Source organism: Aythya fuligula, chromosome 16 (assembly GCF_009819795.1).
Source record: "Aythya fuligula isolate bAytFul2 chromosome 16, bAytFul2.pri, whole genome shotgun sequence".
In the NCBI taxonomy this organism is placed as follows: Eukaryota; Metazoa; Chordata; class Aves; order Anseriformes; family Anatidae; genus Aythya; species Aythya fuligula.
In genome coordinates this window covers 8,222,514-8,334,951 of record NC_045574.1, presented here as the reverse complement: position 1 = coordinate 8,334,951, position 112,438 = coordinate 8,222,514, and the positions used below count along the sequence as shown (strand labels likewise).

At 45.4% G+C, this 112,438-nt stretch overlaps 1 protein-coding gene across 3 annotated transcripts; it reads left to right on the top strand.

The window, feature by feature from the left end:
• The first annotated feature begins 11,369 nt into the window (after window positions 1-11,369).
• On the top strand, window positions 11,370-108,111 carry NFATC2 (nuclear factor of activated T cells 2). Of its 3 annotated transcripts, XM_032198435.1 has the most exons (11): window positions 11,370-11,420; window positions 27,611-28,637; window positions 30,838-31,006; window positions 47,109-47,311; window positions 48,676-48,848; window positions 58,820-58,960; window positions 73,169-73,224; window positions 74,276-74,402; window positions 75,942-76,637; window positions 99,917-100,004; window positions 104,469-104,527. In XM_032198435.1, the coding sequence occupies exons 1-10, from the start codon at window positions 11,402-11,404 to the stop codon at window positions 99,958-99,960; spliced, it is 2,655 nt and encodes an 884-aa protein (XP_032054326.1). In that variant the 5' UTR covers window positions 11,370-11,401; the 3' UTR covers window positions 99,961-100,004; window positions 104,469-104,527. The 3 variants fall into 3 exon arrangements, with proteins under 3 accessions (XP_032054326.1, XP_032054327.1, XP_032054325.1); XM_032198436.1 differs by lacking the exon at window positions 99,917-100,004 and having other exon boundaries at window positions 28,128-28,637; window positions 104,469-108,111; XM_032198434.1 differs by lacking the exon at window positions 99,917-100,004 and having other exon boundaries at window positions 104,469-108,111.
• The last annotated feature ends 4,327 nt before the right edge of the window (window positions 108,112-112,438 follow it).

Genomic DNA, 112,438 nt, shown 5'->3' with positions numbered 1-112,438 from the left:
TGCTGCTTCTCCGTTGCATTAGCATGGCGTTAAATATCATTGTCATAATTGTTTACTAGAGGAAGGTAGCTGCTGCTGTTCCTGTTTCACACATAGGAAATGGGGACAGAGAACCTGGGGTCTCTGGTCAGAACCCCAAACCCACGGCAAAGCGTGGTGTACAAAATTATTTTCCTGTTTGATTATTGGACTTTCTCCCCACCTTAGAGTCAATCATATAGGAAAGATACTTGCTCCGTGGTGTATCCAAATGTTTGTTTTTAAATTAGGAATGTGATTGGAAGCTTAAAAAAAAAAAAAAAAAAAAAAAGGCACACACAAAACTACTGCTATTATTTGGAGTTTTGATGAACCTCAATTTAACAATTTTGCTGGCTTGCCCTGTCTTGAAATTGGGACTGCGGATCAGGGCTAGTGTTGTGCAACTCCATGGTAAAGTGGTGAGTTTGAGAATGCGAGCAGCAGTTGATCACAGAAATGGCTTTGCTGTAACTGCAAAAAGGTAGTGCAAGGAAGAAGTTTGCTGCACATGGCAGCAGCGATTAGCAGCACTAAGTCCTGCATTTACGTAAATTCGATAACAAAACTACCATCAGCCTAATGCCTGCTTGGCTGCTGTGGCTTCCTGGGGCCACAAGCGAGCATCTCCTTGCCCTAAAACTCTGAGTAGTATAGGGCTCTCTAGGTTATGCAGTAAATCTCTTGAGTTTCTGCTTCATGTAATTAAAGTTATAGATGATCAGCAACTTGCAGGATTTGGCCTTCAGTAGAATGTCCTTCCCTCTTCTGCTTTTTCTCCCTTTGTGGCCTAGGACCTAACTGTTATTGACTGAGCGGGTTACAAAAAAAGGCTTTAAAATCATAGCATTCCCACTTTAAAGTCTCCTTTTCTTGGCTTGCTGTAATTGTGCACGTAAGGAGGAATATTGTGTGCTGTTCAGATTCTCTCACAGAAAGAAGTAGTAACAAGAACAATCTGTGCGAAAGAATTTAGCGCATTAAAGATGGGGGTAATAGTCATTCTCATTTGTCCTTTTATGTGAAACAGATTTTATTTTAAATGTACACTCTGAGTAGTTTAACCATGTCCAGAGACTTGTTTACCAGGGTAAAAGTAGAATTACCCACAATATAAATTAAGAGTATTGAATAGAAGTGGATTGATGGTGCTGCATGATTCTGCTTAGTCAGCTCAAAAGCACTCCTGGGGCACGCACCTTGGTGGGCACGTGGGACGGGGGCATCTCCCGTGCTCGTGATTTCATCAGACAGTATATTTAGTCATGTGTTGCGCATCTGCTCCAAAAAAGTTGTGTTGCAGCTCTGCTGTAGGCATTGTATTTCTCTGCCTTTAGACATGGATCTGTCTTGTGCCGGCTCTTACACTTTTAAGACATGTCACTTCTGATTTATTTTGCACAGTGGCAGACTTCACCATTGTGTCACTTGTCAAAAAGTGATACAAATCGCTATTGATCAGATTTCCTATTTAAAATGAGACTTGGTGTGACTATTACATGAAATGCCACAGAATGGTCTCGATGGAGCACGTTAACCCGTTCCAACGGCCATGAGAAGAAACGCCGTCTGGTGCTGAGCCTATCGAAAAGGCCAAGGGACGCTGTCTGCAGAGGTGGAATTCCTCTGTACCATTTCTAAGTTCAATATGACTAAAGGCACTTTTATATGGATCAGCATTGACTCTGTCAGATGGCATCTCTCTCCTCACACGGCGGTACCCAGCGCCTCACCACACCCTGCAGCTGCTGCTGCACCTGACGCGAGCGCCACAGAGCCTGTCACACAGCGAGCTCCGCGTCTCAGTCTGCTCCCCTGGGCACTTCAGGGTGCTGATTTGCATCTGGGAGCTCGAGTGGGTTGCTCTGACTGTGTTTTATTCCCTTCAGTCTCGTTCCAAGAGTTGACAAGATCGGACCCTTGAGGAGAGGCCTGGGCTGCAGTGGGCAGTGAGGCAGCTCGTCGTTGTTCACCGAGGGCCGGCGGTGCTGCCAGCAGGCCTCCAGGCCCTTAGGAGGTAGGATCTTTCTTCGCCCTGGAGATGTTGCTGGAAATGTTTATTGCTCTCTCCAGCTGCACCTCTATTAGGCTCCATCCTGTTCTCCTTATGTTTGACAACCAGCACACCCTGAGCTGTAAAGTTTCGGAGGCCCAGTGAAGAGCAGCCAGTGTTTTAACCACTCTCTTGCCAAGGCTTCCTTGGCATGAGCCTGCAACATGAGCGAGGAGAGTGCGTGCTGCTGGAGCTGCTCTTGTGGTTAGCAAGCCCCAGGAAACACCAGCACCCACCCTGCCCAGCCAGGGCTCAGCTCCACGGCTGCCCTGGGCTGTGGTGTGGGCATCAGTGCTCACAGGGCTCCTGCCTGGGCACCGAGACATATTTACAAGTCACTCGGTCTGCACTCGGGATCCTTAATTTAATTTTTGAGAGTAACTGGAGCAGTCGCATCCTGTTGTTTATTAATGTAGCTTTAAATATTTAATAGGCCATCTTGGCTTCTTTCTAGCATGCAGCAATTACTTCGAGCCCAATGACAAACAGAAGAGTGATTTCAATGTTTGAAGGTGAATAAAATAAAACAAGGGCAAGCAATCTTTCCGCCTGAAGTGTGAGCTGGAAACTAATAACCAATTCTTCCCTTCATCTCTATTTGTCCGTGTCCAAGGTAAGTAAAATCCCTGGAGAAGGAGAAAGAGAAGACAAGTTTTAAATAGGTTCCATGCCATTATTTTCTGCTGAGAGCTACTCCAAAGAAGCATTTATCAGTGACGCACAGAGTGGCATAGAAACTTGGGCCTTCTCCACCCTGATGGCTAGGCTGTAAAATGAAGTTTCTAAAAGACAAAGTTTAGATGTTCTCAACCCTCATATATTTTTCTTTCCCCAGATACACCCCTTTCCAGTCTTTAGCATCCTCCTTTTTGTTTATCTGAACGTATCACTGCCTTTTAGCTGGATCCAGATAAATTAACCCTAGTGACAGTTTACATTTTAGGTTGAAACCAGTGCCAGAATTTCTCAGGCAAATGTCTATGGGCTAAAGTTTGATTCAAAGCTTCCCAGTTTTGCTTCTAGGCAGCCTCAGGCTCTTGCTGATCACATTTTTGACATCTGATCTTTCCTATATACAAGGAGAAATGATCCAGAAAACAAATTTGCAAAGTAAAATTGCTGTTTGCAACACTAGTCCCTTAGGGAGAAAATCCTTCCAAAATCAGATGCATCAACAGATGCATCATGTTGGTATTTTGGTGGAAGATCCGTGGCTGGTGTGCACTGAGGGGGTTGCGCTCCTTGGCACCTCCAGGGAATCTGGCTGGTTTTGTTTAAGTTTAATTCTTTTGAGTCCTTGTTACTGAAGTGTGGAACTAATTTTTACAGGTGCAGCGCTCACCATAAATAGTCTTCAACAGAAAGAAACATCTTGTATTTCACATCTGAGTGACAGCTATTTCCTTCAGCAGCCCTCGTGTCTTTTGTGATCTTTCACCATAAGGATGCATACGGGGCAGTGATTTATGAATGTTCCTGCTCTTCTTTCTTTCAGCTCCTGTTGCCATTCTGGCTTCGAAGAACATAATGCGACAAAGCCTTCAGTAAAACCAGAGCCTGAAGGAAATATCAGGTGTTAACATCCAATAAAAAGCTAACACGCTTGAATGAACTAGGATTGCAAGGCTTGTATGGCTCAAGTAAGAACTGACCAAATGCAGCATTTTTATGATGGTGGCAGGTAAGCACTAATTATAGACCCTGGACTCCATCATGAGCTGACTTGTCAAGTTAACTTACTGTCCAAAGCACCTACAATTGTATTGTGAAGGCTCTCTACTTCTTTCTATAACTGAATGCAGTTGCTCCCGAAGAAACATAGGGAGTAAATCTGAGGTGCTGAAAGAAATACTGCACTAGAAATTACTCTGTAGGGAACATTTTATATGCTTTGGGGTAAATTAATGACTCGGTTTGGATTTTTTTAGGAAAAAAAAAACTTTGTGCACAAATACATACTTTAAAATATATTTTCTTTCAAACACCAACCATTTTAACAACAGTGTAAATCAGATTTTACAGACCACATATTTCAAGTATGAAGTTCATTAAATGTGTGAAATTCTAGATTAGCTGCCGGGTGTGGCCAGAGCCCCAGTAATGAATCGTAAATTGTGTTTAGGATGTAATATCAGATTCCCTTGCCCTGGCGGCAATATTAAAGGCATAGAACCACCTTTTCAAAAACAGTCATAACCTTTCTTTATTATCATAATTTAGTTTAGCCATCATATGATATAGTAGCTGATTGCATCAGTGTTTCCATCCTAAACTTACTGTGCAGGTGTCTAATTGGATTAGTTCATTGTTGTTGTTATTAATAAGCCAACTTCAGACTTAATGTAACTAAAACTAATGCCATCTATTCATACCTGTATTTTTGCCAGTGCCCTGATAGCAAGAGGTAGTTTGTATTTAGATACAAGAATATCACTTTAATCTACAGTTCACTCTTACCTTGCGTGAAAGAATCACTCTCTGTAGTGAGACAGCAGCATGATGTTGGTTTGAGTTATCCACCAGCACAGCTGTATGCTGTGGCTGAGAGATGCGGGTGTTGGAGCCCAGGGATTCTGTGAGCATGGTGGGTTTTGTTGTCTAGGTTTGCTGAGTGGAGTCCTTCCTGGGCTAGCTTTAAGCCCTGAATGCTTTCCTTTTCTGAAAGCTCTGCAGGCCCTCATGCCAGCCCCATAGGAGAGCTGCTGCTGCTGCAGCGTGGCTCTTGCAGGCAGGTCCTTGCAGGATCTTGGCCACACAGCAGGCAGGGGAGGGTGCCCAGGGTCTACCAGCCCCTCTGCTCTCAGCCCCAGGTGTGCAAAGGGCGGTGGTGCAGAGGGTGTGTCCTCTGCTGTGCAGAGGGCAGGAGGTTCACGAGGCAGTTCTAATCCTGATACGATCAATAATGGGAGTTTCCCAGGTAGCAACTTGATGGGGCTAAAAATCCAACATTACAGAGTTCAAAAACAGGCATTCACCTGTGTGGCTGTTTGCTGGAGAGCTTAAAATGGCCTGATGACTGCTGTGACAGGGGCTCTGGCTCTAAAAGAAAGAGGTAAATGGTTACGTGCTGTTTACTTGCCATCCCTGCACAGAGAAGCACCTCTCCAACTCCCAAACGTGACTAATGTTCTTCCTAATTATTGCAGTGAGTAATTGCTCCTTTCAGCCCTCTCTTTCTTCTGAACCTCAGCTTCAAACCTTGGAAAACAAAAACAAAGAACGCCCTATGGTTTTCTTTTCTTAAAGAGAAAATACCTTTGGCAAGAAACCAATATCTTGATGGTGTTGTCTAAGGTTCTTATTTGCTTAACTAAAAAAAAAAAAGTTATAGTTCAATTTTATCCTACCTGCTTGTTTGCAAAGAGCCTCAGAGCTGCTAACCTCATCATTGATAGTGGTTTGTAAGGCAGTGCCAATCTGGAAGGCTTAAGTGTTCCCTGCAAACAATGTTTGGTGTTTGGATAAAAGCATAAATCATGGCGCATAAACATCCGTCTCTGCACAAGTTTGCTAAATCAGGGCGCCAGGAGAATTTCAGCTTTGGAGAAGACCTAGTGCCACTTACAAGGCAGTAAATCTATCTGTTGCTTTTATTTCCAAGCTGTTGTGTTTGGGTGCTGCATGCAAAGTTCACGATCCACCTGTACCTTCCCTGTTCCTTGCTCTTCCTGGCTGACAAGCCGCAAGCTAAATCTTCCCTACATGGAAAACCCTTGTAAACCCGCAGGTTTTTGGCTGCATGATCGGGTTTGCCCCTGCCCTGGCATGTGCAGGGGGTGGTGGGGGCAGGCTTGGCGCCACCAGCCCCGGCTGTTTCAGTGCTTGGTGCAGAGCTGCAAACTCCTCGAGGTCAAAAAGAGCCTCCTGGGGAGAAAATTGTTCCCTTCTGGCCTACCTAGGGTCACTCCACCTTGTATCCTCTCTCATGCAAATGAATTTCCCTGCCTTTAAAATTCCCTGTTTGAGATTCAGCACAAGCTCTCTGCATATTGAAAGGGACAGGATCTGAGCACTGATTTTGGTAAGAGTTGGGCTGTGATGCCGGGTTGGGGTGGGCATGTTTTGGGGTGCCAGTGGGGCCTGAGGCCAGCCTGTGGGGGACAAGTCCCGGACAGCTGCACCGGGAGCACCTGTGCTGCCGCTGGGCTGTGTGGTTTGGCTTTTACCTGGGGGGGAGAATGGCAAGATTGTTTTTTTCGGAGGCTGAAGCTCAGAGCAGGTTTTCCTGCAGGTGCAGGTCCGTTACTCCTTTCACAAGCAGCCTGACGTGAGGGTGTTAGACATTTCCATAACAACCACCAAGTGGTTCTGAAGTCGTGCGACTGCTTTGCAAATGCGCTTTGCTGTCTGTCTGGAATCCTAAATACTTCTAGGAGGCAGACAGCGTAATAGGTAAAGCGGAACACTGAAGCCTGGGATGGAATTGTATTGGGCCAGCTGAAATAATTACATCCTCCTGGTCCCATAAGAGGACACTAATTCAAGAGCTGCCTGACTAAAGACAGTGAGAGTGGGGCCCTATTGTTCTGCAAGTGAGTCGAAAGACATTTATTTTTTCCTTTACAGGAAACTTTTGAGGGGAGGGGGAAGAGAAAGAATGCTCTCTACACTTTCTTCAATATCATTTTTATTTGTGGTTTTGTTTTCTGAAACTGCCTTTGTTGAGGGGGAAAAAATAAAAATCATTCTTCACTTATAAAAATTATTTTTAATTTTCACAAACAGAATCCTTTCACTAAAAGCCAGTTCTTAGGAAAAAAAACTAACACACTATAACTCAAAAAATAGCCTTTTGGTTTATTGAGTTTTATAGAAAAAACAACACAAAATTTTGACCAATTTTCATTTTAGATGAAAAGCTATTTTTCATTTGGAAAAAATGTTCTGATGGGAAAAATTCGAGCAGCTCTAGTTCCAATCTCTCGGAGCTGTATGTGGGTGGATTCCCCGGGCCACGTGGAGCTCGTTACAAGATCAGACACTCCGTTTGTAACTTAATCAAGTGAGTGAATATGTTATTCAGACAAGTGCATTGTCAGAAGTAAGCTGGTACCATGCTTTCTGTAGTCACGATGCTCTAGGACTGTTATGAATACGGAGGGAGATGCCAGTTAGCACTGCTTTAGCAGGCTGAGCTGCAGCTGGGGAATTGTTGGGTCCCTGTTGGGCTTGGTTTGGGAGCCCGGGCTAGGTGTAGTGACGACACCCAGGTGCCTAAATCTGGTGTTCGGGCACCGCTCTGCCTATGGCCTGCAACACGTCAAGCTTGGTGTGCATTGTGTGTCGTGGCAGATTTGGGGAGAGCTGTATTTACTTTGGAAGGGTGATCAGCTTTTGTCAAAAATACTTATTGTTGCTGTGAGCCTGAAATACCTTTGCAAGTGGAAAACAGAGATGTCTCCATGAAGTCTATTATGATAAACTCTCCGGGCAGCTGCCCCAATGGCCAGAGAGCACATCCTCAGGAAGCCTTGATGTCTTATCTCCTGGAGAGCATGAGAATTCGTGTTATTTTTTAAAGCTATTTCATTTTTATTGCCAATCAACAGCGCAGAGCCGGCAGGGCAGCAGCATTCCCTGGCAGGAGGTGCAGCGGGGACCCCCAGGACCCAGCTCCCCGCTCCTTGGGCCAGCTCCTGGCTCCCCCCAGCCACCCGCAGCTCTCCTCTCGTGGGCAGGGAGCTCCTTGCTCAGCCTCCTCGGATGGGCGCCCGGCGCTGAGGCTGGGTTGCTCCCGGGGACAGCAGCGGCTTCCAAACCTGCCTGCAGGCCAGGGCTGGGAGATGTGCTCCCTCCCCTCTGCTCCGACCCCCAAAGCCGGGCATCCTCTTGGTAAATCCTGGGGGCTGCCATGCACAAGGTGGGGAGGTGGGTCTGTTGTTGGGGGGTAGGGATGCGGTCCAAAATATGCCCCTGAAAGGAAGAGGAAGTATTCTCCTAAAGAGGGAATAAATAGTTATAAATATTAGCTATTAATAGCTCCCTACCTCCAAAAATAAAATCCCTTAGTGATACCAAAATAAGAAAGCAAAGGAAAGTCGGAGGTATTTGGCCTTCCTTTGAAAAGGAAGCTAAAAATAACTATATATATATAAAAATCTCTCGTTTCTAGGGAAAGTCTCTGCCCCCGCATCCAGCCTGCACAGTTATATAAGACTTGAACTATATCCCCCTTCTCCTCCGCGGCCGCTCACAACGCGCTGCGAGCCCGAGCCAGATGGAGAAAGGTTCCGTCAGGAAAGTTTAACTCAGCGGGGAAGCTGCAGCCAGTGGAGGACACGATTCTCTCGCTGAACTCTCCAAAAGCCTTGGAAATCTTACAGTTGTGTCATATGCTGGTTTGGGGAATGCTAGCAGTCCGGAGGCAGCCGCCAGCCCTCTTTCACTTCTTTCTTTCTTTATTTTTTTTTCGCCTTGCACTGAGTTTAATTTGGGTAGCAGGATTCAGCATTTTTAAGTTGGAAAAAACTTGGTGGAAGAAGATATTTTAGGAAAACCCTGTCATGTGAACTAGCGGGAGCCGATCAAACTGAGCTATTAAAAGAAAGACATTGTATTTTTAAACGGTCCAGACTAGGGAAGCCAACCTGTGTGCCATAACCGCTGAGCCGTGACTGCTCCCCCGATTATAGCTCAGCGTGGGATGAGGCGAAGCTTTCCATCGGGGTCGCCCATTCTCCGCTCGCTCTGGGATACCCTTGGCAGGGCCTGGTGCCCTTGGCCCCCCCCAGGCTGTCCCCCCCCATCCTGTACCTGGCTGCTCCCTCTGCTCGCCCCGGCCGTGGTCCTGTACCCCAGCCCTGCTGCAGTGCTCCCCCTCACCTGAAGCCCCCTCCCCAGTCCCTCTCTGCATTTCCCAGTGCAAGCATAGTGGTCGGTGCTGGGGGCAGCGGGTAGTGCTGTGGTAAGGAGTTTGGGGGCATGGGGGTGCAAGTTGTGCAAAAATAGTGATCCTGCACTTCTCTCCAGGCAAGGCAGTAATCTCTTCGCCCCCTTACTGTTTGGAAATAGAAACCACGTGGCTCTGACTTTGCTTCAAGTGATGCAAATGGTGGATCTGGGCTTGAACTGGCTCGGAGCATGTGCCAAACTGGCTATAGGTGTGAAACCTCTGCTCTCTGAAAAGGAGCAGAGCTGCTGGGTGCAGGAGCACCGGCCGCATCCCACAGGGGAGCTGGGGATCTGGGGGTGCACGCACCCACCTCTTGGGGCCAGTGCAGGGGGGTTGCAGGATCTTGCTCCTAAACATCAGGACTGTGCTGCAGCCCCTGGGGAGGGCTGGTAAAGGACAAATCCTCCAGGGTGAGGCTAGGTGTGAGGCACAGCTTTTTGGTGCTTCCCTGTGTGCTGCTCCATCCCCCAGCACCGCGCTGCATGCCCGGGGCTCTGCGGTGGCATCACTGTGCGGGTGCAATGTGAAGGAAAACCTCTGCTAGACAGCAGCCAAAAAGTGAGGTCTGCAACCAGCTTTGCTGCTCAGAGAGCAGTGGGGTCATGGGGCTTGGTCTCTGCAGGAGGAGGAGGAAAGGTTTCCCTAAAAGCCCCCTGCAGCAGGTGGGTGTGTGAGAGGGATGCTCCCTGCCCGGGGGGGCTGGTGCTCGCTGCGAGCCCCGCTCAGCCCCACGGGGGGATGGTGCCGTGCCACGGGAGGGGGCTCCCCGGCACCTTCAGGGTTCAGTGGAAGCACATTGCATTAACAGGGCGAGGAGCTGGGGAAGGTATTTCCGCCTCTGCACGTCCAAAAATGACAAAGGCTAGGAAAGTGAGGTGCGCTGAGTTTCCCTGGCCGGCCTGCAGTTGCTAGCCTGCAAGACAACAAACTAGAGAAGCAGAAAGTTTGATTGTGATACCTCCTTCGAGTCGATTTTGGGACTCAGAGAGTGAAAAATGGAAACGCCGTGCGGGTGCCAGCCAGCCCTCCGTGCAGCGCCGGGCCAAGTCCCTGTGCAGTGACTCACTCCCCGCTGCTGCCCAGGGCTCCAGCTGACCCCGGCAGCCACCCCGGCTCGCAGGGTATGTCGCAGCGTTCGGTGGGGTTAGACACGAATGCCGGGGAGCTGCAGAGCTCTCCCGCTCCCTGAGGCAGCAGTTTACATATGTGAGCTCGTGATCGCTTCTGGAAAAAAATATATGCGAGTCCAGTTGCATGCAGGCACTGAACCCATACAGAATCAAGAGGCAGATGCTTGTTAACACGCCAGTGAAAACTATACGTTGGGAGACAGCACACGCTTCACATCTCTGACTTTATTTTCCTGTTTTCTTTTGCTTTATTTTCCTGTTTATACATAGTATGTGTAAACACACACGGGTTGTCTTGGTTTCAGAGGCTTCCTTGGCTATTTCATTCTTGCTAAGCTCCACGTGTATCAATGGAAATCCATGGGGTTGCTCCTCTCTCTTCTAAATGGATCTAAAAATAGAAACAGAGAGAGGTCTGTGAAATGCCACTAAACAAATTAACTGATTTTTTTTTTCTTTTCATCTTCTCCATGAAGAATCAAACTAGCGGTAATTAGAAGCCAAAGCCTGTGCCAGTAACAAGATGGGTATTAATAGGGTGCTGGCAAATTTAAAAGACATAAATATAAGCTTGGGACCTGAGTTTTCTGAATGATTTATTCAAAGGTAAAAGCAGCAGCAGCCTGAGCTTGTCTCTGCTGGGAAGAAGGAAAACTTCTGCACAGAAGCCCCGTTGCTTTGAAAGGCTTTGCAGTGCCTGCAAGTTTTGTTTAAAAAGCACACACTGGGATTTTTAACATCATCCATATTTCTTTCTTTCTCGCTCTCTAACTTTCTGCTCAACAATTAAGTGCTTGTGCTGCAGACTGAGAAAGCCGCAGAGCTGCCTTGGCCCGGAGCTGGAGACGTCATGGATTCCTGAGTGTGAAGCTTGCAGGAAAGCCCTCAGTTTGGGAGATGGCGGCCATCCAGGAGTTTCCATGGCACTGGGATAAACAGGAGGAAACAGTGAGGGAATCCCGTTATTTTACAGCATTCAAAGACTATAAACACTCGGAGCAGGGAAGGAAGTGGCCTTTCCCTCTCTAGTAACCCTCATCTCAGAGCAGAGAACTGACTTCACTTCAGGAACAAGCTCAGCCCAGTTCGGATCCCTCTTTGCACCTCCAAACACTTACGGAGGAGGCGAGCAAGAGGGGTTCCCTCTGTCTGGGCGGCATTGGTTGAACATGGTTTAAAGAAGACTTTTTTTTCTTTTTTCTTTTTTTTTTTTTCCCCTGCTATTGATTTTTTTTTTTTTTAATTTTTATTTTTAAATTCCTGATGCAGAGAGAAACTGCCTGCAGGCTGGTACATTACCACCACATCATGAGGTCTATGGATCAAGGTAGGGTCTTACTCGGGTGCTGCGTGTCTGTGTGCTGTGTGCGTGCCCTCCCGTGCCTTTCCCTTTCCCAGGGCCGTGTGGGGGTCTCCCCGTGGACCAGGTGCCTCCTGCGGGTTTTCGGCTCGCACGGCCGGGTGGGCAGGAGGGCTCTTGGGGCGACAAGGTCCCTCGGGGCAGGGACGGGACTGGGTTTGGGTTTGGGTTTGATTCGAAGCGTGCTCCGTGAAGGCGCTGCAAAGCTGCCTGGAGAACCCTCCTTTAAACCTCAGCCAGAGGGACTCCTCTTGCGAGCCAGCACCCGAGGAGCTCGCTGACACCCCCCCGGGCCGCTTAACCCTTCCGCCCCTGCCCCCGGCCGCAGCTCCGGGCACCGCCGGCGGCTTCCCCGGCACCGCCGGGCTCGGGCCGGGGCTTGCGCGGGGGGTGCCCGCGGCTGCCCCCGGCCTCGGAGCCCCCCAGGGGGGGAGCAGCGGGGCCGGGGGGTGGGGGGCTCGGTGCCCCCGCTCCTCCCGGCCCCCCTGCGGGTGGCGGTGCCGGTGGATGCAGGAGTTAAGCGCGGCGAGAGGCGGAGCCGCCCCCGCCGCCAGCGCTCGGTGCGCGCCCCCTGCGCGGGGCGCAACTTTGCGCTGCGCCCCGGGGCCGAGCCGGCAGCCCGCGGAGGTGGCCCCTGGCCGCTGTCCCTCGTCCCCTGTCCCTTTCCTAGAGCCTGGCGCCGCCTAGGAGGGGCTGCGGCATCCTCCGCGGGGTCCCCCCCATCCCATCCCCGCGGTTGGGGCAGGGCGCGGCCCCGCGGAAGGGTGCAAGGGGTAATGGGGTTATGGGGTATGGGGTTATGGGGTAATGGGACAGGGCTGCGGGGAGGGGGGGCTCTCGGGGAGCGGCTCCAAGCGGAGGATGCTCCGCGCTGGGAAAGCCCTCCCCGGGGAAAAGCACCGCTGGGGAGGCCGGGGGGTGGGGGGATGAAGATTGGGGGGGCCCCACGCTGCTCCCCCCGCTCCCGCAGCCACCGAGCCGCAGGGGGGGGCAGCGCAGGTGAGTGGCGATTTTCAAACAGCGGCGGGCTGCCGGCCCGCGGAGCTGTGCCGAGAGAGAGGGGGGTGGGAGGTGTGTGTGGGGGGGGGACGGGGCCGTTTTTCCACGGCCTCGCTCCATTTTAGGTCCCTCCCGGCCCGCTCCCGCCCCTGGCCGCCAGCGCTGGCCCTGCCGCCGGCCGCTGAGTCAGAGCCGCAGGCTCGGGCGCTGCCGGGGCCGGCGGAGGGGATGCTCGGGCTACCGGGTAGGAGGCGTTTGAAGGGCTCTTAGCAGCGGCTGGTTTATTTTCTCCTGCCTTAGCGAGCTTCCCCAGGCACCTGCCAAAACACACTCGTTAACGCGTACGCCCAAAAGGGCTCATCCGAGCACTCGCTAGCGCCAATGGAAAGACTCCGACCGGCTTTGCACCGCCTTAGGATCAGGCCATCGCCTTGCCTCCTGCTCCTCGGCTTCCTCCAGCCACAACTCCCTCTCTCCTGAGCACCTCAGCTGCTCTTAGTCACTCTCACAACACCACAGAGAAGTTATTTTGCTGCAGAGAAAGCAGGAAGGGGGAAGACAGGAGACTTCTTGCTCTTCTGGGTGTTGTCAAGGTCACACTCTCACCTCCTGTAGGGTGGTGGTGTACCAAAGCACAGGGCAGCGCTCTGATGGCACCTACCAGGATTTCTTCCGTTATTATGCATCCCCGCTTTCCCCAGGCGCGGATGTTCCCCAGAGCCCTGCAGTCACTGACCAAAAAGAAAAGCACTGATTTTTTTTCCAGATCAAATATTTGAGACCACAGTAGCCAGACAAGCAGTGCAGTCAGCTACACAACACAGCCTGGAGACGCTCCAGAAAGAATATGCTCCTGGGCCCAGGCGTGTGTTTTTCCCTTAGGCAAAATGCTTGCTTCTGTCCGTGGCACAGCAGTGATGGGAATGCAGTCTGACAGCAACTCGCCTTCATGTCCTGCTCCCAGTCTGTCCGCAGAGAAATAGCTGCATGAAACTGCTAGGAGTGAATAGCACGTGGTGCTATCAGGCTCTGTGTTTGGGAGGATTTCTGCACCCACAGCACAGTGCAGGAGTCTCATTAATGTAGGGTGTGTAAAATATAGGTTAATAATTGCGGGCTCTAGCCCTGTTTCATGATTAGAGCAGGTTCGGAATGGGGGATGAAGACTTTGCACAGCCTAACGCTGTTAGCAAAAGGATGCTTCAGCAGCTTTGCTCCCCTGTGCTGTGCTTCTGCAACAGTCAGCAGGATAGAGTAGACACAGCAGAGATTTTCATCAGGCAACCAAGTCCCTGTGTCATCCTGTCTTTCCACATTGCTCACTGCTCTGTCGCTCCAGGTAGCCCCTTTCTGTGGGTAAGCATGCACAGCGAGACAGTTACACCAGCTAGCAGTCAGTGAATCATTTCAGAGTCTCTTACAGGGCAGAAATCACATTCACAGATGGGACACTGACATAATTGGAGCACTCTTTTATAACATTCCAATAGATATTCTAACTGAAATGTTTCATCATTCATTTTTTGGAAATAGCCTAGGATAATAATATCCTAGAGCTTCTTTTCCACTACTGGCTTAATCTATTTTTTTAAACTATGATATGTGCATTCCTTTGGTTTGCACAGCAGACTTCAGAACTTAATGGGAACACGGAGATATGAGCAAATTTTCCATTGTCCTTTCTTGCCAAACCACTTTAAGCCTAAAATTGGGGGGTAATATCTCTGACTCAACCTGACCCCAAAATTGAATAGTAGCGTGTGCATGTGTGTCTTTTAAAGGAAGTACCAGAATATTTCTCCCTGCTCTCTCTCTCTCTTTTTTTTTTTTTTTCTTTAATAGCCCTCCCCACACTCCAGACTGAGCAACCAGTCACTCAGAGTCTGAGCTCATTTTAAAGACCTTGGATTAAGTCCATCTACAAGTTTTAGCTGCCTGTTAAATTTCTAATGCTTGCCACATACACCAGTAGAACTCTCAGATTTTTTAAAACAATATTGACTTGTATTTTCTCTGGGTTTTAGCTGCTAAATAGCGGTGCAGCATTTTTAATACGTTTCTCTTAACTTCTTTTTCTTTTAAAATGTTTAATACGAGGCTTTAAAATACAGTTTTACAGATCCAGTTACATTTCATGTGGTCCACATAATAATTAGCAGAGTCACCATATTTCTGAGAAGATTGTCTAAAGCTTCCTTCAGCTTGGAACATCGTCCACTCGCTTGCATAAGTGAAGTTATTGGTGTAGGAAATACAATGGAACAGTATAAGTAGAAACTGAAAATTGGAAATGAAAAATTAGATCTGCAGTGAATTTAAACACTGAGAAATACATGAAGCACTTTTTAAATCATAGTTTGTATTACACTAGAAAATACTCTCTTAGCTTTGTTTTTGGACTTCTCGTCCCCAAGTATCTAGGTAGTCCAGTATTCACATACTTTTAAAGTTTATTAAAGCAAAGCCCTGCCAAGGGCAAGCACCGATCCAACTATGTGGAAAAGGACTCCTTCCATTCTCCAGTTCCCTGAAATGGGAGCACAATGTATTTCCAGTTCTGCTCTGTGTAGAGGCTGCTGCAAGTATACGTGGCTGCAATTTTTGTTAATGCTGCCAAGGACAGATTTTGCTTAACTTCTTGAAACACCTTTCTGGCTGATGAAAACGGCTTTGCAGAAAGATAGGAGTTGATGCTGAGTCCCAGAGCCCTCATGTGGGTGCTACGGGCCCAAGCGGAGCTGTGAGCGAGGCTGGAGACTTGCGGCTGTGTTGCCTTCTGAGCAGTGAAAGGAGAAAACACGGAGCAGCCTTGCAGAAAGGAAGTGTTCCTGATATGGAAAAGACTGAGAATTAGGGAAAGCAGCTAGTATTTCCGGTCCTTGGACGCTGTATTCTAGCCTTTCTCTCCAGCCTTAATGGAAAACAAGCATTAGGAAGTGTTTGTCACATTGTTTGGGTTTTTCCTTTGATTTGGAGTGGCTGGGTGCCTTTTCTGAGTGCATGTATTGAGCAGAAGAGTCCATGCACTACTTAAGCCTAGTAGTTTTCCTGTATTTTCTCCGTTGCTAATTATTAATGACAGACTGAGGGCAGTATTTGTAAGTTATGTAGCTATAACAGCTACAACTTAAACAATTTATAATGTTCTATTCTCATTGTTGGCTCAAGAGCATGTTTTGAGTCTCAGCAAAACTTTGCTCAGTCCTTGGAGGTCTCCAAGAACTACAGCTGTCACTTGATCTGAATTCTGCAGCTGCTTGCACCTAGTAATGGTTTTCATGCATTTCTATTTATCCAGGTCTTTATTTTGTGGATTTGGACCACTTCTGTTCAAAATAACACATTGGTATGTTCCAAGGCAGCCCACAGGGTATAACATTATAACTCACACCTCAGCGTACTCAAAGTCTGTGGAAACTGCAATTCCTGTATGATACAGCTCAGTGGGCATATGGGACCAATGTCCTCATGTGCCCCATGAGCTGCAGAAGGGAGCAGAGGAACGCAGTCAGTTGTGTGCCTGGTGGCTATTGCTCCTTGACATCTGTCAGGTTGTCTGCTGGGAGAAAAAAAAGAAAAAAGTTGAATCCTACAAGCTGAGCTAATTCCTACGTTTCTCTAACACTTCTCTCATTGCTGTCTTGTCACCCTAATTCCTCGCCAGTGTCAGAATTTATGATTCGATGAATTAGCAGTGAAGCTATTTCGAATGACATGGTCCTCTTGGAAAGCAGAAGGTACATTTTCCATTTGTGGAATATTACTAATTCTAGGAGTAGCTAAGGATAACTTTAAAACTTGACATTCTTAACGGATTGCAGGCAAGCTAGGAAATATAGGATGAAGGATCGGATAAAGATTTAGCAGAAGTTGGGGTCATTTCCCCATGCTCTCCTGCCAATCACCCATATCTTATTTAAAAAGGCCAATATTATCATTTACATATTTTCTTTTTGTGGCTAATATAAATGATGCTATCCAATCGTGCTCCATGTGTTGTTAGCTGGAAGAATGACAGCTCTCTTTAGTGCTAAGCCAAGATCAGCAAGTATATTTAGTTTTTCTAATGAATTTTAAATAGAAGGGCTAATGATAAAAGGCTAGTGCTCCAGCAAATGGTAAGCATCATTTTAGAACAGATATATAAATACACCAATTCAATATATTCTTTTCTTCAAATTTAAACAGTTCAGAAGGAATCAAGCCCTCAGACACAGCAGCACATGTTCCCTAAGGAGCCGGTACCCTGCCGTTCCCCATGCACGTTCCTGAGGGTAGGAGCTCAGCCCCATCTGCAGCTTCCTGGGGTGGCCTCATTTCTGAATCCCAGAAGCCAAGACCGCTAATCACCGGCTGCGCAGGCTTCCCGGTCTGTGCCCGGCGGCAGCAGAGCCCTGTCCCTGGCCGAACCAGTAAGAAACTACAGAGTGCGAGCGCCTCGTGTAGTATTAAGAAGCGCTGCAGCAGATGAGGTAGACTTAACTGTGGTCTCCAGCTCGACCACAGAGAGAGCACTGGATCCTTTCCAAAACAGGCTTCAGCAGTCCCCGCACCAGGCAAGCAACCACAGCGGGCCAGGAAGCAGCATCGTGTGGCACAAGGGGAGATGTACACAGCCTGTGGGCTCTTCACGCTGCTTGTCCACATGCGTGTGCACACACAAAGCTGCCTGCTGACCGTGTGGAAACCCAGCTAATTGCTGTTCCTGGCTGTTTTGGCAGGGAGCTCAGGAGAAAGTTCAAATAGCTTGGTCCTAGGAAGCTATTGTATTACTACGTATATTGTGCGTTCCCAAGAAAGAAATACTGTCCTTTTAGTCTCTGCTGAGTTAAAACCTGGCACTGACTGCAGTGAAATGGCTCGTTAAGCTGGTGGCTGTGAATGTGGACTGGTGGCTTTCCTTTCCCTGTTGAAATTGCTCTCCAGCAGTACATGTATAGACAGAACATACCAGCAGGGATCCCGGTATTTCCAGCTAACCATCTCCTGTAAATACCTTAGTAAAAACCCCAGCCCATCAGGTCTGCCGGATCGCCTGCCCTTTCTGGAAGTCTGCTATCCCTAACCCTTGCCACTTTCAGGTAAAGAATTAATGCCATAAAGGCCTGAATCCCGCCTGATTGCTCCCCAGCTGCCTTTATGCAGCCCCAAAAGCAGAGCCCTCGCAGTTACCCTCACTCTCCCTTCACACCAGAAAGCCTGGTGCAGTGTTCCCAGTCACCAATAGGTGCCTCTAAACACGTCCCAGTAGCTGCCGCTGGGCGACTGGCTGGTACAGGGCTTGCTGCGGGCTTCTGCAGCAGCTCAGCATAGTTGTTCTTGCACTCCAAACTGGCAAAGGATGGTAAAAAAATGCGATGAGAAGGTGATGATGTGGCTGGCCATATTAACGATGACAGTGGCAGGTTATAAGCCTCAACATAGAGACCCCAGTTGATGTGAGCTATGAAACAGACTTAGGCGAGTAGTTTAGGGTCAGATTTGTAGGCTTTTTAGGCTTAGCAAATAAAAACAAGTTGAAGTAAACACTAAAATACCTTTTTAATGATCTTGGTCTCTCTGCCTTTGCCTCCCTACCCTGTCTACAGACTAAGAGCGCTTTTCAAAGCCACAGACCCAGTGACAGCAATCTGTTCAGTAATAAAGGGAACCATACAAACAGGTAAGCGAAGGAACAGAGTCTTCTGACCACAGATGCTCTAAACACACAAATTTAGGATCTCCAGGTACCCACGAGTGAAGCCTGCTGGTAGCAGCAGCCGTCAGAGGGGCAGAGGGCTGTTGGCAGGAGGCGACCAGCCCCTGGAAGTGCCCCGGGCAGACCGATGAATGCAGCCAATGTGGCTTGGGTGGGCGAGGGGTACCTGGGGAAGCTGGCAGCACTGGTGCTGTGGTCAGCAGGGAAGGCGGTGAGGCCCACTGGGTGAAACGCTGTTTGTGAGCAAGGCAGGGAAGAACAGAGGCCTTGTGCATGACGGGCTTTGCGTTTTTAAAGGTGTTCTAGTGAAGGGAGGTCAGTCTCCTGCAGGAGATGCTCCCAGAAACCTGCCTGTGGCGAGGGGAAGGAGCACGTGGCTTGGGATGTGTGAAGCCTGCAGGAGGCAAGGGCAGCACCGCCCGCAGCCCCTGCCAACCTCAGCAGGGACCCTTGGGGTAACAGGACAGGGAGCAGCTCGGGCACTGGGGGCTCCCCAGCACCGTGCGAGGCCGTTTCCCTGCTCTTCCCTCTCCCAGCTCTTCCCTTTTCCCTCTCCCTCCTCCTCCCCCAGCGGGGCCCCGCTCGGCCACCGGCACCCCGGCCGGGGCCACCCTTCCCCGGGGCCGGTGCGGTGCAGCCGGGCCGGGCTCCTCCTCCGCGGGGGCGGCCCCGGGCGGCAGGTGGCTGCTCGGGAGCAGGAAGCAGCCGCTGCTCATCTCGCCATCCCCTCGTGGGCCGCCGCAGGGCTTCCTCGCCCGCACCCCGCCGTCGGGGGCAGCCGCGCCGGCCTCTGCGCGACCCCTGCGAGAGTTTATTTTTTTTCCCTTTACTTTTTTTTTTTTTCTCCCCCTCTTTTATTTTTATTTTTTTTTTTTCTCTTTTATTTCTTCCCCCTCTCATCCCCTGTAATTCTCTCCGCTCGCTGTTGAAGGCCACCTCCGGGGCTCCCCGCCGCCGCCGCCCGCCGGGCTCTGGCCGCGATGAGCGCCGCTGCCCGGGCTCCGCAGCCCGAGCCGCAGGAAGGGGGCTCCGGGCAAGGCCCCGGGCCGGCCCGGGATGGCAGCCCCCAGGAGGAGTTTGACTTCTCCATCCTCTTCGACTACGACTACCTGAAGCCGATCGAAGGTTGGTGAGGAGCCGGGCGCCGCCGCCTCGCCCCGACGGGGGCCGCCGCTGTCGGACCCAGCGGTCCCCGGGGACCGGCCCGGGGGGGAAAAGGAAGGGGCCGGGGCTGCTGCCGGCCCCTGCCCGCCTCGCCGAGCCCCCGGCCGGGCTGGCGGCTGGGTGCGGTGCCCCGCTGCCTCCTGCTGCCTCCTGCTGCCACCCGCTGAGGGATGCGGGGCCGCTCTGGACGCGCCCGTCCGGGCTGCAGCAAGCGGCGGTGCCTCGGTGGTGCCCGGGGTGGCCGGAGAGATGCTGGGACTCGCCTGGTAGTGACACAAAGTCCTGGGGCTGCGGGAAGGAGATGGAGAAGCGCCCGGCTCGGATGGTTGCCTTGTGGCTGTCCTCACGGCGGCAGAGGGTGCGCTGGGAGCTCCCTGCCCAGGAGGAGAGTTAGGGAGCTGGCGTGGCAGGGAGCTCTGCCGAGCTGGTTTTCAGTTTGGGTTCAGATGTCATAGACTTTGGTTAAACTGAAAAAAGAAAAGGTCTTTTTAAAAAAAGTGACAGGTTGTTCTCCTACTTTTCCGACTTCATGCAAGTCTGTGGTACTAAAAGTGTCGTGACAAGTGCTCCCTGACTTTCCAAATGATGATCCTGCCTGTTAGTGGTACTAAAAAGTGATACTTGCAGCTTCTTAAAATACAGATCTGTGTAAACCAGATGAAAGGGGCAGGACCCCGAGGAAAGCAGTGCTGGGATGTCATTTCTAAGACATGCTCGTTTTTGATTCTGCACAGTAGAGGTGGCATTTCGTTAGGGCATTTGAAGAAGATGCTGTGTTCTTAGGGGATGGTGCAGGTGAAGGAGACCCAATAGGCCTGAACTGTGGCATCATTAGCAAAATGGAGAGTAGTTGCTGAGTTTTAGTCTTTGTTTACATGTGCACATATAGAAACGTGCGCCAGCATGGCAGCTGAGTTAGGGTGGCTAGTGCCATCCAATGTCCAAAGCTCAAGTTTCTTTCAAGGATTAATGTAGATCAAACCATGCTGTAATAAACCCATGATGGGAAGAGGTCAGTGATTTTAATGAAAATACATTCACTTTCAGAGAAAGTTTCAGATACTATTCTTTTCACGTCTTTGCAATAGCGAGTACTGCTGTGAGGCCTTAGGTGGGAAGTTCCACAGAATATAGCAGTGCGTAGGTGGGGGGTAGAAAGTTTAATCTTCTCAACCGCATAAATGCAGAGCAGTGTACGCTTGTAGTAGAAGTAACTTCCTTCTTGAGCCTGCTTTCTCCACATTTGAATGACTGGAAACCATAATTAGTAGTAATTTTGTTTGTTCCAAAGATGGAAATCATTAGCATAAAAAAAATCACAGCCATATATACTGGCATTGTAATCTGGAGAACATTCTCTCTTGCTTTGAAAAGGCACCAGCTTGAGTCTGTAAGCAATCCAGTATACATCCGTGACCTTTAATGTACAAAAGATTAAAGCGTGTTTACACGAGAACAGAAAATGTTCAAATGTTGAGGAAGGGCTTTATCCACATGCTGGTGGTAAATGATGCTTGTTGTTCATGTGAGATTCTGGCCTCAGATGAACTGCAGTTAGGAAAACAAGTCCCTTTCAGTGGAGGATTCAAAATGGAACCAAAACCATAGGAGTGTCTGAGCGAGGATCCCCGTATTTGAGTCTGGTTCCTATGTTCAAAGCCTGTTTGAAAGAGGCTCTGGTTTCCTCAGTCTGGGCAGCTCCACCCACTGCTCATGACAAGTCCTATAATAACAAATCTCTGCAAACATGCTAAAAGTAATTAAAAAAATAGTTAATGAAACAAATAGAAATCCAGGGCTCTAGAAATGGATTGGTATGAAAGTTTATTCATGATAAACAATTTTTTAAAAGGTTGTGATTTGACAGTATCTACCTAAGCTTGTGTTTTAAAAGTAGGATCTATATCACAACTTGTTGCCATGGAAATGCCAGAAATATTCTTACTGAAAGCAGTTGGCATTCAGGAGTGCTTATGTGTGCCTGAGACAACAGGAACATGGACTGCTATAAAAGCAACAGAGGAAAAAAGGGTAAATAAAAACCCTACGGTCAATATTATTAATATTAGATATTCCTCTTTAAGCCAACCATTTCCATAAGCAGGAGTGTTGTACACAGTGCCATTTTCCATGTGCCTTTTACTTTCACCCTTACTGGCCAGACTTTAATTAGCTATCTTCTCCTTGGTATTTTCAAACCAGACATGTCTGCCTTTAGCAGGCTGAACTCCAAGAAGTGCCCAGGTGAATGGCTTTGGGAATTGTGCAAAGTGGGTGTCCTGGCTGCTAGGCTGAAGTCATGGTTTCGCTTGGGTGTGGAAGATGCTTACTGCCCTTTTAAACTATGTGTTAGATTCATGCCCTTCAAAGAGACACGTGGAGGCATTGCTAGTGGTACCCCAAGTTTTATCTAATTTCAAATTTGAAAGGTGCTGAATATCTTTGTTTCTCAGAGGAGACTGACAGAAAGTAGTTGCACCTGTTGAACCTCCCAGCAAGGTTACAACTCCTCTGCGAGAGGAATGGCAGACTCTAAATGAGAATTTGAACTAGCTCCTGCAAATAGGATTCCCTGATGAACATGTTCTGACAAATGTTTTGAATGTTATTCCTTACTAATTCCATAATCTCTCTCCACTATGAGAGACAAAAAAATGGAAAGCCAGATCTCTGCTCTGCTTTTGCAGGTCAGTTCTTGTATTTTTGTTCTGTGTTTACCATGGGATGATTGTTCCACCGATAGATAGCACTAGCACATCTTTTCTTTGATACTTGAGGTTAACCCTTCTGAGAAGCGATCCTCTGAGTGGAGTTCTGAAACTTAAAATTCAAACAAAACCCATCTTTTAATAAGATTCCAGACAAATCCTGCCCTACGACAACAGGTGAGCCTGGCAGTCAGAAGGAGGATTTGCTCATAGACTCAAGCCTTTGCTGTAGCTCAGCAGCCTTTACATTGCATCTTGCAATAAGAATCTTAAAGCAAATGGCTATGTATATATATTATAGAGAGGGGAAACAGGGAGTACCTGTAAATATTAATATTCTTTTAAGTGCTGACTTATAGGTAGATAGACTCATAGGGACATTGCTACCTCTTGTAGTTGTTAAACGCTGTATAATTTGCCTCATTCCTCCTTTTTCTCCCCACTACAAAGCTATTAAAAGGGGAAAAATGCTTGCAGCTCAGTGCTGGTAACTGCCTCGGTAACACAGGACGCAGTGTTCAGCAGCAGCCGTACAGTAAGGAAACAAATATGCACATGTAACAGAGAATACCAGATTTCACTCAGGAAACCAACTTTCACTTTGAGCTTCCAGGCAGCTAGAGTAAATATCAGAATACCCAGCTTTTGAAAAATGCAAAAAAGCTCCGGACTCGTCATGAAATGATAATAAGTAATTAAAAATTTTTAGGACTGTCTTACTTATGCAAATAAGTAACTCAATTTAAATTACAGCAAATGGGTGTGAGGTCAAATCCAAGCTTCTTCCCTGCGTTCCCTTGGCTGCCTTGTCCTGCACACGGCTATCTTTAGCTTTTCTTAGATGATGATTTGTATGAACCCATTGTGGAATGCAGTTGCTCTGGTGATCTGTTATTCCCTAATTTCATGCTAATTGGCAAGGTCACATTTGGCTGACTGAATGGCTTTGAAGTTGCTGCCTTGTTTAACAAACAGCACAGGGTGGGCCGCTGCAAACACATGTGTGCACGCACTGGTGTGCGTCGGGCCAGACTGGGGAAATCTCCTGGGCCCAGCAGGCCTCAGTACAGGTTTTCCTCTTTCAGAGGTGTGTGAAAAGTTAAATCCTTTGAAACTTAAATCCATTGATCTTTTTCACCTGTGTTTTAGCTCTTCGTGGTAATTGCTTGCAATGTGAGCACCTGGGGAGGTGGCCCAGCCACCAGATGGTTAGTTGAGCTGCCTGCAGCATTCGTGTGTCTATAGGAGCTGGTGTGCTGTTTATTTATAACGTGGTAGTGTACAGAGTTCTGCTTCCATTTCCTATTGTGAGAAGAGGAAAGATCATCTTGTGAACTTTTAACTGAATAAAGACTGAGGAACAAAGCGGGTAATAAAGAGCTGTCAGCTTGGATGCGATCCCTCCCGCAGGGCTTGGAGGTAGGCCGTCGCTAGCCGTGAGGCTTGGGTACCAGGGGGGAGTGGTGGAGTAGGTCTGCTGACAGTCTGCGCTGACGCTGACTGAGGATGTGGGGAGGCACCGGTGCTGTTTGGATGTGAAGTTCTCTTTCTTTTAACTCCCTTTCAAGCAAGAAGGATATTTTGTTAGTGAATCAGAGGATGAGTCAGCAGTGAAAGCTAAGGCTAAGAGACTGAGCAGTGCCCAAGTGAAGGGAGGTGGGGAAGCCCTGTGGTGACAGGGGCAGAAAGAGGGGTGTCAGGGGAGCTGTGCTGCTCTGGGTCGCTCCCTGAGATGTCTGTCCAGCTGCGGTCAGAAAAAGCAGTGGAGAGGGCCGTCCTTCACAGAAAGAGCTCTGTCTGTGTGCTGGGGTGCAGGAATAGATGAATCCTTGAAGGTGGCACAACACTGGGAGCAAAGCCGTGCTGCCTGGAGTTCCACACAGGTTGCAAAGATACTTCAGTTCTTGCAGAACATGTGTGCTAGGTCTATTGATCATAATGGTCCTATTGTATGGGGATGCAATGGCCCCTCGCCTCCTCAGGGTGCCCTGCGGGGGGCTCTCCTCTGCTCCTGCCACCCTAACCAAGCTCATGGGGGCAGCTTTTCCTCCCCGTGCTGAGGAGAAGCACCCATGGGATACGCTGCCATGCCTGGGGCTGCTCCACATTCAGGCTGGTGCCTGTGAATGCAGAGGGAAAGCAGGAGGGGAACAACCTTTCCCTGACCCTCCCGTCTCCTGATGTTGTTTGGAAAAACAAACTCCCGTGGCGCTTGCATGGGGAAGTGGGATGTTGGCTTGCGTCCTCCCCTTCCCTGAGTGGATCCTGGGCACATCGGCAGTGAGCTGAGCAGCCAGTCCTGCTCCTGCTGAATCACGAGCCAAAACTGCTGCTGCTGTCAGTGGAAGAGCCATTTATTTCAGGAACGCAGCACTCGCTGCTTCACCCAAGCGCCCCTTCTCCCTCCCCCGTGAAGTCAGAGTGTTGCCCCGTAGCATCACAGGCGTTTCTGCAGCAACAGACTGTGACGCCACAGGCGTGGGCAACAGCGCCTGGGACAGTGATTTCATTGTAGCTCTGAAACTACGCAGGCCCGGGAGATCTCCCAAAAAAACCCTCAAGCCCTGGGTCCTGCTGAAGCCAGGCCGATGCGTCAGGGCCCGGCAGCGTCTCCAGGCCGCACGGAGCCGCCCCCGCCCTGAGCCCAGGGGCTCCCTGACCTGACGCGGGCCAAGCCGCACTCGTCTGCAGCACTCCCCACGTCCCAGCGCTGCCACCCGCTTTATCAATAATTCAACGTGTGTGTGTGTGTGTTTAGTGGGGGGGAAGCTAAATATTTTTGTTCTGAGGAAGGCTGTGGGTGTTGTCTGCTTGGCAAAGGGTGCCTGCCTGGCTCGCTCCCGGCTAGCGAGGGGTGAGCAATCCCAGCTTGCGTGGCCTGTGAAGCGCTTTGGAGTGCTCTGGGAAGAATGCTGCATGAAGGCACGGTCGTGTTGCAGCTTGCTGTTGTGCCGAAATATTGTCATTAATATCTGGAGCACGGATCCTCTTGGAGGGTGGATAGCCAGGATGAAAGTGCTTGTATTGAAAGTGCTTAATAACACAGTGTTTCAGGGAAAAGGAAAGAAAAATAATATAAATAATTGAAAGCCTGTTTTTAATGAGCAAAATGGGGGGTGTATGTTTTTGTTATTCATAAAACCTTAAAAATTACACATGCACATATAAATATCTTGTTGCTGTCCCCCTATCCCCTCGACACAAATCTGAACATGCTGGCTTCATTGCGTGACATACGTTGTGAGGACCTGTTATTCTTTCCCTCTTGTATGTGTACCTGGCAGCTAATGGCACAGATAGTAAGATTTAACGTGTGCGGTGGGGGCAGCTATTACAGCAGTCTGTTGAATGGGGAACTGAAACGGCCGCCTGTTCCTTGATGTGAAGCTGTTCAGCCTGGAGAGCTTTTATGCGATTACTGATTGCTGTGTGAATCCTGTCTCGACTCTTGATGTCAATCTTTGCTCTGTTTGGTGCTGATTTTGCTCGCTTGCATCAATTTGAATCTGAATGATTCTTCTGAAAGCAGTGGGAGCGATGTTTTGTGCGACTGCGAGAAGGCGTGTTGCTCTGTTGAGCCCTAAGGAGGGATGAGTTTAATTCACAGTGAATCATAGCACCAATATCTAGGCATGATGTGACAGAATATGAGTGATGTGAGTGGCACGTGAATTCCTGTGAATGCCAAAGCTCTGATATCTGAGATAATGGTGCTAAAAAATGTTCAGCTCAAAATTCAGTTACTCATTGCTGTTTTCCCTATTCCCCAAGCAGCTACGTGCTGGGATTAAAAGCCAGAGGGAACCTTAAGGACTCTACAAGCTGGACTCTTCCAGTTGTCTCTGATCCTGTCACATAGAAATTCTGTGTGTTGGTTTGTTTGGTTGGCAGGCTGGTGTTGTCCAATAAACACTAAAGTTCAGCATTTCCTGCTAATTTTTTCTTTAAGTGGAGTTTTCTCCAGGTTTTGCAAAACTTTCAGCACAAAAAGTAGTAGTAGCAGTCCATGCTGAGACTCTGTCTTCATTTACACAATCTTAAAGCTGAGTTAATTTTAAGAAAAAATCCCTAATGGAGCTAATGACTAGGAAATGCTGCCACTTTGGAGGAGAAAAACAGGTTCATAATCAAAAAGTAAAGATGGCTTTGAACTTCTCACTACAGACCAATCTGTGGTGGATTTTGCCCTCACACTGAGGGATTTAAAACTGAAAGATACCAGAAAACCCCTGAAATTGAATGATAGTCTCTGTGTAGAAATTTCACTACAGCCTTTTGCTGCTCTTGCAAAAAGTACGGTTGGCTCCTACCTGGCTTTATGTACAATGCTATTGCTCAGAGGAAATGCTGTCTCATGTAGGACTTAGAGAAAATGTTGGAACCAAAAAGCTCTTTGACTGTGACACATACTGATCTGTGCCCAAGGGTGAACAGATAAAGCAAATTAATCTCAAATCGTGCTGTTTCAAATATTTCCTGCTGGATACATTAAAGTCTTTAAAACCATAAAATTCCTGGTGATATCCTGCATGTTCTTGTGTAATGACAAGTATTATTCAGCTCCCAGGCTAGGGAAACTACTGGAGCTGATGTTCATCGAGGAGTCTGTCCCAGGGATACCTGGCATGACTTGCTCTCAGATGCCCCTGGTATTAAGCACCCGATGGGGTGCTGGGATGAGATCTGAGCTGGGCTCAGCAATGCTGGTGGGAATCCTGCTCTGGCCTAGAAGCATCCCTATGCTCTGCAGTCTGGGGACAGTTTGCGAAATGGAGAATCTCTAAGAATTGAGAATTTCTGTACCAGCAGTGAGGGTTCCACTGAACACTTACGTGTTTTTCTGTACTTTATAATCCTCCTCTGAGCTGAATTAGAAAGTGATTGCCTGTAAAAATGGGATTGGATTCTTTCTATATCTTTCTTTTTTAACAAACCTTTGTGAATGTGTTTTCTGATCATCTGGTGCTTTTTTATGTGAAACCTGTTCCTAAGACTTGTTGATGTGGTATGGAGCCAAACAAATCTTCACACAGAATTGGCTTTATAATGCTGAGCTTGAACTCAGCATTGGTTTCATGAAACCTTTTTTGGCTGGGCTTTACTTTTCACCAAAAGCTGTTCCTTAACCTTTTGGTTTTATATAGATCTATTTGGAAGTGGTTTCATGATGTGATGGTCTCACTCCAGCTTGTAGCTGACAAAAATTGACTGGCATCACAACATTTCAGTTGATGCTAATGGATGGAGTTGGCAAAATGAATAGGAAGGCCCGTGTCTAAATGGGCAGAGAGGCTGATGTGCTGCCTACCCTTCCAGGTGACCCCTCTAGCTCAGGTAGTGGGAGCCCAACAGGGCAGTGTGGAGGAGTTTGCAGTGCTTCTGTCCATGCTGCATCTGCTCTGAGCACTTGAGCTTCCCTGGCTGTTAATCCAGTACTTTTCACAAGCATTAATTGCAGTTAAAATAATTAAACAAATATTTACCTAATATCAGATCACAATCAGTTTATAAATATGCATATTTTAATCCATGATTGCTCAGCTTCTGTAATAATATTTATAGCCTTAAAGAGACCCTTCTTTTTCCAGAAGAACCGACTCCACATAAAACCAGCAGCCCACCCTCTGGAGTTGCATACGCTCATGATGTCTTGGACTGTGGCCTCAAGCCATGCCCCCTGCCTTTTTCTAGCCTTTCTGCAGATCCCATGGGCAGATATGGACAGCCAGATAGCATAGGGACAACACCTACAAACCCTGCCAACGCTGCAGGGGCCTCTGCTCCGAGCCCTAGGATTGAAATTACTCCATATCCTGAACTGATTCATTCAGGGGGTCCCTACCGCAGCAGAGACACAGATGTTCTTTTGGTAGAACATCAGCCAAACTCAGCTACTGCTAGCCCGAGGGTTACCCTGCCTGTCCCTGGCTTTGAGGGCTACAGAGAACCACTGTGTTTGAGCCCAGCTAGTAGTGGCTCCTCTGCAAGTTTCATTTCAGAGACAAATTTATCTCCTTGCACATCACCATGTGTTTCACCAAATAATGGTCCTAGTGATGACCTTTGTCCGCAGTTTCAAAACATCCATACTCATTATTCTCCTAGAACCTCTCCAATAATGTCACCACGAACAAGCATCACGGAGGAAACCTGCTTGGGACAACATTCACCATCACCCCGTCCCAACTCAAGGTCTTCGTCACCAGGTGCAAAACGGAGGTACTCTTGCACTGAGCTCTACAATACTCAGCTGCCTTCCACTTCTCCACGACAGTCAAGGACCCCCTCTCCACAATCATCTCCTCGCATCCCACTGAGGGAAGACAGCTCTTCAGTTACTTACACGCAGTTGCCCACCGCTTCTATTTCCATGGATGCTATGAACAGCCTCCCTACAGATCCTTCCTGTGGTGTTCCCACGAAAATTTGGAAAACCAGCCCTGACCCTTCGTCCATGCCTTCCCACAAAAACAGCATTCCATGTCACGTCTTTCAGACTGTTGACTTCCACGGGCCTTGCGAGCAGGAGGACAGGAGAAACTCAGCCCCAGAATCGATTTTGTTGGTTCCTCCATCCTGGACAAAACAACTGATGCCAGCAATTCCTATCTGCAGGTATGTAATGCTTCTTGTGGTTGGGTATTTTCTCATGGTATGATGCCCTATCTTGTGCATGAGGATCCCTAAGGAGCGTTCCCCTGGGCCAGATCCTGCTGCAGAGCAAAGCTAAGTGCGTGGGGACAGCCCTGGTTCATGTGAGCCCAATCCCTCTGTGAGGTGAGTGGTCTGGGTTTGGAAGAAACATCGCCGAAGTGTTTCATTGGTACCACGTCACGCAAAAAATTCATATCAGTTTGCCAAACTTTGTATAAAGAGCAGATTCCAAACAGCCTTTGACAAAGGTTAAATGTTCTAATTCCATCCAGCTACTTTTAAAGAGAATGGTTCGGTTGCTTTTCTAAATTCCGCAAATGTCTTGCTTACAAATTTCCATCAAGGATAAAAAATACTTCAAATATTTCCCAAGTCAGAATGGAGCATGCTGCTCCAAGTCAGACCGAACACTCATTCCACTCCAAGTGACTTGGTGTTTGTTAATTAATTTGTCGTCTAACCAAAATCTCAGTCACTTGCATGTCTCTCATCAATTCCCTCTGTTATCTGGCACTGGCAGCACCCAGCAGGACATCAGTTTGGACCCTGTTTGTTGTGTGTCGGCCAGAATGGCAATTTCCAAATTTGTTACTCCACTTTGAGTCGCATCTGGGATCCTGTCAGCTGTGCCATCCCTCGTGTCAGCATGGTTGTCCCCATGCTGGGTTTACCCCGTACTGCTCCGAACGTGGGAAACACAAATTGCAAGAGGAAGAAGAAGTCACATAGATTGTGTCTTTCTGTGACTTGTTAGATCAGTCCTGGCAGCAGTTTATACTCACAAAGTTGGAGTTGGTTAACAGAATCACAGAATTTTCTAGGTTGGAAGAGACCTCAAGGTCATCGAGTCCAACCTCTGACCTAACGCTAACAGTCCCCACTAAACCATTTCCCTAAGCTCTACATCTAAACGTCTTTTAAAGACCTCCAGGGATGGTGACTCCACCACTTCCCTGGGCAGCCTGTTCCAGTGCCTCACAACCCTTTCAGTGAAGAAGTTCTTCCTAACATCTAACCTAAAACTCCCCTGGCTCAACTTAAGCCCATTCCCCCTCGTCCTGTCACCAGGCACGTGGGAGAACAGGCCAACCCCCACCTCGCTACAGCCTCCCTTGAGGTACCTAAAAAGAGTGATAAGGTCGCCCCTGAGCCTCCTCTTCTCCAGGCTGAACAAGCCCAGCTCCCTCAGCCGCTCCTCGTAGGACTTGTTCTCCAGGCCCCTCACCAGCTTCGTCGCCCTTCTCTGCACCCGCTCAAGCACCTCGATGTCCTTCTTGTAGCGAGGGGCCCAAAACTGAACACAGTACTCGAGGTGCGGCCTCACCAGAGCTGAGTACAGGGGGACGATCACCTCCCTAGCCCTGCTGGTCACGCTGTTCCTGATACAAGCCAGGATGCCGTTGGCCTTCTTGGCCACCTGAGCACACTGCTGGCTCATATTCAGCCGACTATCCACCATCACTCCCAGGTCCTTCTCTGCCTGGCAGCTCTCCAACCACTCATCTCCCAGCCTGTAGCTCTGCTTGGGGTTATTGCGCCCCAGGTGCAGGACCTGGCACTTGGCCTTGTTGACCTTCATGCAGTTGACCTTCATGCAGTTGAACTTCATGCAGTTAAAATGCAGTGCAAGCTCAAATTGTATGTTTGATTGTATTGATCTCATGTGGTAAGCTCTTGTGCATTTTGATAACAGGAGAACTATTATCAGGAAAGACTATTTTGCACTTTATTCTTCTGCATCTTATTAATTGTGAAAATCATACAGTGTTACTAACTTACACAACTGGCAAGTAATGGCAAATGGAGATAATTTTTCAATGTACACTACCCATGTTCAAAACTCAAGGCACTCATCAAAGTTAGGTAAAAGAGGGGGATCTTTGAAATAATGCAACTGCTACGGATATCTCTATTTAAGATCATGGAGGTGTCATGCTTCTGCCAGGAGATGGGCCCACAGAAATTACTGTGTTTGTCCTGAATTCCATCTAGGTTTGTAATCAAGCATGAGCAGGACAGCATGCGGTCACTGAAATTAATAAGAAACTCCCGAGTGTGTCAGCAGGAGCAGCCCAGTGGGGTTCTTGGAGGACAAACAGCTCAGGGCTTTGGGAAATAAAGTGCTGAAAGGCTTCAGCTTGTCTGGTCTCTCTCTGCCCAGTTTGCCCGTCCAGTCGCTCCCACCCCTCGAGTGGCCTCTCTCCAGTCAGTCTGGCTCCTACGAGCTGCGGATCGAAGTCCAGCCCAAGCCTCACCACCGTGCGCACTACGAGACGGAGGGGAGCCGAGGGGCAGTCAAGGCACCAACCGGAGGCCATCCTGTCGTCCAGGTAAGGGTCTGGAGATTACCTGCATGGAGAAAAAAATGGGGCTGGCTTTATTTTTGAATGTCTTGCTAGGGGCTTTTCCCCTGAAACAGGGAGCATGTGTTTGTAGTAGTAGGCGTGCATAAAATGTCTGAAGTGGAATGGTGATAAATTTCTAGAAGTTTGGAAAGTTGGTTTGGATTGGCTTGTGAAAGCTCAGAAACTGAGCAAAAGTATTTGCTATCTTTTCTGGGATAGATGTTAAAAGTCCTGTGACCCAGCTCTGTCATAAGGTGTCCAGTATTCCAGTGTCCCTGTATTCCACCTGAATCCTTTTTATCTTGAGAACAGACTCTTCCCTCCCTGCAGCAGGGAGGTGTTATTGGTATTCCTGGCTGTATCGAACTTCAGCTCCTCTCCAGTCCATACAATCAAATTGTATGAGACTCATACAAGTTCCCTTGAAGTTTAAAGGAAGGCAAAGCTGCCCTCTGGCTGTAGGGCCTTCCCATTTAAATGTAGGTCAGAGAACTTGACCTGTGTGGGATCCAAGCACTCAGCACATCCATTTCAATCCTTTCCTGTTTTTATGTCACTTGCTGATGTTGTGTCCCACCTTGCATGCTGTTCTGCTCATCCTCTGTGGTAACGCTGCCTTCTTTTTGTCCTGGATGTGTGTCACCAATAGGAAATTGCACTATCTGTAGCTGTCATGCGATAAGGAGGTAGGAGGGCAACAAATGATGTAGCAGTGGGGATGAGTTCAAGAAAAAGTTTGGCCTCTATAAGGCTGTGACTGCAGAGAGGATGTGTTTACTGACTGTAACTCTACAGAGAAAGGGTGAGTGAGTTTAAGCAGGAACTCCCTCCTGAATTGGGCTGATGTCAGTATAGAAACAAAATTTTATCTTTCTGAGGTATCACCTATACTGCTACTAGAAGTTCAGTTCTGGTCCTAGCTATGCTTGTGAGAAGGGAACTCTCGCTACTGAAATCAGTGAACAGAATGCAAGCTGACAGGCTGGAAGTGACAAAATTTGGCCCTCTGAGCTGATTCATTATTCTGCTGAAGAGGGTAAAGGGGCTTTTCCTTCACCATGCAAAGTCCTAGGTACAACAATGGCTGAGTAGCCTAACGGTAGCCCTTTGGGGCCACATCAGGTTTTTTACTCATTTCCTCCTAATTTCAGACAGTGCCATTCCGGAAGGAAAGCCAAGCTTTTGGCCAGGGTTGCAAGGTGTTAATGTGATATTGCTGGTAATATTGCTGGTAATGATGTATAGCAACTGTCTGGATCAGCTACAGCTTTCAATAAGCAAAGTCAGGGTGCATCCTACAGATGTTCCTATCACACTCATGACTTTCTATGGGAAGCCTGAGAAAGGAAAATGCTGAAGTTTATGCTCAGTTTTAAGCGTGTGGTCAATACCAGTAATTTCACTGGTTTGATTTGTGTTTAACTTCAAAGGTTAAATATTACACTGCAGGCTCATCCCCTTTTAAAATCAAGCCATTAATTGTTAAATCAATGAATTTGTTTATTTCTGTTGAGCTGGACTTGCATATATGGACTGGATACTTGAGTAAAGGGTGCAGGATAATAAATAGTAATCACATTTGCCGTAACTTAATATATGCAGTTTTTTTAGTCCATAAATCTGACAAACCCACCACAGTGTGTTGGGAACATGAACTGTATGTCCAATCAGCACTTGCTCATTTCTCAGTTTGCTCACATATAACATAATTTACCTTCCCAATGTGTTCCTATCAAACGGATGTTTATTACAGTGAATGAGTATCTTGTCACATGGGGAAATAAGTGTTTTGTTTCCTTCCTGTAATCAATGTCCATCAAAAAGGGATTTATGTTTTCTGTTGGAGGTAGGAGCTGATATTCCTAGTTTTATCACAATTTGCCATCCAGCTTAAAGATCTTAAACCGTAAATACAAAGATCCTTGTTAAAGTCTCCCAAGCAGATGTGCCTCTGCACAGCTGTGCCTGCATGTGGGGGGAATATGGACAGTTTCTTTATGAAGGTTTATTATAAACCTGGAAGTATTTGTTGGATTTGTGTTCACTTTAACGTAACAGAGATCATGTGGGTACTATGAGCAATGAGATAGTTGCACCTGTATGGTTTATGACATCTGAAACTCATGAAGGCTAGTAAAATCCAAAGCTTTCATGTCATAAGTTATTTGGCTTCAAGCTTCTCTTCTTCTTTCCCCTCAGCGCATTTTAACTTTTGTGTTCCTGTCAGATTCCAACAGTACAGCAACAGACAAAATGAAACAGGAGAGATTTTTAAAGCTGAGGAAAGCGTGCTTGAGTTAGAGGCAACTGGTTGCAAGGAAACTGAATTACATTACTTTTCAACAAGTTGTATCTGTTTTCAGCCCCAGAGCAGGAATGGCAATGTTTACACAGGGATGACGGGGCTGCAGTTCTGCAGGCGGCAGACCTTACACTGGGGACTTGCTGCACTCTCAAAATGTCAGACATGAGCACACCAACCACCTTTTTTTTTGGTTTGGTTTGGTTTGTGTTTTTTGTTTGTTTAGTTTTCTTTTGAGCACTAGATACCCCTCCATGCCAACTTTCTTGAATCCAGTGCTGCCTCTTAAGCATTTGGACTTAAACACTGAGAAGCCAAACTTGACCCAAGTGTGAGAACCCCACCAAAGTGGTGGGATTTATACTGAGGCTGAACATCTCATTCATGTTACAGTGTTTTAGAACCACTTTCAATAGACCACTTGATTTGATTACCTTTTCTAAAACATAATGACTTAATTTTTTTCATGACTTTTCTGATTTCCCATTAAATTAACCCTTAATGTGACTATCCAGCTGAGCCTTCCGGAGGAAGAAATGTTGGCTAGTTTTTCCAGTACGATGTTAGTCTGCAATATTTATTTTTTGAAAACTGCATTTTGCATGCAAGTTTCTTCTTTTGGGTGTGCTGAAGCTACAGACCAGCAGATCTCATATCCTCTAGGCCTTATCTTGTGGTTTATCTTTCTGATGCTGCTTCCTCTTTTTCACGTGTCTAGCCCCGAGAGTTTGTGCTCTGCACCAAGTTGTGCACTCCAAGTTTGGCAGGAGAAGTGTCTGATTAGTCAAAATGTCTGGTTAGCTGGGCCATACGGAAGAGGCCATTTACTTTGTTTACCTGGGGAAGGAAGAAAGAAGCCATTCATCCCATGCAATGTTCACACCGTCTAACTTCAGAGACCTTCTAGAGACAAGGAGAAGTGTAGGCTTCCAGTTTAGGTGTTCTGAATTGCTCTTTGGGGGAAACTACAGTTTGCTATTAACTACAGAGAAACTTAAGCTTGTATTTTAGAGATGTTAGTTGAATGCGAACATTTAGACATCTGGTGGACACACACTGGCACATCACTGAAAACAGCTTTGTCCTTGCTACTCGGGATTTCCTTTCTGAAATTTGCACGCAGTTACCTTCTTGCAGGGCCATCCAGTTGCTGAAATAGCAGAGGGGGGTAGACATGATTGTTTTCTTCCTTCTCAACTCCTTTTCATTGAAGTTGAGGATCAGCTGCTCACATCAAGACTCTGAAAGAGGCTGTTCACTAGGTAGAGGCTGCTTCTGCGTAAAGAATTTATGGATGTGATAGGGATTGAGGTGGCAATGCAAAAACAAACCTAGCTCGGTCCCAGTTCACCCCGCAGTAGTGCTGCCTGCTCAGAGGAGTACAGTCTCCTTCTTTGCATGCTTTTAAGCAAAAGTCTAGTAGGAAGTACATGGATATATTTGAATTCTGCATGAGACAGGAGACATAAACTAGATAATTTCATGAGGTTTCTCCCAGCATTATAGGTACTCCCACCTCTTTGAAGAAATCAAAAGTTTGATGACGTTGGCATTTCTTGCTATCCTGTTTTCAAGAGGAAGCAGGGCATGTGGTAACGCTTGAGTAACCCTGGATGCTGGCATAGGTGTGTTTCTACTGCATGCAGGAAAATGTCACAGTAAAAACCTCTCTGTTTCAGGGAGACAGATGTTAGGTTCTTCAGCAAAGGTTCTCCTGTATTTGAACTGTTTAAGATGGTGTTGAAAAGGAAAGACCTTTTCAGTAGCAAAGGCTGGATATGAATGAACTTCACCCCATTGAGCAGAGCCTCTGGTCCCTTAAAAGCCATAAAAGTATTGTTTTGAATATATTTGGAAAGCTTGGTGGTTCTGTTTTTATCCTGTTGCTTTGCATGGAAGCAGACTTTTTTCAAGATAGAAATTAGGTTTCACACCATAGTGAAATAGATACTTCAGGGAGTTGTAAGTGGAGCCCTTTTCCTTTCCCTTTCACTTGCCTTGAAGGAAGGACAAGTTTTGAAGGAAGATGAGCAGTTGATTTATGCAAATAATTGTGCACATCCTCTGGATCTGTACTTGCTTTGTTAGAAATGGTTGCATTTACATGTGTTGCAGTCCATGTGTATAAAAGGCACAGTCCCATTTCACATAATTATTTTCCCACATTCTGAAGTACTCAGGGTCCTTGCAGTTGATCAGTGCTGATAAATGTGTGATTTACTGCTGCGTATAATTGAGAGCAGTGGCACAGGGCAGCAATTTCAGTTGTGTATCTGCCATGGCCTATAGAGATGTCAAAGTATTTTGTTGATAATCTGAGAACTCAGCTAAGTCTTGGGGGTCAGAGAGGTAAATAAGATTTTTTTAATTAACCCTTTGTTTCTAATTTTTTCCCCCAAGTGCCTGTGTGTTTTGGACTTGTCTTGCTGTAAACAGTCCCTGGGGAAGCTGGTGTTTTGCACAGCAATTTGTAGTAATTTTCTCAAAGAAGCATGCCTAACTCTGGTATTTTGTTTTTTATTGCCATCTTAGTGAAGCCTTCCCTGATGTATTGCTTCTCTAATTTATCTTTACAAAAGGCTCAAAGCCTTCTGAATGAAAACAAGCACAGAGGTAACCGGTAACTTATTTGCATCTCTCACTTACTCTCGCACTCTCAATGCATTATTAACTCACTTTTTCATCTACAAACCTGTCGTTTTCCGCTGCTTGTGTCAGATAACTGAATCGATTCAGCACAACCAATTTGCAAAGCAGCCGATTTGCAAAAACGCTTGCCTCTCGGGCCCCCATTTCCAGAGGCACACAGCCCGGAGCAGCCAGCGGGCTGGGACTGGGGCCTGCTCGGTGTTTGGGGAGAGCAGAGCTGGGCCCTTTGCAGTCAGCAGCCGTGGCCGAGTGGTGCTGGGGCCGTGCTCCCGCCTTGAAGTCGCATCGCAGCGGTTTGGGCGCTTCCCCAGGAAGTGGCAGCCCCGCGCTTGGGCCCAGCTCCGCCGCAGGGCTCGGCGGCTTCATACACACACCCCATGCAGCTTTCTCCTGCCTCCTCTGGAGCCCTCGGCCCCTCTGGGCAGGGCAGCAAGCTCCCTGCGAGCGCTTCCACTGCTGTGAAGTCCTGGGGTCGGTGTTGAGTCAAACGTGACGGGTTAAGCTGAGCAACGAGGCCGAGAGACGGGAGGAGATCTGTCCTCCAGGTCAGAGCTTCGGGGGCACCTCCTTCCCCCACTTCCTCCTCAGAGCGGGGCGGGGAGAAATCTCAAGCGCTCTGAGGCTTCAGCCCCTGCCAATATCCTCAAATCACCCGGGAGCTGTATTTATTTAACAAGAGCCCTGCCAGCACAGATGTCTAGGACACCAGCGAGGTCCTCGGTCTCCTCTGTTCCTGGCACACGATGTCGGAGGCTGAGAGTTCCTCTGACGGAGGTTTGGGAGCAGTGACCTCCAGCAGTGCAGCAGTGGGCACGCTGGGCACAGGACAGCCCTCAGCTGTGGGGAAATGGATGTCCCCTGTGGGCCTCGTTTCAGAGGCCAAGCATGGGGAGGTAATCCTGGTATGAGCTATCATCCCACTGCCATAATTACACCTCCTTTATGGGCTTGATTGTAATGGTAAAAATAAAATGTGTTACCCAAATGTTGAACTTGGTACAGCATCCAAATATAGCCCAGGTCTACAAAGCAACAAAGCTGGGACAGAGGCAGCGCAGGGACCCGTCACAGCCGGTGCTGTGCCACGCGTGCTGGGCTCCTGCTTGCTTCTGGTCCTTCAGGCAGGGAGGCAGCAGGGAGGGTACGGAGGGGGAGGGTCCCGGTCAGCACAGCCCACCCCTCCTCCCCCCGGGTTTTAACTTTTAAAACTGTGGTGCCTTTCACTGCCTCGCTCTCTCTTTATTATTATTGTTTATTATGAAAAAGAAGCTGTAATTGTGGAGTTGTTATTGGAACACACGGGAGCTGCTTTGCAATAGCAAATGTATGTTCACTTTCCTTTTATATTTGAATTTTGCCGTATGTGTTTTCTTGTGGTTTCCAAGTCAAAGACGACTTTGTTTTCTAGGCTAGGCTTCCCATGGGGGCCTGAGTTGTAAGTGTGTGTGACTTCCAACATTCAACTAATTCTTTTGCTTATTAGTGAAACCAGAACCTTTGATGGAAACTCAAAACCAAATCACAGCTTGATATCGTAATTCACACTCTCACAAGCGGGGCTGGATTAGAGATGTGTTCCTGCTGAAATGAAAACTCGCCTGCCCAGATGATTTACTGCTGGGGACACAGGGGTGGTTGGGTTTCTCTTTCTCTGCCCATCCTCCTGTTCAGTGAAGGGGAAGTCAGAGGTCCAGGATGAAGGGGGGTGTTTGCACTTCCGTAGTGTTTGGCCTCTGCAAGCTGCCCTGGACATGTGCAGCTAAGCTGGCTTGTGCTGTGCCATGTCTCTGCATTGATCCCGTTGCCTTTACTTCCTTTTTGTAGCGAGTGGGAGCCTCGTGCTGGCTCCTCGCTGCTTTTGGACCTTGCAGGGATTCTGCACCCAACTCGAGAACAGCATGTGACAAATTGTCTGCATGTATCATGCCTAATTAACCTGCAGGATTACCGGGCTTGTTTGCACAACTGTGGTGATTGATTGCATGTGCCTTTAGAGCTCTGAGCTGTTGGTTCGTGGGTACATTTACTGTGTTTACATGTGCTATTGCAGGGATCGATGTGCAGTCTGAAAGCGTAGACCTTGGTTTTAGGAATACCTGAGAAATTGTCTTTAAAACTAATATCCTGTCAAATGCACGGGGAGATGAGTCGGTACCCCACACACTGTCCTGGTAACGTAGCTGTACCTTCGGATCTGTCTATCTGAGGCTTCGCTGGAACCGCTGAGGAAATTAAATTACTACGTAGATCGGAAGTAGTGTAGGAAAACATGATTGAGCCTGAAAGTGGCTTTTGTTAAGATGTGGGACTGGACTGAATAATAGGGAATATTAAATGTGATACCTAATAAACAGAGATAAGAGGAAGAGCTGGCTCATATGCCTTCTCTATCATTAATGCAAGAGGAGAACTGCTGGACAACAGTAAGGATAATTAGCTGCTGGGAGAATTTACCTGGACTTAAGCTGCATCCTCTGTTGCTTGAAGTTGCTAAGCTGGGTCTGCGTGCCCCTGTGAGAGGGATGCTGTCCCTCACAAAGAGGTTATGTGCTGAGCGACTGCAATTGGGGTGCAGAGATGCAGGTGACCAGAGAACCATGTACCTCAAGGGAGCAGCTGGATCTTACCATGTGTCTTGTGTTAGAGATGACTGAATGGTTCTCATTGTAACTTTTTGTCTCAAAACAAAAATGGAGCCCAAGTCAAAATGCATTGCTTTGATGGAAAGTAATTTTGGCAGAGGTGAGGGGAAGGCAAGTATACCAGCCAAGTCTGAGGATGCCTGTGAGATGCAGGCAGCCTCAGTTATTCCTTGTCTGGATTAGGCAGATCTAAGATTTAGGCTACTCTTTCATGTGTGCTTTAACTGACAGACTGCACATGCAGGAGTCAGTGTGCAGCAAACCAGAGGCTGAATTTGTGGCTGTTTGCCAGGAATGTGGACACGTACAGCAGTAACGCCTACAGAACTCATCCTGTTCAGGGCGCGCTCAAGTATCTGCAGAAGTTGTTCATGCAGAGCAGCCAGCATCCTCTAAACTCACATCTGGGCACTCTATGCAAGGGCTGCACCATGCAGCAAAGCCTCCAGTTCCCCTTTCCTTCTCTCAAGACCCATTCTTATTTAATAGAAAGTGCCTTGGTCCAAGCGAGGACCTGCATGTGGGTGTCTGTGTCTCAAGGGAGAGTCATGTCACTGGGCTTATGGCTTATGGGGGGAAGGGGCTGGGCTCCTCCTGGAGCTTCTTGGTGACAATTTTCTAGGGTCTCTCTATTTCTTTCTGAAACAACTGTTGAAACCTTGAGGCTTCCAGCAGATTCCAGGATGCTCTTGCTGCTGCCTCTGTCCCATTTCTCCCCTTATCTTGGTTGCTCTCAAGCTTTGCGCCACCTCTTGGTTGCACAGCCTGCTCTACCTGGGACTGTGTACTGTGCCAGGAAGGGCGAAATAACTGTGGGAGGGGAAGCTGCAGGGTTAGGTGACAGAAAAACATCTCTGCTTGCCACCTTCGTTCTGCTCCAACCTGGTTGAGGCCGGTCCCCACCAAGCCTACTTGAGCTGGCAGGGAATGCCGTGGCTAGCTGGTGGCAGAGCTCTGTGCTGGGAGGTGGCAATGCAATTCTGGTGAAATCAGCAAATTTGCACCCTCTGCTTTGCTTGTGGCAGAGTTCTTTCTTGCTCGGGGAAGTTGAAATCTTTTGTCTTGAGTGTGCGTGGAAGTTGACTAACTACGCAGGTGGTTTTCTTAGTATGAAAAAAAAATCATTTTCACTCAGATATAAAAATCCTACCTTCCCAGTCTGCATATCAGTGAGATGCAGTCAGATGGATAGTGCCTATTTTTTTTTTTTTTAAACTTTAAGCCATGAAAGTCAAAGCACCTTGAAAACAAGCAGCTCTTTGTAGACATAGGGAAATTGAGGTATAAAGAGGCAAAAGCTTGCCCATGTTGCAAAGTGTGGTCAGTGTCAAGACGATTGGGAACCAAAGTCTGCTTTGAGCCTTAATTGCTTTTTCCTGAGACCTGCCTTCTCTGCCCCAGGCTGCTGTTTTAACCCCTGGTGGAAGCAGAACGCCCAGTTAGGCGCTGGGAGCCTGGTTGTCATTTACTGTAAGGAACAGCAGCATAAATGAGATTCAGTCCTTGGAATTCTGACAAAATTGTCACCAAAATAAGGAACATTTAAAATCAAATATAATAAAAACTCATCATTTAGCAGAATCAGATGTTCAAAGGATTATCTTCTGAGGCCTTTTTAGACTGCTTCAGTGAGGAGTAAAAAGAACCGAGGCAGGGATTTCCTTCTGGTTTGCGTTCTCTTGCTATGTCCCAAGTACATCAAATTGAACAAAAACATGTGACAAGTTTCAACTTTATTGCTCAATGTCAGCTCGAACGAAAGCAGGCAGGCAAGCCACTACATGCTGCAGTGTCTGGATGAGGTCTTTGTGTTAATTACTGACAGCTATTGATATGCCACTCTCCCCGAGACAATATAATTTTCCATCTCGGAGTGCTGTTGAATAAAGACCCCCCAAAAAATCCTTGAACTTGTTGCAGCCAAAAAGTACTAATGATAGGAATTAATGATCAAATCCAAAACACAGAGTTCCTTCCACCAGGAAACCGACTGAAGAGGCACCGCAGAAATGCTGTGGCAAGCAGGGGCTACTGAGACAAGCACATCTTCCTCCGCTCTGCTGCGGGTTGTCCTACAACGCTTGCTGGCATGGAAAACAGCATTGGGGCTGATGAAGAGTCTGGGCAGGGGAATAATTTGTGGTGTCAAATCCCTTGAGGCGCAGGCTTAGCTCTGCAGTCTGGCTGCTTCAGGAGGAAGGTGGGAGTTGGGAGTGGGGGCTCCTTCCTCCAGCAGCCGGCGCCGAGACCTCATGCTGCTCCTTGTGCGCCAAGGGGCGAGCCTGTAAGTGCTTTCTTATCTCCTCCTATACAGCAGGAAAAGGGAAGCAGTAGGAGGAAGCGATTTCTCACGCGGCTTTGTATTTGCTTCTAATTAAACGTTGCCAGTCGAGCTCTGTTTTCCCACTTTTCACCAACGGCTGATGACCATCTCTCTGAATCACCACGGCGTTATTTTCAAAGCTGACCACACACATGCACACCCCATTCAGAGGGAAGCTGAAATGACTTCCATGGGGAGATAGCAAGTAATATGCAGCAGTTAATAGACCAAGCATCTTGTTACGGTGAGGCGAAACAAGCAGGAGGGCTGATTAGTTTCAAGCAAATAAAAACACCAAGGCTAGTGAATTCATTCCCCAATTTTATACTCTCCTTTTGGCAGTAGCTTGTGTTGTCTAGACAGGAAGATGTGCACAATCAGCTTTAAAGATGCAGCTTTATACCCCACAGGGGAAAAAGACCTCAATTCCTGACAAGCAAAGCTCTGCTGGGTTGGATGGGAAACAAATTATTCCATTCTGCTCTCGAAGGCGATCAGAGTCTGTAGCACACAGACTGCATCACGCAGGTTCTCACTGGGGCTCTCCAAAGGTGCATTTAAGACTTGCAGATGCTCCTGCTGTTGTCTCACAAAGTTCATTCCTGTTTGCATGCAGACCAGATACCTAGCTTGCACGTGTGCAACACTGAGCTAGAAATTCTCAAGAAAATTTGGCTCTGAAACCTGTCAATTAAAAAGGGAAATGCAGAAACTAGCAATAATAGCAGAAAACAAGGTTGTACAGCTGGTGAAGTGTGTTAGCACAATCAGTGCTCGCGGTAGAAAGGGCTTGGTAACCCCTGCAGTGAAGCAGAGCACGGCAGGGACAGGACCTCTGATTTCTCACTGTGCTAATCCCCTGTGGGGCCTGGCAAATCACTGCATCTCTGTGCCTTGGCTTCCCCATTTAAGAATACTTCTCCTCGTCTGCTCTTCCTATCTCTTGCTAATAATGCAATTCTCTATAGACTACAGTAATATTTAAATTCAAGTGCATATGTCCAAGATTCAAAGATCTAAATTCCAAAGGTTTTACTAAGTTCCCTCTTTATGTGCGTATGTTGTATCTGTTGGTGACCACCTACAGAATCTTAAGGAATTCACCCTTCTTTTTGACTCTGCTGTCAATTTATCACTCGATTACCAGAAAAAATAGCTAAGCAGTGTTGCAGACTTTGCTTCTGCAAAGAGATTTGCTATTTACACAGTATTGCAAAGGTGAACCAGTGTTTTTAAATCCCCACAGCCAGAGATTGTGCAAACTGTAGCTGCAGGGTTTGTTTCATCTGAACACTGGAACAGGGATTGATTTAGACTTGATTTTCAAACTTGCTCAGTAAGTGGTTATGTATGTGGGGCCGGGCTCTTCGTTTGTAAGAAGACATGAGTTTAGAAATAGTTCAGAAAAAAAAAAAGGCATTCTAATGCACGTGGTCTTAATGGCTGTGGTTCCATGTACCATCACAGGAATTGTGTTTGGGTGGATAACTGGACTGCCCACACAGCAGCTAATGGCATATCTGCTCATGTTTTGCATGCAGAATTGCATATGTGCCATTCTGAAAACGGCAGTTGACTACCCCCTCTCCCAAATTTGACTGTTATTGATCCATGGATGAAGCGTAGAATGAATGAATTTTGTTTATGCAGAGGTGAGCTGATGATTCTGATCATGCCACAAATTTCCATTTTGTTTAGAAACCCAATCATAGCAGCAAACCGAACAAGAAAAGTCTCCTTGTTTTCTGAATGATGTTATTTGTTTATCTGCCAAAGTGCTTTGCATTTCCTCAGGTCACAGACCAGCCCATGTCTGGCTATGTTAATATTATAAGAGTTATGCAAAAGTAAAGTTTAAGAAAAATCTTTCAACTGAAAGAAATAGGATCTTAAAATCCCAAAATAGAGTATGGAAAGGTACACATCATGTCTGGCTTCTCTTTCCCCTTGTGGCAAATGTGACTCAAAGGTGTTGGTTTTTTTCCAGCTCGATCTGTATACAGTTTGGGGGAGTTTTATTGTGAATAGCTCACCTTATAATACACAAAATTATTTCCTTCCAGAGTTCTCTATTCATAAATCTTTCTTGATTCTCACTCTCTCAAAACTGAAATCCAGATGATATTTTTTTCTTCATTGAAACAAGTGAGAAAGATGGTAAGAAAGCACATTGGCACAGTGCTGGTCCTCTGCTCTTGTCTCTGGTGAATCTCCCACTTCGCCTGAGTGAGCAGCCAAGTGTTGGGTGCTCCCCTTGGGCAGTTGCAGCTCGCTGCAGTGCGAGCCGGGCTCTCCCTTTCTGAGAGATGAGCAAAAGCGTGGAGTGGGAAACGGAGATGTTACAGGGGCTTGGTTGTTACTGAGGAAGGAACAGATGAATGTTAGAGTTATTATTTAAAAACGTCTTAAGTCTTTGCTTCTCTGTAGGGTTCTTTCAGGGTTGCTTTTTCTCCTTCTTTGTGCCACCAAAGGAAAGATCGGCTTTCTGGTTCAGTTGTAAAGTAGCTGCCTAGCATAGCAGAGGTGAGTGTTTGTGGAGAGTAGCAGTCTCACCTGGTTCAGTTTTGAGGAAAGGTGTATCAGAAACAAAGCCCTAATGTGTTCTTCCATTCTAGCTCACAATGAATTTCTCTGTATAAAAATGTAGCACAAAATATTAACTCCTTCCCGTCCTCATGAAAAAGGGTTAGCATCACTATTGCCCTGTTACAGATAAACAGAGAGGTTATATGGCATGACCAAAGCTATATAGTGAACTATTGGCAAAACTGGGTGTAAAACTCTGACTTTAATGTGCCTGGAGCCGTTCTGTGAGCTGTCCATCTTCAGTCTTTGTTCTTAAGTCATCCCGATGTATTCTTAGCATATGGATGATAGATGGAAATGCGTATGCTAAAAGTTAAATTTTACTTATTACCCTTTAAAATGTAAAATATAATCAATTAAGATAAAGACGAGCACTTTTAAATTGGGGTGCTTGATGCTTCCTTGTGTTTTTCTCATTTATTTGCTTTTTATAATGCTATTTTGATTTTATGGTGATGTCATCCCAAAGCATTGTCATGTCATAAATTACCAAGTAACTACCTTACTTTCTTCCACTGATCAAGCAATTTATCTAAAGTCTTGCTCTGTGAAGGACCAGAAGTTCTTTTACTTTGTGTTTTGTACCCGTGTCCCACAGGTGACACAGACATTGCCATATGAACAGACAGTCAGCTCCTATCCTTTTTTAACTATGTATACATTTACACAGCCACACAACCACAGACATTTTTATTATTAGAAGACCAGGAATAGTTTTTACATTGGGAACTCACTCTATACATGAGGAAAAACACCACTTACAATTAAAGTTGGCCAGTTTTAAAACCTGTGTACGTAGCCAGTTCTGTTACAGCTGCTACTGACTGTGCTCACTTGGGGCAAATTTTCTTTTGTAATTTATTACCTGTTTTCTTCCATTCCAGTCTCCCATCAATAACTCTGGGGTTTTGCTCTGCCAGTTTGTAGACAGAACGAGTGCTGTGTTGCTGTCGCTGTAGCCACTATTCCAGTCCAAAGGGTCCTCTCGTCATCCCAGCTGGATTGACAATTATTCCGTCAGGCATGACAATAACCGTGCTTAGTACTTAAACGCTCCTTCTCTATTCTCCCTGTCCCCTTGTAAAGACAACACGGCCTTTTCTGATACAATGGCTTTTCACTGAAGGCCTGGAAATCTTGGATTTTGAAAGTACCGTGCTTAGGCTGGGTTTCAGTATGGCTCCCAGAGGACCTGGGCTTAGCAGGCCTCCTCATGAGTAAGCAGGGGATAATTTTGTACATTCAGGTCTGTTCCTGATAGATCTGTCTTTGTGACCTCTGACAGCTTTAATCCTCTAACTTTTCACCTTATTCAGCACATTTCTGAATCTCCTCATGGCCATCATTCTTGGCAATGCTGCTCCTTCAACACCAAGCCTTGCCCTTGGAGTCCAGCTCCGCTCCTCCACAGCCTCACCCTAAGAGCCCATTGGCACATTGGTGCAGACTCAGATCCTTTTTTTCCCTCCTAACAGCCTACTGAAGTACTTGTGTGATTGTAGGTGTATGGTCTGGGGCAGGGACGGGTTCTGTAATTCTTCCATGCACGACCTGTTCTCAAGGCCTGTTGGCTTCAATGGAGTTATTCATGTGAGTGGAGGCTGCATGTTTGGGCCCTTGGGTTGCAAGATCTCTGGGGCATAGACTCTGTCTTCGTGTGCCTTGCAAATATGTGCTAGATGATAATGATAGCTCAGAAGAGTGAGTGTTGCTTTACATTTGCCATACTGAAGGAAAGCTGCCAGGATTGCATTGATGCTGCATGTGGTCCCCTTCCAGGGGGGGAATTAATCCTTCTGTGCAGAGATACCTCCTGCTGACTGGTAAAAACTTTAAAAAAAAAAAAAAAAAGAGAAAAAAGAAAAAAAAAAAAAAAAAAAAAAAGATTTGGCCATGAATACCATTAGCTTAATCTTCCTTTTCTGTGATCTTCCAGTACTATTTGCTTTGTGTGGCTTCATCAAGGTTTGTATGTGGACAGAATAATTGAAAACAAATTCAGTGAGTCTCAAACCATAAAGTTCCCTTTCAGCTAGATCACTGGCTGTGTGGTAGATAAATGTCTGTTTTTCATTTTTGGTTATGTGAAAAAATCAGAATGGTTTGATTTGTGATTTTGAATGTTAATAGAGAAGAAGATATTTCCTTGTCTCTTGGCCTATGGAGAAATTCTGGCTTTATTGGTTCTCTTGCAGCAAATACTGTTTAGGAACATGTCTTTTGGTACAGAAGAGTCTGCTAATGTCTTTGAACCATAGAGGGCCTCACCTCTAAGGTCAGCCAAGCCCTCCTTGTGTCACAGAACAAAAAGGCCATCTCTACCTGTACAGATAGTATTTTAGTGTAAGGCAAGAAAAGTGACTGAAGGTGAACCATCCTGAGGGAAGAATGAGTTGCAAAGAGCAGTGACTCAAGCTCACATAAGTGATTTCATGAGAAAAAGAACATATCTACTATTAATGCTATTTAAGAATTTTGCAGACAGCTTTGTAGGGTAGAGATGTGGATGTTGAAAGGGAACATCTTCCCTGAGGGAAGAGGCCAATGGGCAGAAAATACAGTGCTGTGAGCATTTGAGAAGCTGATGCTGGTGTTTAGGACTGGATTTGGGAAGTTTGGGAAAATACGTTCATAACAGCGTAGAAAATGAGAGGACAAAGAGAAGGGCAGAGCTGTGAAGGTGAAGGCAGACATCTTGTATTAGTTGTGAGGTAAACAGGGAAATGGGAGAGCTGTGGAATTTGGGTCTTGCACATGCCAAGGCTGGAGAAAGAGATGTGACAGGGATTGGTAATTTCTGAAATGTTTATACATAGTTTAACATTTCAGTTCTCAAAATCACGGACACAATTGCTAGATACCTCCTGTTTAGGGTTTTTAAAAGTATTTTTTACAGCAGTTGAAGAAGGATTCATAAGCTGTGCAGAGGCAAAGTCATTTTACTGTACACTAGGCTGGACAGACACCAGGGTTTACAAGTTGAATGTCACACGGGGCCCAAATTCAAAGACCCCTTACTCCATTAGCTTTAATAAGGTCTGTAGAAGGTACAATTTATACCTGCAGGAACGTAAGCAGGGGACTCTGTTCTTGCCGTGCTTCCTGCTGATGGGAAGCAGAAGCCCTGCCCAGGGCTGCAGGTGCACAGGACCACCTCTGCTTTTGTGGCTTTATCCACCCCACAGGGAAAAATCTTTTGAACCTCATTTAGGATTCAGTCACTGCAAATTAAACAAATGTACTAAAAAATGTACCTTTTGAGGGTATTTATCAAAACATTTTGGAGACAACCAACAAATTGCTGGTAATGGAGAGCTTGTCTGGAATTTTTTCCTTCTTGACATATCTAGTGTTATAACCATTAGTTACATATTTTCCATTAACTGCTTTTCCTTGTACAATGTACAAGAAAGTACTCTTAAGAGGTTGTCTGTCCCTGAGAGTGGGGAAGAGTCTGTACTCCATGTGTGGTTCTATCTATCTATATCTCCATATCTGTGTAGATGTCTGTAGATCTGTTTAGTTTCCTGAAATGAGAGCATTGCAACCCCCATGTGTGATAATAGATTTTTAATGTCTTGCCAGCTTCATGGTTACATGGAGAACAAACCCTTGGGTCTTCAGATCTTCATTGGGACAGCAGACGAACGGATACTTAAACCCCATGCTTTCTATCAAGTCCATCGCATTACAGGAAAAACTGTCACCACCACGAGCTATGAAAAAATCATTGGCAACACCAAAGTTTTAGAGATCCCACTGGAACCCAAAAACAACATGAAAGCAACGTAAGCATTTTTATTTTTATTAGCAAAGTTGTGGCATGTTGAAATTCCTGCTCCTATGGAAAGCAGTCACTTAAATGAATAAAGATGTCTGATCTGGAAGGACTCCCCTTTCCAAAACATGAATTTAAGACCCTTTTTACAAAGGTATGAACAGACAGTTACAAGCACCTGGGTTAAAGCTGCTCAAAGAATTACCATGTATGCATTTTTGCTATTTGCCCCAATTGCTTCAAGAACTACATTGTAATTGCCAGTCATATTCAAAGTTAGAGTGGCTTGGTATGGCACTAGGGAAAATGAGACACAAATCTCAAGTCCATAAAGTCCATATGCTGCAGGGACACAATGAGAAACAAGGAGTAGTAAGTAGACAGTGCATGAAAAGTGTACATTACATTTTACAACAGTTAACAGAATAGAAAACATCTCTTCTGAACTCAGCCAAGTGCTCTGGCCATGAAATCGCACTCTCCTGTTGTAATAGTTTACCAGAAAAGCAAGTACAGGCACATCTTTAATGTATTATTTCTTCCAGTTTTATGGAGGCAGAGGGATGAAGTGGGCACCAGTCTGAAACTTTGGGCTTGAATGTGTGCCAGGCAGCACGAGAGTGATTGCTCTGCAGAGGGAAGAGCTGTATCTCCATCCTTCAGAGGATACTGACAAACTTGGCAGAGCAACTGTGTTTTTAAGCCCCCCTACTTCATTGAAAAATCCACATTCTTTCTTTGTATATCTTTTTTTTTTTTTTTTCTCCCCAGAATATATACCTCATTTCTCCCTTTCCTTCAGGCTTATCCTTCCCTCTGCACCCAAGGAAATAAATAAAAGCCCACATCTCAAATTTAAGCAGCCAAGTGCTAAATGGAACGTGATCGTCTGTTCCTAACAAGTAACCCTGGAATAATAAAGCCCTGCACATATACAGTGGTGAGGAACAGTGTGGGTGTAGGAAACAGCTCGGGGTGTATCCTCACCAAATGTGATTTTAATTCATATGAAATGTATGGTGTCTTTCAAATTGATATCAAACCAGTTTGGCAGTGCCTGTTAATACTCACTGCACCCTCTGAGGGCTGTTGCTGAACTCAGATCCTGTAACATTGGCACTTCTTCTTGCCTGGGCTCTGCTGTAGACAAGTTTGCTAGGCTACGCAGGGCTCCTGAGAAGTTAACCAGTGTGTATGTACTGGGTATTGTTAAGTAGCAATGCTGGTTTCAGCAGCCCTCATCCTCTCTTGCCATTCAGCCCTGTCCTTCTCCTGACATTCTCCCTTTGTGAAGGGCTGCAGTGAATGGGAGCAGAGAAGAATCTTCTTTGCTACCAGGCTGTGCCTGCCCTGAATAGCTTGTGTGTTTGGCAGCATCGACTGTGCGGGGATTTTGAAGCTGAGGAACGCGGACATTGAGCTGCGTAAGGGCGAGACAGACATTGGCAGGAAGAACACCCGCGTCCGGCTCGTCTTCCGCGTGCACATCCCTGAGTCCAACGGCAGGATCATCTCTCTGCAAGCAGCATCAAACCCCATTGAATGCTGTAAGTACCTCCTGAGATCTGCAGGGAGCCAGTGTGGGTGTGTGTATGGGGCTTATATACATCCTGCCTGTTTGTGCAGGAGTGTGCACACTGCCTGCCATCCTGGGAACGGTCATATTTGTAGTGGCAGCACAACCAGAACTTGTTATCTCCAAGCTGGTGGTTGGAGGCTTTGAATACAGACATGGGGTGGCAAATGAAATGGAGAAGAGATTGGATTTCAGGGCTTGAGCACATACTGGTTGTTGTTTTTTCTAGATGACGGTGCTGAGGGGTGTGCAGCTCAGGAGGCTGCAGCTGAAGCAGGGAAAGCCCAGGTTATTCTGGTATTCCCCTGAGGGACAGAAGAAAGCTTGCAGTTTTGATTTCTGGGGAGCAAATTCTATAAGTGTGTAAACTGAGAAACCTGCACCTCCCACTCGTTTTAACGTACTGGATCCTGAGAAAGAGAGGCCTCCAGCAAGGTGCCCCCAGGGTCGAAGTCATTTCTGGAAGGGCTCCACCCACTGCGCTGGTTTATGTGCATCCTGTGATGCTTTTTGTTGATAAATGGTGCCTTTTCAGTGGTTTGGGGATTTCACAAATACAAAATGAACAGTTTTCCTCTCCCTTTGCTGAATGACTCACCCCTTTAGCAGAACCTATCTTGCCATAAGTTATGTGAAGAAAATCATTGAAAAGTTTCTTGTGTGTATTTATAGAGATGCGGGCCTTACTTAAATAATTACTTATTGTAAGAGAGGAGCCTATTTTGGATATAAAATCAAGACAATTTGTGACTAGTGAATTATTGAAAAAAAAGCAGTAGAAGTGAATAAACAAGGCAAGACTAAGGAGAGGATGATGGATATGTGTATGATCTCTTGGCAATTTTTATGAGAGGATGACAACTCTCAGAGCATTTTACCAGCTGTGTGAAGTCTCTGGGCACCGTGATGGGAGAGGAGAGCAGTGGGAGTAGCCACCACCTGTCTCCGTAGGAAACAGGATCCTCTATGGGACCTGATGCCTGAAACAATAGCAGCCTCCACCCCCAACATGTCCCTGCTGAAACAAAGGCCTATTTGCTAAAGGAAACATTCAGTAAACTGCCAATATTGTTTATAAGAAGGGAATTGCAGTGAAGGAGCACCTGGCTTCTCCCTCAATTTCTTTTCCAAGTGAAAGCAGCCCATTCCTGCCTGCAATGGGGACCTACTTGGGTGGGGAAGCTCTGGGTGTGACTTTTACATCCACTGTACAGATAACCAGCATGGATCCAGAGCAGGTGGACGGGCCCTGGTTTATGTGTGAGCCCACCAATCACACCCATTATTCCAGTCTCCTACAGTAAAAGCAAATGCTGCTTTCAGAAAGAGTGAGCTAGGCGTTTCTAGTACCCACGACAGCACACTGTATTCGTGCCCATCATCAAAGAGCATTCAAGCAGAAATCCGGTCACGGTTTACAGAATAAGATCACATTTTCCGAAGGGTATGTGCACACCTAATTTGCCTGTGCAATGACTGCTATTTGCAACGGCTTGTTTAAGATGTCTAGGCACTTATTCTGAGATGTGTTTGCTTTGATGAGTCCTAGAGGCATAAAAAAAAAAAAACAAACACACAAAACAAAACAAGAGTCATTAGTTTGTGGCTTATTTATAAGTTTATTATAATCAAATTGAAATTAAGAAAATGTTGGGCTGCTTAGCAGACAACAAAGGACATATGAGAACTGTGCTTTTCTGAACTCACGGAAATAGAGTATAAGGTGACCTGGAGAAGTAAGCCGCTTCCATTTAGAATGTATGTTACATATTTACGGTGTTTTTGCATTTCACTTGCACTTCCTGATCACAGCCTGGTTCTAGGAAGATGGCTAAAAACATTAGTTGGTTCAGCCAGCGCTAGTAATGCAGGCTAAATCACACTAGAGATGATAATCTAAGTTGCTCACAGGTGGTGCTCAGATAAGCTCAGGAGACCTGCTGATGAGCCCTGGTGTAGCAGAAGGGGCATGCTGGGACTTTGAGATATTTTGTCCTTGCATCCCATCTGCCCCCTTTCTGTGCTGCTGGGATTCTCTGTTTCATCACTGTTTGCTTTTCACTTTTTTGACATGGCTGCTTGGGACCCCATGCCCCTGGAGCCTCTCTCCTGAGATCTCTCCTGTCTGATAGCTGTTAATAACATCCCACTGGGAAAGCCTCAGTAAGTAGCAGCTCTAAGATAACTGGCCTCACCAGTGGGGTTCCCTCGAGAGCACTGTTGCTACCAACAGAACATCTGAGTGCTCTCCTCAGCAGAAGCAGATCCCAGCTAAAAACTCCCACTGGTGTCAGCAGATCATTAGCTGCAATGAAGCAAGAACTGCAAAGTATCTGCTTTTCTAGGGGGCAATTTGGTTCCACCTCATCTGTGTCACATTCAGCACTTGACAGGTTTTAGGAGGGGATTTCACAGGTTCTAAGAATCATCCGGAGCAAGTTCCTCCCCAGGCAGCTGTGTGGGAGGACCATGGAGGTGCTATGTTGTTAAATGATCAGTTATGCCTCAAAATGGACCTCATATCCAGACATGCCTGCACACTCAGCAGCTTGCAGCTTTTCTCTCCTTTTGCCTGTTGATTCACTCTGAAGCCACTGAGGACACAAAGGCATTTCAAAGTCCTCTGATAATTGCAGCAACAGGCTATCACTCAGGTCGGGATAAAAAAGCCACTGTCTTTGAGGCGTGGTGCTGGAAAGGTGAGAAAAATCTCTTCTCCTGGTCATTGTTCCACACGGACACCCTGAAATGGCAGCAAGCCCACAGGAGCTAGGTGAGTTGTCCCCATAATCTCAGCCACTGGGGCCATGCAGCATCATGCAGCGTGGTGCTGCTCCCTGCCTATGCATGTCTGCAGGGTTATTCCTGCTGCAGCTGTACGTGTCCACATGCACATCCCTGACTGTGAAGATGTGTTTTAGGCATATGGTTAACTCATGAGGGTGAGCTTTCGCTGGGACAGGCAGGGCTCACTCTGAGCCTGGTGCAGAGGCAGGGCAAGAAGTGCTCCAGCAGCACAGTGCTTGCTGTGTAGAAATGACCTGATGCCTCAAAGACAGCGGCTTTTTTATTCCTACCTGAGTGATAGCCTGTTGCTGCAATTATCAGCAAGTGCTTGCACGCAAGTATCCTGCAGCCTGCCCGTAAAAAGCAGGTGCTGCTCAAGCATAAGCATCTTGGATCTGAAAACTTGCTAGAAATGACCTGAAGTCTGAGTCTTAATGTGAGTTCTAATCTCTCAATGTCTTGAAAATATAATTAGAACTAAACAGTTTTCAATCACAGTTCTTTGGTGCCAAAATACAACATTGTCACCAGCACAGCAGTGTGTCTGAAATCTGAGTGGCTACCACACAACTGCTAACATGCAGATGCTGTGACACAAGGGATTGAAGGGTTACAGAGTTAACCTGTCCCTTCACGTGCAGCCCTAATAAAAAGCCACTCAGTGAATTGCCGCAGAGGGTTTTTGGTATTTGCAGACTTGATCATTGTTCTCAAACCATTCAGACAACATCTGCAATATTAGTTCTGTTTGTTTCCTTGCATTTGCTGTTCAGTGTGAGACGAGGCTCATTTCTTGGTGAGTATCGGTGGAGTCAGGTCTCTACTCAGCTGAAATATCCATGGAGCAGGAAAGAAGCAGCACTGAAGGGATTTCAGAGTAGCCACATCAGCACCTGTGAGGCTGCCTGGTTTATTCCATGCTGCTGGCAACCAAAAATCACTCTATGCAAATATCTTTAAGATGTGAGTGTAGGATGAGGAGTACCACTCATACTGTGTCACAGGTTTTATTCTAATAGATTGTGTGCTTAAAGCTTCCCAAAGTGTCTCACAGTTCGTGTTTCATATAATCCATGTTTGCTGAAACTAAACTGCTCGTGAATGGCTTAAAATGCAAATGATGGCACTTGGCATGAGAGAGAGAAAGGTTCTAAAATCTTGTTCTTATAATAGATATTCCACGGTGGTAAAAGCAAAACAAACAAACCTTATTACTAAAGAACAGTGTGTCCACCCGAGGAATTTAAAATAGTTTCTGTTATTGACAGTATTTTGTTCCACTAAATTGGGTCAAATATCTTATTTCCCTTTAATCAATTTCCCTGGAAGTTTCCTTTATTTTTCTCTCCTTCTAGTAGATTTTCCCATCGTATTAGACAATCTGAGCCTATGATACTTGACACATTAATAACTACAGAGGAAAGAGCTAGTCATTTAAAAGAATGTTGTCTTGGCAAAGCGAGGAGTGCTTTTCCTCGGCCATGAGTTGTGCTGGTTGGAATACAACGGCAGGCAACAAGCAGGTCTGGTTTACTGAGATAAAAAAGCAGAAGCAAATGGTCTGTTTGCACCTGAGAGGTGCCCGCTGCAATTTTAACCAGAAGCAAGATTATTATGAGAGTAGCATGGTTTCCAGATGAATTAAAGGAATTCCCCCTCCCCTTTCATTTCAACTTCAAGACAGCCATGCACTTTGCCGTAAATACAGCTGACACAAAACCTGGTGCCTTTCCTAAAGTAAAATTTCTCTCTCCTAATTTAAAGCTAATTCTGACAACTTTTGCCACTTTTAATGTGCTACTAAAAGATTTTAACCTGGAAAGTCTGTCAGAAGGAAAATGCTCACCCTTTTTGCAGTAGTGCTGCTGGTAAAAGCAAGCGACCCAGCTTATTACGCAGACCATGGATTTCTGAGCATAATTTAAGCTCAGCAGATCTCCTCCACAAGGGATTAAAGGGAAATGCTGTGCATACCCGCAGAGATGATCGACAGAGAAGTGAACCGAGGCCATGGTTTTCCTGTCATTAATCACATGCTGCTTTGGTGAGCTGGCTGCAGTTCATAGAAAGCATCATACTTATCTGACACTGCTGCCATCAATGCTTGTCACTCCTCCTTCGCAAGGGCATCATAAAATAAATTATGTGCAGGGAAGGAGGTGGAGAAAAGCCCTCTATTTTTGGTGCCTTTTTCTTGGATAGCTCTGTACAAACTGCTGATTAAGTCTTGCTGGCGACAAATTGGAAACTGTTGTCATTCCATATGGGGGTTCTTCTTTTGGTAGCATTTGAATCACATTTTCAAGGTTTCACATCACAAGGGCTGGAAATTAGCTTTATTTCCTTGATTCTCACTTAAGCCTTCCACTCCCCAGTACTCCTACCAGGAGGTAATCCTCCCACCCCTCCAATTAGGAGGTTGTTCCTCGAGGGGGTGCACTGCTGGTGCCTGCCTGCCTGCTAGAGATGCCTCCTGTCCTTGGTCTGCCCCCAGCTCCCACGCTGCAGGTCCTCAGCCTGTGCTGCTGTGCCCACCCTGAGAGCTCCGGGTGCTTCAGCAAGTGATGAATGGGATCAGAGGCTCCCAGGACGTTAACGTGTTGGACAGGCACTGGGCACAGGAGCACTGCTCCTATCAGTCCTGCCGCAGGCGAGCAGTTCATGGTAAGTAAACACAGTGTGACAGGAGGAAAAAGATATTTACTTTGGCTCATTAAGGTTTGCACTGAGGTGGAAGAATTAATCCCACAACAAATTATGCTGCTGTTAAGGCTCTGCTATTGCTTCTAGGGTTTGGGATTTCTTTTTGAGTGTCAGACAGGCAGCTCTGCTTGCCCTTCTCCAATCCAACAGGAATCAGTCGCTTGAGCCAAGAGCCTCTGGGGGTTTGGAAAGACATGTTAGGGGCAGTGAGTCACGGCTCAGAGGCTTCCAGAAAGCTGGGTGAGCCCAGGACAGGGTGTCCAAAGTGAGACCTGGACATTTGGCCTGGGGGGACCGCTGTGCTGGGATGCAAGTCCTGACACCCCACCCCACCCCCCCTCTTTTGAATATCCAAGTTTTAGTTTACTTGGCTTGTGAGGGCAGTTAGAGGTAATTAGAGGTAATGCTAGCTTTGTCCTTGCTGCGCTGCAGGTGGTCCTCAGTCCTGCTCCTTGTGACCACCCAGAATATGATCTCTCCTGAACTGCGCTCAGCTATGGAGTCAGTTAGAGGGACAACACATCGATTTAAGCTCTGGATCTGGCGTTGCAGGTGTCAGGTGGCATGGAGCAGCTATTCTTTGGCCTTTACTTACACAGAAGTTTGCATGGAGGCCTTCAGTCAGTCCACAGACTAAGACATTGAGAAGCTGTGCTAATACCTGGGGGCTATGGAGTGTCTGCTCTGCAAGCGACCGTCAGACCCGCTGCTCTGCGCAGAGTTCACAGGCCTGTTCCTCCCGAGAGGCAGATCATGTAAATTCCCTGATCTGGCCCTTGCTCGTATTACATGTGCAGGGAGAAAGATTGCCTAGACGGTTCCTCTCCAGAGGCTGTTAAGATACATTTAGCTTCAGTTAAGACTCCTCATAAAACGAGTCAGCCTTTGGGCAAGACAAGGCAGTGCTTGGAAGCCCTCCAAGCCGGTGGAAGGAAACACGATGCTCAGGCAGGGCTGGAGCTGCTCATCAAGGGGACGTGTGGAGGAGCACTGATGGGGAGCAAGAGGGGCTCTCGGGCAGAATTGCAATTCCCTGAGGGGCACGCTCAGGTAACACATCCCTGGGGAGAATTTGCAGCCACAATAGATGTATCCAAGTAGTCAGTTGTCTCAAAATATCCCTTTTTCTTCCTCGAAGCCCAGTAACTTCTGTCAAAAAAGGAATGATTGTAGGTGCTGTGAGCAGGTGGGAAAGCAAGAAACACCCTCACCCAGCCTTGGCACATTTCTTGTGGTCAGCCTGCAGGCTTGTGCATCCCATGTGCATAATTCAGCCCACCATCCCAGATGTTTAGGCCGTCTTTACGCTTCCTCCACCAGCTGGCACAGGGATGGGGACCAAGGGGACAAGTCTTGCAGCCTGGCAGCGATGTGCAGGCCCCTGGGTGCTGTGGGCAGGGGAGGAGGTGCAGGGGCCACATCCCTCCTGGCTGGGGGTGCCTGGAGGTGGTGCAGTGGCTGGGACAGCAGCTGCCTTTCTCTCTCTCGTGTCACTGTGCACATTGTGTTTCTTGGCACTGTGCATCCATGACATCTTGATTTGCAGACAGTCAAATAAAATAGAAAAATAATGTCCCCTGTTAATAGGTTGACACACTGCTTCAGGCCAAGTGTGAGTATTTCTATAGCATTTGCTTTGCTGCCTTATGTCAGTAACTGTTGCTATTGAAAGTAAACACCCCAACTGGTTAAATCAACAGCGTTTTGTTTATTCAAAGCTCATAAACTCCAGTAGCTGTAGGTCACTTTATGAAGTGCCAACCCCTGGGGGAAGAGAAGGAATAGTGTGAAATTATTGCATGCAGTCCACCCATCGTGAGCCTTAGAGGAAGGGGATTTATTGGCAATTAATATTTCTTGCAGAGAAAAATAAAGTGATCCTATTGAGGCAGCTCCATGCTGAACCTTAAGCCTCCTTTCTAGAGAAAATGGGAAATAGGGGGTCTCCTTGCAGACCTGGGAGAAAAATAGGATCTTGGAAAATGAATTTTTTTAATTTTTATTTTTTTTTACAAACTGGTTTGCAAACCACCCAGTGGGAGAAGAGTGCAGACAAAACATGCAGTAGGAAGCGTAATGCTCAGTAGGTACCCGAATTCCTCCACCTTTGCCATTCGCATGATGTCTGCACTGTGAAACTCAGCTGGAAGATTTCTAAGTGACATTGTTCTGCTGCACATCTGAAGCAGATGTGGGTTTTTACACTTATAGGTGTGGCTAATTCTGGGCCTGGGTGAAAGCACTTCTGGAGATGCCAGTAGCCTCCTTGTGCTGTAGCTGTGCCTCAGTGTAGCTTTGCAGCAGCCTGGCTACCGCTGGCCAGCGTGGGGCTGTATCAGGGAAGCCCCAGCGCTCCTCTGCCCACTGCAGGCTTCCAGGCAGCGCTGCTTGGCTGCCCAGCTCAGCTGGGGAGAGCAGCAGGGTTTGGGGTTTCCAAGGAGCCGGGATGCACAGGCTCCCCAGTGAGCCTGCTGTCCTCCCCAGCTCCCTGGTAGGTTGCAGCATACACAAACACTGCGCTCTATGGAAGTTGGATAGAGACTTGGTTTTCAGCAGTGATTTCCAACTTGCCTAGTTCCAGATGTATTTCAGATGAGTCAGATGGTTATTTCCAGGCTAAAATTTGTCCTTCCTCATCCTGAAAAAGCCTTGAGAACCACTGGTCAGTGGGATGTCAGGTACAAAGCTCTCTATTGAGACACTCAGTCTGCAGGAGACGTAGTTTAATCTGCAATTTTGACAATTTGGGACGCTTTTGAAGTGAAACTTGTGGGTTGTGTAGGAATAAAGAGCATTCAGGGCAAAGTTTAAATACATTTTCTCTTGAGTGTTGTAGACATGGTTTTGGTTATTGCTATTTACTTGTAAGCCTTTGAGGTTACAAACCTTTGTGATAAATCCAATTATGAACTCATCAAAAGCGTGAGTATTTAGGGATAGAAATTAATCATGGAGCCATGTGAAAGAAATTAGCAGCTTCTGTGAAAATAATCTGAATATATATTCTTAATTGGCAGTATCTTAGCCCAGCTGTTGTAATATATTTGAAGGGAACAATGAGTCATAAGGTTGTTTTAAATAGATTTTAAAAAATGCCTCTCAAACGGCAGAAGAAAGTTACGAATATTGATTTATCTGTATTTCTAGCAAGACAAAAAAATAAATTGTTCCCCTCTCCCACAGACACCTGTCTACAGGGTTTAACACTTATGTTTTCCCACCAAATACCCCAGCTTTGTTTCTGATGCAGTGACAGAGTTTGTGCAGCTCTTGCTGCAGCCAAGAGCCGTTGGATTTTCGGCTCTCTGAAGGCTGCAGAGCAGTAAAAGGGTGCCTGGACCACAGCCCTGCCTGTGTGCGAGGGGAGGCCCAGCACTGGACATATAGGTTAACGTTTCTTTGGTTTTGGCTCAGCGGTGAATGGTGTTCAGTGAAGGGAAGACACAAACGCTCGAGGTCTCTTGGGAGCAGGCTCTTTGTCAGAGAAAGTTAAAACCCAGCCAAGGCAGCTGTTAAATAGATGAGCGGCATCCTCTGGAGGCCTTTCCAGTTGGGGTGGATGAATCTGGAGGAGTTTGAGTGCAGGTCATGAACTCGCAGTTCACCAGACCCAAATTGCTGCCCACCTGGTCTGCTCACAGGGAAGCTCCTGATATTTTCCAGCTGTTTGTGTTGCAGGGAACAATTCTCGCATCTTCACTTTCTTCGCCTCCTGCTGCTCGTTAGCAAAGAGTTGAAACAGGATCGTAGGGATGGTGACCAGGACTCTCCAAAGCTTTCCTGTCCATGTAAATGACCGTTTTAATGGGATGAGAGGACCATAGTGGGAGAGATGGTGCTGTCCTGGTTTTCTGGCTGAGGAGAGAAAGAATAATAAAGCTGGGGGCTGCTTGTACACACCCGGCTTTGTGATTGCCCCTCTGGTTGTGTGTGAGGCCTGCTGTGTGCACATGGAGACGTGTTGGCAACCTGACTGTGCCAGGCCCAACACTGGGCCTGGTCTCTGTGAGAAGCATTGGGCTTTTGTAGAAAGGGTTTATTTTTATTTTTTTTTTCTGAAGGAATTCAGTGTTATTCAGTGGAATCCTCTCTGCAGGTGGAATTTTTGGGCTCCAGGACTGTAGTGTGCCTGCACTTGAAAATTTGGCTATTTATTTGGAAACAGACATGGGCAAGTTCCAGCTCATTCATCCAAGCTGTCCTTTTTCAAGGACAAGGAGTAAGGCCAGCACAGCTGAATCGCTGCAGCCAGCTCCTGAATGTTTCCAAATAAAATGCCTTGAGTAAGTTTATTTTTCCCTCTCAAACCTAAATTTAGCACCCTGGAGGAGCTGCTTTGGCAGTCAGTGGATGGTAACGATGACAAGATCGATCTGTGGATAGTTCTGGGAAGATTTGGAAAGTGCTGGTAAAACAGAGTTGATTTCATTCATGTCTGTATTTTGTCCACAGCCCAAAGGTCTGCTCATGAACTTCCAATGGTTGAAAGACAAGATATTGACAGCTGCCTTGTGTATGGAGGACAACAGATGATTCTGACTGGACAAAATTTCACAGCAGAGTCCAAGGTGGTGTTTACAGAGAAAACTTCAGGTAGGGCATTTTTTTTTCTCACTTTTCCTAATGTGATAAGGCAAACCTGCAGTACTGTTGTGTCTCATGATACTGTTCTAAGGTTTTTGCTCGTGAGTAACTCTACTCCAGTGAGTAATCCCATTCAAGTTCTGCCAAGTAAAACCAAATTTCTTGAGGTAACCTTGTGAGTAAAATTAGTCCTGGGTGCTCACATCTGCATTGTCAACCTTGCAGACACTGTTGGAAAGTAAATCAAATGTCATGGGGAAGATTCACAAGAATATAGACATTGGGAATCAGCAGAAAAAGGGTACATTATCAAAGAAATTAAATGACCGTTACATGTACCCTTTTGCTTATTTAATCTCATGTTTTGTGAACTTTACTGTAGAAATAATAATTGAAATGACCATTTTTGTTGAAGTGAACTACAGGCGGAGGTTGGGGCTTCTGCCCTTAGAAGTCTGTGAGAGAAAAACGTGTGTAATATGTATTTTGATATCAAAGTAAAATTATTTTTATACACATATTGAGACATGAGAACACATCACTGCATCTTCCGTATTTTTTCAGATATTTTCGGCATTGATAGTTTCCACATTTATAGTTTTCACATCACTTCTTATAAAGAACCCTTTTAGGCATAAACAGAAATATATATTTCCCCACAGTGTGAAGGGAAACAGTGCCTCCACAGGCAAATGAAATTCAAGGCTGTGAAACATGCTGAGATTAAATGGAAAATAACCCAAAATGTCACAAAACACATATAAAAATATATTTTATTGACTAAGGGCCTGCTTCTGTAAAGCTTCTTTCTCTTTCAATTATCCCCAGACAGGCAGCTGCACAGCTCTCTGAAGGATCTGTCTCTAACTTTACCACGTACCCCTGAAACACATAGTCAAAATTTGCACTGCTTCCACGTGTACAGGTTTGCATCACCTCAGCATTGCCATTGCAAACTGAGGCATCAGGTTAAATCATGCAGCTATCTAAGCCTATGCACACCCATGCATCTGTCCTACTGTCTGTGCAGGTACAACCATGTACACCAGGTACATGAAGAACTCACAGAAGGAAGGCTCAGACTGTAGCAAAACAAATCAAATTCAATTCAGAGGGAAAAGTTCCCTGTTATAGCACAATACTATTTTTTTTTCCAGTAGAGCTGCATGTTTTAAAATACTTTTTGCCAAATTTTGGGGGTATTATTGCTAGCTCTTGAGCAATAACGAAGAGGGAATGACTAGCAGATTACAGATTATCTCTGTTCTCTTTTCATCTTGGCTGTTTATTTGCTTAACTTGCACAGAGCCAGTACAAGATGGTCCCAAGCCCTGGTTGGTGTTGGATGAATATAAGTAATAGGAATAATGAGTGGTTACTGGGAGTTATTTAGTTGCCTAGCATCACCTCTACTGCCTTTGCTGAACTCTATTTATTGTGTTTTCACAATGGCATGCCGTAATAAATACCACTTGATTTCTGACCCAAAGAATACCTTACCGTAGAAAATATGCTTAACATGGTCTAATGGTTCAGGTGGGCGGAAGAAATCCAGATTTTCTTGTTTACAGGTGGAAACACAAACAAATGCATTCTGCTGTAGTTAGTTACCTGTTTACTTAGAGCAGAATTGTTTCTTTTCTAATATCATATGCACACAGGCATTTCCTCTCACCTCACTAGGCAGTATGTGTATTTTATTGGATTTCTTAGGGCTTTTGCAAAATGACATTTGTTTCTTTGTAAATGGTCTGGGCTTGTTTAACTTACCCTTCATTAGGCTTGATTTTTTTATTTGGAATAATGTGCTCTGCAAGGATAACAACAGCATCCAGGGATCAGAAAAGCATCTTGCAATATGAAAGGCCAGACTCTGCCATCCTTTAGTCTGGTTTGTTTTAGTGAGACAAAGGACTCTGCAGTACAAAAGAGCAGCAAGAGTAAAAATAATAATAATAAAAAAAAAAGTAAAAGAGCAATTTTATTCAAACTTCACAGTCCCTTCGCATTGCTAAGAAAACAGACTGTTCCTAAGTTTTCTGTCAGTAAACTAAGGCAGAGAAAGCCTAAGCAATATATCCAGTGACTTGCAAGAAGGGATTTAAGATATAGCATCACCCAAGTGAATAGCATGTGTGTGATTTATGGCGTAATGCTTTTGGCAAAAAGCAAGCCAAACAGTCATGTATGTGGGCATCAGCTGGTGAAGTGGGGGAACAAAAAGCGTGCTGGAGGTCCCCCTTTCTTCCCACAGCTCCAGCAAGCCACGCTATTTCCCAGAAAGAAGGAGAGCTGCTAGGCCACTAGGCCTCTGAACTGTGAAGGTTCTGATGAGCCTGTGCAGTCAGAGCAATTTTCTTGGCACCCTTTCTTTCCTTTTAAGACCATGTATTAATTCCTTCCCACTGTGCTGCCACTGTTCCGTCGATGTCAGCGAATCGTGAAGGTGCATGGGAACATGCTTGGCAGCCCGCAGTGGTACCTGTCCCAAGAATGTTTTGCAGTAACTAAAGGAGATGATACACTAAAAAAGAGGTAGCTCTTAATGCCATTTCGAGGAAACATCTGAAATGCCCAGCCCCTATTTCCATATGAGAGCAGAGAAGGCTTTGGCTGGAACAGATGTTAGAAAGTAAAACGAACAACAACATTTTCCACACTAAATCTAAAGCTTTTCTTCACTGCTGGGGAAACTGCATTTTTTTGTTTCTTTTTTTACCTCCTGGTAGTGGAGAGCCATGGCTTATCCCAGCAGCAGTGCCCAGTCTGGAGCAGAGATTTGCATGCTGGTGTTCCATATCCTGCACTGCTCCCTGGCCACCTCTGTGGTCGGTCTCTGGCTGCTGGGCTTTGGATAAGTGGTTGGCATAGGGGGAATTTAGAGGATGGGAGACCTGATTCAGAGCTTTGGTCTGGATGAGAAGTGTGTGCATGCTGGTATATAGGGTGGCTAGGGGACTCTGTGCCATGCTGCAGGCCTGATAGCTCTCTGTGTGTCCATGCACCATTTTATAATGTAGCAATACCTCTTGCAGATACACTGTGAAGTGCTTTTAATGTGAAGATTGCTTTCTTTAATAGGTGTACATTTAAGGCAAGAAAGGTTAAAGCTTATCTGGATATGTAAGTCACGCAGGGGCTGATGTGACTTCAACTGACTGCAGTAGATGGAGAATTAAGCCTTTGTGCATGGCTTGTAGAGGTTATCAAGTGTCCCAGAGAGCCTGAAAGTTAGGATCTTACACACCTGGGACCTTCAGCTTCTCCCTTTATAAACTGTAGACTATTTTAATTATTACCGTGGCCTTACTTAGTCATTGTTGCATTAGACTGCAGGAACACAGAACAAAAAGGGCTGGTTGTGCAGCCCACTTCTCAATTAGAAACGTCGCTGGGTGGAAGGAGGAGGTGGATATTGCACTCACCTTGGAGCGCTTGCTTGCTGCAGCGCCCATCTGCACAGCAGTGTGCAGAAAGCTCTGATAAGCTGCTCAGCAGCAAACTAAGCCACAATAAACGTTCTGGTGGGTGGATAGCACGTGTGACCCTGCCATTGTCGCGTCCTCTCCTAGCTCGCAGCGCTGCCCCGGGGAGCCTCAGAAAGAATTGTACCTCTGTGCAGGCAGGAAGATGCACCACCTCTCGGGGGAGCACAGTTTTCTCTGAGTTTCATTTTAACAGCTCATAAGCCTTGTCTGTGCTAGAAAGTGGTGCTTGATTTCCCACTTTTGACACCACTTTTAGCTCTACCAGTAATGGCAAGGGAGAGAGCAGCAGTGTGGAAAAGCATCTGATAGCTTTCAGCATGTTGTGCTCTGCAGGGGGCCTTGGCTAGGCTTGTTTGCCTTGTGTTTAAGATGAGAGGAGCAAGACATTTATTTATTTATTTATTATTTCCTCCCCTAAAAAAACCCTCAGTGCAGTGAGATGTTCTGTTCGCTGTTTCACAGACACTCTACCATCTGGGTGTACCTTGAACCTGGGGTCTGGATTAGTGTCTGCAATGAGCCGGGTGCTGAGGTTGAAGTCTCTGTGACTTACACAACTGAGTAAACTGCTCTTGGGGCTCACAGTTGTAGAAATTAGGTTTCACCCTTCAGATGAATGCTCAAAACATACTTCATTTTCCCGTGGATTTTGTAGGCAATTCTTCACTTAGTATTAGTGACAGAGAGAAATGTAGAACTGTTCATACTTGTGACCAAAATACAACTTGCTCCTAAGAACAATAACGAATACTTTTTACTTCTCTATAACATATGTATATTTTCCACTAGAAATACCTGGAAAATAAAGAATATTCCCCAAATTACGCTGGGCTGTCATTACGCAAATAGCTGCCTTTTTGTGTTATACTAAAACTAGTGCAATTAACTCGCCACCAAGAAGTCTGTAAAAGGCTCATTTTAGGCTTGCGACAGGAAATGGCAGCAGGAAGCGAACTGAAGGGGCTGGAGCTCAGTGCTTTGTCTGTGAGCAAGGGGATAAAGCGCTTGTGTTTGAACTGCTGATGACTAAATGACATTAATTTTCTTAATGATAAGGTTTACCAACATGCAAGCATTATAGTTTTAAGTTCTTTTTAAGGTTACTTATTTTTGACGATCAGTTGTAATCTTCAGCTGCTGTAGGGCAGGGGAGCTCACGAATTAGAGTCAGGACACAAAAGCAGAGTTGGGTCCAAGGAGTTAGATCTAAACTCAGAGAAACCTAACTGAGCGCATCTGAATAAAAATAGGTCAGGGGAAGCAACTGGATGGGATTGTACAGGGAGAGGTTTGGACGTGCATGTATTCCTTCAGTTTAGATCTGGAAGAGAGAGCTTGGAAAGCAGTCCTGTGGCTGTTAAGGGTTTTGAATATGCTAAAGGTCGAGGGTGTTAGTTAGGGCCTGTATCTTACAATGCAGTAAAAAGGAAAAAAAAAAAAAGGTTTGGAATCCCCCTTCTTATTTGTTTTAATTATCACGTAATAATTTGTAAATCAGATGCAGTTGGTTGCATTCTGTTTATTCCCATTTGTGTACTGGTTACTGCTGCTGAGCTGTGAGTGATAGAGAAGTTTTGCGTTGGTCCAGGAGGAAAGTGCAAATGGACTGTGCTTTCCCCTGCCAAACTCTTATGGTGGCCACATGGACATCATGAATCATCGCTAGGACAATGTGGGTGGTGGAGGAACAACCCAAACAGAAAGCGTACATCTTTGGAGTAGATCCACCATAAATCTTTCAATTCAGCTACACAGCGTAAAGAGAGGAGGTGGTGCTCTCTGCACCCTTTGAACTGATGCAGCTGTCAAGGGCGCTGAAGCATGGCCACTCAAAGTCCATTTAACTAAAATAAATCCTTCCAGCCTCTAGATTCAAGCAATGGAGTTCTAGTTTCTTTGTTCCTTGCGTTCCTTTATGTGTCTGTCTGTCACCTCAGGGATGTTTTTATGACGGTGGTTTCTTAGGATGCTAATAGGTAGAGCAGGTGAGCATACTTGAACATCTGCCAGTTTCAGGAGACCTCACTGCAGGGCAGGATCAGGACTGCTGTGTTCAGTGTGCACGCCCAACTGCACTGGAAATTGGTGTCCATGGCAAGCTGAAACTTTCGTCTGCACAGTGTGCAAAATGGAGGTGGGCTCTCATTGCACATCCACCTATACTAACTGCAGTGGGTCGTGTGCGCAGAAGCACCTATGTTTTTGCCATGGCTTGCCTATCCCTGAAATAACAATAATGACAATAACCGTGCTAATGATATCTGTACTTTACATTGTCTCTCTGATTTCCAGCACTTCTGTACATCTCTCATTGCAGATGTGCTTTATTTTATCTCTGGTCAAATCATTTATTTGAAATATATTCCTTTCAATTTTAAAAGCAAACAAGCAGGGATTGTTTTGTAGGGATTTTGCTCTCAGACTTGCACTTTTCAGTATTCCTTTTGCATTGCAAGCTAGCAGAATTTGAGATTTACACTCTCTAGAAAAATTCTTGTTTATAAAGCACAAGAAGTTGGACCCAATTATGCTATCGATCTGAGTCCACAGTCAGTGCTGCTCCAGACCCAGGAGTCCCAAGGCACATACTGGCTGACATTTTATTATGAGTGAAGCCCCTACTGCATGTTCTTATCTATGCAGTAGATGCCTTTTACAGCCCATACTAGTAATTGTGTAAGTTGATATGTATCTGCTTGAAGTTAGTCAAATGACTTGGAGTATGAGGCAGTCTTCTGGACAAGACAGTTCGCTGTAGAAAACTGTGATGGGAAGGCATTATGACACATATAGTGTGAAAAGAAGGTGGCTTGTGTGTTGGTTTTGGTAATAGTGAGGAACCAGGGTTGAAGATTAGAATCTTTTGTGGGAGATGTGAAAGGAAACTGTAAGACTGGCAAAAGTAATGTTCCCCTATTCTGTTATGTCAAGTCTGAAATTTCTCACCATGCCCAAACAGGGAACTAGATGCCAGTTAGTAGTCTGACAATTTTGTGAATGATCAAAAAAATGTCCTGGGGAATGCAAAAAATAGCAAACTGTTTCCAACAATTATCTCTTTGAACTTAATGATGCAAAATTAATGATGCAATTTACTCAGACAAATTAAAGATAAAAGAGAAACCTAAAACATTTTAAAACTTTCATTTTTTCCTCATACCCATCCAACAGAGATGTTTTCTGTCTGAATCCAGCAAATAACCATAAATCTTTCATGTAAGCTCCAAGCTCCAGTTCTCTCACAGAATTTCTAAACTAATGAACTGAAACAGAAGATTTAAGTTGTGGAGAATTGAGGGGAACAGGACACATCTGAGAACCTGGATCCTAACTCAGTCACACAGACTGATGAACATCCCTTACAGTGTAGGTTTTTAAGGTATCTTAACCTGAGACAAAAGCCCAGCATCCGGGGAAAAAGCAAAGAAACAAACTACTGTGGTTTTCTTGTTTGTTTGTTTTTTTATGGAAAAGCCTGAGGAAGAAAGCGCAAGTCTCTGGGAGTAGCTACAGAGTTAGCAAAAGTGAGAGTGGCACTGCAATCTGAAATGATTCCATTCGTCTGCAACGTGAAGTTCTGTAGACAGCATACAAACTATATTTGCTATCTTGCTCTTTCCTTGGTAGTTCGGACGGCACACACACACCACCGCTTTCTCTGCTCTGCTCAGTTTGTGGCTGGAGTCTAGCAGTTAAAGGTGGGTGCTGGATCCACTCCAAACTGACAGAGCAATGGATGGGACAAACCAGTAGAAGACATTATTGATCTCTGTGTTGAGAGGCACATCTGATTTTTACATTAGCTAAAGGTGATCACCTTACAGGTTAATCTCCCATCCTTATTATGCCTTGCAGTGCAGCACATTGAAGTGGCTGCAAGGCAGAGCAGAGGACCTGCTTGGTAGTTGTTGATGCAAAAAGATGTCAGAACTGGGGAGGGTCAGGAGGGTTTTGTTTTCTTTGGGTTTCTGCTCTGTTTGCTCTTTCTAAGCAAAAGAGGAAGGCATACAGAAAATCCCATCATTCTGAAGAGTGACAAGTGTATAAAATCAGGCAGATCTGAGTTTTCCCGTTTTTGCTATGTAGATGAAAGGGTTTCAGGGTAAATGTGACACCTTCTGCTTTTTCTTGATGTTGCTGATGAAAGCCCTGCAGATCTTTCTGCCCACAGGTTTACCCCATGGCTGGAATGTGCTGCCTGCCCCAGGTGTTCCTGTAATCCCTCAGGACAATTGTTAGGCATTAAGCTGGGGATCTCAGAAAAACACTGCAAAACAGGAAAAAATCTAAGGATCACGCACACAAAAATGCAAAAGTGTGTGGCTGCAGAAACGGAGTTGCCATAGCTGTTAGAGACTCAGCGAGACAGGGTGGAATCCAGTGTTTTGGAAGGTTTCCCCGTATGACACAAGATTTTGGAATTTTACAGCTGGTAAATCCTTATTAACACAGGCAGCCACTACTGGCCTGGATTCCCTGGCTCACTGTTTACTATGGGGGCGCCTGGTGGAAGTGTGCCTGGTCCTGATTATTCAGCTTTGAATCTTAATTGTTTAAAGAGAATATTAAATAATAATAATAATTCTGGGAATAAACAAAAGGCAGAGAGACAAGCTCCCATCACCTGTTGACAGAAAATTGATCATGTAAAAAGCTGGCACGGGGAGTGGAATTCCCTATTCTCCCACTTAGTCATCACATCCTGGTGTGACTCATTTTATTACATGGAGGTTCCCAGTGGTTTTATTTTGAGACGAGCTTTTGTTTAATAATTTATACACAGACACACACAAACACACACGTATAATCTTAAAAAAACAACAAATCTATTTTGATGAATTGGCATAAGGAATTATTTGGAAGAGCTCTGGGATGACAGACTGCCTCTGCTGCTTCACTGCTCAACTACTGTATTTATGTTTTATTTTAGTGTGGATTGAATTCCTCAACAATAGCTGGGGAGAACTCTTCTCTAGACTTGTTCTCACTGTGCAAAATGTCAGATTTGGGGCTGGGCTGGATGGCGGATGACTAATCCATTGGCCTTTTACCTCCCAGACCTTGACTTGTATCTTTGGCCTTGGTGACTCAAACTCACGTCCTCAGTAAAATGAAGGCACTGGCCTCAGCTCACCATAAACAGAGCTTCGCTAACTGCAGTGGGCAGTCTTGCTTCAGCAAGAAAAAGAAATCCACAGAAATCAGTCAGTGAAAAAGTCAATAGCTCTTCTTTTGCGAGTTGTAAATTCATTCTTGCTGTGTTTGCTCTAAAGTTTGAAAACTAGTCTGAAGTAAAAGCTTCAAAGGCAGCAACTGCTCAGCTCAGGTGTAATGCTGAGCAACGTTGCACTGATGTGAAGCAGAATAACTTCCCAGCTGAAACCAGAATTCATCCCCCAAAAGAGCAAGAGATTTTGTGTGCATTTTCCCCTGCCTATAAGGCTTCCACATCCCAGAGGTAGTGTCTGTTTTTCTGGAAGGCATTCGTTGTTATTAGCTTTGTTCTTGCAGTGGCTTAAAAAGACTTGCCTGTTTTCCAGAGATGCCTGTCATGTACCGATAAAACCTCATGGAGATAATTGCTGTGTGTTTTTGGAGGACTTTCCAAAAATCACAGTGAATAGGGACAATTCATTGCAAGCCCAAAGGGAACTCTGCAGAAATGTGATGTGAGGGCAGCTGCCCCACTGGCTACCAGGCTCCATTTCTTTGGGGAGCTCGCATGGTTTGCTGCCTGGGAAAAAGGTAACAGGTTGTTCATTAAGTAATTTGTGTAATGCTTGACTGAAAAAGCAATGTACATTTTCAAGCATAAAATCACATGCAGGCACAGAATCACATACAGAACCGGCACAATAGTGCACTTAGTCTTCAGTTGGAGAGAGCTGCAAAGAAAATTTCCTGAACTTCTCAGCCCATCAGTCATGCTTGTTCAAATAAAGCAGTAAGTTTGTTTCTCTGCTAGTTACTGACCCCAGAGTCATGAGTAAGGGATCATGAATAATGTGTAAAGGCTGTAACTGGTTCAGAAAACCTTTAATTGGCTAATTAAAAAAAGCCCTATATGGGGCTGCAGAGAATCACCCAAAATGTTCCTAATGCAGACTGACGTTTTGATTTTCCCCAAAGTTTGAAGCAAGACTTTTGGTATGATCATGGTTTGAGCTAGAGAGGGTAGAATTACTTTCTTCCAACAACTCATTCATTCCTCCAAAGAGTGCTGACACAATCAGATCTCTCATCGGGGTTTAATGCTAAGTCTCATAGCCCTGAAGCAGCACAAAAATCTCTATTTCCTGAACATTTAACTGACCTGTGGTGTTAAAGACTTGCCAACTAAGACAAACCATTAAACGAGCAGGGAACCACAACAGTAAAAATATTGCGTGAGGCAGCCGTGGCTGGTAAGATCTCAGGGTCCACGTCCAAAAATATTTTATCATCTTGAGTGGAACTACCGCTCTTTTCAGAGACATGGATTGAATTCCCCGTTGGGGAGGTGGAATTTGAGGCACACCACACACGTGGACCTGGCACAGAGCTCCCACGTGATCCCTGCACATACCAGGGCATCCTTGCAGTGCTCTGGCTGGCGCGTATCCCTCCCAGGACAGCCCAGCACACGCTCTCTGCATCTTTAAAATACTTCAGCAAAAATGATGCTGTTGCGCTTTTGTAGTTTCCTTACTTCTCCACTGTTAGTGCAGGTTTAATTATACACAATAAGCAATTATCTGTACTTGTAGACTTTATATTAAGTTACCAGTAAAGCTGGGGATTAATCTTCTCTGTCTGCAAGCAGGGAGAGGACCAGTCATTTATCCCGTATGTGGCATGACAGAATTATGGGATAATTAAAGCCAGAATGGACCTCTGGAGGTCGTTGAGCCCAGCCTCCTGCTCAGAACAAAATGCACATGCGGCATTTAGGCACCACCTGGGTCACAACCCTGGTGCTGGAGGAAAGGGCCTGCTCCTGAGCACGCACATCGTGACGCTGTTTTTGTACCAGGTCCGTGCTCCACCATCGTATCAGCAGTGTGGTTTTTAGCACATCCTTACAGTAAAAATCACATTTTTGCTGATGACTTCCTTGAAACATTCACTTTACTTTTCCGCTCCCTCAAAAAGACTCTTATTTATGCACGTTTAAAAAATTATAAATGTGCTGACAGTTTGGTGCAAGTTTTCTCTGTTCAAAATTTCCTTTAATTGTCCTACAGGTGGCCTTTAGGATTCTTCTTAATTTACTCTTCTTGCTGTCTGTTAACTGTCTGAGTGGGAGTAATCTAAAGATTTACTCTTGATTATGGAAGGATAGGTTAAAGCAGAGAGGTATTTCTGCACGTGCCTGTATTTTTCATTTTATTCACAGCTTCCCGTATCCTTCTGCCAAAAGCTCACTGTAACATGCCTGCCCAGAGGGATTAAAGGAAAAGCAAATACTGATTACCTCGAACTGAAGTTTGTACATTCATAACTATAAAAGTGAAGCAGTGAGACAGGTGGAGCCACATCATGATGGTTAAGCATAAAGGTCAGCAAGTAAGCTGCGGAGTGCTTATATGCAACAGGGCTTCGGAGCTTAAAGAACAGGGCCGATGCTGCTGACAGATTTGTTAGGAACCTGTTTAGCCCGCTGCAAGCATGAATATATCCAGACAGCAGCATCCATCATCATTAGGATGATAACCCCAAATGCATTTATTTCTTGTTCGGTTGGGCTTATTCTCATTCTTAATCCCCCTAGACTTTGGACTCAGCCTAAACATCATTTGATTTTTATGGTTGGCTTCATTAGCTTTTAGTGCAATTTCAGTGGCTCAGTTACTAAACCAAATCAACTGTGATTGTGGTTGCATATGCTTCACAGGCCTCATGAGTACGGCAGATGACTTTGAGGCCTATTTCTCCTTTATTTTTTGCATTTTGGAAATCCTTTTGATTTCTACCTTCTATGTGAAGTTAGTGCTGCTGCATCTGCACAGCCTGTTTGAATTTAGCAGTACAGGAACAAAGATGAAAACATTCTGCCTGGAGGAAAAACACTGTCAAGTATTCCCACGTGGCTGGCCTTGCTGTCAGGACATCTTCATATTGCATTGCTTAGACTGCTCCTGATGCACGTCTCTATTAGAGCTCTTATTTTGTCATGTTTTCTGGTTTTCTTTTCCCACCTCTTCCTCAAAGGACTATAAAAATTTCTCTTTTGGGGTTGTTTTGGGGAATGTAAGGAGGTTCCTTAACACCTATTGTGATGGTTTCTTTTCACAAAAATCATCTCGAAGGGGAATCCCCCATTAAATATTAACTGTCCTGTCATCAGGCGGTGCATTTAGTATCTGCAGGATCAAACCCACAGCCGCCCACTCTCCCGAAGTGTTTACCAATCCAGCCACGGGTGAAGCATTAGCTGCATTAAGAGGGGCATGGATTTAACCTGGAACAGTCCAGAGCAGTGGCCGAAGCAAATGCTTATTATTAAATAATGGAATACTTTCCATTCATTTGCACAGCGGTCCTCTGGGATGTTAGGGCTAAACAGCAAACCAGGCGAGAGGCTTGCTGGCTCTAATTACACCGCTCGCTCTGGCCGTGCCTCCCCGCCTGCCGTCACCGATCCACATGCTAGCGTGGAGAAGGCGACTGACTCACAGGGGAGGGACTTGAGACACTGAAAAGAGAGAAAAGTCAGAGTTATTTTGCGTTTTCTCTGTGCACCAAAATGCTGTGGCGGCACCGGAGCAAGGTGTTTGGACGTCATGCTGCAGCAGTGCTGTTTTGTATGTGCGTGCAAGCAAGAAGGGACTGGGGAGGACTGGAGGGAGGGAGGAGGGGGCACACTGTGGGCAACTGATCCAGGGAAAACCTCCTCCTCCTTCTGAGTGTTTGGGGGCCAGAATGTAGCAGTGGTTTCTTGGGGATGGGGCACCAGGGGAGGCACGGTCCTGCCAGGTTCACTGGGCACGCTGGGACCCGGGGACGAAGGGATGGAGTGTCTGTGGTGCAGAGCAGCAGTTTGAGTCCTTCTCTGGGAGATGCTGTCCCGAGAGCCAAGCACATCTGTCAGCTCATTGTCTGCGGAGCAGAGAACAAAGAGAAAGCAACAGAAAAAATGCAAAATGCATTTAAAAATACTCTTTCATTTCCCTTTTCGCCAGAAGCAGAAGTGCTTAAATAACAGAGGACAAAAGCAGCTCTTGCAGAATTTCCAAGAATCGGGAAAAATAAAAAGTCCTCTGAGAAGCGTTTTTATGAGCCTTTACCCTGTGCTGCCAGACCTGGGAAGCAGGAGAGGAACCCCCGCGATTCCCCCCCCTTTAACGCAAACACCAGCCCAGCGGCTGCGGTACTTCAGAGCCCGTCACTTAGCCTGGCTACGTGTCCCCTGTTTGTTTTAAAATCAAACTTTCAGAAAGGTACGAGGCGATGTTTTTTTTTTTTCCCCATTGGTATTTTTCTTCTGAAAATGGATTGGCTAAAAGACTCAGCAGAATTTAAAATCAAAGGGGTAGAGATTAAAATCTAAAAAACCAATAAGGAAAGCATTGCTAAGAAATAGTTCTGGGAAGTGTGAGCGACAGTAGATTTAAGAAACCCTTGTAGCCAGATGAAGCACCCTGTCTGGGTACAAATGTCCTGTGACTGCTCACGTACTTACAGCACTGGGTTACTTTGGCATTGCATACAAGGGGATTATATTTTATTTTACTTTATAAATACCATTTTGTGTAACTCAGAATGGGTACGAGCTACAGTGTAATTAAGAGCAGGAAGACTTCCTGTGGGCTGGAGGCTGTTGTGCGTATCGTGAGGTGCTTTTACTCCAAGCCAGGTGAATATTTGGTCCTGTGCAGGGACTTCAGGCAGGGCTGCTGGTGGCTTTTCTGTAACAGCGGTGGCAGCACAGAGGTGCAGATCCACTGGTGGAGGTGCTGGGCTTGTTCCTTGATCAGAGGAGTTGTGTTGTTTGGTATCGTGTGCTGAGGTTTCATATTGCACGTCTGAGAAATGAGTATCAACAGTGAGAAGGCATGCAAACAGAAATCAAGCATCCTACGTATCTGGTTTCCCAATTACGGCAAGAATCTGTCCCTGTTGAACTACTTCTAGAAAAACCTAAGCGCCGGTGAGAATTCAGAGCATCTGCCAGTTTCACTGTGCACTGGCTCTACGAGTCAGCCCCAAAGTGGCTCAGTTTGCGTGCTTCAGTCTCCATGCAACCAGTGCCAGAGCTGGATTTCCATCTAGCCCTTTCCTCGCCTCCCCACCCAGCCTGTCTCCTACCACACCGGTGGGGAGCTGCGTTAGCCTGAAACAGCAAAACATTTGCTGAGCCCCTGACCCACTATGACCATTAATGAGTTATTTGACCTTCTGGTGCCCTCCGTCAAGTAAATTTGGCTGAAATCAAGTCTGGCAAAAAGCAGATGGTGCACCTGTGCAGAACGTTTCATTCCTCGGTTTGCTTAATTTCTACATAAACATTTAATTTTAATATGTACGTAAGTCTTTTCCTGGCGAGAGAAGTGTTCAATGAGGTGTTTAAATTAAATGCTGTTCCTTTTGGTTATAACTGGGAAGGTTCTTGAAATTAAGTAAATTTTGAGAGTTTTGCTGACCTGATGTCTTTAATTTGTCCTTGATTTTTTTTTATTTTTTTACTTTTTAAGTGAAGCTTTATGATTAAAAAAAAAAAAGTTACATTAATACTGTGATGTTCTTCCAGATGGACAGCAGATCTGGGAAATGGAGGCAACAGTGGATAAAGATAAGAGCCAGCCTGTAAGTATGCAAAACATTGGATGTCCTCTCGTTGAGCTCCTCAGACAGCAACTTGTATTCAAGGGATAGTTTTCAAAGAGCGTCTCAAAAGCAGAAAGAGCAGCTATCTGACTGCTGTGATGACCAAATGTCAAATGCTTCAGCAGTAGATGTGTTGCAAAAAGAAACTATTCATTTAGCAGTAACCCACAGCAAATTGAATAACTGCTAGATTTTGTGTTCATGGAGAAGACTCTATTGTATCAGCCCAGTTTTGAAAGAGTCCTCTGCAGGATGCTGGCTATACTGACTTCCTTTTGCCTGTATGGAAGTCTTGGGTGCTCTGTGCTGGGGAGGACAGGATTTGCACTATAGTATTTAAAATTAACATTGATCTTTCAAGGGAATAGGCCTCATTGTTCCCTTTGCTTAATGGGACCGTACTGTAGTTGTTCAGTGCGTTTAGGAGCTAGCACTTGCATTGCCATGGGCCATGCCTGTCCTTGCGGAAGAGAATGAGACACTTGCTGTTAATTTCTCTGGAAGCAGGATCCGGCTGTCTATAAGTAAGAAGCCTATAGAATAATTTAATTTATTCTAACACATGGAGGGAAATCTGCAATATTTGTTGCATTTGCCATAAGGAAATATTTTGTTGCATTTCCCGTAAATTTAAGGGGACAGTTATCTTGGCAGTGGGCTGATCCCACTTCATTCACTTCATGGGAGTTTGCCAACAATACTTGTTTATCAAGCACAGAATGGCTAACAGCACTGCTGTATTTACCACCATTCTGTGTGTTTTATTTGTAGCTGAGACTTCTCTCTCCAAGTTCAGGACAACATCAAGCACCACAGAGGATGCAGTACTTAGAAACCATAATACCAAAAATCTTGGCAGTTTTTCACCATCTGCCCTTTTTTCCTTTCTTCCTCACATACCCTTCTTTGTAGGGATGAACAGGGAGGTTTCTCTTCCTGTATCTCTGACCACGTAATGCAAGAGACACACCCAACAATCTGCTGTCAGCCTCAGTTACTAACTCTGCACTGTCACCTTTCATTGTTTCAGAGCATGCTTTTTGTAGAAATACCAGAGTACCGGAACAAGCACATTCGCACACCTGTGAAGGTGAATTTTTATGTCATCAATGGTAAAAGAAAAAGAAGCCAGCCCCAGCATTTTACCTATCACCCAGGTAATTGCCAAGGACAGAGCAAGTGGTTGCCTTGTCCTCAAGAGCGAGATTTTATTTTCTGCTATGTTGTTTTGTTGCCATTACCTGAGAATCTAAATTTTACTGTTTTAATTCAGTTGAGTGCAACTAAGCTTCAGCTACTGTTTGGTTTAAAGGGTGCATGTGATTTAGGATCAGGAATTTCCCATAAATTTAAGGGGACAGTTATCTTGGCAATGAGCTGGTTCTGCCTTACTCACTTGATGGGAGTTTGCCAGCAACTTCAGTGGGAGCAGTACACAGTTGACGTGTACGACACTAAGATAACATCAGATCTGGGAAAATGTAACAAGGGCTTGGTAAGGAGGAAGAAGAGCAATATATATTCTTCAGAATGAGGCTGGTTGAGAAAAATATGAATGCTTTTCTGATGTTCTTCCTCTTGGGAACTGGTGAGCAATCTCACAATAAACGCAACAGGATTACTAATGAGATTCCCAGAATTTCTCAGCTTTGGCTGGGATAAAAATATTGTGAGAAAATTGGAGTATTGTGCTTGTGGAAACCAGAAAGCATAAAATAATAGTACCAGATTTTTTGCAAGCTTTAAAATGATGTCTTAATTTGGCTGGTTTCTAAGGACAGGCAAACATTCATTCTGGTTCTTATTTCAGTCTTCTCCAGCCTATAAAAATTTTTGGTTCTCTCCCCAAATTTAAGAACTGTATTAGAACATCACTGATACAAAGGTTTCATATAGTTGCTAAATTGTTCTCCTGTGGAATAGGAGAACAGTATTGAGGAGTACAATACTATTTCAATACAATCTCTGAAAGAGACCATTTCAGAGTAGAAAACCTTATACTTCCCCAAAATAACCCTGTTGCATGACCATTATATGGTTTCCATTGCGTGGTATTTCTGTATCAGATTTTAGTGAAGATTTGACAGAATAAGCATTAGAAATGTCAGAATTTGTCTTTAGAGGACCATCATTTTTCCACACCGAGATTCATACAACTTCTACTAAATCATGGTCTTTTAAACGATGGTGTCCAAGAGGTCGTCAGCTCTCTGCTGGGGAAGTTACATGTAACAAAGGAACTAAAAGAAAGCCCTAAAATAATTAGATACTGTGTTTGGTCACTAGCTAAATGTTTGACAGAAAAATTAGTAGTTCTTTACATCATAGGATTTCTATTTACTCAGTCTTGCTTTGAGATGCAAGTACTACAAGAAACACTTATGGGCTTGTTTTTTTGCATATTTTTCAGAATGGCCCTTCAATGAGTTAATATATGAGCTAAAATATTGCACTTTCCAAATTTCAGAAATTTGTGGTTAAATAGTTGATTAAAGATTTTCAGGAATATCTTAGCACAAAGCTCTTTCAAGAGAAAGCCTCCCTTGTTTGCGTATTTATTAAGCTCAATGCCTGTGAGATATGAGCTCGCACATGCAAATCTTGTAAATGGCCTAAGTTTCTTATTACTCCAAGGAAAACCTCTCTGTTCCTCATCAGCCTGTTACAAATAACGTCCTTTGCATGCTTTGTTCTAGTACCATCAATCAAAACAGAGCCCATTGATGACTATGATCCAGCCTTAATCTGCAATACAGTACACAGTGGTCTGGGAACAGTCACACAGCCCTACTATTCACAGCACACAATGGTCACCGAATCCCCTTCCTGTCTTGTGGCCACTATGGCTCCCTGCCAGCAGTTGCGCTCAGGCCTTTCTTCTCCTGATTCGCGATACCATCAGCAGAATCCGGCTGCTGTAATATACCAAAGAAGCAAGAGCCTTAGCCCAAGCCAACTGGGCTACCAGCAATCCAGTCTGATGGCTACACCGGTTGCTATTTCAGATGCCCATAGGTCGGTGCTGGTGCACACTGGTTCCCCAGGCCAAACTTCAGCAGTGCTCCACCACTCTCCAGGCAACCAGCAGTCCTCTCCAGTGATTCACTATTCTCCAACCAACCAGCAGCTGAGGTGTGGAAGTCACCAGGAATTTCAGCACATCATGTGCTGTGAAAATTTCACGTCCAATGTTGCAAGACCCAGCCAGCCCCAAGTTAGTCAAGCACAAAGGTTAAGTCCGAGTTCATATCCTACCGTGATCCAGCAGCAGACAGCTTCAGGCCAACGAGCAGCGAAAAATGGACCACCAGTCAGTGACCAGAAAGAAGTATTACCAGCTGGAGTCACTATTAAACAGGAACAGAACCTGGACCAAGCGTACCTGGATGACGGTAAGCATTGCTCATCACTTGTATGGGTTCATTGGAGGGAGGGGGAAAGTTCGTGACTTAGAGATCCCACCTGTTCCTTGTCACAAAAACAATGTGGCCTTCTTTCGATGTGTATTTGCTGTTTGCTCATAAAAGTAAGTTTTGGTCTTTCATCAGTTGCATTTTGGGTAGATGGCAATGGACTCTGGCAAATGAGCAAAAAAACAGAGTGTTCTGCAGAAACCTTCAGTCTTGCTTTGTGACATGGAGTGAGCTGTCAGGTTTCAAGCTGTTGCCATTTTGTTTCCCTTTGCCAAGCATTAGTTTGAAAAATGGAGAAACTGAAACAAAATGCACTTTTAAATTATTTTTTATTATTCATATCAGGGCAAAGTCCACTCTGTAAAACGCTTTTGTACATTTTGTACCAAAAAAAGCCCATTGAAGAGTCTATCAAGGCCTGTAATGAATGGGGTAGTGCTGCAGGCAAAACTATTGCAGATGTTCTAGATGAACAGTAGGACATTGATAAGTAAAACAATGCTGTTTCTTTGTGGTGAGCCCAGCAGATTTAGCCTGTAGGAATGAATATAAGTTAGAGTAAAGCTTTCTTTGAACATATCCTGCTTATTCTTAGGTAGGCAGCTATTGGCAAACTGGTTGATTGGTTCTTTCATTAAAGTAGTGTCACTGTTCCTTGCAAGAGGAAATCAATGCAAAGTTAGTATTTGCAGCTGGCCGCTGCAATCATAAAGGCGAGCAGCAAAACCTACATTGATTTTAGTGGAGCAGAGTGCAGTTGCTGGATGTATTGCTGCAAATATATGGTGCTCTTATTCATAGTGTACAGATCTGATTCTCACATATATTCACTGCTCCTGTCCTTACAGTCTAGGTAACTGCATGCATGATTTGATCCCATGAATGTGCACAGTTATGTGGTTTGCAAGCACCCAGTGGCCTGGGATTTTTCCTGCAGTTACCTACCTAGAGTTGTGAAATTGTGCCCATGGAAGTTTTGTTTTCTTAGATTCAGGTACTGAGTGCTCTGTGGTTGTGTCATCTACAGTCTTCCCAGTCTTCATTGCTGCTTTTGTGGGCAGAGTAGAGCCTGTTAGTTGAGCAGTTGAGGCCGTTTCTCTCTGTTTGAAATGCAGGTGACACATTTTGAGTGCCATGGCTGTAAAATCTGGAGAGTTTTTACTAGTATCCTTGTCTGAAGAGGAGTGTTGAATTGGGCTTTAACTGCAAATTTGATTTAGGAGGAGATTTGCTAGATCTGCAAGAAAACAGCTAAGAAAAATCCGCTTCCTGTTCAGGGAATGGGGCATGATAAGAAAGCAAGATAATCTTTCTGGTGATAAAACTGAACACTCTGTTCTGAGGTACCTTTACTATGAGAAACTGAGAGCTTCTTCCACATCTCTACAAATACTCAGTACAAACCTTGTAAAATAAATAAAAAGAATGAAACTTGAAGTTAAAGCTAGCAGACTTCAGACTAGAGCCAAAGTCCACTTAAATGAACTCCCAAAATGGACTGCAAAATTAATTTCAATGGGTTTTGAATCAGGCCAGAAACATGTAAATAGAGCATGGCTCACAGGGGATGTGCTTGACCTGTGAGCCATTAGGCAGAATAGCAGCAAGTTAGAAATGAAATTCCAGGCTTCTGCTTGGCTGACTGGGTCATTCCAAACTGATCTCAGACTAGAGATTAATTTATCAATTCTGCCACTCAAGTCGAGCAAGGTGAGTTTGGTTGCATGCAGCCTCCTTACTGACCTCAGTGAGTATACATTAGTTAGAAGTCTGACTTGGAAAACTGTGATTTACTTTAGGACTTCGCAAAACATTTGATTCTGAAATGTTCAAGGCTTGAATTGAAAAGCCACTCTGTTTGCTGCTGGGGGAAAATGACTCAGAACATAACAAAAGCCATATTTTTCCTAACTAGAAAGTTTATTTTTGTGCTTTATAGTATTAAAAGAAACCAAACCCAAAGGATTATAGAGGCTTTACCCTCAAATCCCTTTTATCCAGAAAGCTATTCCGAGATAAAGTGAGCTGTAAGGCCTTGCTGTGATTTTTCGTGGATAGATGCTGAGCTGATGGTTCCCCAGCTAGGCTTGGCATGAGTGCGCTGCAGTGCCACTGCTGTACAGACTCCGAGGCAATGGCTGTTTTGGTGTGTCTCGCTTCCCTTCTTTCCTCTTCCCTTCCCCCATCTTCCTCCTCCCTCCTCGTTGTTCTTCTTTCTCCATATTTCTGCTGACAGTCCAGCTTTCGACCCTCTCTGTAGTTCTGACCTCCTCTTCTCAGCTCTCGTCCTCTGCCTTCGTGGTTAACGCACAGCCCTGCAGTTCTGGGCTTTGCTTCTATTCTCAGCTCTGCCATGAACTTCTTGTGTGACCTGGGACGAGCCCTGCTCCCTCAGTTCCTCATTCCTGGAGCTGTTCCCTCTCACAGAGGGTACAGTGTCCCATTGTTTGAGCTCTCCTGGAAGTGACCAAGAGTAACACCTCATAGATAACACAATTACTGTTTCTATTTACTTCTTCAAACTGCCATTGCTGGCAGGACCCTTCACTATTTTCTTCTCTGCTACTGCTGAAAAAAAAAAAAAAAAAAAAAAAAAAGAAAAGATATTTGGCCTTCTTTCTGAGCCCATGGTTTGTTCTTTCCTCAGTCTTCACTGCTCCATGGGGCACATAAGATCGGGGCTTACCACGCCTAATCTCTCTGTGCATCCTGCCATGTAAAGATAACAGCCAGTCCCACCTCCACAGGAGGATTACTGTCAAACATGTGACTGTAGTAGCATCAGCAGCACAGCCGAAACAGCGAGGACCTTAAGGCAGGTGATGGCAAACATTTGCCTGTCTGCTCAGCTTGCCTGTGCTGTGTGCAAGGAGCTCTGTGCATAGCGGCTGCACACCTGGTGCCAGCCGTACTGGGTACCTTAGTGACAACTTCAGCGTGTCTGTGACACGTTTCTGGCTGTACTGCAGATGTGGAGATCTGTCACGTGCTTTGTTTGAAGGAAACCTTTGTCCTTTTCTCCTCTTACCTGTGCTACCTTAGGGCAGCAGGTGCCCTGCCCAGCCTGTGCAGCCCCCTTGCAATTTCTCACTTTACCCCTGCAAGGCCAAAGTGTGGGGCTGCTGGAAGGAAGGCTGGAGCCTCAAGTCCTAGAGGCTGTGTTGGGAAAAGCAGCCAGCAGGGAGACAGATGTAGGTTGGATGTTGCCTCCCATATGTGTATCTCCATATACATATTCCTCTGGACACTATTTCTCTGTCAAAAACAAACAAACAAACAATATAAATAGATCTGTAACTTTCTGATATGAAAAAAGGTAGAGAGAAATCCCCAGAGGAAAGGACTACTCATGAAAGATTGGCAGAGAAGCCGTTGTTACTCACTTCTGCCTCAGAGACCCATTGCTGTTGGGAATATTTTGGGAGAGAGGATGAGCCATGGTCAGGAAAACCTTCAGGACACAACAGATAATGCTGGCAAGAAGTGATTAGTTAGTTCAAATTAAGTGAATACTGCAGGAAAAGAGAGTGCTCAGCATGTTTCAGATGAGGCCTCATTTTCATATTGTTCATAACCAGAGCCAGCCACAGTGGTAAAAGCTACACCACCAAGCACAAAACCTTACCGAGTAGAGCTGCCTTCTTCCGGGACGTTCAGAACAATTGGCTTAGCTATTTAAAGCAAAAGTCCTGTTAAAAAAAATATAATTATTTCCAACACCATCCCAAATCCATTGGTGCTGACTTCTGTAGGGACAGGGTGGAGAGCAAGGGTGAGGGGGGCTGGGGGCTGTGGCCGTGCCCTGTGCCCCTGCTGCAGAGCCTGGGGGTTGCTGCACAGCCCGGGGCAGCCGCTCAGCCGCCGGGTGCTGCAGTCCCCATCTGGGACACAGAGAGACAGAGATCGTGTGACAAGAGCAACAGGAGGGGAAATGCATCACAGACAAAGCTCTCTGGTGCGACACGATCTGCAAGTGCCTCGTAGAGGTTTGGTGTAAAGCACAGGGTTAGATCTTCCCCTATACAACCAAACGGACGTGTAGCTGTTGTCTTGCATGTTACCAACTTGCCTGCCTCGGGTTCAGTCCTTCCTTTAGGTTCAGCTGTCATGTTGTGCACTTTTTACTTTACAAAGAAAAATGATTGTCATTATTCAAATGATAGCTATCTAACCACATCTGACACCCAGAACTGTCTGTTTGATACAGGATCTCTAAATTATTTTTGGTGCGCCAGTAACTTTAATGGGGAGGAGAGAAGCAAGGCAGATGGTGTGTAGTGGTTAATCAGACTGCCGATCAGCAGAGATGCTTTAGAGTGAATTCATGTATTTCACAGAAAATTTCAGATGCGGCAGATAGTTCTTCAGAAAATGAATTTGTAGGGTGTGCAGTGTGGTGCCTGTAAATCACCCGGCACTTTCAACCACCTTCACTATGAGCAGCCTGTTAGTTTGGGAGTTCTGCTCGCCACCACAGGAACCCTTACTCGGAATGTGCCAGGTCTCTCCTCTTTCTTTTTGTGTTCTTTCTTTCATTCAACTGCAAGAAAATGCGCAGTCTGAACCCGCGGCGGCATGAAATCAAATGCAAATCTCTTCTTTCCTCCATGGACAGGAAAAATCTTTTCTGAGCCGCTTTTTCTGTGTAACCACGTAGCTGTCAGGCCCAGGGCTCAGCACCTCCAGGAAACCCCAGCTCCCCTGGGGAAGCAAAGCTCCTGTGTCAGCCCTGCATCAGCAGCAGCTGGGCTCTGACCTCCTTTCTGCCAGCGCTGGTCTCTTGCTGCCCACTCTGCATCTGCGCCGGTCCCACAGGTGCCTCGGGAGCGTGCATCCACCGACACGTGTGTGGGTGAGAGGAGAGGGTGAGCACAGCCTGGGGGAAGGAGGATGCTCTGCCGCTGTCTGCAGGGCACTGTCCCCAACTCAAAGCCAGAAGTCTTTTGGGGTTTCAGCTCAGGTGGCAGCATGGCACCAGCATCCTCACCCTCCGCAGTCCCTGCACGGTAAGGGTGGCACAGAGCCACCGGCCCCCTCAGCTTGGTGCCAGCTGGGGATTTCCCTGTGCTGGGGGAACCTCAGCTGCAAGGTGAAGGCAATTTACACCCTCCGTGCATTATAGAGCAGCGGAGCAGAACTAAGAGAGAGCAGGGATCCGGCCAGCTGCAGAGAAGCTGCCTTTCTATTTTAGCACTGTATTGATCTCCTGGCCAGGAAGCACAGAAGATGGTGGCTGTGGGAACACGATTCAGTTTGATTTATATTTGTCTTCATCATGCATCTACACTCATCAAATGCACGGAGGAGAAGAGCGATCCAGGGCAGGGGGAAACGTTCCTGTTTCCTGGTGCTTTAGACAGGAGGGCATTTGCATGTTGCAAATGGGCTGTCGTTCAGTAAGGGCAACAGTTTGCACCAAAAAAAGCCACGCTCTGTTCTTAATTAGAACTACTTTTCATAGAAGGTGTGGTCATTTCTGCTCAGACAGGGTTTGACTAAGAGTGAAGCATGTACGTTCTCCAGTGTGTTTTGCTCAAGCACTCTAGCAAATCAGGGTATTCATCAGACTCATTCCTGATGCTCTGACTCACTTTATTCCAGATTTTCTGTTCTCGACTGGGACTTGATGCCACTCCTTGGGTACACTACATGCTTTATTTCTGGATCACTGTTATTGTGTGCTTGTGTTAGGATCTAAGTCCCCCATTCATGCTCCAGAGTCTTGCTTTTGCTAGGTGTGATCTGAAAAAAAGAACAAAAAGGTGGCTCTGTCCCCAGAGCCCGTGGTCTGCTGGTAGGAATTAGAAGGATCATTCTATCAAGAGGCAGGTCTGGATTGTGTCTGAGCATGGTCTTTCAGCAACGTATTTTACTCCTCTATACCTCAGTTTACCATTAATAAAATTAATCTTGTTATCCTTTCTCCTAGTACAGTTAAGCATTTAATTATTTCATGTTACTAAAACTCACATGGACTGTCAGGAAGAAAAAAAATGGCTGCATACTTGAATAAGAGCTACGTATCTGTGTTGTTATGGCAGACTGGCATCTGATGTTGCTCTTCACCTCTAGAAATTATTCACTATTTGAAAATTCAGCCCTTTTTCAAAAACGCTCTTTTCCCAGTAGTTCTTCTGAATGGCTGTCCTGCCACCTAAAAACATGCAAAACAAAGCAAAGTGAGAAAAAAAAAAACACACATACATCTAAAATCAGCAGTGGAGGAAGGAAGAAAATGAATCAAGTGATTAAAACCATAGTTCCACTGGCACCTCTTTGTTCTCGAGCTCAGGAATCTTTAATTGGTGCAGTAAGTGCCCACAGGCAAGTTGTGTTACAAAGCGTTTCCTGTTCAAAAGAACATGCAGACTCCATTAGGAGACCACAGGCACCGCCGCCAAGAACTGACAGTGCAGGATGGGTACGTGAAAGCTTGCTCCGTGCCTCAGTGGGCAGGGTCCCACCAGCAGCCCATGCACCAAGACAAGAAAGCCCAGTCCTGGCGATTTGCTGGTGGAAGGCATGCCACCGTTTGAAGATGTAAGCAGCGGGCTGTTATCAGCAGAAAGCGCTTCGTTTTCAGAAGGCATCGAGCAATTTGCAACGATAGTTTTGAAATACTGGCAGAACTACTTGAAAAAAAGAACTTGTTCATGCAGTTGGGAATTGAAAGCTTCTAAACCACAATAAAGTCCTTTCCCAGACTTGCTGTCCATTTACTCCACGCTCATGGCATTCCTTAGACGGTCTGAATCACAGACAGCAGACAGCTCTTATAAAGACGACCATAGACACCCATCTGTTGGAAGCCATCTGCCAAAACAGACCATGCATCTACTTTTATTCCTTCAATCCACTTTCAGTTTAAAGGGATAACAACAATAACATTTGTTAGTCCGGTGACACTGCTCATTCAGTGCGGAGGAACAGTAACGAACTAAAACAATTCCAGAGCAGAAGGAAGCAGGCAAAGCTTTTCCCTGGCTCTTACAGATGGCCGAAGCAGGGCACGGAGCTGCTGAGTTGCCCAAGGTGATGCAGAACGACGGGAGGCATGGCAGAGCTACTTGCTCCTTTTTCTGTCTTTCCATCAGACTCACTCTTTTCATAGCATGTATATCAAAGTGTGCTATCCGCTTTCTAGAAGTGAATGAGTGCCTGCTGGCAAGCAATATGTTACCTGTCACTGAGAACAGGTGTGGCTGTTAGAAACACCCTCGTTTCTTGGGGAAATCTTGGAGAAAGAGCAAAGCTGTCACACGAGCAAATACAGGGTGTAAGAAAAATGAATCAGTGGTCTTCCTGTCAGCTGGGGGTGACACTGAGGGCTCTACACAGAAAGTCTTTTAGTTCAGGCAAAGTCATGACTGTTTTGACAATATTATTTTTAAATGGGTCTTTGGAAATGAGACGCAAGAAATGTGCAGGTAGCTCATTTATAAGAAAAGTGTGCAAAAGCAGGGAAGGGGGTGAACTCCTTCTGGAGCCGAATTCACCGTTTTGCCTCGAACCAGAGGAGCGCTTTCTGGAAGCCTTTAACGAGGCTTGATTTACACTTAGGCAGCTCACCACAGAGCTATGCTGGTTAAGGTGGTTGAGTTTTTTTCTTTTGCTAACACAGCTATTATGGTATGAGCCCTTGTAGAGACACAGCTCCGTCGGTGTAAAAGCGCTGGGATCAGCACGGCCGGTGCCAAGGCAGGGAACCACCACCAGCTGCTCCCCTGAAAGCCTTTTGTGTGTCCACATGGGGAGGACTTCACGCAGCACCAGTGCTGCTCAGCTGGCTGAGCTTGCAGGGATAGCTGCAGCCTGCGTAGCCCGATGGATTGACACACGCAACTCGGGCAGTAATTGCAGCAGCTCAGCTCTGTGCCTTCACTACCTCTAAATGAATCCTGACGTCGGTAACTCCCAGCAAAGATGATGCAATGTGCTGGATTCATTTATTAAATAGATGCACTGCTGGGGGGAGCTGTGCCCTCCCTGAGAGGTGCTCTAGCAGATAGGTGTGTACTTGTCCTTGCGGCTTATCTTGTTATCTCCCCTTTAAAATTAGTACTGTGTAATTGAATATGCATGTAACCAGTGCACAGGCATGTGTCCACATGGCAGCACAAAGATTTTGCTCATTCTTTGCAATTTCATGGTGAGCCCTGGAATTTTCGTAGTGATTTCAAGTCCCTGTGCAGGTGACTGCAGCAAAATAAGAGAGGTTTTTTCTCTTAGTGATCTTTTAAAGTCCAAGCCAAGAAAATACAAAACATTAGAATTAGGAGCCTCGGTGTTTTGATCTTTCAAAATCCAGGCAGGCAAAAAAAATGATGCCATTTTGGAAGTGGGGGAGTGATTGCCTACTTTTAAAACCAATCTCATGATTATTAGGTGCCCAACTCATGAGCCCTGAGCGCCTGCATTTGGCGTTGCTGCTCTTTGCAGTTTCATTTGTTACAAAGCGAGTTCGTGTTAAGAATGTGCAAAGGTAGGAGAAGGAAGTTTTCTCCCCTTCCAGCACAGTGTAATGGGGGGATTTGCTCCTGCTGAGAGGGTGAGCGAACAGGCAGCTCAAGGCGTCTTCAGACTGCGCTTCTGAAATCTTGCAAGCAGCTGCAAAGAGCCCTGCTGCTTTGAAAAGTTTGGACAACATCTGCACGTTTAAGTATTGTGAAATAGGATGCCTGGCAAAATTAGCCATCTTAAAGATATACAGGCTATTTATGGTGCAAACTGAAAGCCGGTTGTAAAGTCTAAAGCTACAGAAGAATAGCTGGATTCGCAGCGTTACTCACACAAACAGAACCCCTCCAGCTGAGTACTGCCAGGCAGTGTGGAGAGCTGGTGTGGGGCTTCTGGTCCATACAGATTTTTTTTTTCATACAAGAATGAAGCCTTATAGGTTGTTAATTTAAAATTCTTTTTTTTTTTCCCCACCTGGTTTTCATACATTATTTCTTAAAAAATACAATCCTGAATATTTGTAAATCCCTGAGCATTTAAAAAATGAGGACAAATCATCTGACCTTCCCATGAAACACAGTATTCATACAAGAGCTCTAAATAACGAGAGCTAATTTAGCTCCAATTAGTGAGAGCTTTTCTGCCCAGCAGAAGCTGCTGTGGCGTTACACTCCCAGATCATTTTATAGTGCTGCTTACTCACCAGTTCCAAGAGACTTCTCTGCTCTAATTTGGATGCAGTGTGTTTTTAGAGGAATTTTAAAAGCAGACTGGACAAATGCACAAGAAGACAATTCTGCATTGGCTATGAGAGGTACTAAATGACCTAATAGGTCATTCCTACTTCTGTGATTTGAAAAACAAGCAGCACATCTGCAGTCCTGCCAGCAGGAGAGGCAGAGATAGGGGGAGCAAAGCAAATTCATGGAGACCATGAAACTCCCTTCCCAGCATATTAGTTTCTAATTTGAATTTCCATCCAGCTGCTAACTTTCACACTCTTTCTCTGTGTTTACCAAGAAGAAAACAGAGGAAGGTAAAAGCCAACCTAAAATGCATAAACAATGCAGTTGTGTCTGAGTCATCACTCCAAGTCCCCATGCTTCAATTTTGCAAGCACAGAAATCTGGGCGTACGTCCAGCTGTGAATTTCACAGCTGGATCCTCTCTCTGAAAGGGGTCTGTGCAAAAACCCTCAATCCAAGTACTCCCGACTTTGGAAGCTTTCCTGTTCTCCAGTTAGGTGCACGTCTACTACAAAGGCTCCAATCTGTTCAGCAATTAGATCTCTGAGCTGTCTATTCACGTGGCTAATGGCCTGATAACATTGACTTTGAACCTTGGTTGGATTTAGCCGGTGGATTTTGTGAGATACAGAAGAGTTAAATCTGCAGCTACTCTAACCTGGAGTAAAAGCACTGAGGATCAAAGGACTTCAAGGGTGATGCCCATGTGACTCAGCAGAGCAACACTCACTCGCTAAGTGAGAAGCTGGCCTAATGCTTTTCATCCTCTTGCAGGTTCTCCTAATCCACGCAGTTCCCTTTTTAATCACGCCATGTCCTTTTGTGGGTTTTTAATTTGGAATCTGTTTGCATTCCAAAACACAGACTAAACTCTGCCCTCAGCTGAACAAACACGATTGCTTTAGAGTGAAATCGTAATTGAACTAGATGTGGTGAGAAAACTCTTATTGACTTTTGCCCGTGGACGCTGGAGGGATACGTTTGTATCTGAGGGAGAATTCTTCCACGTGGATAATTGTCAGGTGTCAAAGTAAAGGTCAGAGTGGGCCGTCCTGAGCTGCCATCCAGCTGCCTGTGTTGGCCATGCCTTGACTCCTGGCTGGTGGGGGGGCACTGGCAGCACGGACATACGCCAGCCCTGTTTGTGCACCAGGGTGCACTGCTTGTCCAGAAAACCTTGAGGCCATGCAGCAGTAACCAGGTGATACCACAGCAAAGTGACAGCATCGTTTAGCCCTTTTTCAGTGCTCATGCTTGCTCTTCCTTTGTGCGGGGACTCTGAACCGTCGCTTTTAACGCGCAAAGAATAATTTGGACCAGGGCGAAAGAAGCTGTAAATTAGAGGAGGGTGAGTTTGCAATCATCCCCTCTGATCTTCTCTGCCAGGGGAGCCTAGTCAAAGATTCCCAAATTGTGGTGTGGTTTGGTTTGGTTTCTTAATGATGAATGACTTCATCATTCGTGAATGAATCGAGTCAAATGTAGGACAAATAGTGAGACACATGAATGACTCTTATGACATTTGCAGTGTCTCAATTGGTGCTGGTTTATTTAGGTGGTTTCTAAGTTTCTTTGGAAAGAGTGAGAATGACTAAACGAAGGGGGAGCCACTTCAGAAGTATGGGACTCGGTGGTGAAAGTATTGTGACAGTTAAACCTCCCTGGTGAACTGGCTGGCACGATGAGCAACGCGGCGTCGGTTGTTTTGTAAGAGCTCAGCTCCGGGAGCCTCGGGAGCCACAGGGCCGGAGGAAGCTGGGTGATGTGCCAGGTACTGCCTTTAGGGTCAGACACCTCCCGGTGCTCGGGCCAGGTACTCACCAGCTCCCTCTGGGATTCCAGCTCCTACCGGGAGGCTGCTGGGTGCTCCTCCAGAGGTGTCTGTGAAGGTCCCAGTGTTGGAGGGCTCCTGAAATCAGAGGCTCTGTGCAGCTCTCTGCATCCAGCCTGCCCATGGGCAGCGCCTTCAGCCTCTGCTTGCAGGGAAAGGGGCGCATGGGGCACAGCTTTAGTCACCCAATTCACAGGTCTGCCAAAAACCCCCAAATAAGGCCCAGCATTTCTGTAGGTAAGCGGTTGCCAACCTAGTAAGTTGTCTGTATGGCTTTGAGGAGTCTCCCGGTTCAAGTCCTTGGATATGAAGTAATTGTAAATAGTACAAAATGATGCTTGCAGAAGGCTGGAAACAGTGTGAACGTGAGCACTGACTTCTCAGGGCAGCTCTGGGGAGCAAACTGGCTTGGTGAAATCAGAGGACTGAGGCAAATCAGAGCAGAACTTTAAAGATTTGTAGTTATTTAATTACATTCGGGTTTGTGCATCTCTTCTCTTTAAAATCATTCCACTTTGCCTTGTGCACAAGGAAATGCACACATGCGTTTGCTCTGAATGGGGTGCCGTCTTCTTCCTTGGAAAGCACACCAGGGTCAGGGTACTGATTACCAGCGGACAAACCCTGGGGGGAGATTTTTGGCTAGGTGGGCTGCCTTGGAGCTCTCCTAAGGTCTTCCTGCAGCCTCACGTCTTCAAATAGCTTCTACAGACATTTTCTTTTAAAAAACACTGTGGATTTTAATACACTTTTTTCTTCCAGATATTTTTATAGGTTACTAATAAAATAAAAAGCCCACAAAATGATTGTTATGTCAGTTTTCAAAATTACTATCTATGGGGCTTTGTTTTACGCTTGATGACATTTCATAGCTCTTCCCAGCTTCCAGACTAGTGCAAGCTTCAGATCAAAATTAAGACTTACCCAAAATTCAGGCGGTTCTGCTAATGGTCTTGGGGTAGATGTAGCTTTTAGCACTCCTCCAGCCTATTCTGTCGTGCAGAAAATCATCTCTGCTTTTCAGAAACCACTGCTGAGCGTGAGTGTCCGTGCGGGAGGGCTGGAGGGAGCCTTCCCTGCATGTGACATCCCAGCGCAGCTCTCGAGGGGCCGCGTACCCTGGCCATGCGAGCAATCTAACCCTTCATCACAGCTAGACTGTAATAGTTACAAGCATTTCAACAGACTGTGGTCAATAGAACAAGACATGCATTTCCTCCCGTGGATGCAATGAGAGATGCACGCAGTTGATGGCTGCTTTATTACAGGAAGCACGCGTTGCCACACAGCCACGCTCGGCTCGGGCTGAGCCAGGCCGAGGAGCGAGAGCAGTCAGCCAGGGCCCGGCTCTGCCCCTGCCTCTGCAGCGACGGGAGCTCCGTCACGCCGTGTGCATGGACCAAAACCTCTTCAAGTTTTTTTTTCTTTTCTTTTTGAGATGCGCACTGCCTGCAGATGCACCAGTTATCCGGGGAGTCCCTGTCCGTGGCACCTGGACAAAAATGCTCTGGCAGGCCGAGAAGTGAGAAAATGAATTTTCTTTTCTTCAGCAAACAGCGCGCGCCATCGTGCCTGGATAGATCGAATTTGTTTTGATAGCAAAACAAGTTCTATGGAAACCATTGTGAACCCTGGAGTGAGGCTGCCCAGGAGAGTTGGGGAAAGCCGCTTTTGTTTGTTGTGCTTGGCATCGTTTTGCTCTGGATGAAGATGCTTTAATTTTGTGGGGAGACCCAAGAGAGCATTCCTCTTTTTCCATACCAGAAAGCCTTCCAAGCTGGCATAAACGTCCCCTCTTTCCAGCTGCTCCTTTCCAAACACACTGTGCCTCCTAAAGATAGTCTTTACAGTGGCTGGGGCTGGTGGAAAACATGAAGCCTGCATGGATTAGCAGAGGAATTCATTTGGGCTGACGAATTGGGTTTCCCTCTATAAACAGCACTAGTGTTTTCATCTTCTGGACAGCACAGCAAACTTCACGTCCCCTCGCTCCTCGGCCCGCCTCTCCCGCGCTCTGCATGCATCCAGGCCGGCCTCGGTGCGAGACACACAAAGTCCTGCTTATGGGGGAAGGCAAAGAGCACGCGGCCAGCGAGGCGCTCTCGGCTGTCCCCCTTCTCAGAGAGGTTTTTTTTTCCAGCCCTTTAAAGTGATGCTGAGGTTATTTGGTTTTCTCAGTTTATTTTTGTTTCCAGGTAAAAGGGAAATTAAAGTAATCCCTTCTCCTCTGGTTTAGCGACCTTCCAAGCAGCCCACACTATATATTTACGCATTTACTGTTCAGCTTTGTTTATCTTCTGCTATGATGTGCTTATCTGCAGGAGGCAGGGATTCTCTGAAGAGGGTTGTGTCTGCTCCTTTTCCCCCGGGACTTAGGGCACGCAGAGGCTGGGCTGCGGGGGCACGGCACTGCCTGCCGGCCTGCCCTACCCCTGCCAGGGACACACAGGTACTGCTTCTCCAGCCACGTGGAAAACAGAGTTTGCTGTTCTCCCAGCATTTCTCATGTTGGTTTGTGGGATAGTGCTGAGTGCCCGCCTAGCACACCTCTGAATGCCTCTCCTGCAACAAAGGCACTTTTACAGCTTATGCTTTCTGTCAGAGCTTACTTGGTAACTCTCATCATCGGGGTTATTAATCACCCAGCATTGTTTGCATCGTGGCTTGGGAGGGAGGGGAAAGTCGTGGAAGGGCTGATGATGCGATCAGGCTACGTTTAGCAGGGGTTGTGTTTACCTGATCAGTGCTGGATGATTTTGTCCATGTCACTGAGTGACTTAGTATGGAATAGAGTTGTGTGGCTAAAAACTGAGTACTCGGGGTTCAGCTATCAAAGGGAAGAGTTATTTCAGTAATAAAGCCCCATCCCTTAACTTTACTTAATCCCTGCATTTTCACATGTTTAACCCACACCCCATTCTAAGTTCATTCCTTGGGAGACTCTGCACACTCTCCTGCGCTTTCAAGGCACTCTGGATCCATTTGTTCTCTGGCTGTAGCAGGAGGTGTCTGCTCTGGGGTCAGGGGAAAATGAGGACATTATTGTGGGCTCAGGAGAGAGCAGGAAATTGTACTGGGCATGGGAGAAGTACTGGAAGGGACGTGTGCTGGGTGAATTCATCACCCACATTCATGTATAACCTGTCCTGCTGCTGATTCATGGCATTTTTACAGATAACATAGATTATACTCATAACAGTATGGAATTTAAGAAGAAAAAAAAAAAAAAGGAAGCAGAAAACCTGCAAGCAATGCCACAGTGTTTGAAGGTTTATCAATCTGCAGTGCATCTGTTATGCTGCATTTCGTGGTGTAGGCATTGGGATACTTTCACAAAAAGCAGAAGCTGTTGGGGTCAAGATGCAGTTGGCTGCAACCAAAATACTTTCTCTGCCACGTCATTTGCTGTAGACACTTACTGTGTAGGTCCTGACCACCTCACTCTCCTCTGGTGTGGTTATGGTGGAGCCGAGCACCGTTCCCTTTGGGGTGCTGAAGAGGCTGCCCCCAGGACCCCAGGAGAGGAAGGTGCTGGCCGGGACATGGACTTTCCTGCAGAGCTGCTTTAAGCAGGCTCACTGGCAGCTGAGGTTTTGCAGCTGGAGCATCAGCCATGCTGAACCACACGAGGAAAACAAAACCGAGCAGATTTCCAAAATACTAACAGCTGGATGCAGATGACATTTCAGAATGAAAGAAAAAAAAAAAAGAACAAACCAAACAAACCACTCTCGTGTTGCTCTTTCCCCCTTCTGATGCTGCCCCCATGCAGTTGATTGCCTTGTCCAGGCAGGCGAACAAGAGCTGCAGCCAGGGGACATTTCTGGGACACCCCACGTGGGAGGAAAGGGGGGAGTCCCCACTGGAGACTGCCAGCCTCTGGAACCATAAAAATTGCCTGTCTTTGCAGGTGAAAGGCTGCAGCCCTCTGTATCTAGGTCACCCTTCAGATCTCAGGTAGGGTCAGCAGTGACCAAACCCTCTCTGGAGACTCAGCTGGCAGTCTCTACTTGCAGCAGTGATTTACAGCCCCAATATAAACGGTGCCATTATTCTCAGCGTTGCTTTCAGCCATGCCTGGAGCAGCCCCAGGAGGAAAGCCCCTTCCTGACCTGCAGGGCATCACCCTGCATGCTGAAGCCCCTCAGGGATGCTGGCTGCTGCCTTGGCTGTGGACGTAATGCTTGCTGCTCAGCGGGGCACCTGCAGGTGAGCGGGCACCCTCAGCACAGCGTGGGGAGATTTCAGCTCTGCGAGGCTCCTCTTGCCCTCTCCCAGCACCCACGTGCAGCATGAGCCCGCTCTGAAATCATTGTGGCTTCGCCACCCACTAAAACCTGGAGTGTGCTTTATCTTCTTGGCAGCAAAAGGGAAAGACCCAGCTTCTTGGACAGTTTATCTTTTCCCACCAGTAATTACTTTCATTTTTAGGTCTCTTGAGGGGGTGTTTATTCACACCTGAAGTCTTCCCTTCCCTTTACTGGGCACCTGCCTGTTTTCCTGCTGCTGGCCTCGGGTTATGGCAGCACTGCTCAGTGTCAGTCCGTGGTGGTGCCACACTGTGAGCCTTTCTCCTGGTGATGCTGCAAGGAGTGTGCAAGGAGGCAGCGTTGATTCAGTCCTGTTACAAAAATCTTCCCATCTCTCCTCGACATCCTAAAAACTAACCCCCAGTTCCTCTTGTAGGATTTCTCTTGTTCATCAACGTTTGTTCCATCTTCTCTACCATGGTGGCACAGGTTGGGCCAGATTCTGAGAGGTGATGTGTGCTCGTGTCTTTGTATAACTGATTGGCTTTTAGAGTGGGTAAATGTCTCATCCACAGAGATTTAGCTGACAGTTAGCTACCAAAATAGCTTTAAAAATCTGGCCTTGAGGAAGGTACCAGCGGCTTCATATTCTGTTATACTGTGTGCGTTAACCAGGGCATTTCATCCGTGTTGGCAGTTGCTCTCCTTCTGAGACCACTGAGAAGGAGTTATTGTGAGCTTGGCCTTCAAAGTTGCTACTGCTGAGTCTTCCAGCCGTCTGGGGCTGGTTCCCCAACCGCAGGACGAGCAGTGTTCCCGTTCAGTCCCCCTTCCTCGCTGAAGGAGCGACCTGCCAATTGCTTTTGAAAGTGTTCTGTAGTCAGATGAGCTCATACCACACGTAAGAAAGTTTTATCTTTATTTTAGGCAAGAGGGTGTTTTATCACAACGCGCTTCCAAAGCCTTCGCCGTGTGGTTGGAATTCACCCAGGAAATGTAGCAGTGGATGGTTAAATGCAAACTAATGGGTTCAAGATGAGCTCCAGACGCGGGGCTCGTGAGCTGGCTGTGCGAAGGAGAACGTTGTCATGCAGCCCATGGGAACTTGGGAGGGATTAGGGCGGTTTTGCTAGGTGCTTGCCGCGTGCCCCTGAGCCGCGGCGCTGAGCGGAGCGCCTCGCATCCTGCCTGGGTCGCACGGGGATGCAGGCAGCTCGGAGACCTCACAGCTGGAAAATTCGGGACGGCTCATTACGTCCGGGGAAGGATTCCCCGGGGCAGTCTCTTTGGGTGGTTGTTCCTATGGCTTGATCTAGACTTGGGATGGGAGGTCTGCAAATAATTGAGGGCTAATGTCTGAACAAATGTAGGTTATTGCTGTTGTGGTGAGGTTGGAAATTGCCCAGCCTCCATAGCTCTGGCTGCACTTCAGCTAAAGCCAGTCACCTCAGCAGCTATTGGGCATGGAGGAGCTCTGCTCTGTTTCTGGTAATTTATATCCCCCCTTCTCTTTTCTCTTCATATTGAGAACACAAGTTTTATTGTTCGTGTCCTTGACTCAAACTGAAAGTTTTAAATCCACAGATGATGCACATACATTTTTGTTATGTTGTCAGGCCATTTACTGTCAGAGCTTCCCGTCCTTCTTGAGGTGAGATGCAAAGGCAGTTACACTATCTGCTCCCCAGAAACTTTGCACTCCTTTTGTAGTTACAGGTGTCTCTTACAATGAGCTCTCCCTCTCACCTCATCACAGCCTCTAATCTGTCCGTACGCCCCATAGGATTATTTTTATCATCGTATTTTGGTACAGTAGAAAACCCCTCATGGCTGAGCTCTCCATTGTGACAGATGCTGTATTGACTCCCAAGATAAAAAACCAACCCAACAACAAACAGTTGCTGCCTCAAAGGGCTTACAGTCAAAGAGCAAAATAAAAGCTAACAGATGGCCGTGGGCTGACACGCAGCATCTTGTATGTGGCACCTCCTTGACATTGTTTTATGTGAATTGTAACACTCTGTCAATAACCACTTAAATACTTAATGGTCTGGCTTCTTTCCAGTGAACTTGGGGCGTGTAACTGGAGCCCCAAAGTTACTTGCCCTGTTGTCATGGGCTCCCATTACCAAGACCTGCAGACCTCCCTACCCGGTCCCTTTCCATCACCTGCAGAGGCAGTTCCTGAGAGCAGTGCTCTGAAAACAGCGCTCAGCACTCAGTGCCTAATGCAGAGGGGAAGAACCTGCTCCCAAGCATGCATTTGCTGAAGGATGTGGAATTGTGATAGAAAAATAATCTGTATGCAAAAGTGATTTCATATGTTCCCATGCTCGGGGTTTTGCACTAGGAACACTATGCCTACTGCCCCAAATCCTCTTTAAAATAAGGCACATAAGAAACATATGCCTTCTTCGTGCTCGCTGTTCCAAAGTTGTTTGTGAAAGCAGAGTAATTGCAAGCAGAAGGTCATTTGCATGCCTGTTGCATAGGAAGGCTTGGTCTATCTCGCAGTTGTTCATAGGCCATTTGCGCATCTCTCCTGTTCCCTTGGACAGTGGTTTTCTGCTGGCTGTTTTCTCCTGAGAACCAGCTTCAAAACTCAGTTCAGACACGTTTGAAGGAAACCTGGTTTGCTGGGGAGGACCAGATCCTGCAAGAATCCACAAGCCCTTCGGCAGGGACGCTTGCAAAGTTAAGACGCTGCAGAAGATAAGATGCCAGAGAATTAGAGCCAGTAAATAGTTGTCTGTATTAATAGACATAAGCACAAGTGCTCAAGGGAGGAAAATAGATTACATTATTGACTGTTCATCCCCTGCAAAACTGCCTTAAGGGAAGAGTAATATGGTTTGCTTCCCCTCAATTAAATATTTGTTAAATGGTTTGTTTCCCCTCAATTAAATATTTGTTCTGGTAGTTCCTTTGTGACAGAAACACAAAAAGCAGCAGCATTGCCTATTCTCGTTACTTTCAGCTAATCCTGAACATGCTGTAACTATTCGTCGGTTCCTACCCCCCAATTATTTCCTGTAAAACACAGCTTTCTCCCATCCATTCTTTTTTCTCTCTCTGTTTTTCAAACACTTCGCTGAATGACTCATATCACCTCTCAGTAAATAGGTTAAGTCTAGGAGAATGATGAAACTGCAAAGTGCCATGTGAATAAACAGTGCTGTCGCTTGGGTGCTTTTCCTGCTGGCAGGTACTATTTTAGAGGCACTGCGGTATCTGCGACAAATTGCATTAGTGCTCAGACCGCGAGGTGCAAGCTACTGTAGGAAAAAATCATCAGCAAAAGCCTTTGGTTTTGCTGTTTTTAATCGAAAAGAAATAGATATTAATACCAAATGGTGCTGCTTATCTCAGCAGTTTTGTAGCAAATTCACAAGGTCCATACGCTGCTCACAGAAATAGATGCGAGCACAGTTCACCCCCGTGCTCTGCAGCAGCAGCCACAGAGTTAGATCAAGAGTTAGGAGTGAGAAAGTGGAGCCTCCTGCCTCGTATTTTTCAAGCTTCAGTCCATCAGTGTAGAATTTCTGTATTTGTTTAGCCAACTAATGTGGTTTAAGAAAATGAACTCCATCCTGTTCTGGTATAAGTTTTTGTATATGTATTTATGATGTGCATCTTCTGCTTGGAATAGTTCACTTCGTCTCATTGCATGTTAACTAAAACTAAATACAAACTTCATTTTTTCTCAGTAACTTACTAACTATCAACTAGAGAGAGCCAACTGCATGACTCAAACATGTGTCCACCCCTTACAATTTCAGCCAAAACTATCTGGCACCAGAGGACTGCAGAATGAAAGTCATATCTAAATATATGTGAGCAGAAAGAAAGTCAGTTAAAAAAAGACTTTGTTATGGAAAGCTACTACAAACCAAATCCACGGTGGCCTGGAGTTCCTCCTCACACCCAGGCTGATCTAGTTTTCCACTTTCAAGGTATGCTTCCCAAAGTGGCTACTTAGACTCCTAGAAGAACTTCACCAAGCTGTCAGACACTATGTAATGCCTTACACAAAGTGACCGAGCAGACTTAAAGGGTTTATCTGGTAAACAAACAGACTATTTATCGTCCTCTCAGCAAATTTAATAATACAAGAGTTTTTGCTTTTTATTCATATGGTTCCTGGCAGCGTCACCATTAACATTCAGAGGCAGTCCCATGCCAGGTAACCCAGGCCTGGAGCTGGGACCACCCCGTTGCCATCACTCGGATTTGGTTTCAGCATGCGCAGTGCTGAGGAGCAGGCAGAAAAAGGGTGCTGAGACTGGCATTTACAGAAACACCCCAGTTCGATGGGGTGCCTCTCCTCATTGTAGCCATGCAGTGACCAAGATGGGGTGCTCTACATTGAGGGTTTTTACACCAGTGTGGAAACTGACCCTCCAGATGAGCTCCAAAGGCTTCCTGCTGTGGCAGGAGGGAAAGTGCACAATGTTTTGCCTGAAGGTGCACTTCTCTCATTGCCAGCTGGCACGGATTCTTCCTCCAGTCAATGTGTAAACAGAGTTTGCACCTATCTTAGAATCTCTAGATTAAAAAATTATGTTTAAATAGTGAAATTCATCAAGCTAACAGGAAATCACACTCGGGAGCAGAATTTGCTCTTTCTCTTGCCATTCCAGGCAACAACCCAGGATGAGAAAGCTAGTGCGTGTGTATCCTGCAGATACCATGTAACCCCTGGTTCATGGAGAAAGTGCCTAGAAAACTCAACTCATCAATTTATAATAGATTGAAATTTTCAACTGGGTTCAATAGGAGAAACCACCACAGGTGGCACCCACTCAGTTCTAGAATTCCTTCCTTCAGCTCACCTTAGTGCACCAGTTGGTGCCTGTTCTCCGGGCCAGAACACCATTTGTAGGCAATATAATTCTCCCATACATTGTTTGCACTTCTGATTTCGGTCCTCTTGTTATGGGGGTCTCAATAAACTGGTCTACCAGGGAATTAAACAACCCGTTAACACCCGGTTCTCTTCTTAACTGATTAACTGTGTGAAAGTCCTCTGGCCATGGAAGCGTAATGATTTTTTACTAATCACTTACAGGTTCAGGTGCAACTTATTACTGATTTACAAGATTGTAACTGTTTGTGTAACCGGCTGAAGTGAAGCATGGCAAACTGGGACAGACCCCATGGTGTGTAGTACGGGGAAAGCAGTGCGGGGTCCGCGTTATCTCCACCCGTGCAAAGTGCTCTGCGTTCCTTCCCCTGGAGCTGCTCACTGCTTTGTATCACTGGGAATAAAGGGCCTGGAGGGCACAGTTGGCAGTGTAACGACTTCTGACTGAGGATTGTGCATGGATAATGTGGAGAGAGCAGCCAGCTTCGTGCAGTGGTACCCAGGGGCTCCCAGGACACGGCATCCCCAGGGTGGGGGATGCTCCGTAGTCTCCTGGCTTTGGATGCCATAAAACAAAGACAGAACACTGTTTTCAGAGTGCTCGTTAACCTATGTTGGCTCAATGTTGATCATCCTAATAGAAATACTTAGGACCTAATTTTTAGAGATATTGAGTGCTCCAACCCTGACTGATGGTTATGGGTTTAAAGGTGTTATCTTGCTATCTTACCTTGGTGGCTACAAGGATGCTTACAGTGCCTGAGCTCAGCACCTCATGCCTTTGGTAGTTTGGGATTCAAGCTACCTAAGGACTTTATAACATCCCTGTGGGATTATTTTGAAAATGAAGTGCTCTCCACTATCTCCACACGCTCCGTACAGGCTCATTCTGTGTCATCATCACACGGGCTCCTTTCCTTCCAAGTCATCGTCATCTCAGGCTCTTTTTTTTCTGTTAAATTTCCTTTAAATACTTCTGTGAAGTATTTAAGTTCCCTGTGTGTGACCTTCACAGTCTGTCTGCATTTTTCAGATTCAAGCAAACCTTTGATAGAGCTGGTCCTTTGGGAACACTTTGGACTTGGCCAGGGCGACACGGCAAGATGACGGCATAGCAGAGCTCCAGGCTGCGAGCCCCACTGTCCAGTTGTGCCTTAACCACTAGGTCACGCTTTTTCCTCACAGTTTTAACACAGATGTTTCATAGCAATAGGCTTTTGGTCTTTTCTGGAAGCAGGCTGACAATAGTGGAAGTGCTTAGAAAGTCCTTAAAAGTTCTGGGGTGTCGTCATGGACAGATTTGTGCTTTGAGTATTTCCTTCTTGATACTTTTGATGTACAGTGAATTTAGGACACTTTTTTTTTTTTTTAACAGCAATGCTATCTTTATTTTCTGCTCTTTTGCTGCAGAACCACGCAGCTTCCTGTTAAAGATTTTGGGTAGGATGGTACCACAGATAGCGATGTTTTTTTTTTTTGCACCTCACTCTGGAAGCTTACTGACATAGAAGGGGAGCTGAGTTAAATGGCATGAGCGAAATAGAGATCCCGCGAATCGCAAGGAGTTTAGCTATTGATTTGAGTTGGGACAGGCTTTAGCCAAAAATATGTGTTTTATTTAGATTCTGTTTTCCATCAGATATCTATATCATGATGTTAAATTCATGGAAAGATGCCGATGGGTTTTGAGTCTATTGAAACTATTGTAGCAAAAATGCATCACGGGACTTGACTGAGTTTGGGGCTCTCGTAGTTTGGGATCAGTAACTTCTTCCAAGAGTTTGCATGAGTAACAGAGATGACACGATTGCTGTCGAGCTGGATGGCATTAAAGAGGCTTATAGTTTACACAGATAAATTACAATACAAAAAAAGTTCAAGGGTGCTTTTCCTGGCATTATTTCAATAAGGAGAAAAACCCTTTGGAGAGGTGGAGATGCAATTAAAGCAGAGCTTTACAGCTGAGCACTTCTTGGCAGTTATCTGTCCCAATTTTCCAGAAAAAGCCTTTCATTGCTGTTGATTTATAAAAACATCCCCCCACCCTGGTATTTTTCCCCAAGACAGTTTGTTGGATTTGGGCTCCTTGTGCCTGATACACCTAAGTTTGTATTTACCAGTCAATTAGTTGCTCTGCTTGCATGTGCAGAGGCTGATTTTCCAGGATGCAGAATATAAAATAGGCTGTGTACTGAGTGGTAGGTTCCAGCGTATGATACGTGGCTGCACGATCTGAGGGAGCCAACGAAAATATTTCTCTTCTATATATAGTCACCTGAAATCCAGCAGCAAAGGCACTTCTGAATCCTGTACTCAAAACTAGCTTAGTTTTTAAGAAGCGCTTTTTCCTCCTTAATATTGGAATAATTTTTTAATTTCCACATGGTTTTGTGGGAAGTGCCAACTGCTTTCATGATGCATTCAAAAGAAATCTAAAAAGATTAGATAGAGAAAAAAAAAAAAAAGAGAAAAAAAAAAAAAGAAAAAAAAAAAGAATCAGAATCTTAAACATTGCCATTTTATGAGAAAAAAAAACTTCATTTGTATTTGAAGGAAAGACTGTAACTTGCATAACTTCTTTGCACATATCTTTCCTCTTCCTTACAACTCAAGCAGAGTGTAATTTACACCCACCGTGCTTAGATCTCTTGATTTGAAAGAAGGGACTGACTTTTGATCTGGCATAAATGTGTCATGTTTTATTTGGGCCACGAAGATGATAACACACCTGAGTTTTGCAAAAGGCAGTGACTAGTCTTTGACCTGACTCCCAGACACATGGACCTCCTGTGCCTCTGAAGTCTCAGATCAAATTACCAGCATTTCTTGTCTGTTTTGTGATCAATTTAGGAGTGTAATTTTTTGCATACTTATTTTTAGATAATATCAGTTGAGAAAAGAGGGGGAAAAAGTAAAATCTAGTGCTGGATCTGAGCAAACAGAAAGGTCAGCGGTTACGTTCTGCCTTATGTATTGTATATGCTGAAATGTCCTTTTAATAAATTAAAGCACAAAATGAAAGAGTAGCTGAAAACTGTAACATTTGGCCTTGCAACATAGGCCAAAGGTTACTTTTTTTTCTCAAAAATGGTTTTGCAAATCTTTTTCAGAGCTGATAGATACACACCTTAGCTGGATACAAAACATTATATGAAAAAGAATGACTGTGATCTTTGATCCAAGCAATCAAAAAGAAAGGTAATTGGTATTTTTCTGCCTTTTCTCCAGCTGTGTGTTTCTCTTAACCTTTATTTATTTATTTTTTCAATGAAAAAGTCATGCCCCTTTTTATTTGGCTTAGAGGGTTTAAACTCTTATTTAATTTACTTTAATTTTTTTCATCCTTTTTCTTCCCTACGTGTGTACCACGGAGCTGTCCTGCATTAGCTGGGGCTTGGTGGGCAGGAAAGGAGAGACGGGGCTGTGCATGCTGGGCCGAAGCATCCTGCTGGCAGCAGCCAGGACCACGCTAGGACCACGGTTTGCCTGGTCACGTCTTCGTGGCACGCTAAAAGCTCAGGGTTCAACTTCCCTCCCTGGTTCCTGAAATGCCATCAGTCCCTCCCCGTGAGCCTTGTGTTGGCTGCACACGTAAGATGCCTCTCGGCCATGCTGGCAGAGCAAAGGGAACATGTGGGATCCGTGCCCAGCAGCGTGGTGCAGGGAGCGACCCGTGGGAGGTTGGCTTTGCCTCCTGCGATGGGACCTTCGCTCTAAGAGGATCCCAAAAGCCCAGCCACTGCAGCGGATACAGTGCTGTGACAGCATTGACTCCATTGGTGTTATTCCAGACACATAGATGGAATAACGCTAGGAGAGCTGTTACTGCAGTGCGTGTGTGGATGTGTGTGCGCGCACGCATGCATACGAGTGTGTGCATGTATGTAATCAATTCCAAGGAGCCTGACTCTTTGCCAGCTAAAACTGGAGACTGTTTTCTGTCTCTGGACTACTAGTCGAAGCTCAGTATTTAATACAACCCACTATCATCCCACAAGCGAATACACTCCAGATTTCTATCTGAGAGGATGCGAATTAGAGTCTTAAACGTCTTTGAGAAGTGGAGCCTGAGAGCCTGACTGTAACCCATCAAAGCTCGGTGATTAGCACAACGCAGCCAGCCCCCTGTGATTTTAGCCAGTCTCCGAGCTAGCGTGGGGATCTCCAAGCACCAGAGCTGTGGCAATACCCATCCAGCAGCAGTATCTAACAGGATATGCTGAAGAGATTCAGGCCTCCCTAGGCATTTCCTTGGTCTGGATGGCTGACGTCAGCTCTCATTTCAATACATTTTTTTATGATTTCATCTTTCATAATCTTTGCATATGTCCTCATGTCCCCATTTAATCGCTCATTAAATGGATCAACAGCAGTGTGCTCCAGAGCTGTCACATGCCAGGCACCTTAAATAACATTTTATTTATTAATCACGTTATCTCTATTTCCTCGCAGCTAGAAATGAGCAGATAATGAGAACCGATACTTGAGAGGCATTTTAACCATGTTACCAAAAAAAGATAGGTGGGACTTCAGAATAGCAAGTTCCGTGCATGAGCTCAGCTTCCTCTGAAGTTTAGATATGTCTCAGTTTGCCGGTTTTGTTCACCCTGCTATTGAAACCCAAGCCGCTGAGATTACACCTCAGGCTGCATCCAAGTGCTCCCCAGATCTCTGGAGCAGATGCACTGGAGGTGGGCGATGTCACCAGGCTGTGTGGAAGTGACTCCAAGCCAGGAGAGCCATACCTGCCTTGGGATCCACTCCATGTCTGTTAGTTTAGGGGCTCTGGGTGTAGATTTGGGCTTTTTGTGCTTGGGCAGTCGTTGACTGGCACATCCTTCCCTTGGAGCTCCAGTGCAGTCGAGCCTAAATTGCCCCTCACTGCCCTCCACATGGATTTAGCTGGAATTCAGGGTGAGTACAGGACATTCAGGCCACCTGATGACAGGGAGCGACCTTGTCATTCAGATACAACAAAACCCCAATTTGCAGCCTGTGAGAGCTCACACACAGGGAGCCCGGCTGTGCCCTCCAGCGTGGTCCTGCAGCCCCTCCACAGGGCTGCTGTTCCACGTCCCCCTGCAACTCTAGCTCGTTCAGATTGCTGTCCGTCTGTAACCTCAGCCCACAAAACCCACCGCTGACCTCCAAGGCAGCATGCAGGAGGGAAAGTGAAGGCTGCAGGCTGAGTAAGCCGTCACCGCATCGTCCCACCTGCCTGGAGCCGCGAGCGGGACCGCGCTGGCTGGGCTCGGGGCTCGCGGTTTGCTATTGCTGCTTGATAGCTTTCGCTTCGCCTGAAGCTCAGCCTGAGAAACAGCACCAAAAAGGGACCCCTCCAAAGGCTAAGGGTTAGCAAACGCCATTAATTACCTGCTTGTTCACCTAATATTTAACCCCTCTTAGACCAAGATGACTTGGCTCAATGTTTCCATGAGCAGTGGCTGCATCGTATGAAAGGAAACTCGTACACAGCATTTTTGGTGTGCTGGCAGCTCAAACAAGCCTGTCAATAAATAAATCGGCCTGCAGCCTCAGCCCACTTGTTTTTAGAAAGGAAATGACCCTGTGAGAGTGGGTGCCCACTTCTTTTACCTCACTGCTATTTTTAGCTGAGACTGTGAAAAATTTCCATTGAAGACCTGCTCCTCTCATTTCCTGGGTAGAGCAAACAGGAAGCCCTTCTGACTGAGCCGCAGGAGGGCTTTGCCTGAAAGTAGACCAACCTCACCTCCCTCTGGTTGCTTGCTTGCACTGCAGAGCAGCAATAACCAAATCCCCCCCCTGCGATGTGCTTCACGGGCATGGATTCACCCAAAAGGCTGAGGACAGAGGCCACCAGGTGACAGTGGCTGTAGAAGGCTGGGCAGCAGGAGAGGCCAGGCTGTCAGACACCTATTTTTGGCCCATGTGCTCCTCAGCAGGCACCAATCTGATTGAAACCAGGCATTTCCTGGCTGGAATGAGAAAGAAGAGCTGAAACCCAGGCTGCTCACAAGGGGATTTCTGAGCATGGAGGGATGGGATGTGCCTCGTGTCAGAGCCCACGGCAGAGACCAGGGCAGCTCACTGCACTGCTGGGCTCCCCACCCCATGGGTGGGCTTCTCCAGTGAGACCCTGCAGAGCCTTCAGCCCCCTCCTCATCCTCCATCAGCACAGGCCATGGGGCACATGGAAACTCAGAGGACTGCTGCCCTGCACCTCCCACCCTGCACCTACACTGCTCTGTGCAGATGTTTGGTCCTTGAGAAGTACCCAGCCACACCAGACAGCTGTATAGCAACAGCTCTGAGCTTCACATAAACCATAGATACTTTTTTTTCTGAGATAAATTCCACTGTTGTTAGAAAGGAAATGACCCCGTGAGAGTGGGTGCCCGCTTCTTTTATCTCGCTGCTAGTCCCAGTATTAGTCATACTATTATAAATTAACGCGTGCGATCTCCCAGAGATGATACGAGATTGGGCATCGCATTTTACTTGTTTGTGAAATACTACGTTCATTGTTATTTTTCATGATCATTTGTTAGAAACAGGCTTAAGTGTTGTGGAGTCTTACAGCTTTATCCCTGACAATTAATCAGGCTTGGGTGAGGATCTGCTCAGCTTTGACTTAGTCCTTGTCTTAGCTCTGAAGTATCAATGGGGTGAAATCATTCAGATTTTGGGTCTGAAACCTTAGAAAATTTGGTCTTTGTTTTTAAGGCAAATTCCTTAGAGTAAATAAGCAGTTTCCAAAGTTGGCAATCCCCCCTACCCCCGTGAATACAGTGCCAAGGAGCTGCACGGAAACGGAGTCCCCAGACAGGCAGTTCTGGAGTTCTGCACCAACACACTCGTGTGTTAGGGCTCTCTCTTAACAAAATCGCTGCCTAGAAAGAAAAGTTGTGCCAGGAGGTACCAAGGGGTGCTTTAGGCAAGCATGTGAAAGGTGTACAGGAGAGGACGGATGTTGTGTACAAAATGTAATACTGTTCAGTTCTTTTTAAACAGAGAATGAAGTGATTCGGTGTCTTCTCTTGAGCTTTATTGCCAAGCCTGTCCCCAGAGTCTTACAGCATTGTATGGAAGTTTGCTTATGCTACAATCTACAAACAAACCAGAATGAGGACATAGATCGAACAGTGAGATTTTTGAAAAGAAAATGAACACGAAAAAGCCAATGCTTTTGCACCTCAATTGCAGTCTCGGTGTTTTCAGCACTATCCACTATATTTCGTCCAAATCTGGCCCTTCTCTTTTCAGAATACTCTCATTTTATCCTAGTGAAAAATGTTAAAATGCTCGGACACTTAGAGATTTTTTATTTTTATTTTTTATTTTTTAAAATGTGGGTAAAGGAAAAGTCTGTGAAGGAGTTCTGTTACACAGGGGACGTAGCATGTACTGGACACATGGTGCAAGTTGTCAGTTGTGTTTTCATGGTACTTGGAGCATGCCAAACACTGTGTAAACCATCTCTCTCCTCTCCTTCCCTCTTGCTTACCAAAAATATGTAGCCTGCCTTATTAGGCTAAAATGTTAATATTTAAATCAAAATAATTATGTTATCAATAGAGAGGGGATGTTTTCAGCTTAACAGCAAAGTGCCCAAGGATTGCTTTTACTTCTCATGACTTTGAAAGTGCTCTGACATTTCTTCCTCTTTCTTTTATTTCACAGTTAATGAAATTATCAGGAAGGAATTTTCTGGACTCCCTGCCAGAAATCAGACATAGAAGAAGAGATTTGTGAGACAACTTCTAGCAAATCCTTCCATAACTGACCTCTTAGATCCTTCCAGTGCCCCTGCAACCTCCTGCTTCCTTAACTGTTCATCTCAAGGCACCAATTCAATGCAAGGAACAATGTATTGGCATCAAGCTGACAGCCTTGACTAAGCAACTCGCCACCTCTCTCTGTAAACACCGAAAAGGACACCCTTCCTTTCGTCCAAAGATCGTATTGTTCTCATGTAACGAAGCATCTGTCTGAGGAAACTCTTCAAGCCTGCTGCAAAATACCTAGCTGTGTATCGATCAATCTATCTGAGTAATAAGGGAGAAGTAAGATGTCACTCCTGAACGCCACACAAAGCAAGGGAGATTATATATTAGTGCTTATTTGGGTGGGGTGGGAAATGAGGGAAGAAAGAGTAACATATTCCATAACAGAACAGCAACATTTTGCAGTTCACTAACAATGATTTGCCCTCCAGGTCACAAAGCCCTTCTGAATTTTTTTTTTGTTGTAGGAAACTGAGGCAGCCCAAGCTTACTCGGCCCTTATCCAACCTGGGAGCAAAAGCTGTGTTTTCTGACCCTGAGCACTGTGATCGGTATTTCAAAGAGTAGATAGCAGATGAATCCAGGAGTCTTCTCCATTTTTTTCTTGTCTGACTGGATAGGAATTTGACGGAGAAGGATGCTTGCAGAGAACCAGTGAAAAGAGCAATTCAGCAGTTGTAACACCTGTCCCAAGGTAGCATACACTCACATAAAACAGAAATTGATATATAGGAGTTACAGTAAACCCAAAGATTTTTATGATTTACTCTCATTAATATTTAGGCTGTGTATCAACACATCTTAGATATTTTCTCCCTAATAAATTGTTGCTGTTTCTTTTCACACAGAACCTGCTGTTGGCTGGTACCTTGTCTCAGCAGCTGTGTTTAACCATTCAAAGCTGCAAAAATATTTGCATTTTACAGAAGCCATATGTTCCAGAAAAAGCATACACTTCCTTACATACACGTTGTTTCTTTAGCTTTGCAAAGCTACCAGCAACTTCTGGAAAAGTTGAATTTCCACACAAGTTAGTATGTTTGTTGTGTTTTGCTTCATGTGTCTGAATATAATGTACTGACACATGCTTATCACAGTAAGAGAGACCTTCTGCCACCTGCAGTTGTACAGCTAGCAAGTTTATAACATTTCGGTGTGTCTTTGGTACCCCACTGTGATAAAAAGGCATCCAGAGTCAATAAAAAACATGCAGTAAAAAGTCACCATAATATTGTAGGCAATACCTAGTAATCCTTAGGGGTTTTGTAAAAGAGGAAAGCTGGCATTTGTTATGAGTGTAGAGCCTGAGCTCTGTTCTAGAAAACACAGTGAAACTACCCTGCTCTCAGTTGTTTCACAGCAAACTTTTCTGATTACCATTGTGCCCACATGCTCACAGTAGGAATTAGGTTATGTGAGTACCAGCACAGCAGCTGCCTACTCGCACAAACCCTACAGACTCAGTTCAACAGAAATCTTGTCAGGAGTATTGAGAAGAAAAAAAATCTGCCACTTAAAGGTGACAATCAAACTCTGCAAAGAGAGAGATGGAAGTGAGGGATAGAAGCATGAGATTTTCCAGAATATCCGACCCTAGCCCCAGCTACAATCTTAACCTGAAAGCTGAATTCCACAAGTCAATGGCCTTTTTTCTACTGACTTTTGCAGGAACAAAACTGAGGCTTGGACTAGCTGAAACGGCCTCTGTATGGGGGAGTTGGTGATTGTTAAGCAGCACTTACACTGTATAGCATTTCAGCTGGCTCACATGCCTCAAATAAGCTATTTTGAATTGTTTTTAAACTGCCATATTGCCAGAATCTGACATATATTATGGATTTTTAATGCAGTTTGACATTTTGGACAATTTTGAAAAATTCCTAAGGACAAAAGTTGCCTGTCAGAAATTCTTTACTGTGGCTGAGCAAAAGAACAGCTTCACAGGGTTCACACTGCCAACAACCATCTAGTTTTCCCCAATCCAACCTGCAGAATTAAGGTATAGGAGAAATTTAAAAACAAAACAAAACAAACCCATTCACAAAATAAAAATAAAAATCCCCAAATAACTGACAGAAACATTTCTCTTGCTGGATTTCAAATACAATATTAAAGAACGTGAACAGCAAATCTCTAGACACATAGATGTGGTCTGAACATATTGCTGCTTATCTGGTGATTGCCAGTAGTAACCGACTGTCAATAATCCTCTTTATACAGATGAACATCCAATCTTTAAGTCAGATAGCTGCACACCAAATCCACTAGCAACTTTTCTCCCACAACATGCAATTGCATTATGTGTCTTCAGGACCTGGACTGACTTTAATTTTAAATTTTTGCCTCTGTCTCCTAGTGATCATTTAAGCATCCTTCTCCCCTTTTTTCTATGAAGCATAAATGTATAAAGCAGACAAGAAAAGTCTGGACCCATAGTAAAAGCTTTTAAGCTTTAAAAGGGACTCCAGCAGGCAGATGCCCTGAGCCCCTGCAGTGCTCCACTGAAGCTACTGTGCAGGATGCACCATTAAACATGAGATCTGCACCGGAACGATAAGATATACACTGCTCTTGTGTGTTCTTTCAGGCAGTTTGCTGCAGACAGAGGGAGAGGAATTTAATTTTTTTAAAATATATATGCTACAAGTGCTTTACTCGTGCTTGCACTAGCAGTATTTCTTCCTCATTTTTAAGGCATGGATACTAATCTGGATGTGTGTTTGTGTAGGTGCATATACATGCATAATTATATAATATAACCATGTAAGTATATATGGTTATAACATATATATGCACACATATATGCTTCTGCATGAACACACACAGCATTACGAACTTGGATCACAATCCTATAATTGGCTCCAGTCAGGCAGACCTCTGCAGGCACACGGAGCCAGCTAGTGGATCGAGTGTTCATAAGATGTATATAATATAGACTACATTTTAGTGGTTTTATTTACAGCTACATGAGGTCAGGCTGTGCTACTCTATCTGCTCTTACGTGCCACCATTAGTTAAATAATACAGCTTTAACCAGCTTTATATTTATTTCTGGAGAAAAGGAGTATCCTCAGACATAGTGTTATGCATTGTTGTCTCTTTTTTTAAAAAAGAAAACTGCTATGTTAAAATTATATAGCTAGGCTGAAGAACTTCAAAATATACAGTACTAAATTATTTCCTGTTCTTGCTGAGCAGTGTTTTCCAGTATTAATATTTTGTCGCATAATACACCTCGCTCTCTTTCTGTAGAAGCATTAGCTTAACCTTGGAAGAGTTAATACCATTTTATGAGTAATTTGTTCTCACTTTATCTGGAAGATAGCCATATTTGCACATGAGGAAACCCTGTCTTTCCTCAGTTATCTGAATGTTTCACCACAGTGCCTTCCTGCCATTGTACCAAAGGCCTCCAAATATATTGTCTACAGGGTGAACAACTCTAATGCATTTTCCATCAAAGTTATACCATGTGAAGTACATGGGGCTCATTGGAACTCAAAGTTCATCTCTTTTTTTTTCTTTTTTTTTTTTGTGCGTGTGTGTGCATTTTTTTTACTTCCATTTTTCCATCAAAGCTTTGGCTGCAAATACAGGATGAGCTTCTATAAACGTCTGCATCAAATATATGAATACGTAGAATAAAATCATCATTCATGATATGTAAACAGTCTAAGAGTGGAATGGGAGTGGACAGATATCAGGAAGATTTTTTTTTTGTCAGTTATGGGTGTTGGAAGTACAGTTTGCCAGAAGAGTAATTGCTTGTGAAGATACTTGCAATGAAATATGAAGTCCTGTTTTTGTTTTTCTCCATGAGAATGAGCAAAATGTAAGATCTGAACAGCAATGGAATGAAAGTGTCTAATGTATGTGTTTTTATTGGTAGAAAGAATGTAGAAGAGCCATGGTTTTTGCACTTGCTTTATTTGTATCCATGTAAATATGTATCACTCCATTCTTCTGGTAGGAATACAGCATTTTCTGAATGTAGAATATTTCCAAAACCAGCACTATGTTATTCTCTATTGTATAAAATGCTGCTGCTTGATAACGTATCTAAAACAGTTCTCAAATTAGCTAGCATGTTTTTTAAAGTGTATTTTGTAATCCATATCTTTACAAAAAATTTCTATGCTTTTTGTCTGACCAAATATGCAACACCTTTTGGATTAAGGATAGTATTTATAAAGGATCAATTTTCATTTTTCTGAGTGTATTAATTTTCTATGCAATTGTCATTGAATTGTTATTGTCCTCAAAAAATTATATTTGATACATTTTCCAAAGACTTCAAAGACAGCTTTAAACACTTCAGATGTCTCTAAATATTTCAATCTGACATTTTTTCCCTGTGTTTCTTTCCAAATTGCTTCTTAATAGAGAACAATTATCTGCCATCTGGGATTCAAGAAAATGAGTATCTTAATTTCAAATCTTAAGTCGATTTACATCTTCATAAATCTTGCACCACATAAAATCACCTGAAGTTCCAGTTTACCTGCAATGCCGTGTTTGTTATTTATATTATGTACTCCTATGCAATAGGAAGAGGTGCCTATGTCAGGTGTAGAACGGGTGAACCAAATTCTCTGGAAATCAACTGTTTGTTTTCCTTGTCATTTACATTGCAGTGATTTCGTACATATAAATGTAAGGCAGCTATCTGCCACCAAACATGGAAAATTATAGTTCTTTATTCATCTCAGTTCAGAATGAATAACCCACGTTTTGAATGTTGGCACCGGTCTTTAGTGTCTGCTACTTTGTAACTGCAGCAGGTGATAGCCAGTAGTCATTTCTTTAACTATCAATCATTGTCTAATCCATTATGGTCTGTTTAAGATTTGTTTAGCCATTTTCATTGTTCCTCGTGTAGATAAAAAAAATAATTTAAAAAATGGGGACCTGACCCATGCTACAATAAAAATTTGAAATGAAGATGCTGGTACATCATATAGTCTAATACTTCATAAAGGCTGTGAGTGAGTGGTTATCTGGGGAGAAGATAATATTTTAAGTTTCTTTTCAATAACTCTCTTAAGATAGCAAAATTGGATAGAAAGTTCTGGAATGACTGAGTCATAAAAATGGATAATGATCCATGTATTTGTAGTATGTCAGACATACCCAGATACGTGCTGGTAGAATAACCAGTTATTCTTGCAGAGCTCTAAGGATTAAACTGCCATCATTTTACCGCTGCTGGTTCAGTGCCTTACTACAGGCGTGCGGTGAGACCTGGGAATATAGTCAAGGTACTGCAGAGGCTTAACAGTGGTGGCCTAATGGGACCCGTGTTTGTGTGTGTGTGTGTGTGTAATTATGAATTGTTCCCCTCACCTCAAGAAGTCCAAGTGTCCTTGTTGAAGCCTTGCCCATATGTCAAGGGAAAAAAAACGATGTTAACAGATACGCATCTCTCAAATCATTCTAACAGATGTCTTTTTAATTAAACTGTTTGTTCAAAAGACTAATTTTAAGAACTGAAAAAGGGTTTATATAATTCACATTCCTACGACAACATTGTTAACCTCCAATGTAATAATTTTTTTGCTATCATCTGTAAAATATTTTTTATATATTGCCTGTACTATGGTAGTTTAGCAATAAATGAGAGGATATCATCTGCTGCATGATTGTTTGGTTTATTCTTAAATACCTTTATCTTCCTGTATAAACTAATGCCAAGTCACCCAGTCGTCTTGTCTTCACCACCCTCCTAAACACAATGGTGTGCCTAAAGATTTCAGAGTATGGAGTGCTTCTTTGGAAACGTGATACCCAGTGTCCCTATGAACTAAGATCCCATTCAGCTTCTGTAGATGAGACTGATTCACACAGCATTAACTTAATGAACTTCTTCATTTGCTAGTTCCCCACCCCAGTAAAAAGCACGAGACAATCCACATTAGCAGGTACTCCACAGGGGTTTTGCCCTGCTATAGCATTAATTTGTCTGAGTAAATGTCCTTCCATGCTCTAAGTGTTTTAGAGACTGGGGATGTGCTCCGTTAAATTTTTGTTCAACTCAATCTTAATTCTGCAGTTCTGTATTGCAGACACCAAAAGACACGTTTTCATACTGCTGTGCTGGAAGGATGCCCAGAGCCCATTATGTCTCAGTAAGAGTCAAGTTTATATAGCATACAATTAAAGACATTTACCTTAACAGAATCAATATTATCCTTTGCATTTAAAAACAGAGAATTCAAACCATATTTGATGCATTTGTTGGACATAGAGCAAGCACTTTGCTTTGCTTATTCACAAAAGCCTCAGAGCAAGAGCCATGTGGAAGTTCTTAACTCCCAGTACGCTGTACAAAGGCTGGGAAGCTCATAAACCAGACAGGCTTCGCCAACAAAGAAGCTGTTACTGGCTAGGAGAGAACATTTTATGATGAGCAAATATATGGCACACAGGATTTTAGCTTTATTCAGCAACAGGAAAATTTAAGTAACTTAACCTGGAAATTCCACAGCTAAGGGCTGAGAACTTGAGCACCTGACCTGATACTCTGGCTTTAATTTATATCTTGGGTCCAAATTACAAAACTACCACAGTACCCCAGATTTTTAGTCTTAACGGGAAATTTCCTGGATTTTGTAGACTTAACTCACTCCTTTATACCCCTTCGACACAGCTGACTTTTTTCCCAGTTTACTTTTCATGGTAGCAGCAAGGAAGAACAATTCATGTTCCTAATGAACATCTGGGTTTCGTATGAGACCTTGCTTGCTCGCGTGCGCAATTGTGTAAATACGTGATTTACAAGTTCTTTTTTTTTGGTTGTTTTTAATACAAATGTAATTTACTCGATTTAAGAAGCTGCCTTTCAGCTTAATACCAGATTCTTTTCTAAATACATCATCACTGGCTTGCCCAGGTGGCCACACTCAACCACTGCTAACAGTGTGTGGCTCAGAAAAGATGAGCTCCCCATGAACCTGTCCTTGTCATCTCTGTCCCTGCTGACCCCCTTCTTGCCTGGACCCTGTCTGCAGGCAGCTGTCATCTCCGTGAAGTCGTGTTGGACAGAGGCTGGAATTATTTTTATTGAAGCAGAGACTTAGGGCAGCGGAGCCCATGCAGAGGATTTGAGCTCCTGCAAAACCAAAGGGCAAGACTGCTGACACAGTGAAATTGCTGAGGCTGTGAGGAATCACTTAACCTAAAGGCCTGGGGGAAGGGGGAGGCAGGAGAGGCTGGCAGGAGCAGTGCTGCACACAAATTGGCCAAATATATCCACTGGAGGTGACTGCAGTACAAAGGCACCTCTTTATTCACCTGTGGGTAGGACTGAAATTGCAGCCGAAATCAAGTGGGAGAGTACGGAGCCAGAGCACAGCAAGAAAGGCAGGCAAATGAAACAGAAACAACATCTGCCACAGGCATATAAATAGTAAAAGGATGGATTTATTTGTGCTAACTAGTTCTGAGAGCTCACCTTTGCTTAGGGATTTTGGATAAAATGGACTTTCAGGCCCAAACCTACAGGCCACAGCTAGGGCATGGGGCACGAGCAGCCTTAGTTTCTTGAGAAACCAAACTAAAAGTGCAACAGAACTTCCTCCCCCAGCTGCGGCATTTATGCCCTGCGATGGGAGGACCAACCTGGCAGCAGACCAGGACACTCGGTGCAGAGCCCTCCCCGTCCCTGCTGGGGGAAATCCGGCAGCGCTGAGCTGTGCCGCGGGAGCTGTGAGCTTGTGGCAGCGCTGTAATGACAGCCTGGGGTAACCGCAGGGGGAGGTGGGTTTGATCCGTATTAGTCCTGACAGGTGATATCAGTGACTTTTTTGTCAGCTACATTATTTTTTTGAGTTTGCATTTTTGTAATGGCAGAAGTTGTCACAAATCCAT

Excerpts from the sequence above, each read along its gene's own strand:
- NFATC2 (XM_032198434.1), top strand. Across the intron at positions 28,638-30,837 it reads CCAGCAATTCCTATCTGCAG|TTTGCCCGTCCAGTCGCTCC; the intron begins GTATGTAATGCT and ends CTCTCTGCCCAG. Across the intron at positions 74,403-75,941 it reads GCATTTTACCTATCACCCAG|TACCATCAATCAAAACAGAG; the intron begins GTAATTGCCAAG and ends GCTTTGTTCTAG.